This window comes from Pristiophorus japonicus, chromosome 23, assembly GCF_044704955.1.
Source record: "Pristiophorus japonicus isolate sPriJap1 chromosome 23, sPriJap1.hap1, whole genome shotgun sequence".
In the NCBI taxonomy this organism is placed as follows: Eukaryota; Metazoa; Chordata; class Chondrichthyes; family Pristiophoridae; genus Pristiophorus; species Pristiophorus japonicus.
Genome location: NC_091999.1, coordinates 34,315,536 through 34,437,431, shown reverse-complemented (window position 1 = coordinate 34,437,431; position 121,896 = coordinate 34,315,536). Strand labels below are relative to the sequence as shown.

Sequence of the window (121,896 nt, the reverse complement as noted above, 5' to 3'; positions counted from 1 at the left end):
TCCCAATCTCTCACCATTTCAAATAGCTGTTTCCAGTCCACTTTGGCTAAATCATATCTCAGCTTCGTAAAATTGGCTTTTCCCCAATTGAGAACTTTTATTCCTGGTCTATCTTTGTCCTTTTCCATAACTACCCTAAATCTAACTGAATTACGATCACAAGCACCAATGCTCTCCCACTGATACCCCTTCCACCTGCCCAGCTTATGTCCCTAATACTAAGTCCAGAACTTCCCCCTCTCTTGTTGGGCTTGCTACGTACTGGCTAAAAAGTTCTGCTGGTTGCTGACCCCTCTTTGAAGGGAAATAGGTCCTTCATCTCCACTATATCTTGGCCCCTCATAATTTTATACACCTCATTAAAGTCTCCCCTCAGCCTCCTTTGTTCCAAAGAAAACAAACTATTAAGAGGGTTGGTGGGCTGGAGGAGGTTACAGAGATAGCGAAGGGTGAGACCCTGGAGAGAGTTGAACAAGAGAATGCGTATTTTAAAGGCTGATGCCACCAGCCAACTCGCCCAGCACAGAATGTAACTCACTACTAACAGGAAGGATGTTACTTTAACTACTACGAATGCATAATGCGGGGAAATCAATCTCTGTCCCTTTAACTAACAGTGTCATGGAAAGAGGGAAATGAATGACCTTTAAACACCTGATTATCTTGGCAGATATTAAGTGTCAGAAACTCATAATAGGAACTCCAGGAAAACAAAGTACTGAGCAATGTTACATTGTTTTGTTGACAAAAGAAATCTCGATTTAATTTTTAAAAGATAAATTGTTTAACAGGGGTTCACACAGACTCACCTGACAGGCCGACTCAGGATCCACACCTCAAGCACCGCGATTGGTTGCAGAACACGCTGCTCCCTGGGCCCAGCGGCCCCTGACCTCTATTCCTGTTGGTTCCCAGGGCAATCAATCACCACTCGCCAACATTACACTGCAAGATCAAGTTGAGGGGCTTGGAGGAAGAAATAAAACAAGACCGTGAACCTGAGTGAAGAAATAAAATTGGAGAAGCATGATGAAATAAACAAGGATAGACAATATAAACTGAAGGGTACAATCCGAAAGGGGGTGCATGAACAGTGAGACCTGTGGGTATATGTGCACAAATTACTGAAGGTGGCAGGACAGGTTGAGAAAGCAGTTAAAAAAGCTTACAGGTTGCTGGGCAAGAAAGTTATGATGAACCTTTGTAAAACACTGGTTCGGTCTCAACTGGAGCATTGTGTCCAATTCTGGGCACCGCACATTAGGATGTGAAGGTCTCAGAGAGGGTGCAGAAAAGATTGACAAGAATGATTCATGAGATGAGGGACTTCGGTTACGTGGATTGACTGGAGACGCTGGGGTTGTTCTCCTTGGAGCAGAGAAGGTTGAGAGGAGAATTGATAGAAGGGTTCAAAATCATTAGGGGTCCGGACAGAGTAGATAGAGAGCTACTGTTCCCACTGGCAGAAAGGTGGAGAATCAGAGGAGATGGATTTGAGGTGAATGGCAAAAGAACCAAAGGTGACATCAGAAAATCTATTTTATGCAGCGAGCGGTTAGAATCCGGAAAGCACGGCCTGAAAGGGTGGTGGAGGAAGACTCAATCACAGCTTTCAAAAAAAAAAGTTGGATAAGTATCTGAAAGAAAACATTTGCAGGACTGGGGAAAGGGCGGGTCAGTGGGACTAGCTGGGAGCCGGCAAGGGTTCGATGGGCCGAATGGCCTTCCGTGCTGTAACCATTCTCTGATTGTGTGAGCAGAACCACTGTGTTCCCTGACTCAATCTAAAGCCTTCCTGATTGTGAGCACCTGTTAAACCTGCCCTGCACCTTCACTGCTCCAAGGAGAACCACCCCAGATGCTGCAGCCATCATCTTATTGAATGGCGGCAGGCTCGAGGGGCCAAAGGGCCGACTCATCTCCTATTTCTGATGTTCTCATGTATTCATGTCACTGGTCCCCATCCTGCACCAGCTCCCTGCAGTAAGATGGCCGCCGCGTATGCTCCCTGCCCTGCAGCGGGACAATGGAAAGTATTGTGACGTCGAGGAAGCCCCGCCCCTGTTGCTCCCTGCTCCCCGTGGCGGGCGGACCCGTGCTGCCCAAAGATGGCGGCCAAACTCCCGGCAACCCCCGACAGTAACCAAGGCCCGTCCCCACCGAAGGTTCCCCACCCGCCGACTCGGCGGCAAATCTCACCGCCCGAGCGTGTCCGTGAGTCTGTGAGTCCTCAGGGAGGCTGTGCGCACTGCCCGTGCTGCTCAGCCATCCTACCGGGGGGGGGGGGGGGCAAAACGTCGTCTGTCCGCAGCTAATCTCCCACAATAGGCTGTCCCTACGTCTGCGCACAACTCCGCCTCACCTCACCTGGGCCCCGAGCTCAAAGGCTGCGAGCGGAGCCCAACAACAAACCCCCCAACCGCCCGCAATCAGTGGCGGGGGGCGGGGCCGCGGCACCAATCAATCACTGGTCCCTGAAGGTGCTGACTCTGGCTGGGTTCAGTTCTACACTCACTGGTTCCCCTCCTCAGAAGATACTGACTCTGGCTGGGTTCAGTTCGACACACACTGGTTCCCCTCCCCTGAAGGTACTGACTCTGGCTGGGTTCAGTTCTACACTCACTGGTTCCCCTCCCCTGAAGGTACTGACTCTGGCTGGGTTCAGTCCTACACTCACTGGTTCCCCTCCCCTGAAGGTACTGACTCTGGCTGGGTTCAGTTCCAGACACTGGCATCATTCACTTTGTTTCTGCACCAAGATGGCTGCGCATGCGCTCTGCTACTCACTGAATGAAGATGGCGGAGCGCTGAACCTGCCTTCCTGCACGAAGATGGCCGCCGTTAGTCGGAGAAAGCCCCGAAGCTGCAACCGCCGATATTCCGGTTATTATTCCGGGCTTGTGGCGTGCGCCGGGTCTTTATGAAGCCTCCACGACTCCCTGCTGGTCGATTATGCCCCTCCGCCTCGCCGAAATGAACAGTTCTCAGGAACCTCTGAAAAAGATGTCTCCTCCGCCATTACACGCACTGCGCATGCTCCTGTAGTCTGGGTGCGTCACATTCTCCCCCGCGGGGCATGCTGGGTACATAGGGCCATGAGAAACAGGAGCAGGAGTGGGCCAGGTTCTGCACGGTTATTTACAGAGTGAAGCTCCCTCTATGCTGTCCTAAAGAATCGCAGGGCAGGGACAGCACGGGTTAGTTACAATTTAAAGCTTGCTGTCCGCTGACTCATCAAACACTCCCAGGGCAGGTACAGCACATGTTAAATACATAGCAAGGATCCATCTGCACTATCCCACCAGGTATTCCCAGGGTATGCACAGCACAGGTTAGATACAGAATAAAGCTCCCTCTGCACTGTCCCAAGAAACAATCCCAGCGCAGGTACAGCACAACTATTTTGTTGTTGACATGTAAATCAAATGCATCCTGATTAAAGGAGGGAGGGGAACAATAACCGACAAAATAAACCAATTAAACTTTGGACGGTAAATTTAAATCAAATTAAAATTTGGTTGCTGGAGCTGATGATGCACTCCAGTCCCTCCGGTGCCGACCTCTTACAGAAGGCTGCAAGCGCACTGGTGGCAGGTACAGCACGGGTTAGATACAGAGTAAAGTTCCCTCTACACTGTCCGATCAAACACTGCCAGGATATGTACAGCACATGTTAGATACAGAGTAAAGCTCGATCAACAGTGACGCATCAAACACTCCCAGGTCAGGTACAGCACCAGTTAGATATGGAGTAAATCTCCCTCTACACTGTCCCATTAAACACTCCCAGTGCAGGTACAGCATGGGTTAGATACAGAGTGAAGCTCCGTCTACACTGTCCGATCAAACACTCCCAGGGCAAGTACAGCATAATTTAGATGCAGGGTAAACGTCTCTCTAAACAGCCAATCCAAAAATGCACACGACAGGCACAACACAGGTTAGGTACACATCATCATCATCACAGGCAGTCCGTCAAAATCGAGGAAGACTTGCTTATACTCTAAAGGTGAGTTCTTACGTGACTAAACAATCCAGTACGGGAATTACAGTCTCTGTCACAGGTGGGACAGCCAGTCGTTGAATGACAGGTTGGGTGAGACTGGTTTGCCGCATGCTCCTACGCTTGTTTTCTGCATGTTCTCAGTGATGAGACATGAGCTGCTCAGAGCCCTCCCGGATTCACTTCCGAAACTTAGGGCGGACGTTTGTCAGGGACTGCCAGGTATCAGGGGGTTGTTGAATTTTATCAAGGAGTCTTTGAGGGTGTCGTTGAAAGGTTTCCTCTGCCCACTGTAGGCTCGCTTGCCATGTAGGAGTTCCGAGTAGAGCCTTGCTTTGGGAATCTTGTGTCAGGCATGTGAACAATGTGTCGAGCCAGGGTATCCCTGGAGATTGAGCATGCAGTGTCCACCGGTAGACTCGTGGCCTTCCATGAGAGGTCAGCACCAGAGAGACTGGAGTGCATCATTCCAGAGGGAACAGAATTGTAATTTTAATTCATTTGATTTGATTTGACAAAAGTTACCTTTATGTTGAATTGTTAATTTGTGTTTATGGTTCCCCCCCAAAACTCAAGGGGGCACTTTAATGAAAGTTTCTGGAGTGTGACCCCCCTCCACCCTTTAATCAGGGGGAACCTGATTATTGTTCTACTTAAAATAGTTGTGAACAATGTGGCCCACCCAATGCAGCTGGTCGAGTGTGGTCACTGCTTCGATGATGGGGATGTTAGCCTGATCGAGGAAACACCAGGACTGGTTTGATGAGAATGACCAGGAGATGCAAGAGCTAATTAATCACAAGCACAGGGTATTTCTGAACCTAAAGCAACAACCCAACTCGGGAGCAGCAAAGCAGCATTACAGACGGCTTAAGGCCGAGATCCAAGAAAAAAACCTGTGACCTAAAGCATAGATGGTGGGTGGAGATATTAAAGGAGGTTCAGCAGCTGGCCGACAGCCATGATGTGCGAGGATTCTTCATCGCAGTCAAGGCCACCTGTGGCCCAAGCACCCAAGGCACCACCCCACTGCTGGCCAAGAATGAGGAAACACTCATCAAGGACACTGAGGCCGTCAGGACTCGCTGGAAGGAGCACTTCGAAGATGTCCTTAACCGAGACTCTGCCTCTGACTCGAGTGTCCTCGACTCCATCCAGCAGCATGCTACCTGCCAACATCTCAGCAAAGCCTCAGCCCTGCACGAGATAGAAAAGGCCATCCGCCAGCTCAAGAACAACAAGGCAATGGGAGCGGATGGAATCCCCACTGAGGCACTAAAGTATGGTGGAGAGGCAATATTCGCATTAATGCGTGACCTCATCTCTCTCATCTGGAAGGAGGAGAGCAGGCCTGGAGATCTCAGAGATGCAGTAATCGTGACCATCTTTATCAAAGGGGACAAGTCCGACTGTGGCAATTACAGATAAGTCTCCCTGTTACCAGCCACTGGGAAAGTCATCGCTAGAATCCTCCTCAACCGTCTTCCCCTGTGGCTGAGGAGCTCCTCCTGGAGGCACAATGTGGATTTCGTCCTCTACGGAGTACAATGGACATGGAGTAGATACAGATTAAAGCTCCCTCTACACTGTCCCATCAGACATTCCCAGGGCAAGTACAACATGGGTTATGTTATGTATGCAACCTGATGAAACCAGCAATCTACCGCCATCAGAGGGCATATCTGTTGGAGTCCCAAGGGATCCCAGAATCGCTTGGGAGCATTGTATATAAGCAGTCCCCCCATGCTGTACGTGCACTCTGGAGTTATAAAAAAAGAGACCAAGATCACACTTCCTCATGTCTACAGTACTCAATCACATTACCTTTTTCTGGACATAACAATTGGCGACGAGATAATGAAACATCATGCAAAAATGCAAAGAACTGTTGGTATCCTGGAGAAATTCTCAGAAGGGGACGATTGGGATGTCTTCATGCAGCGACTCGACTAATACTTCATGGCCAATTGGCAGGGAATGTGAATGCTGCCAAACAAAGGGTGATCCTCCTCACTCTCTGCGGAGCAACAACCTATGGCCTCATGAAGAATTGTCTTGCTCCGGTGAAACCAACAACCAAATCGCATGAAGAACTGTGTACGCTGGTCCAGGAGCACCTAAATCCGAAGGAGAGCAATCTGATGGCAAGGTATCGATTTTACACATGTCAACGGTCTGAAGGCCAGGAAGTGGCGAGCTACGTCGGCGAAATAAAGTGTTTGGCATTGGCCATGAGGATATCCTTCGCAATCTATTGACTGTTGAAACACTGCAGCTAAGCAAAGCCATAATGATAGCAGAGGCATTTATGTCCACCAGCGATAACACCAAACAAATTTCGCAGCAATCAGATGTTTCGGCAAGTACTGTACACAAAGTAACATCGGTTTCAGGCAGGAATGCTTATGGCAGAATGTACACGCCTGCAGCTCCATGATCTCAGATGACTCAGAGTCTGCCATCAAGCATTAATGCGAGGCAGTTAAGAGCTTGTTGGCACTGCGGAGGTGATCATCGAGCCCATCAATGCAGCTTCAAACACTATGCGTGCAAAGGCTGTGGAACAATGGGACACCTCCAGCGAATGTGCAGATGAGCTGCAAACACTGCAAACCACCACAATGCAGTGGAAGACCGATCCATGGTGGATCAAACTGAACTAGAGACTCAACCCGAGGAGGCAGATGTGTATGGGGTACACACCTTCACCACGAAATGTCCACCGATCATGTTAAATGTTGGACTGAACGGAATTCCAGTATCCATAGAATTGGACATGGGTGCGAGTCAGTCCATCATGAGAAAACGGCCTTCGACAGGCCCAAGCTGAGCCCCATTCACACCAAGCTAAAAACGTGCACGAAAGAGCTGATCCCTATAATTGACAGCACAGCATATTAAAAGTCTCTTATGATGGAACAGTACACGAACTACCACTAAGGATCGTGTCAGGAGATGGCCCCACACTGTTCGGCAGAAGCTGGCTGAGAAAAATACGCTGGAACTGGGATGACATCCGAGCGCTTTCATCCATCGATGATGCCTCATGTGCCCAGGTTCTTAGCAAGTTTCCATCGTTGTTTGAGCCAGGGATCGGAAGTTTCTTGAGGGCGAAGGTGCAGATCCATTTGATTCCCGGTACATGATCCATCCATCACAAGGCACGGGCAGTGACATATATGATGCGAGAGAAAGTGGAGATCGAGTTAGACAGGCTGCAATGAGAGGACATCATCGCACTGGTGGAGTTCAACGAGTGGGATAGTCAGATTGTTCTGGTTTTCAAGGGTGATGTCACGGTCAGCATAGGCGCGGACTATAAATTACCGATTAAGCATTTTTCGCTGCAGGACCAGTACCAGCAACCCAAGGCAGACAATCTATTTGCGACACTGGCAGGAGGAAAGATATTTACCAAGTTTGACCTGACCTCGGCCTACATGACGCAGGAGCTGGCGGAATCTTAAAAAGGCCTCACCTGCATCAACACGCACATAGGTCTGTTCATCTACATTAGATGCCCGTTTGGAATTCGATCGATCGCGGCTATTTTTCAAAGGGACATGGAGAGTCTGCTAAAGTCGGTGCTGCACATCGTGGTTTTCCAGGATGATATACTGGTCACAGGTCGGGACACCATCGAGCACATGCAGAACGTGGAAGAGGTTCCAAATCGGCTAGATCATGTGGGACTCAGGTTGACACGCTCGAAGTGTGCTTTCCGGGCGCCAAAGGTCGAGTTCTTAGGCAGAAGAATCGTGGCAGATGGCACCAGGCGCACTGACGCCAAGACAGAGGCCATCAAGAACGCACCGAGACCATAAAATGTGACGGAGCTGCGGTCGTTCCTGGGCTCCTCAATTATTTTGGTAATTTCCTACCCAGGTTGATCACCTTGCTAGAACCTCTATACATATGGCTGTGCAAGGCAGATTATTAGGCATGGGGGAAGATCAAAAGAGACTGATTTTGAGAAAGCCCGAAATCTGTTATGTTCCAACAAACTGCTTGTCCTGTATGATCCATGTAAACGTTTAGTGCTAGCTTGCGATGCATCTTTGTGCAGGGTCGGGCGTGTGTTACAATAAGCAAACGAATTAGGAACATTGCAACCGGTCGCCTATGCGTCCAGGAGTTTGTCCAAGGCCGAAAGAACCGACAGCATGATTGAAAAAGAAGCTCTGGCATACGTTTACGGGATGAAAAAATACACCAGTATCTGTTTGGGCTTTAGTTCGATTTAGAAACTCACCATAAGCCGCTCATATCGCTATTCACAGAGAGCAAAGGTATTAAAACCAATGCTTCTGCTCGCATTGAAAGATGGGTGCTCACGCTGTATGCATATAAGTATGTAATTCATCACTGGCCAGGCACAGAGAACTGCACTGATGCCTTCAGTCGGCTACTTTTCCCACCACCGGGGTGGAAATGGCACAGCCTGCAGACTTGCTCTTGCATTTGAAAATGAAAAGTCACCCGTTACGGCCGCCGGATGAGGACCTGGACCAGCCAGGGTCCTTTACTGTCCCTTGTAAAAACTGTATCCTCCATGGGAGCTGGTCCAGCATCCCAGCGGAAATGCATGAAGAGATCATGCTGTTCCAGCAGCGTAAAGACGAAATGTCCATACAGGTGGCCCGATATCGACTCAGATTTGGAGTCTTGCGTGTGCCAATGCACCACTTGCTCGTAACTGAGCAATGCAGCCAGGGCACCCAAGTTTGTGGTCATGGCCCTCCAAACCGTGGTCTAGGATCCACGCTGACTTTGCTGGCCCATTTCTAGGCAAAATGTTCTTCGTTCTTGTGGATTTTTATTCCAACTGGATTGAGTGTGTAATAATGTCTGTGAGCACGTCCACTGCCACCCACGAAAAACTACGAGCCACGCACGGCCAGCCTGATGTCCTTGTCAGCGACAACGGGCCGTGCTTCACCAGCGCTGAATCCAAGGAATTCATGACACACAATGGGATCAAGCACATCACAACTGCCCCGTTCAAGCCCGCATCCAATGACCAGACAGAACGTGCAGTCCAAACCATCAAACAAAGCTTGAAACACCTGTCAAAAGAATCCCTGCAGACCCACCTGTCCCGAGTCCTGCTCAGCCACTGCACCAGACACCATTCTTTCACCGGGGTTACCCAGCTGAGCTGCTCCTGAAAAGGGTGCTCAAAACAAGGCTTTCTCTCGTTCACCCTGATCTCCATGATCAAGTCGAGGGCAGGCGGCATCAATCTGTGATCGCACAAATTTGTAAAGCAATATTGAAGTCAATGACCCTGTATTTGTACTCAACTATGGACATGGTCCCAAATAGCTTGCTGGCACTGCCATAGCCAAAGAAGGGAGGAGGGTGTTTCAGGTCAAACTCGCAAATGGAATAACTTTCAGAAAGCATTTGGACCAAACCAAACTGCGATTCGCAGAGAGCCACAAGCAATCAAATTCCACCTTCCGACGCACACACAAGTGGCAGCCAACATCATGGTAGACCACGAAGCTGAACTCATCATCCCCAGCAGCCCAGCAAGGTCATCTGCGCAGCAGTCCAGCGAAGAACCAACCAACTCACCTACACCTGTATTTGTACTGAGACGATCGACTCAGGAGCGAAAAGCCCCAGATCATCTCAGCTTGCAAATAAGTGTACTGTTGACTTTTGGAGGGAGTGACGTTATGTGTGCAACTCTATGTAACCAGAATTCTACCGCCACAATAGGCCGTATCTGTTGGAGTCCCAAGGGATCCCAGCGTCCCTTGGGAGCACTGTATATAAGCAGACCTTCCATGTTGTACGTGCACTCTGAAGTTAGAATAAAGAAACAGGTCACAATTACTCACGTCTACAGTACTCAATCACATTACTTTTTCTGAACTGAACAGGTTAAATATAGAATAAAACTCACTCTATACTGTTACACCAAACGTTTCCAGTGCAAGTACAGCACAGGTTAGACACAGACTACATCTCCCTCTACCTTGTCTCAGCCATTCCAGGGCCGATACAGATCTGTTAGGTCTAGAGAAAATATCCCTCTATACTGTTCCAGCGGATATTCGCGGTACAGGTGCAGCACGGGTGAGATACAGAGTAAAGCTCCCTCTACACTGTCCCACTGTAATAAAAAGGCAAGCATGAAAGCTCGGTGCCTCAATGCGAGGAGTATTCGGAACCAAGAGAGGGCTCTGAGCTAGTTAGAGTGGGGGAGAGCTCAGATGAACAGGACCCCAAGGAAGAATGCAAAAGGCAGGAGGCAACAGAGCAGAGTAGCACTGGGCTAAGAGTAAACTACAAGGTGATAGGAAGGGACAATATTTATAAATATAAAGGGGCTGCAGGAGGGGTCAAAACTAAAAATTATGGTTCAAAAATTAGTATTAAAACACTCTACCTAAACGCATACAGCATTCGAAATAAAATAAATGAGTTGACGGCACAAATCTTTACAAATGGGGATGATTTGGTGGCCATTACAGAAACGTGGTTGCAGGGGGGCCAAGACTGGGAATTAAACATACAGGGGTATCTGACAATTCGGAAAGATAGACAAGAAGTGAAAGGAGCTGGGGTAGCTCTGTTAATAAAGGATGATATCAGGCCAGTTGTGAGAGACGATATTGGCTCTCATGAACAAAATGTTGAATCATTGTGGGTGGAGATTAGAGATAGTAAGGGGAAAAAAGTCACTGGTGTGCGCAGTTTATAGGCCCGCAAATAATAACTTCATGGTGGGGCGGACAATAATCAAGGGAATAATGGAGGCATGTGAAAAAGGAACGGCAGTAATCATGGAGATTTTAACCTACATATCGATTGGTCAAATCAAATCGCACAGGGTAGCCTTGAGGAGGAATTCATAGAATGCATACGGGATTTCTTCTCGGAACACTATGTTCCAGAACCTGCAAGGGAGCAAGCTATCTTAGATCTGGTCCTGTGTAATGAGACAGGAATAATAAACGATCTCCTCGTAACAGATCCTCTCGGAATGAGTGATCACAGTATGGTTGAATTTGTAATACAGATTGAGGGTGAGGAAGTAGTGTCTCAAACAAGCGTACTATGCTTAAGCAAAGGTGACTACAGTGGGATGAGGGCAGAGTTGGCTAAAGTAGACTGGAAACACAGCTGAGTGGCACAATTGAGGACAAGTGGAGGACTTTTAACGAGCTATTTCATAGTGCTCAGCAAAATTATATTCCAGTGAAAAAGAAGGGCGGAAAGAGAAGGAATAACCAGCTATGGATAACCAAGGAAATAAAGGAGAGTATCAAATTAAAAACCAATGCTTATAAGGTTGCCAAGGTTAGTGGGAAATTAGAAGATTGGGAACAGTTTAAACGACAGCAAAGAATGACTAAGAAAGCAATAAATAAAGGAAAGATAGATTACGAAAGTAAACTTGCACAAAACATATAAACGGATAGTAAAAGCTTTTACCGATATATAAAACGGAAAAGAGTGACTAAAGTAAATGTTGGTCCATTCGAAGATGAGAAGGGGATTTAATAATGGGAAATGTGGAAATGGCTGAGACTTGAAACAATTATTTTGCTTCGGCTTTCAGAGTGGAAGACACAAAAACCATGCCAAAAATTGCTGGTCACGGGAATGTGGGAAGGGAGGACCTTGAGATAATCTCTATCACTAAGAGGGTAGTGCTGGACAGGCTAATGGGACTCAAGGTTGACAAGTCCCCTGGTCCTGATGAAATGCATCCTAGGATATTAAAAGAGATGGCGGAAGTTATAGCAGGTGCATTCGTTATAATCTACCAAAATTCTCTGGGCTCTGGGGAGGTACCAGCGGATTGGAAAGCAGCAAATGTAACGCCTCTGTTTAAGAAAGGGGGCAGAGAAAAGGCAGGTAACTATAGGCCGGTTAATTTAACATCTGTAGTGGGGAAAATGCTTGAAGCTATCATTAAGGAAGAAATAGCGGGACATCTAGATAGGAATAGTGCAATCAAGCAGATGCAACATGGATTCATGAAGGGGAAATCATGTTTAACTAATCTACTATAATTATTTGGGGATATAACGGGCATGGTGGATAGAGGTGTACCGATGGATGTGGTATATTTAGATTTCCAAAAGGATAAGGTGCCACACAAAAGGTGACTGCAAAAGATAGAGCTACACGGAGTCAGAGGAAATGTATTCGCATAGATCAAGAATTGGCTGGCGAACAGAAAGCAGAGAGTCGGGATAAATGGGTCCTTTTCGGGTTGGAAATCGGTGGTTAGTGGTGTGCCACAGGGATCGGTGCTGGGATCACAATTGTTCACAATATACATAGATGGCCTGGAAGAGTGGACAGAGTGTAGTGTAACAAAATTTGCAGATGACACAAAGATTAGTGGGAAGGCGGGTTATGTAGACGACGCAGAGAGGCTGCAAAGAGATTTAGATAGGTTAAGCGAATGGGCTAAGGTTTGGCAGATGGAATACAATGTCGGAAAATGTGAGGTCATCCATCTTGGAAAAAAAAACAGTAAAAGGGAATATTATTTGAATGGGGAGAAATTACAACATGCTACGGTGCAAAGGGACCTGGGGGTCCATGTGCATGAATCCCCAAAAAGTTAGTTTGCAGGTGCAGCAGGTAATCAGGAAGACGAATGGAATGTTGGCCTTCATTGCGAGAGGGATGGAGTACAAAAGCAGGGAGGTCATGCTGCAACTGTATCGAGTATTGGTGAGGCCGTACCAGGAGTACAGCGTGCAGTTTTGGTCACCTTACTTAAGGAAGGATATACTAGCTTTGGAGGGGGTACAGAGACGCTTCACTAGGCTGATTCCGGAGATGAGGGGTTTACCTTATGATGATAGATTGAGTAGACTGGGTCTTTACTCGTTGGAGTTCAGAAGGATGAGGGATGATCTTATCGAAACATGAAAGGGATAGACAAGATAGAGGCAGAGAGGTTGTTTCCACTGGTCGGGGAGACGAGATCTAGGGGGCACAGCCTCAAAATACGGGGGAGCCAATTTAAAACCGAGTTGAGAAGGAATTTTTTCTCACAGAGGTTTGTGAATCTGTGGAAGTCTTTGCCCAAGGAAGCAGTTGAGGCTAGCTCATTGAATGTATTCAAATCACAGATAGATAGATTTTTAACCAATAAGGGAATTAAGAGTTATGGGGAGCGGGCGGGTAAGTGGAGCTGAGTCCACGGCCAGATCAGCCATGATCTTGTTGAATGGCGGAGCAGGCTCGAGGGGCTAGATGGCCTACTCCTGTTCCAAATTCTTATGTTCTTATGTTCTTATCAAACACTCCCAGAACAGATACAGCGTGGGTTGGAGACAGAGTAAAGTTTCCTCTTCACTGTCTCATTAACCATTCCCTGGGCAGGTACAACCAAGCTCATGGTCTACAGGGCTGTCGTAATACCCGCCCTCCTGTATGTCTCAGAGGCATGGACAATGTACAGTAGACACTTTTTCTCGCTGGAGATATATCACCAACAATGTCCTCGCAAAATCCTACAAATCACCTGGCAGTACAGGCACACCAACATCAGCGTCCTAGACCAGGCTAACGTCCCCAGCATTGAAGCACTGACCACACTCGATTAGCTCCGCTACGCAGACCACATAGTTCGCATGCCAGACACGAGACTCCCAAAGCAAGTCCTCTATGCGGAACTTCTTCACGGAAAATGAGCCAAAGGTGGGCAGCGGATACGTTACAAGAACACCCTCAAAGCCTCCCTGATAAAGTGTGAGATCACCACTGATATCTGGGAGTCCCTGGCCAAAGACCACCCTAAGTGAAGGAAGTGTATCCGGGAGTTTAATCGCCAAGAGCATGCAGAAAACAAGTGCAAGCAGTGGAAAGAGCGTGCTGTAAATCGGTCCCACCCACCCCTTCCTTCAACAACTATCTGTTCCACCTGCGACAGAGTCTGTGGCTCTCGTATTAGACTGTTCAGCCCCAATTAACTCACTTCAGGTGTGGAAGCAAGTCTTCATCGATTCTGAGGGACTGCCTATGATGATGATGATGATAACACAGTTTAGATGCAGAGTAAAACTCCCTCTACAATGTCTCACCAGACATTCCCAGGCAGATACAGCTTTGTTTATTGAAGGTTAAATCTCCCTCTTGCCTGTCCCAAACACTCCCAGGGTATGTACAACATTGGTTAGATACAGAGTTAATCTCCCTCTACACTGTCCCATCATACACTCGCACAATAGGCACAGCAGGGGTTAGTCAGAGAGTAAAGCTCCCCATAGACTGATCCATCAAATACTCGCATCGCAGTTACGGCATGGATTAGAGAGAGAGTACAAAATTTGCAGCACTGCCCAATCAAACACTCCCAGCGCAGATATAGCACGGGTTACATACAATGTAAAGCTCCACCAACACTATCCATCAAACACAGCCTGGGGAGGAACAACACGGGTTAGATACTGAGTAAAGCTCACCCTACACTCTCCTATCAAACACTCCGTGGAAAGATGCAACACGGAGTAGATGGAGAGAAAAGCTTGCTCTACACTATCCAATCAAGAACTGCCAGGGCAGGTACAGCACGGGTTTGACAGAAATGTTTAGGCTGGGTTTTCCAGAACTTGGGGCCTTGGCAACAGAAGGCACAGCCACCAAAGCCATCAATGGTTGAACAATTATAATCAGGGATGCTCAGGAAGACAGATATCTCATGGGTGGGCGGGGGGGGGGAGCGGTGTGGTGCTGGTTGGGGCTGGAGCAGTTTACAGAGCTAGGGAGGGGCGAGGCCATGGAGAGTTTTGAAAATATATTAGAATTTTGAAAGCAAGGCGTTGCTGAACCAGAAGCCAATGTAGTTCAGCGAGCACAGGGCTGATAGGTGAGCTGGACTTGGTGAGAGTTAGGGCATGGGCAACCGAATTTTGGATCAACTCAAGTTTATGCAGGTGAGAATGTGGCAGGAATGCGTTGGAATAGTCAAGTCCAGAAGTAACAAAGGCAGGGATGACGGGTCAGCAGCGGATGAGCTGAGGCAACGGCGATGTTACAGAGGTGGAAATATGTATTCATAATTATGCTGTGGATATGTGGTCAAAAACATACTTCAGGGTTAAGTATGGCACCAAGGTTGCAAACAGTCCGGTTCAGGCACAGACACAAGTTGGGGAGAGGGATTGAGTCGGTGGCTAGAGAGCTGAGTTTGTGGCAATGACAATTACAAATATCAGAATATTTCACAGGCTATCACGTGCAAAATGTGTGGATGCATTTTAAAATTCAATCGGTTCCAAAACCAGGTTACAGAAAGTTACGGATTTCAAATCTTATGCAAGACAGTTCAATAAAGGGGCGGTTCAAAGGACTTCAGCTGAGTTTAAACTGCAGTTAAGTCTATTACAACGACAACTCGTGTACTCAAACGGAACAAGTTTGGGGTTTGATATAATAGAAGGTGAACTAGGTGAGAAGTGATGTAAGTTAGATTAAGAAAAAGCACAAAAATGGAACAGTCAGTAACAGAACATCAATTAGTCTCCTCTGATCATGGAGCAATCAAAAAGTCGACACACTGTTTTTGAAACGAAGATAATTTGTTCAACATTTATACAAGATATTAATCTCCAGCCCATATATAGGGGTTATTAAGATAATCGGAAACAAACAAGAACTGCCAGAATGAACATGGTTCAGTGCCCAAAGCAATCCCAGTAAATCCTGTTCTATTTACAAATGCAGCTTTTCTCCTCAGACCATTTAAAACTAAGATGAGGAGGAATTTCTTCTCTCAGAGGGTTGTAATCTGTGGAATTCTCTGCCCCAGAGAGCTGTGGAGGCTGGGTCATTGAATATATTTAAGGCTGAGGTAGACAGGTTTAGCAGAGTTGTTCACAATCAGGAAGGCTTTAGATTGAGTCAGGGAACAGAGTAGTTCTGCTCACACAATCAAAGAATGGTTACAGCACGAAAGGCCATTCGGCTCGTCGAGCCCTTGCCGGCTCCCAACCAGTCTCACTGCCCCGCCCTTTCCCACCGGTCCTGCAAATGTTTTCTTTCAGATACTTATCCAATTCCCTTTTTAAAGCTGTGATTGAGTCTGCCTCCACCACCCTTTCAGGCGGTGCATTCCAGATCCTAACGACTCACTGCATAAAATAGATTTTTCTTCCATTGTCTTTGGTTCTTCTTCTCATCCACTTTAAATCCGTCTCCTCTGGTTCTCGACCCCTCCACCAATTGGAACAGTATCTCTCAATCTACTCTCTCCGGGCCCCTCATGATTTTGAACACCTCGATCAATTCTCCTCGCAACCTTCTCTGCTCCAAGGAGAACAACCCCAGCTTCTCCAGTCAATCCACGGAACTGAAGTCCCTATTCTCGTGAATCATTCTTGTCAATCTTTTCTGCACCCTCTCTAAGGCCATCACATCCGAATCTGCGGTGCCCAGAATTGGACACAATGATCCAGTTGAGACCGAACCAGTGTTTTACAAAGGATCATCATAACCTCCTTGCTTTTGTACTCTGTGATGCCCAGGATCCTGCAAGCTTTTTTAACTGCTTTCCCAACCTGTCCTGCCACCTTCAGCGATTTGTCGACATATACCCGCAGGTCTCACTGTTCATGCATCCCCTTTAGGATTGTAACCTTTCGTTTATATTGTCTCTCCTTGTTCATTTAATCATGCTTTTCTAATTTTATTTCTTAACTCAGATTCACGGCCTCATTTTATTTCTTCCTCCGAGCCCCACAACTTAATCTGGCAGCGTAATGTTGGCGAGTGGTGATTGATTGCCCTGGAAACCAACAGGAAGAGATGTCAGAGGCCGGAGTGCCGAGGGAGCAGCGTGTTCTGCAACAAATCACGGTGCTTGATGGGTGGATCCTGAGTCGGCCCATCGGGTAAGTATGTTTCAACATCTGTTAAACAATTTATCTTTTAAAAGTTAAATTGAGATTTCCTTTGTCAACAAAACAGTTTAACATCTGTCAGTATTTTATTTCCATTTATGAGTTCCTATTATGAGTTTCAGACACTTCAGTTCCAAGTGTACCAGGTATTTAAAGGTCATTCATTCCCTCTTTTCATGTCGCTGTTAGTTAAAGGGACAGAGATTGATTTCCTCTCATTATGCATTTGTGGTAGTAAAAGTAACATCCTTCCTGTTGGTAGTGATTTACATTCTGTGCTGGCCGAGATGGCTGGTGGCATCAAACTTTAAAATACACATTCTCGTGTTCAAATCTCTCCAGGGTCTCACCCATCCCTATCTCTGTAACCTTCTCCAGCCCACCAATCCTCTTAACAGTTTGTTTTCTATGGAACAGAGGAGGCTGAGGGCAGACGTTAATGAGGTGTAGAAAATTATGAGGGACCTAGATAGAGTGGATAGGAAGGACCTATTTCCCTTCGCAGAGGGGTCAGCAACTAGCTGAACCTTTTAGCCAGTATGTAGCAAGCCCAGCAAGAGAGGAGGAAGTTCTGGACTTTATATTAGGGATTGAAGCTGGGCAGGTGGAAGGGGTATCAGTGGGAGGGCATTGGTGCCATTGATCGTAATTCTCTTAGATTTAGGGTAGTTATGGAAAAGGACAAAGATAGACCAGGAATAAAAGTTCTCAATTGGGGGAAAGCCAATTTTACTGACCTGAGATGTGGTTTAGCCAAAGTGGACTGGAAACAGCTACTTGAAATGGTGAGAGATTGGGAAATGTTGGTGTTCAGAGGGACCTTGGTGTCCTTGTACACGAATCACTGAAAGTTAACATGCAGGCACAGCAAGCAATTAAGAAAACAAATGGTATGTCGGCCTTTATTACAAGAGGAGTTGAGGATAATAGTAAACATAAGAACAGGAACATAAGAAATACGAACTGGAGTAGGCCATACGGCCCCTCGAGCCTGCTCCGCCATTCAATGAGATCATGGCTGATCTGATCATAGACTCAGCTCCACTTACCCGCGAGCTCTCCATAACCCCTTATCCCCTTATCATTTAAAAAACTATTTCTGTCTCAAGTTTATTCAATATCCCAGCTTCCACAGTTCTCTGAGGCAGCGAGTTCGACAGATTTACAACCCTGTGAGAGAAGAAATTCCTCCTCATCTGTTTTAAATGGGCGGCCCCTTATTCTAAGATCATGCCCTCTAGTTCCAGTCTCCCCCCATCTTATACGTTTCGATAAGATCACCTCTCATTCTTCTGAATTCCAATGAGTAGAGGCCAAAACTACTCAACCTTTCCTCATAATTCAACCTGCTGATCCCTTATATCAATCTAGTGAACCTTCTCTGAACTGCCTCCAGAGCAATTATATTCTTTCCTAAATATGGAAAGCAAAACTGCATTCAGTATTCCAGGTGTGGCCTCACCAAAACCTTCTATAGCTGCAGCAAGACTTCCCCGCTTTTATACTCCATCCCCTTTGCAAAAAAGGTCAAAAAACAATTGGCCTTCCTGTTCACTTGCTGTACATGCATACTATCCTTTAGTGTTTCATGCACAAGTAACCCCAGGGCCTGCTGTTTTGCGGCACATTGCAATCATTATCCATTTAAGTAATAACTTGCTCCGAGACATCTTACTGCAATTATATAGGACCCTGCTGAGACGACACCTGGAGTATTGTGTACAGTTATGATTGCTTACCAAAGGAAGGATGTACTTACCATTGAGGATGGCAACGAAGGTTCGCCAGACTGATACCTGGGATGGAGGGCTTGTCCTGTGAGGAGAGATTGAGTAGACTAGGCCTATATTCTGTACAGGTTAGAAGAATGAGAGGTGATCTCATTTTAAAACATAAAAATTCTTACAGGGTTTGATAGTATAGATCAGGCGTGTCAAACATACGGCCCGCGGGCCGAACACGGTCCCGCAAGCCTCTTCCTCCGGCCCACCACGTGTTTTAATATATATGAACCCTCACCCCACTCCCCCCCCCCGCCCCGATCTTTTGCTTGCTGACTGAAACACAACTTGAATTTGACGGCCGTCACGCAACAGGAGGAGTGTGGCGGAGGCAGTGGAAAGGTCAGTCGGTGTCCACGGGGAGCAATTCTGGGACAACGAGGGTACTCACATGGACTGTCAATGGTAGATAAGTTTTGAGTGAGGCAGTGAGTAAATAAACACCAAGAGAGAGGGGGAGGAGTGTCGCTGGAACTCCAGGTGATGTAACAGATGATGGGGGTTAGTGCAGGGTAGGTAGTGAGGGGGTTGTTTTCTTGCATTTCTCCCCCTCCTCAGCCCCAGTGAGGCGCTGATTTTAAAATTCTCAGCTTCCTGTTCAAACCCCTCGATGGCCCCACCCCTCCCTATCTCTGTAACCTCCTCCAGCCCCTACAACATTCCCTCTCTCTGTAACCTTCTCCAGTCCCGACACCCCACCCTATCTCTGTAACCTCCTCCAGTCCCTACACCCCTACCTATCTCTGTAACCTCCTCCAGACCCTACACCCGTCCCTATCTCTGTAACATCCCCCAGCCCTACACCTCTCCCTATCACTCTCATCTCCTTGAGCCCCTACACCTCTCCCTATCTTTGTAACCTCCTCCAGCCCTACACCCTTCCCTATCTCTGTAACCTCCTCCAGCCCTACACCCCTCCCTCTCTCTCTAACCTCTTCGAGCCCCTCCACCTCTCCCGATCTCTCTAACGTTGTTAGGGTTAACTTCAACCCACCACTAGGATTCTGTTAGCCTTAAAGTAAATGCAGGTTTTATTAATACAAGCCGGCAGGGGAGCTATCCCTGAAGGAATGCTCGAAGATAGAGCCAGAGACATATTACTTTATACAGTTTCAGATTATAGCATTAAGTAAATACGCAAGTTCGAATTAATACATGCTGATTGATTAATACATGATTGGTACAGCGCTTCCTCCAATCTGGCTTCTATATGCCTTAATTGGCAATTCCAAATACATGTTGTTATGATTCTTTTTAATTAACTCTTATCTTGCTATACAATTCAAATTCTATGTTATCTGTGTCTGTGCCCAGCTCCCAAGGCCTTTGGTCTATGAATTGGAACATCTGCTCCTCTGTGGAAGGCATCCCACACATGGTTCCCACAGTCTGAAAACAGGCTGTGGGATCCATTTTAAAGACCTCTTAACTCCATTTTAAAACATCGCAATTGTTATTATTAATTGTAATTTCAATTTGTAATCTGCCCTTTCAGTCCCTCCTGTTGATCCCTGATTATTTCTAAATAATCAGCTGATCACACATATGTTCTGAGCCATCTGCTGGAAATGGTGATATCAAGTCCATATTCCTGGGATCGCTCGTAGTTCCATCTTTTGCGGAGTCTTTACATACTACCCCTGACCATTTCACTGGGATATTGGCACGCCATTTATATTTCTTTTTGTACATACAGTGCATAAGCTCGGGGGTCTTGGTTGTTTCCCTAACGCGTTACAAAATCATTCGCCTCCCTATCATGCCTACATTACATAATTAACAAGGCTGTTTGCTGTTCGGCTAGAACCACGTGGTTGTATATCTCTCTGATCTGACACATCAGATATAGTTGGATCACGATACATGTCCATTCCACTACCATTATTATCTCAATTAAATGCCACATCAATTTGAGGACTGCGTAGGCTTCAGGTGACCAGACCTTAAAAATATCCCACCATGAACAACAATCTTCCTTTCCCTGCCTTATCCTAACCTGTTTCCTATATCTCCCGCCTCGGTTTCGTTGATCAGGCGATAGGATTGGGACACTCACGACTCTGATCAGGTGTTCATGCCGTTTTTTTTTGTTTGATTAACCCTCTTTGGATCTAGCAAAGGCTTTCTGCGTTCTTGGTTACGGGCATTTGCCAACCTCTTCTTCCTGCATCTCTTGTATCTGCCTGTGCAGTCTCCCAGGAGCATCAACACCACTATCAGCTGCACTAGGACTAACACATGGGATATAATTCGAATCCCTATCTTGTAACTTTACTCGGGTAAGCCTCGCCTGTCTTTGCACTTGTTACATAACATCACCAACCAACTCAAGGCTATTACTATCTTTACTGCCACTAGGGTATGGGAAAGGATCCTTATCCAGGGATGTATAATCTCAAGTACCAAGGCGGGTTTTTCAGGTTATCCTTTATTTCACTGTCCAGTTCTTCAGCTTTCTCCTTCAGCTCTTAATATCTTTTAATGTTATTTCTTGAGCTCAGTTAAATCTTCAAGTAACAGGTGAATTGATTGTGCTTGCTCTTCCATGTAAACATCAATGCCTTGCTTAATCTCATCACTTATATTTCATGTCATTGTCTTCCTGGCATGTCATGTTTGCTCTTCCCACTGCCACCGACAGTCTTGGAGTAACGTAAGTTCCCAGGCTAGTTACCACACAATATTCTCCTCGCCCATGATAGGTGTAATGTGTGGGTTCGGTTCGGGCAGGGTTTATTCCCATGACACATCCTTCCATATTATTGTCAAACCCGCAGCTATCCTTGCTCCCGTCTCCCACTGGGTGAGGGCATATAGTTAGGCTCCCTTCTCTCCGGCACATGGATAAAGATATTCCCCTTATATTTCCATTCTTTTTGATCTCATACTGGTCCATCGCGGATGCACTTTTCCCCTCGTATTATGTTTGTTTCCCCTCACATCCTCCTGTAACCTCATACACCCTTGTCATTCCTTTCAAAAAGGGCCACATTACAGCAAATGTCTAAAGGGACAAAGTGTGTTAAAAAGACAAGCCTGAAGGCTCTGTGCCTCCATGCGAGGAATATTCGTAATAAGGTGGACGAATTAACTGCACAGGCACCAATTAATGAATATGATATAATTGGCACCACGGAGACATGGCTGTCCTAAGGCTGTGTCCCCTGGTTCTGGACTTCCCCTAAAATCGGGAACAAGCTACCCGCATCTAACCTGTCCCGTCCCGCCAGAATCTTTATGTTTCAATGAAATCCCCTCTCATCCTTCTCAACTCCAATATATAAAAATCCAGTTGATCCAGTCTCTCCTCATATGATAGTCCAGCCATCCCGGGAATCAGTCTGGTGAACCTTCGCTGCACTCCCTCAATAGCAAGAACGTCTTTCCTCAGATTATGAGACCAAAACTGAACACAATATTCCATGTGAGGCCTCACCAAGGCCCTGTACAACTGCAGTAAGAATCTGTTGAATCTGCATTTTACTGTAACTCTATGACATTCTGAACCGATAAAGAAATGGAATCGTGAAATGTATCTGTGTCTCTCAGTCTCTGCCTCACTCTCTACTTCTGTCTCTTTAGACATCTGTGCATGTGTTTGCGTGTTTGAGTCTTTGTCTCCCTCACTCTGCCTCTCTCTGACTCACTCTGTCTTTCCCTGTTTTTCTGTTTGTCTCGATCTCTCAATCTGCCCGTGTCTTTCTCACAGTGTCCAGTTCTGTTCCAAAGGGATTCTCTCAGTCTCTCTGTCTGACTGTCTCTCTCTTTCCCATCAGCACTGTCTGTCTATGTCTCTGCCTGTCTGTCTCTCTTTGCCTGTCTCTGTTCGACCCTGTCTCTAACCTGTTGAGTATTTCCATCATTTTCTGTTTTTATCTCTGTCTTTCGCTCTCACCTCTCACTATCTCTCTCTCTCTCTCTCTTTGACGCTCCCTTTTTCCATGTCTTTGTCTTTGTCTCTGGCTTTCCTGTACTCTTTGCCTCCCTCTCTTTATGGAGCACACACACACACATATCTGTGTATGTGTGTGTTTGAGTCTTTGTTTCACTCAGTCCGCCTATCCATCTCAGTATCACACTTGCTCTCTCTCTATTTCTCTAGCTCGTTGTCTGTCTCTCCATGTTCCTGTTTTTGTATCTGTCTCTCAATGTGTCTGTCTCTTTCTCATGGTGTCTAGTTCTTTTCATAGCTCGATTCCTGCTGTCTCAAAATCTACACCCGTCAGTACCTCGTTTGTATAGTCGTGAGTATCCCCACCTGTCATGCGGGAGGAAGCATGTTCGAAATGTAGAATTGTACTTCTGTTATTCGGTATAGATTCATCTTAAAAGTTCCAGAGCAACATAGAAGAATAAAAATACAGCAAGACGATATTGGCTCTTCCAGATTTTTAGGAAACAGAGACTTTTTCAGGACTCTGTGGTGTTCTGATGCAGAGAGATGGATGATTGAGTTATATCTTAGTAACATTTAAAAACACACAGACGCAGTAATCGTGGCCGAGTGGCTAAGGCGATGGAGTAGATATCAATTGGAGTTTACCCGCGCAGGTTCGAATCCTGCCGACTACGGATTTCAGCATTTTTCATTCAATTTCAGACTTGAACCAGGTCCCTGCAAAACGGATCCTGAGTTGGGTGGAATAACGTCCCACACCTTTCAACACTGACATGTTATTCTCATTTTCATTAATCTGAAATATTCACGATACATACGGATAGAAAAACGCAAAAATCAGCGAAATTAGCGACAGTGATTCAGCCTGTCTATCCCTCTATATGTCTAAGGCACTCTGTGTATGTCCATTGGTGCATCTATATTTTTGGTTATGTATGCGTGTGTGTCTCTGTGTCTTTCTATCTGTGTATATGTCTCTGTGTATGCGCAACTGTCTGCGCATATCATCACCATGAATTTGGTATGTCCTGGAACTTTTAAAAAAGATTTGGGAAAAATAATACGGTTATGACATTTGATATCGGCTTTGCTTCAGCGACAGCATTTTCGACTTCATGTCCCACTCCTGAGACTTGAGCATATAATGTTGGTTGACACTCAAGTGCCGTACTTGGGGAATTTTGCATTGTTGAAGATGTTGACTTTCGGATGAAATGTTAAATTGAAGCTCCATCTGCTCTCTCGGGTGAATGTGAAAGTTCCGACAGCATTATTCGATAAAGAGTACTGAGTTGCCCCCATGTCACTTTTATATAAATATTCTGAAATGCTCACTGAAAACCTGTGTGTATGCGTGTGTCTGTGAGGGTGAAGCTCAAGCCCAGATTCTCACAGAGACAGAATGTGAAGGTTCACAAGTCCAGAATGGCTGAGTGTATAAGTCGTTGCATTTAAGATCCAATGGATTTATAGTTACGTGGGTTCGAACCCCACTCCTGGTAACTCTTGAATTTAACACCGATTTTCTCCCATCCTGCTCAGTGATACCCTAATGCCTTCTGTTGAAACTGTAACTCTGTCACATTCTCAACTGACCAAGAAATGTGATTGTGAAGTGCCTCTCACTCTATGTCTTCAGAGAGCTCTGTATATCTTTACGTGTTTGAGTCTATGACTCAATGTGTCTGAGGACCAACAAGCTGAATTCAGGGAGCTCGGAGTTAAATTAAAAAGTAGGACTTCAAAGGTCGCAAACTCAGGATTGCTACCAGCGCCACCTGCTAGTCGGAACAGGAATCGCAGGATAGCTCAGATGAATACGTGGCTTGAAGTGTGGTGCAGATGGGAGGGATTCAAGTTCTGGGACTTTGGAACCGGTTCTGCGGGAGGTGGGACCAGAACGAAACCGGACGGTCTGCACCTGGGCAGGACCAGAACCAATGTTCAAGGGGGAGTGCATGCTAGCGTTTCTGGGGAGGGTTTAAAGTAATACGGCAGGGCGACGGGAGACAGAGGGAAGTTGAATGGGCGCAGAAGTGAAAGAATAAAAGTAAAGGTGGAGGGCAGAGAAACCCACGGCAAAAATCAAATAGGGCCACTTTACAGCAAAATTCTAAATGGTCAACGTGTGTTAAAATAACAAGCCTGGAGGTTCTGTGCCTCATTGCGAGGAGTATTCGTAATAAGCTGGACGAATTAACTGCACAAGCAGCAATTACTGAATATGAAATAATTGACACCACGGAGACATGGCTCCAGGGTAACCAAGGCTGGGAATTCAACATTCAGGAAGCATAGACAGAAATGAAAAGATGGTAGGGTAGCGTTGCTGGTTAAAGAGGAAATTAAGGCAATAGTAAGGAACGACATTAGCTTGGATGATGTGGAATATGAATGGGTGGAGCTGCGGAATACCAAAAGGAAGAAAACGCAAGTGGAGTTGTGTACAGATCAGCAGACAGTAGTAGTGAGGTTGGGGACAGCATCAAACAAGAAATTAGGGATGCGTGCCATAAAGATACAGCTGTTATCAAGGGCGACTTTACTTTACATGTAGATTGGGCTAACCAAACAGGTAGCAATATGGTGGAGGAGTATTTCCTCGAGCGTATTAGGGATGGTTTTCTCACTCAGTATATCGAGGGATCATCTAGAGGGCTGGCCATCCTAGACTGGGTGATGTGTAATGAGAAAGGACCAATTAGCAATCTTGTTGTGCGAGGCCCCTTGGGAAAGAGTGACCATAATAAGGTAGAATTCTTTATTAAGGTGGCGAGTGACACAGCTAATTCAGAGACTAGGATCCTGAATTTAAGGAAAGATAACTTCGATGGTATGAGGCGTGAATTTGCTAGAATAGACTGGCGAATGATACTTAAAGGGTTGAAGGTGGATAGGCCATGGCAAACATTTAAAGATCAAATGGATGAACTTCAACAATTGTATTTCCCTGTCTGGAGTAAAAATAAAACGGGGAATGTGGCTCAACCGTGGCTAACAAAGGACATTAAGGATAGTGTTAAATCCAGGGAAGAGGCATATAAATTGGCCAGAAAAAGCTTCAACCTGAGGACTGGGAGGAATTTAGAATTCGGCAGAGGAGGAAAAAAGGTTTAATTAGGAGGGGGAACATAGATTATGAGAGGAATCTTGCTGGGAACATAATAAAGTTCGATAGATATGTGAAGACAAAAAGATTAGAGAAGACAAACGTAGGTCCCTTGCAATCAGATTCAGGTGAATTTATAGTGGAGAAGAAGCAAATTGTAGACCAGTTGAACAATCACTTTGGTTCTGTCTTCACGAAGGAAGAAACGCATAACCTTCCAGAAATACTAGGGCACCAAGGATCTAGCGAGAAGGAGGAACTGAAGGAAATCCTTATCAGTCAGGTAATTGTGTTCGGGAAATTGATGGGATTGAAGGCCGATAAATCCCCGGGGCCTGATAGTCTGCATTGGAATGTACTTAAGGAAGTGGCCCTAGAAATAGCGGATGATTGGTGATCATTTTCGAACAGTCTATCGACTCTAGATCAGTTCGTATGAACTGAAGGGTAAATAATGTAACACCACATTTTAAAAAAGGAGGGAGATAGAAAGCGGATAATTACAGACCGGTTAGCCTGACATCAGTAGTGGGGAAAATGTACGAATCAATTTATTAAAGATGAAATAGCAGCGCATTTGGAAAGCAGTGACAGGATCGGTCCAAGCTGCATGAATATATGAATGGGAAATCAAGCTCGACAAATCTTCTGGAATTATTTGAGGATGTAGCTAGTATAATGGACAAGGGCAACCAGTGGATGTGGTGTATTTGGACTTTCAAAAGGCTTTCAACAAGGTCCCACACACGTATTGGTGTGCAAAGTTAAAGCACATGGTATTGGGGGTAATGTACTGACGTGGATAGAGAACTGGTTGGCAGACAGAAAGCAGAGAGTCTGGATAAACGGTCCTTTTCAGAAAAGCAGGCAGTGACTAGTGGGGTGCCACAGCGCTCATTGCTGGGATCCCAGCTATTTACAATATACATTAATGATTTAGATGAAGGAATTGAGTGTAATATCTTCAAGTTTGCAGATGATACTAACAGGGTGGCGGTGTGAGCTGTGAGCAGGATGCTAAGAGGCTGCAGGGTGACTTGGACCGGTTAGGTGAGAGGGCAAATGCATGGCAGATGCAGTATAATGTGGATAAATGTGAGGTTATCCACTTTAGTGGCAAAAACACGAAGGCAGAATATTATCTGTATGGCAGCAGATTTGGAAAACGGGAGCTGCAACGAGACCTGGGTGTCATGGTACATCAGTCATTGAAAGCTGGCATGCAGTTGCAGCAGGCAGTGAAGAAGGCAAATGGTATGTTGGCCTTCATAGCTAGGGCATTTGAGTATCGGCGCAGGGAGGTCTTACTGCAGTTGTACAGGACATTTGTGAGACCTCACCTGGAATATTGTGACAAGTTTTGGTCTCGTAATCTGAGGAAGGTCTTTCTTGCTATTGAGGGAGTGCAGCGAAGGTTTACCTGACTGATTCCCGGGATGGCAGGTCTGACATATGAGGAGAGATCGAATCGACTGTGTCTCTGTGTCTGTCTATCTGTATATATGTCTCTGTGTATGTGCAACTGTCTGTGGAAATCATCACCATGAACTTGGTATGTGCTGGAACTTAAAAAAAAAGACTTGGGGAAAGTAATATAGCTGTGAACTTTTGTCTCAGCTTTGGTTCAGTGGCAGCATTCTCGACTGAATTCGGAGTTTGTGTGTTCAAGTCGCACTCCTGAGACTTGAGCATCTAATCTTGGCTAACACTCAATTGCAGGACTTGGGGAATTTTGCATTGTTGAAGCTGTTGACATTCGGATGAAATGTTAATTTGAAGCTCCGCCTGCGCACTCGGGTGGATGTGACAGGTCCCAGAGCATTACATCAAAAAGAATAGGAGAGTTGCCCCCGTGTCAATATTGCTCAAAATGATCGGAAATGCTCCCTGAAACCCGATGTGCATGTGTGTGGCTGTGGGGGTGGAGATGAAGCCCAGATTCTCACAGAGACAGAATCCAATTGCTAACGGGACCAGGATGGCCGAGTGGTTAAGGCGTTGGGCTGGTGATCCAATGGGTTTTTACGCTCGTGGGTTCGTATCCCAGTCCTGGTAATTGTTTCATTCAACAAAGATTGTTTTCCCATCCTGCTCAGTGATACCCGAATTTCATCTGTTGCATTTGCATTTTTCTGTAACTCGGTGACACTCTGAGCAGATAATGAAATGAAATTGTGCAATGTATCTGTGTCGCTAAGTCTCTGCCTCTCTCTCCCTTTAGAGAGCTGTGTATGTGTTTGTGTATTTGAATCTTTGTCTCCCTCAGTCTGCCTCTCTCTGATTCACTCTGTCTGTCCCTTTTACTTTGTTTGTCTCTGTCTCTCAATCTGTCTCTTTCTCACGGTGTCAAGTTCTGTTCCAAATGGATTCTCTCAGACTATCTGTCTGAATGTCTCTCTCTTTCCATCATCGCTGTCTGTCCATGTCTTTGCCTGTCTCTATTACTCCCTGCCTCTAACCTGATGAGTATTTCCATCATTTTCTGTTTTTGCCTCTTTGTCTCTCTCTCTATCTGTCTTTTTCTCTTTCTGTCTCCCTCTTTGTCTCTCTCTTTGTCCCTGGCTTTTTCGTTTCATTCCATCACTATTTGCCTCCCTCTCTTTTTGGAGCACGCAAACACATCTCTGTTTATGTATGTTTTCAAGTCTTTGTCTCACTCAGTCTGACCCTCCGTCTCAGTCTCAAACTTTCTGTCTCTCTCTGTCTCTATCTCACTTTCTGTCACTCCCTGTTTCCCTGTTTGTCTCTGTTTCTCAATGTGCCTCTCTCTTTCTCACGGTGTCCAGTTCTGTTCCAATCGGATTCTCTCAGTCTCTCTTTCTGACTGTCTCACTCTTTCCCATCATCTCTGTCTGTCTATGTCTCTGCCTGTCTGTCTCCCTTTGTCTGTCTCTGTTAGTTCCTGTCTCTAACCTGATGAGTATTTCCATCATTTTCTGCTTTTGTCTCTATCTCTCTCTCTCTATTTGTATCTCTCCTTGTCACTGTATTTATCATTGTCTTTCTCTCATTCTATCCCTCTCTCTCTTAATAGATCACACACACAGACCTCTGTATATGTATGTGTTTGAGTCTTTTTCTCACTCAGTCTGCCTCTCCTTCTCAGTCTCACACTTTCTGTCTCTCGTTGTCTCTATCTCGCTGTCTGTCTTTCCCTGTTTGTCGGTTTGCCTCTGTCTCTCAATGTGTCTGTCGACTTTTCATGGTGACCAGTTCTGTTCACAACTCGATTCCTGCTCTAACAGAACTGATGCTCGTCAGTTTCTCGTTTGTTAGTGGTGAGAATCCCCGCCTGTCATGAGGAGTCCAGGGATCAATTCCCCGACGGGGAGGCAGTTGTTTCAAAATGTTGAATTTTACTTCTGTTTCTTGGAAGAGATTCATATTAAAAAGTTCTAGAGCAATATAGAACTGTAAAAATACAGGTAGAGGAGATTGCCTCTTCCTGATTTTGAGCAAACGGAGACTTTTTCATGATTCTTTGGCCGTCTGCTGCACAGAGATGGATGACTGAGTCGTTTCTGCGTAACGTTCAAGGAGGCAGAAATGCATTAGTCGTGGCCGAGTGGTTAAGGCGATGAATTCGAAATCCATTGAGTTTTCTCCATGCAGGTTCGAATCCTGCAGACTTCGATGCCCAGCATTTTTCATTGCATTTCACAATTTAACCATGTCTCTACAAAACTGATCCTGAGATAGGTGGAATAACATCCCACACCTTTCAACACTGACAGCTCTTTCTGATTTTTATTAATCTGCAATATTAAAGATACATACGGACAGAAAAACGCAAAAAGCTGTCAAAGTTTCTACAGTGATTCAGACTGCCTATCCTTCTATATGTCTAAGGCATCGGTGCATCTCCGTTGGTGCGTGTAACTGTCTGTGGAAATCACCACCATGAATTTGGTATGTCCTGGAACTTAGAAAAAAGAATTGGGAAAAATAATACTGTTGTGAACTTTGGTATCGGCTTTGTTGCAGTGGCAGCAGTCTCGACTGAATCAGGAGTTTGTGTGTTCAATTCCCACTCCTGAGACTTAAGCATATAATCTTGGCTAACACTCTAGTGCAGCACTTGGGGAATTTTGCATTGTTGAAGCTGTTGAAGTTCGGATGAAATGTTAAATTGAAGCTCCGTCTGCACCCTCGTATGGATGTGAAACATCCCAGAGCATTACTCGAAAAAGAATAGGAGAGTTGCCCCCGTGTCAATATTACTAAAAATGTTCGTAAATGCTCACTGAAAAACGGTGTGTATGTGTGTGTCTGTGGGAGTGGGGTTGAATCCAGATTCTCGCAGAGACAGAATCCAGATTGTGACAGGACCAGGATGGCCGCGTGGTTAAGGCGGTGGCTTTAAAATTAAATGGACTTTTCCCGCGTGGGTTTGTACCCCACTCCTGGTATCTCTTTAATTTAACACGGATTTCCTCCCATTCCGATCAGTGATACCGGATTTTCATCTGTTGAATCTGCAATTTTCTGTACCTATGTGACACTCTGAGCCGATAATGAAATGAAATTGTGAAATGTATCTGTGTCGCTCGGTCTCTGCCTCTCTCTCTCTTTCGAGAGCTGTGTATGCGTTTGCATGTTTGAGTCTTTGTCTCAATCTATCTGTCCCTGTTTCTCGATTTGTCTCTGTCTCTCAATCTGTCTCTTTCTCACGGTGTCCACGTCTGTCCCAATGGGATTCTCTCAGACTCTTTGTCTGACTGGCTCTCTCTTTCCCATCATTTCTGTCTGACCATGTCTTTGCCTGCCTCTGTTCGTCCCTGTCTCTAACCTGATAAGTATTTCCATCATTTTCAGTTTTTGTCTCTATCTCTCTCTCGCTATCTGTCTCTCTCCTTGTCACTGTCTTTATCATTGTCTTTCTCTCACTCTTTCCCTCTCTCTCTTTATAAATCACTCACACACATCTCTGTATATGTTTGTATTTGAGTCTTTTTCTCACTCAGTCTGCCTCAGACTCATACTTCCTGTCTCTCGTTGTCTCTATCTCGTTGTCCGTCTCTCCCTGTTTGTCGGTTTGTCTCTGTCTCTCAATATGTCGGTCGGCTTCTCATGGTGTCCAGTTCTGTTCACATCTCGATTCCAGGTCTGACAGAGCCACGATCTGTCAGTTCCTCGTTAGTATAGTGGTGAGTATCCCTGCCTGCCATGCAGGAGACTGAGGTTCAATTCGCCGACGAGGAGGCAGTTGTTTCAAATATACAAAGTTTTACTTTTGTTTCTTGGTATCGACTCATGTTAAAAAGTTCCAGAGTAATATAGAACATTACAAATACAGCAAGATCAGATTGCTACTTCCAGATTTTTAGCAAATGGAGACTGTTTCAGGATTCTGTGGCCGTATGCTGCACAGAAATGGATGACTGAGTTTTATCTGAGTAAAATTTAAAGAGGCAGCGGACCAGTGGTTGTGGCCGAGTGGTTAAGACGATGGACTGAAAACCCATTGTGGTTTTCCCGTGGAGAATTGATTCCGGCCGACTGCGTTTCTCAGCATATTTCATTCTGTTTGATAATTTAACCAGGTTCATGCAAAACTGATTCTGAGATAGATGGAACAAAAGCCAGCCAAAGTAGCGACAGTGAACCTGCCTGTCTATCCATCTATTTGTATAAGTTCTCTGTCTATATCTTGATCTGGGTGTCATGGTACATCAGTCATTGAAAGTTGGCACGCAGGTGCAGCAGGCGGTGAAGCAGGCAAATGGCATGTTCGCCTTCATAGCTGGGTGATTTGAGTGTAGGAGCAGGGAGGTCTGACTGCAGTTGTACAGAGCCTTGGTGGGGTCACACCTGGAATATTGTGTGGAATTTTTTGAGGATGTTTCCAGCAGAGTGGACAAGGGAGAACCAGTTGTTGTGGTATATTTGGACTTTCAGAAGGCTTTCGACAAGGTCCCTCACAAGAGATTAATGTGCAAAGTTAAAGCACATGGGATTGGGGGTAGTGTGCTGACATGGATTGAGAACTGGTTGTCAGACAGGAAGCAAAGAGTAGGAGTAAATGGGGACTTTTCAGAATGGCAGGCAGTGACTAATGGGGTACCGCAAGGTTCTGTGCTGGGGCACCAGCTGTTTACACTGTACATTAATGATTTAGACGAGGGGATTAAATGTAGTATCTCCAAATTTGCGGATGACACTAAGTTGGGTGGCAGTGTGAGCTGCAAGGAGGATTCTATGAGGCTGCAGAGCGACTTGGATAGGTTAGGTGAGTGGGCAAATGCATGGCAGATGAAGTATAATGTGGATAAATGTGAGGTTATCCACTTTTGGTGGTAAAAACAGAGACAGACTATTATCTGAATGGTGACAGATTAGGAAAAGGGCAGGTGCAAAGAGACCTGGGTGTCATGGTACATCAGTCATTGAAGGTTGGCATGCAGGTACAGCAGGCGGTTAAGAAAGCAAATGGCATGTTGGCCTTCATAGCGAGGGGATTTGAGAACAAGGGCAGGGAGGTGTTGCTACAATTGTACAGGGCCTTTGCTGAGGCCACACCTGGAGTATTGTGTACAGTTTTGGTCTCCTAACCTGAGGAAGGACATTCTTGCTATTGAGGGAGTGCAGCGAAGGTTCACCAGACTGATTCCCGGGATGGCGGGACTGACCTATCAAGAAAGACTGGATCAACTGGGCTTGTATTCACTGGAGTTCAGAAGAATGAGAGGGGACCTCATAGAAACGTTTAGAATTCTGATGGGGTTAGACAGGTTAGATGCAGGAAGAATGTTCCCAATGTTGGGTAAGTCCAGAACCAGGGGACACAGTCTAAGGATAAGGGGGAAGCCATTTAGGACCGAGATGAGGAGGAATTTCTTCACCCAGAGAGTGGTGAACCTGTGGAATTCTCTACCACAGAAAGTTGTTGAGGCCAATTCACTAAATATATTCAAAAAGGAGTTAGATGAAGTCCTTACTACTAGGGGAATCAAGGGGTATGGTGAGAAAGCAGGAATGGGGTACTGAAGTTGCATGTTCAGCCATGAACTCATTGAATGGCGGTGCAGGCTAGAAGGGCCGAATGGCCTACTCCTGCACCTATTTTCTATGTTTCTATGTTTCTATGTTCTTGCTATTGAGGGAGTACAGCGAAGATTCACCAGCTTGATTCCCGGGATCGCAGGACTGACATATGAGGATAGACTGGATCAACTGGGCTGGTATCCACTGGAGTTTAGAAGAATGAGAGGCGCTCCCAAAGACATATATAAAATTCTGACGAGATTGGACAGGTTAGAGGCGGTTAGAATGTTCCCATTGCTGTGGAATTCGAGAACCAAGGGTGACAGTGTAAGATTAAGTGGTAAGGTATTTAGGACCGAAATGAGGAGACACCTCTTCACTCTGGCATTCTCTACCGCAGAAAGTTGTTGAGGCCAGATCGTTAGATATATTCAAAACGGAGTTAGATATGGCCCTTACGGCTAAATGGATCAAGGGGTATGGAGAGAAAGCAGGAAAGGGGTACTGAGGTTGAATGATCAGCCATGATCTTATTGAATGATGGTGCAGGCTCGAAGGGCCGAATGGCCTACTCCTGCAACTAATTTATTTGTTTCTCTGTTTCTATGTTGATGCGTGTATATTTTTGGTTATTGTGCGTGTGTGTGTCTGTGTATGTCTGTCTGTATACATGTCTCTGTGTATGTGCAACTGTCTATGGAAATCATCACCATGAATTTGGTGCGTCCTGGAAATTTTAAAAAGCTTCGGGAAAATAATACGGTTGTGACCTTTGGTATCGGCTTTGTTTCAGTGGCTCCATTCTCGACTGAATCAGGAGGTTGTGTGTGTCAGTCGCACTCCTGAGACTTGAGCACGTCATCTTGGCTGACACTCAAATGCAGTGCTTGGGGAATTTTTGAAGCTGTTGACATTCGGATGAAATGTTAAATTGAAACTTCATCTGCACCCTCGGGTGGATGTGAAAGATCCCACAGCCTTCTCATGGTGTCCAGTTCTATTCACAGCTCGAATATTGCTTTGACAAAACCCATGCGCATCAATTCCTCGTGGGAAAGTGGTGAATATCCCCATCTGTCACACGGGAGACCACGGTTCAATTCCCTAACGGGGAGGCTGCATTTTACAAAAGGCAGAATTTTGCTTCTGTTTCTTGGTATAGATTCATATTAAAAAGTTCCAGAGCAATAGAGAGCAGCAAAAATACAGCCTCTTCCAGATTTTTAGCAAACGGTGACTTTTTCCACTATTCTGTGGCCGTCTGCTGCACAGAGATGGATGGTTGAGTTTTAACTGAGTAACATTTAAAAAGGCAGCGAGCCAGTAGTCGTGGCCCATTGGTTAAGGCCACAGACTAAAAATCCATTCGGGTTTCCACGCATAGATTTGAATCCTGCCGACTCCGTTTCTCAACATATTTCATTCTGTTTGACAATTTAACCAGGTCACGGCAAAACTGATTCTGAGATAGACGGAACAACGCCCCACACCTTTCAATGCCGCCGCTATTTTCTTTCTTTCATTAATCTGCAATATTCACGATACATACGGATAGAAAATCGCAAGATTCAGCCAAAGTTGCGACAGTGATTCAGCCTGTCTATCCCTCGAGATGTCGAAGGCATCTGTGCATGTCCGTTGGTGCTTGTAAATTTTTGTGTATGTGTCTCTGTGTCTGTCTATCTGTAAAAATGTCTATGTGTATGTGCAACTGTCTGTGGAAATCATCACCATGAATTTGGTATGTCCTGGAACTTAAAAAAAAGACTTGGGAAAGTAACATGGCTGTGAACTTTTGTCTCAGCTTTGGTTCAGTGGCAGCATTCTTGACTGAATCAGGAGTTTGTATGTTCAAGTCGCACTCCTGAGACTTGAGCATATCATCTTGGCTAACACTCAACTGCAGCATTTGGGGAATTTTGCATTGTTGAAACTGTTGACTTTCTGATGGAATGTTAAATTGAAGCTCCGTCTGCGCACTCGGGTGGTTGTGAGAGGTCCCAGAGCATTACTCGAAAAAGAATAGGAGAGTTGCCCCCGTGTCAACATTCCGAAAAATGTTCGGGAATGCTCCCTGAAACCTGATGTGTTTGTGTGTGTCTGTGGAGGTGGAGTTGAAGCCCAGATTCTCACATAGACAGAATCCAATCGCTGACGGCACCAGGATGGCCGAGTGGTTAAGACTTAAGATCCAATGGGTTCATACCTGCGTGGGTACGAACCCCACTCCTGGTAATTACTTAATTAAACAGTGATTTCTCCCATTCTGCTCAGTGATAACAGATTTTCATCTGTTGCATTTGCATTTTTCTGTAGCTCGGTGACAATCTGAGCAGATAATGAAATGAAATTGTGAAATGTATCCGTATCGCTCAGACTCTGCCTCTCGCTCTGTCTTTAGAGAGCTGTATATGTATTTGTGTGTTTGAGTCTTTGTCTCTCTCAGTCTGCCTCTCTCTGATTCACTCTGTCTGTCCCTGTTTCTCTGTTTGTCTCTGTCTCTCAATCGGTCTCCTTCACACGGTATCCAGTTCTGTTCCAATGGGATTCTGTCATACTCTCTGTCTGACTATCTTGTTCTTTCCCATCATCTCTGTCTTTGCCTGTCTCTGCTCGTCCCTGTCTCTAACCTGATGAGTATTTCCATCATTTTCTGTTTTGGTCTCGATGTCTCTCTCTCTATTTTTATCTTTCTCTCTATCTGTCTCCCTCTTGTCTCTCTCCTTGTCCCTGTCTTTCTCTCACTCTTTCCCTCCCTCTCTTTATAAATCACACAAACACATCTCTGTATATGTATGTGTTTGAGTCTTTGCCTCACTCAGTCTGACCCTAACTCTCAGTCTCAAACTTTCTGTCTCTCTCTGTCTCTACCTCGCTGTCAGTTTCTCGCTGTTTTGCTGAATGTCTCTGTCTCTCAATGTGCCTGTCTCTTTCTCACGGTGTCCAGTTGTGTTCCAATGGGATTCTCTCAGTCTCTGTCTGACTGTCTCACTCTTTCCCATCATCTCTGTCTATCTATGTCTCTGCCTGCCTGTCCCTCTTTGCCTGTCGCTGGTAATTCCTGTCTCTACCCTGCTGAGAATTTCCAACATTTTCTTTTTATTTCTTTGTCTCTCTGTCTATCTGTCGCTCTCTCTCTCCATCTGTCTCTATCCTTGTCACTTTCTTTATGATTGTCTTTCTCTCACTCTTTCCCTCTTTCTCTTTATAGATCACACACACAGATCTCTTTAATGTATGTGTTTGAGAGTCTTTTTCTCACTCAGTCTGCCTCTCGTTTTCAGTCTCACACTTGCTGTCTCTCGTTGTCTCGATCTCGCTGTCTGTCTCTCCCTGTTTGTCGGTTTGTCTCTGTCTCGCAATGTGTCTGTCGACTTCTCATGGTGTTCAGTTCTATTCACAGCTCGAATATTGCTTTGACAAAACCCGTGCGCATCAATTCCTCGTGGGAAAGTGGTGAATATCCCCGCCTGTCACACGGGAGACCACGGTTCAATTCCCTAACGGGGAGGCTGCATTTTACAAAAGGCAGAATTTTGCTTCTGTTTCTTGGTATAGATTCATATTAAAAAGTTCCAGGGCAATATAGAGCAGCAGAAATAGAGCAGCAAAAATACAGCCTCTTCCAGATTTTTAACAAACGGTGACTTTTTCACTATTCTGTGGCCGTCTGCTGCACAGAGATGGAAGGTTGAGTTTTAAATGAGTAAAATTTAAAAAGGCAGCGAGCCAGTAGTCGTGGCCCATTGGTTAAGGCCATAGACTAAAAATCCATTCGGGTTTCCCCGCATAGATTTGAATCCTGCCGACTCCGTTTCTCAGCATATTTCATTCTGTTTGACAATTTAACCAGGTCCCTGCAAAACTGATTCTGAGATAGACGGAACAACCTCCCACACCTTTCAATGCTGCCGCTATTTTCATTCTTTCATTAATCTGCAATATTCACGATACATACGGATCGAAAATCGCAAAGATCAGCCAAAGTTGCGACAGTGATTCAGCCTGTCTATACCTCGAGATGTCTCAGGCATCTGTGCATGTCCGTTGGAGCGTGTAAATTTTTGTGTGTGCGTCTCTGTGTCTGTCTATCTGTAAAAATGTCTATGTGTATGTGCAACTGTCTGTGGAAATCATCACCATGAATTTGGTATGTCCCGAAACTTAAAAAAAAGACTTGGGAAAGTAATATGGCTGTGAACTTTTGTCTTAGCTTTGGTTCAGTGGCAGCATCCTTGACTGAATCAGGAGTTTGTGTGTACAAGTCGCACTCCTGAGACTTGAGCATACAACCTTTGCTAACACTCAACTGCAGCATTTGGGGAATTTTGCAGTGTTGAAACTGTTGACTTTCGGATGAAATGTTAAATGGAAGCACCGGCTGCGCACTCGGGTGGTTGTGAGAGGTCCCAGAGCATTACTCGAAAAAGAATAGGAGAGTTTCCCCCGTGTCAATTTTCCCAAAAATGTTCGGAAATACTCCCTGAATCCCGATGTGTTTGTGTGTGTCTGTGGAGGTGGAGTTGAAGCCCAGATTCTCACATAGACAGAATCCAATCGCTGACAGCACCAGGATGGCCGAGTGGTTAAGGCGTTGGGCTTAAGATCCAATGGGTTTATACCTGCGTGGGTTCGAACCCCACTCCTGGTAATTACTTAATTAAACAGTGATTTCTCCCATTCTGCTCAGTGATAACTGATTTTCATCTGTTGCATTTGCATTTTTCTGTAGCTCAGTGACAATCTGAGCAGATAATTAAATGAAATTGCGAAATGTATCTGTATCGCTCAGTCTCTGCCTCTCGCTCTGTCTTCAGAGAGCTGTATATGTATTTGTGTGTTTGAGTCTTTGTCTCTCTCAGTCTGATTCACTCTGTCTGTCCCTGTTTCTCTGTTTGTCTCTGTCTCTCAATCTGTCTCCTTCACATGGTATCCAGTTCTGTTCCAATGGGATTCTGTCATACTCTCTGTCTGACTGTCTCGTTCTTTCCCATCATCTATGTCTTTGCCTGTCTCTGCTCGTCCCTGTCCCTAACCTGATGAGTATTTCCATCATTTTCTGTTTTTGTCTCGATGTCTCTCTCTCTCTATTTATCTTTCTCTCTATCTGTCTCCCTCTTTGTCTCTCTCCTTGTCCCTGTCTTTCTCTCACTCTTTCCCTCCCTCTCTTTATAAATCACACAAACACATCTCTGTATATGTATGTCTTTGAGCCTTTGCCTCACTCAGTCTGACCCTAACTCTCAGTCTCAAACTTTCTGTCTCTCTCTGTCTCTACCTCGCTGTCTGTTTCTCCCTGTTTTGCTGTTGTCTCTGTCTCTCAATGTGCCTGTCTCTTTCTCACGGTGTCCAGTTGTGTTCCAATGGGATTCTCTCAGTCTCTCTGTCTGACTGTCTCACTCATTCCAATCATCTCTGTCTATCTATGTCTCTGCCTGCCTGTCTCTCTTTGCCTGTCGCTGATAGTTCCTGTCTCTAACCTGCTGAGAATTTCCAACATTTTCTTTTTATTTCTTTGTCTCTCTGTCTATCTGTCGCTCTCTCTCCATCTGTCTCTCTCCTTGTCACTTTCTTAATGATTGTCTTTCTCTCACTCTTTCCCTCTTTCTCTTTATAGATCACACACACAGGTCTCTTCAGATGTATGTGTTTGAGCGTCTTTTTCTCACTCAGTCTGCCTCTCGTTTTCAGTCTCACACTTGCTGTCTCTCGTTGTCTCGATCTCGCTGTCTGTCTCTCCCTGTTTGTCGGTTTGTCTCTGTCTCGCAATGTGTCTGTCGACTTCTCATGGTGTCCATTTCTATTCACAGCTCGAATATTGCTTTGACAAAACCCATGCGCATCAATTCCTCGTGGGAAAGTGGTGAATGTCCCCACCTGTCACTCGGGAGACCACGGTTCCATTCCCTAACGGGGAAGCTGCATTTTACAAAAGGCAGAATTTTGCTTCTGTTTCTTGGTATAGATTCATATTAAAAAGTTTCAGAGCAATACAGAGCAGCGAAAATACAGCCTCTTCTAGATTTTTAGCAAACGGTGACTTTTTCACTATTCTGTGGCCGTCTGCTGCACAGAGATGGAAGGTGGAGTTTTAACTGAGTAACATTTAAAAAGGCAGCGAGCCAGTAGTCGTGGCCCATTGGTTAAGGCCATAGACTAAAAATCCATTCGGGTTTCCCCTCATAGATTTGAATCCTGCCGACTCCGTTTCTCAGCATATTTCATTCTGTTTGACAATTTAACCATGTCCCTGCAAAACTGATTCTGAGATAGACGGAACAACGTCCCACACCTTTCAATGCCGCCGCTATTTTCTTTCTTTCATTAATCTGCAATATTCACGATACATACGGATCGAAACTCGCAAAGATCAGCCAAAGTTGCGACAGTGATTCAGCCTGTCTATACCTCGAGATGTCTCAGGCATCTGTGCATGTCCGTTGGAGCGTGTAAATTTTTGTGTGTGCGTCTCTGTGTCTGTCTATCTGTTAAAATGTCTATGTGTATGTGCAACTGTCTGTGGAAATCATCACCATGAATTTGGTGTGTCCCGGAACTTAAAAAAAAGACTTGGGAAAGTAATATGGCTGTGAACTTTTGTCTCAGCTTTGGTTCAGTGGCAGTATTCTTGACTGAATCAGGAGTTTGTGTGTTCAAGTCGCAATCCTGAGACTTGAGCAGAAATCTTGGTTAACACTCAACTGCAGCATTTGGGAAATTTTGCATTGTTGAAACTGTTGACTTTCGGATGAAATGTTAAATTGAAGCTCCGTCTGCGCACTCGGGTGGTTGTGAGAGGTCCCAGAGCATTACTCGAAAAAGAATAGGAGAGTTTCCCCCGTGTCAATTTTCCCAAAAATGTTCGGAAATACTCCCTGAAACCCGATGTGTTTGTGTGTGTCTGTGGAGGTGGAGTTGAAGCCCAGATTCACACATAGACAGAATCCAATCGCTGACAGCACCAGGATGGCCGAGTGGATAAGGCGTTGGGCTTAAGGTCCAATGGGTTTATACCTGCGTGGGTTCGAACCCCACTCCTGGTAATTACTTAATTAAACAGTGATTTCTCCCATTCTGCTCAGTGATAACTGATTTTCATCTGTTGCATTTGCATTTTTCTGTAGCTCGGTGACAATCTGAGCAGATAATTAAATGAAATTGCGAAATGTATCTGTATCGCTCAGTCTCTGCCTCTCGCTCTGTCTTCAGAGAGCTGTATATGTATTTGTGTGTTTGAGTCTTTGTCTCTCTCAGTCTGATTCACTCTGTCTGTCCCTGTTTCTCTGTTTGTCTCTGTCTCTCAATCTGTCTCCTTCACACGGTATCCAGTTCTGTTCCAATGGGATTCTGTCATACTCTCTGTCTGACTGTCTCGTTCTTTCCCATCATCTATGTCTTTGCCTGTCTCTGCTCGTCCCTGTCTCTAACCTGATGAGTATTTCCATCATTTTCTGTTTTTGTCTCGATGTCTCTCTCTCTCTATTTATCTTTCTCTCTATCTGTCTCCCTCTTTGTCTCTCTGCTTGTCCCTGTCTTTCTCTCACTCTTTCCCTCTTTCTCTTTATAAATCACACAAACACATCTCTGTATATGTATGTGTTTGAGCCTTTGCCTCACTCAGTCTGACCCTAACTCTCAGTCTCAAACTTTCTGTCTCTCTCTGTCTCTACCTCGCTGTCTGTTTCTCCCTGTTTTGCTGTTGTCTCTGTCTCTCAATGTGCCTGTCTCTTTCTCACGGTGTCCAGTTGTGTTCCAATGGGATTCTCTCAGTCTCTCTGTCTGACTGTCTCACTCTTTCCAATCATCTCTGTCTATCTATGTCTCTGCCTGCCTGTCTCTCTTTGCCTGTCGCTGGTAGTTCCTGTGTCTAACCTGCTGAGAATTTCCAACATTTTCTTTTTATTTCTTTGTCTCTCTGTCTATCTGTCGCTCTCTCTCCATCTGTCTCTCTCCTTGTCACTTTCTTTATGATTGTCTTTCTCTCACTCTTTCCCTCTTTCTCTTTATAGATCACACACACAGGTCTCTTCAGATGTATGTGTTTGAGCGTCTTTTTCTCACTCAGTCTGCCTCTCGTTTTCAGTCTCACACTTGCTGTCTCTCGTTGTCTCGATCTCGCTGTCTGTCTCTCCCTGTTTGTCGGTTTGTCTCTGTCTCGCAATGTGTCTGTCGACTTCTCATGGTGTCCATTTCTATTCACAGCTCGAATATTGCTTTGACAAAACCCATGCGCATCAATTCCTCGTGGGAAAGTGGTGAATGTCCCCACCTGTCACTCGGGAGACCACGGTTCCATTCCCTAACGGGGAAGCTGCATTTTACAAAAGGCAGAATTTTGCTTCTGTTTCTTGGTATAGATTCATATTAAAAAGTTTCAGAGCAATACAGAGCAGCGAAAATACAGCCTCTTCCAGATTTTTAGCAAACGGTGACTTTTTCACTATTCTGTGGCCGTCTGCTGCACAGAGATGGAAGGTGGAGTTTTAACTGAGTAACATTTAAAAAGGCAGCGAGCCAGTAGTCGTGGCCCATTGGTTAAGGCCATAGACTAAAAATCCATTCGGGTTTGCCCGCATAGATTTGAATCCTGCCGACTCCGTTTCTCAGCATATTTCATTCTGTTTGACAATTTAACCAGGTCCCTGCAAAACTGATTCTGAGATAGACGGAACAACGTCCCACACCTTTCAATGCCGCCGCTATTTTCTTTCTTTCATTAATCTGCAATATTCACGATACATACGGATCGAAAATCGCAAAGATCAGCCAAAGTTGCGACAGTGATTCAGCCTGTCTATATCTCGAGATGTCTCAGGCATCTGTGCATGTCCGTTGGAGCGTGTAAATTTTTGTGTGTGCGTCTCTGTGTCTGTCTATCTGTAAAAATGTCTATGTGTATGTGCAACTGTCTGTGGAAATCATCACCATGAATTTGGTGTGTCCCGGAACTTAAAAAAAAGACTTGGGAAAGTAATATGGCTGTGAACTTTTGTCTCAGCTTTGGTTCAGTGGCAGTATTCTTGACTGAATCAGGAGTTTGTGTGTTCAAGTCGCACTCCTGAGACTTGAGCAGAAATCTTGGTTAACACTCAACTGCAGCATTTGGGGAATTTTGCATTGTTGAAACTGTTGACTTTCGGATGAAATGTTAAATTGAAGCTCCGTCTGCGCACTCGGGTGGTTGTGAGAGGTCCCAGAGCATTACTCGAAAAAGAATAGGAGAGTTTCCCCCGTGTCAATTTTCCCAAAAATGTTCGGAAATACTCCCTGAAACCCGATGTGTTTGTGTGTGTCTGTGGAGGTGGAGTTGAAGCTCAGATTCACACATAGACAGAATCCAATCGCTGACAGCACCAGGATGGCCGAGTGGATAAGGCGTTGGGCTTAAGATCCAATGGGTTTATACCTGCGTGGGTTCGAACCCCACTCCTGGTAATTACTTAATTAAACAGTGATTTCTCCCATTCTGCTCAGTGATAACTGATTTTCATCTGTTGCATTTGCATTTTTCTGTAGCTCAGTGACAATCTGAGCAGATAATTAAATGAAATTGCGAAATGTATCTGTATCGCTCAGTCTCTGCCTCTCGCTCTGTCTTCAGAGAGCTGTATATGTATTTGTGTGTTTGAGTCTTTGTCTCTCTCAGTCTGATTCACTCTGTCTGTCCCTGTTTCTCTGTTTGTCTCTGTCTCTCAATCTGTCTCCTTCACATGGTATCCAGTTCTGTTCCAATGGGATTCTGTCATACTCTCTGTCTGACTGTCTCGTTCTTTCCCATCATCTATGTCTTTGCCTGTCTCTGCTCGTCCCTGTCTCTAACCTGATGAGTATTTCCATCATTTTCTGTTTTTGTCTGGATGTCTCTCTCTCTCTATTTATCTTTCTCTCTATCTGTCTCCCTCTTTGTCTCTCTCCTTGTCCCTGTCTTTCTCTCACTCTTTCCCTCCCTCTCTTTATAAATCACACAAACACATCTCTGTATATGTATGTCTTTGAACCTTTGCCTCACTCAGTCTGACCCTAACTCTCAGTCTCAAACTTTCTGTCTCTCTCTGTCTCTACCTCGCTGTCTGTTTCTCCCTGTTTTGCTGTTGTCTCTGTCTCTCAATGTGCCTGTCTCTTTCTCACGGTGTCCAGTTGTGTTCCAATGGGATTCTCTCAGTCTCTCTGTCTGACTGTCTCACTCTTTCCAATCATCTCTGTCTATCTATGTCTCTGCCTGCCTGTCTCTCTTTGCCTGTCGCTGATAGTTCCTGTCTCTAACCTGCTGAGAATTTCCAACATTTTCTTTTTATTTCTTTGTCTCTCTGTCTATCTGTCGCTCTCTCTCCATCTGTCTCTCTCCTTGTCACTTTCTTAATGATTGTCTTTCTCTCACTCTTTCCCTCTTTCTCTTTATAGATCACACACACAGGTCTCTTCAGATGTATGTGTTTGAGCGTCTTTTTCTCACTCAGTCTGCCTCTCGTTTTCAGTCTCACACTTGCTGTCTCTCGTTGTCTCGATCTCGCTGTCTGTCTCTCCCTGTTTGTCGGTTTGTCTCTGTCTCGCAATGTGTCTGTCGACTTCTCATGGTGTCCATTTCTATTCACAGCTCGAATATTGCTTTGACAAAACCCATGCGCATCAATTCCTCGTGGGAAAGTGGTGAATGTCCCCACCTGTCACTCGGGAGACCACGGTTCCATTCCCTAACGGGGAAGCTGCATTTTACAAAAGGCAGAATTTTGCTTCTGTTTCTTGGTATAGATTCATATTAAAAAGTTTCAGAGCAATACAGAGCAGCGAAAATACAGCCTCTTCTAGATTTTTAGCAAACGGTGACTTTTTCACTATTCTGTGGCCGTCTGCTGCACAGAGATGGAAGGTGGAGTTTTAACTGAGTAACATTTAAAAAGGCAGCGAGCCAGTAGTCGTGGCCCATTGGTTAAGGCCATAGACTAAAAATCCATTCGGGTTTCCCCTCATAGATTTGAATCCTGCCGACTCCGTTTCTCAGCATATTTCATTCTGTTTGACAATTTAACCATGTCCCTGCAAAACTGATTCTGAGATAGACGGAACAACGTCCCACACCTTTCAATGCCGCCGCTATTTTCTTTCTTTCATTAATCTGCAATATTCACGATACATACGGATCGAAACTCGCAAAGATCAGCCAAAGTTGCGACAGTGATTCAGCCTGTCTATACCTCGAGATGTCTCAGGCATCTGTGCATGTCCGTTGGAGCGTGTAAATTTTTGTGTGTGCGTCTCTGTGTCTGTCTATCTGTTAAAATGTCTATGTGTATGTGCAACTGTCTGTGGAAATCATCACCATGAATTTGGTGTGTCCCGGAACTTAAAAAAAAGACTTGGGAAAGTAATATGGCTGTGAACTTTTGTCTCAGCTTTGGTTCAGTGGCAGTATTCTTGACTGAATCAGGAGTTTGTGTGTTCAAGTCGCAATCCTGAGACTTGAGCAGAAATCTTGGTTAACACTCAACTGCAGCATTTGGGAAATTTTGCATTGTTGAAACTGTTGACTTTCGGATGAAATGTTAAATTGAAGCTCCGTCTGCGCACTCGGGTGGTTGTGAGAGGTCCCAGAGCATTACTCGAAAAAGAATAGGAGAGTTTCCCCCGTGTCAATTTTCCCAAAAATGTTCGGAAATACTCCCTGAAACCCGATGTGTTTGTGTGTGTCTGTGGAGGTGGAGTTGAAGCCCAGATTCACACATAGACAGAATCCAATCGCTGACAGCACCAGGATGGCCGAGTGGATAAGGCGTTGGGCTTAAGGTCCAATGGGTTTATACCTGCGTGGGTTCGAACCCCACTCCTGGTAATTACTTAATTAAACAGTGATTTCTCCCATTCTGCTCAGTGATAACTGATTTTCATCTGTTGCATTTGCATTTTTCTGTAGCTCGGTGACAATCTGAGCAGATAATTAAATGAAATTGCGAAATGTATCTGTATCGCTCAGTCTCTGCCTCTCGCTCTGTCTTCAGAGAGCTGTATATGTATTTGTGTGTTTGAGTCTTTGTCTCTCTCAGTCTGATTCACTCTGTCTGTCCCTGTTTCTCTGTTTGTCTCTGTCTCTCAATCTGTCTCCTTCACACGGTATCCAGTTCTGTTCCAATGGGATTCTGTCATACTCTCTGTCTGACTGTCTCGTTCTTTCCCATCATCTATGTCTTTGCCTGTCTCTGCTCGTCCCTGTCTCTAACCTGATGAGTATTTCCATCATTTTCTGTTTTTGTCTCGATGTCTCTCTCTCTCTATTTATCTTTCTCTCTATCTGTCTCCCTCTTTGTCTCTCTGCTTGTCCCTGTCTTTCTCTCACTCTTTCCCTCTTTCTCTTTATAAATCACACAAACACATCTCTGTATATGTATGTGTTTGAGCCTTTGCCTCACTCAGTCTGACCCTAACTCTCAGTCTCAAACTTTCTGTCTCTCTCTGTCTCTACCTCGCTGTCTGTTTCTCCCTGTTTTGCTGTTGTCTCTGTCTCTCAATGTGCCTGTCTCTTTCTCACGGTGTCCAGTTGTGTTCCAATGGGATTCTCTCAGTCTCTCTGTCTGACTGTCTCACTCTTTCCAATCATCTCTGTCTATCTATGTCTCTGCCTGCCTGTCTCTCTTTGCCTGTCGCTGGTAGTTCCTGTGTCTAACCTGCTGAGAATTTCCAACATTTTCTTTTTATTTCTTTGTCTCTCTGTCTATCTGTCGCTCTCTCTCCATCTGTCTCTCTCCTTGTCACTTTCTTTATGATTGTCTTTCTCTCACTCTTTCCCTCTTTCTCTTTATAGATCACACACACAGGTCTCTTCAGATGTATGTGTTTGAGCGTCTTTTTCTCACTCAGTCTGCCTCTCGTTTTCAGTCTCACACTTGCTGTCTCTCGTTGTCTCGATCTCGCTGTCTGTCTCTCCCTGTTTGTCGGTTTGTCTCTGTCTCGCAATGTGTCTGTCGACTTCTCATGGTGTCCATTTCTATTCACAGCTCGAATATTGCTTTGACAAAACCCATGCGCATCAATTCCTCGTGGGAAAGTGGTGAATGTCCCCACCTGTCACTCGGGAGACCACGGTTCCATTCCCTAACGGGGAAGCTGCATTTTACAAAAGGCAGAATTTTGCTTCTGTTTCTTGGTATAGATTCATATTAAAAAGTTTCAGAGCAATACAGAGCAGCGAAAATACAGCCTCTTCCAGATTTTTAGCAAACGGTGACTTTTTCACTATTCTGTGGCCGTCTGCTGCACAGAGATGGAAGGTGGAGTTTTAACTGAGTAACATTTAAAAAGGCAGCGAGCCAGTAGTCGTGGCCCATTGGTTAAGGCCATAGACTAAAAATCCATTCGGGTTTCCCCGCATAGATTTGAATCCTGCCGACTCCGTTTCTCAGCATATTTCATTCTGTTTGACAATTTAACCAGGTCCCTGCAAAACTGATTCTGAGATAGACGGAACAACGTCCCACACCTTTCAATGCCGCCGCTATTTTCTTTCTTTCATTAATCTGCAATATTCACGATACATACGGATCGAAAATCGCAAAGATCAGCCAAAGTTGCGACAGTGATTCAGCCTGTCTATATCTCGAGATGTCTCAGGCATCTGTGCATGTCCGTTGGAGCGTGTAAATTTTTGTGTGTGCGTCTCTGTGTCTGTCTATCTGTAAAAATGTCTATGTGTATGTGCAACTGTCTGTGGAAATCATCACCATGAATTTGGTGTGTCCCGGAACTTAAAAAAAAGACTTGGGAAAGTAATATGGCTGTGAACTTTTGTCTCAGCTTTGGTTCAGTGGCAGTATTATTGACTGAATCAGGAGTTTGTGTGTTCAAGTCGCACTCCTGAGACTTGAGCAGAAATCTTGGCTAACACTCAACTGCACCATTTGGGGAATTTTGCATTGTTGAAACTGTTGACTTTCGGATGAAATGTTAAATTGAAGCTCCGTCTGCGCACTCGGGTGGTTGTGAGAGGTCCCAGAGCATTACTCGAAAAAGAATAGGAGAGTTTCCCCCGTGTCAATTTTCCCAAAAATGTTCGGATATAATCCCGGAAACCCGATGTGTTTGTGTGTGTCTGTGGAGGTGGAGTTGAAGCCCAGATTCTCACATAGACAGAATCCAATCGCTGACGGCATCAGGATGGCTGAGTGGTTAAGGCGTTGAGCTTAGGATCCAATGGGTTTATACCCGCGTAGGGTTCGAACCCCACTCCTTGTAATTGCTTAATTAAACAGTGATTTCTCCTATTCTGCTCAGTGATAACTGATTTTCATCTGTTGCATTTGCATTTTTCTGTAGCTCGGTGACAATCTGAGCAGATAATTAAATGAAATTGCGAAATGTATCTGTATCGCTCAGTCTCTGCCTCTCGCTCTGTCTTTAGAGAGCTGCATATGTATTTGTGTGTTTGAGTCTTTGTCTCGCTCAGTCTGCCTCTCTCTGATTCACTCTGTCTGTCCCTGTTTCTCTGTTTGTCTCTGTCTCTCAATCTGTCTCCTTCACACGGTATCCAGTTCTGTTCCAATGGGATTCTGTCATACTCTCTGTCTGACTGGCTCGTTCCTTCCCATCATCTATGCCTTTGCCTGTCTCTGCTCGTCCCTGTCTCTAAACTGATGAGTATTTCCATCATTTTCTGTTTTTGTCTCGATGTCTCTCTCTCTCTATTTATCTTTCTCTCTATCTGTCTCCCTCTTTGTCTCTCTCCTTATCCCTGTCTTTGTCTCACTCTTTCCCTCCCTCTCTTTATAAATCACACAAACACATCTCTGTATATGTATGTGTTTGAGTCTTTGCCTCACTCAGTCTGACCCTAACTCTCAGTCTCAAACTTTCTGTATCTCTCTGTCTCTACCTCGCTGTCTGTTTCTCCCTGTTTTGCTGTTTTTCTCTGTCTCTCAATGTGCCTGTCTCTTTCTCACGGTGTCCAGTTGTGTTCCAATGGGATTCTCTCAATCTCTCTGTCTGACTATCTCACTCTTTCCCATCATCTCTGTCTATCTATGTCTCTGCCTGCCTGTCTCTCTTTGCCTGTCGCTGGTAGTTCCTGTCTCTAACCTGCTGAGAATTTCCAACATTTTCTTTTTATTTCTTTGTCTCTCTGTCTATATGTCGCTCTCTCTCCATCTGTCTCTCTCCTTGTCACTGTCTTTATGATTGTCTTTCTCTCACTCTTTCCCTCTTTCTCTTTATAGATCACACACACAGATCTCTTTAGATGTATGTGTTTGAGAGTCTTTTTCTCACTCAGTCTGCCTCTCGTTTTCAGACTCACACGTGCTGTCTCTCGTTGTCTCGATCTCGCTGTCTGTCTCTCCCGGTTTGTCGGTTTGTCTCCGTATCGCAATGTGTCTGTCGACTTCTCATGGTGTCCAGTTCTATTCACAGCTCGAATATTGCTTTGACAAAACCCATGCGCATCAATTCCTCGTGGGAAAGTGGTGAATGTCCCCACCTGCCACACGGGAGACCACGGTTCAATTCCCTAAAGGGGAGGCTGCATTTTACAAAAGGCAGAATTTTGCTTCTGGTTCTTGGTATAGATTCATATTAAAAAGTTCCAGGGCAATACAGAGCAGCAAAAATACAGCCTCTTCCAGATTTCGAGCAAACGGTGCCTGTTTCACGACTCTGTGGTCGTCTGCTGCACAGAGATGGATGGTTGAGTTTTAACTGAGTAACATTTAAAGAGGCAGCGAGCCAATCGTCGTGGCCCAGAGGTTAAGGCAATAGACTAAAAATCCATTCGGGTTTCCCCGCATAGATTTGAATCCTGCCGACTCCGTTTTTCAGCATATTATATTCTGTTTGACAATTTAACCAGGTCCCTGCAAAACTGATTCTGAGATAGACGGAACAACGTCCCACACCTTTCAATGCCGCCGCTATTTCCTTTCTTTCATTAATCTGCAGTATTCACGATACATACGGATAGAAAATCGCAAAAATCAGCCAAAGTTGCGAAGGTGATTCAGCCTGTCTATCCCTCGAGATGTCTAAGGCATCTGTGCATGTCCGTTGGTGCGTGTAAATTTGTGTGTGTGTGTGTGTCTGTGTCTGTCTATCTGTAGAAATGTCTATGTGTATGTGCAACTGTCTGTGGAAATCATCACCATGAATTTGGTATGTCCTGGATCTTAAAAAAAAGAATTGGGGAAAGTAATATGGCTGTGAACTTTTGTCTCAGCTTTGGTTCAGTGGCAGCATTCTTGACTGAATCAGGAGTTTGTGTGTTCAAGTCGCACTCCTGAGACTTGAGCATATAATCTTGGCTAACACTCAACTGCAGCACTTGGGGAATTTTGCATTGTTGAAACTGTTCACTTTCGGATGAAATGTTAAATTGAAGCTCCGTCTGCACTCGGGTGGTTGTGAGAGGTCCCAGAGCATTACTCGAAAAAGAATAGGAGAGTTGCCCCCGTGTCAATATTCAGAAAAATCTTCGGAAATGCTCCCTGAAGCCCGATGTGTTTGTGTGTGTCTGTGGTGGTGGAGTTGAAGCCCAGATTCTCACATAGACAGAATCCAATCGCTGACGGCACCAGGATGGCCGAGTGGTTAAGGCGTTGGGCTTAAGATCCAATGGGTTTATACCTGCGCGGGTTCGAACCCCACTCCTGGTATTTACTTAATTAAATAGAGATTTCTCCCATCCTGATCAGTGATAAATGATTTTCATCTGTGGCATTTGCATTTTTCTGTAGCTTGGTGACAATCTGAGCAGATAATGAAATGAAATTGTGAAATGTATCTGTATCGGTCAGTCTCTGCCTCTCGCTCTCTCTTTCGAGAGCTGAATATGTATTTGTGTCTTTGAGTCTTTGTCTCGCTCAGTCTGCCTCTCTCTGATTCACTCTGTCTGTCCCTGTTTCTCTGTTTGTCTCTGTCTCTCAATCTGTCTCCTTCACACGGTACCCAGTTCTGTTCCAATGGGATTCTGTCATACTCTCTGTCTGACACTCTCGTTCTTTCCCGTCATCTATGTCTGTCCATGTCTTTGCCTGTCTCTGCTCGTTCCTGTCTCTAACCTTATGAATATTTCCATCATTTTCTGTTTTTGTCTCGATGTCTCTCTCTCTATTTATCTTTCTCTCTATCTGTCTCCCTCTTTGTCTCTCTGCTTGTCCCTGTCTTTCTCTCACTCTTTCCCTCTTTCTCTTTATAAATCACACAAACACATCTCTGTATATGTATGTGTTTGAGTATTTGCCTCACTCAGTCTGACTCTCCCTCTCAGCCTCAAACTTTCTGTCTCTCTCTGTCTCTACCTCGCTGTCTGTTTCTCCCTGTTTCGCTGTTTGTCTCTGTCTCTCAATGTGCCTGTCTCTTTCTCACGGTGTCCAGTTGTGTTCCAATGGGATTCTCTCAGTCTCTCTGTCTGACTGTCTCACTCTTTCCCATCATCTCTGTCTATCCATGTCTCTGCCTGCCTGTCTCTCTTTGCCTGTCGCTGGTAGTTCCTGTCTCTAACCTGCTTAGAATTTCCAACATTTTATTTTTATATCTTTGTCTCTCTGTCTATCTGTCGCTCTCTCTCCATCTGTCTCTCTCCTTGTCACTGTCTTTATCATTGTCTTTCTCTCACTCTTTCCCTCTTTCTCTTTATAGATCACACACACAGATCTCTTTAGATGTATGTGTTTGAGAGTCATTTTCTCATTCAGTCTGCCTCTCGTTATCAGTCTCACACTTGCTGTCTCAGGTTGTCTCGATCTCGCTGTCGATCTCTTCCAGTTTGTCGGTTTGTCTCTGTCTCTCAATCTATCTATCGACTTCTCATGATGTCCAGTTCTATTCACAGCTCGAATATTGCTTTGACAAAACCCATGCGCATCAATTCCTCGTGGGAAAGTGGTGAATATTCCCACCTGTCACACGGGAGACCACGGTTCAATTTCCTAACGGGGAGGCTGCATTTTACAAAAGGCAGAATTTTGCTTCTGTTTCTTGGTATAGATTCATGTTAAAAATTTCCAGAGCAATATAGAGCAGCAAGAATACAGCCTCTTCCAGATTTTTAGCAAACGATGACTTTTTCACGATTCTGTGGCCGTCTGCTGCACAGAGATGGATGGTTGAGTCTTAACTGAGTAACATTTAAAAAGACAGCGAGCCATTAGTCGTGGCCCAGTTGTTAAGGCCATTGATTAAAAATCCATTCGGGTTTCCCCACATAGATTTGAATCCTGCCGACTCCGTTTCTCAGCATATTTCATTCTATTTGACAATTTAACCAGGTCCCTGCAAAACTGATTCTGAGATAGACGGAACAACGTCCCACACCTTTCAATGCCGCCGCTGTTTTCTTTCTTTCATTAATCTGCAATATTCACGATACATACGGATAGTAAATCACAAAAATCAGCCAAATTTGCGACAGTGATTCAGTCTGTCTGTCCCTCGAGATGTCTCAGGCATCTGTGCATGTCCGTTGGTGCGTGTAAATTTGTGTGTGTGTGTATCTGTGTCTGTCTATCTGTAAAAATGTCTATGTGTATGTGCAACTGTCTGTGGAAATCATCACCATGAATTTGGTATGTCCTGGAACTTAAAAAAAAGACTTGGGGAAAGTAATATGTCTGTGAACCTTTGTCTCAGCTTTGGTTCAGTGGCAGCTTTCTTGACTGAATCAGGAGGAATCATTTTTTATGCAGCGTGTTGTTGTGATCTGGAATGCAATGCTTGAAAGGGTGGTGGAGGCAGATTCAATAGTAACTTTCTAAAGGGAATTCGATAAGTACTCTAAGGTGGAAATAGCACGGTTCCGAGAGGAGAACAGTGGATAGCTCTGTCAAAGAGCCTGCACAGGCACGATGGGCCGAATGGTTTACTTCTGTGCTGTATCATTCACTGCTTGGCCCTTGGCCTCCTACTTCAGATTGGAGCAACCCCTTGGTCATTTTACTGGAGCCGGTCAACCAGTGGCTCATTTGCTCCTCCACGATGTTTCCGTGTAACTCCTAATCCCATCTTCAAACCGGGAGCCAAAATCCAAATTTAACCCGACCGTTCATCATCCCTTGTGGCACAGTCCACATTCACCACCTCTGAAATGATTCACAACATTTAACGTGTCTTTTACAATCTTCTTCTTGTTGCATGTCCGATTCTGAATGGTTGGCTCCCATTAAAAACTCCGTCACCACCTATCCCGCAGGCTATAAGCTCATCCCCGACTGTCCCTTAGTGGCTCCCATTAAACGCTCCCTCAACACGTTTCACGCAGGTTCTAGACAGACCCCGGCTCTCACTGAGTGGCTCCCATTAAACGCTCCCTCACCAACTATGCCGCAGGTTATAAGCTCACCCCCGGCTGTCACTGAATAACTCACATTAAAGGCTCCCTCACCACCTATCCAATGAGTTATAGACTCACCCCCAGCTCTCACTGAGTGGCTCACACTAAATGCTCCCTCACTACCTATCCCACAAGTTATGGACTAACACCCGGCGCTCACTGACTGGCTCACACTAAACGCTCCCTCACTACCTATCCCACAAGTTATGGACTCACCCCCGGCTCTCATTGAGTGGCTCCCATTAAACACTCCCTCACCACCTATCCCACAAGTTATGGACTAACACCCGGCGCTCACTGACTGGCTCACACTAAACGCTCCCTCACTACCTATCCCACAAGTTATGGACTCACCCCCGGCTCTCATTGAGTGGCTCCCATTAAACAGTCCCTCACCACCTATCCCACAGGTTATGGACTCACCCACGGCTCTCACGGAGTGGCTCACACAATACTCTCCATCACCTTCTATCCCACAGGTTATGGACTCACCCCCAGCTCTCATTAAGTGGCTCTCATTAAACACTCCCTCACCACCTATCCCGCAGTTTATAGGCTCACCCCCGGCTCTCAACGAGTAGCTTACACTATACGCTCCCTCACCACCTATCCCGCAGTTTATAGGCTCATCCCCGGCTCTCAAGGAGTGCTTACACTATACGCTCCCTGACCACCTATGCCACAAGTTATAGACTGACCCCCGGTTCTCACTTGGTGGTTCCCATTAAACACTCCCTCACCACCTATCCCGTAGGTTATAGACTCATCCCCGGCTGTCACTGAGTAGCTCCCATTAAACGCTCCCTCACCACCTAACCCACAGGTTATGGACACACCCCCGGCTGTCACTGAGTGGCTCATGTTAAACGCTCCCTGAACACGTATCACGCATATTATAGACTGACCACGGCTCTCACTGAGTGGCTCCCATTTAACGCACCCTCACCAAGTATTCATCAGGTTATAAACTCACCCCCGGCGGTCACTGAATGGCTCCCATTAAACGTGCCCTCACCACCTATCCAATGGGTTATAGACTCATCCCCAGCTCTCACTGACTGGCTGAGACTAAACGCTCCCTCACCACCTATCCCGCTGTTTATAGACTCACCTCAGCTCTCATGGAGTGGCTCACACTATATGCTCATTCACCACCTATCCCACAGTTTATAGGCTCACCCCCGGCTCTCACTGAGTGGTTCCCATTAAACGCTCCCTCACCACCTGTCCAATGGGTTATAGACTCACCACCAGCTCTCACTGAGTGGCTCACACTAAATGCTCCCTCACCACTTGTCCCGCATTTTATGGACTCACCCCCGGCACTCATTGAGTGAATCCCATTAAACGCTCCCTCACCACCTATCCCGCAGTTTATAGACTCACCTCGGCTCTCATGGAGTGGCTCACACTATACGCTCCCTCACCAGCTATCCCACAGTTTATAGGCTCACCACCGGCTCTCACTGAGTGCTTCACATTAAATGCACCCTCACCACCAATCCCACAGATTATGTACTCGCACCCGGCGCTCACTGACTGGCTCCCATTAAACGCTCCCTCACCACCTATCCCACAGGTTATGGACTCACCCCCGGCTCTCACTGAGTGGCTCCGATTAAACACTCTCTCACCACTTATCGCGCAATTTATAGACTCACCCCCAGCTCTCAAGAAGTGGCTCACACTATACGCTCCCTCACCTTCTATCTCACAGGTTATGGACTCACCTCTGGCTCTCACTGAGTGGCTCCCATACAACGCTCCCTCACCACTTATCCTACAGTTTATAGGCTCAACCCAGCTGTCACTGACAGGTTCTCTGCAGTGACGCCATTACAGTGATACTGGATACCATGACACTGTCTAATGGTCAAGGAACAACTGGACCGAGTGCTGGGAGTTGTGCCCTGGCCATCATTTGTCCCTCAACCAATATCACAAAGGTGCAGTTTTCTGGTCAATGATCTCATTGCCTTTTTTCACCGCCCATTAGCAGAATGGCTGCTCCATTAACCAGATAGCAACAATCGTAATTTGGAGTCATTCCACATGGGAATTTTACGATTCTCCTGAGGTGTAAATAGCAGTCGATCGCACTCTTTCTACCATCAATTTTCAAGGTGACATTATGTTTAGCTTGTCCTATTTAATGTTGGGATAAATTATTCATTAACTATTAGTTTATGTCTGTTCTTTACTATAGTCAGTTTCGCTCTCCTTCTCTTTTTGTGCCGAGTTCAGGCGATTATAGCTTCAAGTCTATCGAGCAAAACGCTTTCCCTGCGATTCCATATTGTAAAGCTCTGCTGATCTGGCAAATTGATTGGTTTCCATCAACTGATCAGGTAATGAACTCAGAAACCATGTCCAGTCAAACTAAGACTTTGAATGGCTATGGAGGCTGGGTCACTGGAGATAATTAAGGCGGAGATAAACAGATTTTTGAGCGATAAGTGAAAGAAGGTTTCGGGGGGGTGGGCAAGGAAGTGGAGCTGATCCATGATCAAATCAGCCATGATCTTATTAAATGGCGGAGCAGGCCCGGGGGAGGGGGGTGCGGTGGGAGGCAAATTGCCTACTCCTGCTCCTATTTCATATGTGCTTATGTTCTTATGATAGTCGTCTGATGTGTAATTTCCATTTTGCTCCTTTTTGCAGCGAACATCGCGGCGATTGTGATCCTGTCTCGAGGAAGGTGCGGTCTCTCCACGTGTATCACTCGGTACCTGGTGTTCATGGCGGTGACCGATCTCCTGGTCATTATCACCGCTGTGATATTGAATAGAATTGGTGGTATCTATTTCCGGAATAGCATTCTGTCCACCACACCAGCGTGCAGCATCAGCACTGTGCTCATTTATTCATCAAGAGACAGTTCTGTCTTGTTAACGGTCGCGTTCACCTTTGATCGATTTGTGGCCATTTGTTGCCAGAAGCTGAAAACAAAATACTGCACCGAGACAACGGCGGCTGTGGTGATAGGAGCGGTCTGTGCCCTGAGATGTTTAAAAAACATCCCTTTCTACTTCACGTATGAACCATTATTTACTATTAATAAGGTGGCCTGGTACTGCAACATAAAACTTACTTTTTATGTTTCACCCGCTTGGACAGCGTTTGACTGGCTGGACCGTATTCTAACCCCGTGTGCACCGTTCCTCCTGATGTTACTGCTCAATGCTGTGACCGTCAGATACATTCTAGGGGCAAGTAGCGCCCGCAGGAGACTCCGGGCCCAAAACAATGGAGAGAGTCAGAGTGATCCAGAGATGGAGAGCCGGCGAAAGTCCATAATTTTACTCTTCACCATCTCGGGAAGTTTCATCCTGTTGTGGTTGACGTATGTTATCAATTTTCTCTATGTCCGAATTGAAAACAATAATTATTTCACAGGTTTTAATTTCAATGACCCCAAATTTATTCTGCAGGAAAGTGGAAACATGCTTCAGCTCCTAAGCTGCTGCACTAACACGTTTATTTATACAGTGACTCAGAGTAACTTCAGACAGCAGTTAAAGAACGCGCTGAAATATCCATTGAATCTAGTTGTTAAATTACTTCTATAACGAAACTAGCTATTCCAGCACTCAACCACCATTAAGCTCTGCACTGTAGTCTTTCGTTCCAATTCTCCAAACCCGCTGGTCATTCCTATTCTCCACAGTGGAAACATGCACTTTATCACCCAATTTAATGTTGTAAACTGATTTATTTTATTTCCAAGTGACCCGTCATGTCCTATGGATGCTGACACTTACCTTAGTGCAGTAAGTCAGTTGTATCTTTAGGAATAGCTTGGTTTTTGAGGTGGATGCACTGCCGTGGTAGCCCTCTTGCACCTCAGTTAGAAGAATGTGGGTTCAAGTCCCATTACAGGCTGACCCGCAGTGCAGTACTGATGGAATGCTTCTTTGTCAGATGGTGCTGTCTTTCAAGTGAGACTTTAAACCGAGGTTCCGTCTTCCCTCTCAGGTGGATGCCAAGGATCTGAGTGTATTATTTTCAAGAAGTGAGTAAATGTTCTGCCGATGCCCGGACCAATGCTTATCGCTCAACAAATATCAGCAAAACTGATTATATGCGCCTGTATTTATTTATCGGTATGTGGAACTTTGCTGAGTGCAAATCTGCTGCCACGATTCCCTGCATTACAACAGTGACTACACTTCAATATAAAGCACTTTGGAACTTCCCTGGGTGTGAAGCTCCATGGAACCTCCGTGGGAGTAAAACACTTTGGAACCTTCCTGGGTGTAAAAAACTTTGGATCCTCCCTGGGACTGAAATACTTTGGAACCTCCCTGGGAGAAAAACACTTTGGAACATACCTGGGTGTAAAACACTTTGGAACCTCACTGGGTGTAAAGCTCCAGGGAACCTCCCTGGGTGTAAATCGCCTTGGAACCTCCCTGGGTGTAATACATTTTGAAACCTCCCTGTGGGTGTCAAACACTTTGGAACCACCCCCCATCCCGGGTGTAAAATACTTTGGAACCTCTCTGGGAGTAAAACACATTGGAACCTTCCTGGGTGTAAAACACTTTGGAACCTCCCTGGGTGTAAAACACTTTGGAACCTCCCTGGGTGTAATGCTCTTTGGAACCTCCCTGGGTGTAAAACACTTTGGAACCTCCCTAGGTGTAAAACACTTTGGAACCTCCCTGGGAGTAAAATACTTTGGAACCTCCCTGGGTGTAAAACACTTTGGAACCTCCCTGGGTTTAAAATACTTTGGAACCTCCCTGGGTGTAATGCTCTTTGGAACCTCCCTGGGTGTAATGCACTTTGGAACCTCCTTGGGTGTAATGCGCTTTGGAACCTGCCTGGGTGTAATGCTCTTTGGAACCTCCCTGGTTGGAAAACACTTTGGAACCTCTCTGCATGAAAACATTTTGGAACCACCCTGGGTGTAAAACACTTTGGAACTTGCCTGGCTGTGAAACACTTTGGAACCTCCGGGTGTAAAACACTTTGGAACCTCGCTGGATGTAAATTTCTTTGGAAACTCCCTGGGTATAAATCTCTTTGGAAGCTCCCTGCGTGTAAAACACTTTGGATCCTGCCTGGGGATACATATCTTTGGAAACTCCCTGGGTGTGAAGCACTTTGGAACCTCACTGGGTATGAAACACTTTGGAACCTCCCTGAGTGTAAGTATCTTTGGAACCTCCCTGGGTGTAAATATCTTTGGAGCATCTCTGGGTGTAAAGCACTTTGGAACCTCCCTCGCTGTAAAGCTCCATTGAACCTCCCTGGGTGTAAAGCCCTTTGGAACCTCTCTCGGTGCAAAGCACTTGGAACGTCTCTGGGTGTAAAGCCCTTTGGAACCTCCCTGGGTGTAAAGCACTTTGGAACCTCCCTGGTTGTAAAGTTCTTTAGTACCTTCCTGCATGTCACACTCGTTTGGTCAACCCTGGCTGCAACGCCCTTTGGAGCATCCCGATAGGTTGGACAGACAAGTTCATTACTGCTCCCAGATGAGAACAGCTTCGTTGTTCTATCCTCCTATTGCCCACCGCTCAGCCGCAGTCCTTTGTCCGTACAGCTGAGATTGGACATTGCATCAGGAAAGGGAAAAGGATTGAAACTGCAGCGAGTGAGTTGTGTCCCGAAAATGGAATACTGTTATTTTGCCTCTTGCAGAGATAAGCTATAATTTTATTATCCCTCTTTCGTTCTCCTTTTTACCAAATTTGCTGTCTCCACTTTAAACACAAGTAGCTGTATCCATTAATGAGAGAGCTACAGGCCCGAATCTTAAACTTAACACTGCCAGCTCACTTGGATGTACAAAATGTCCCTCGTTGTTTTCACTTGGAATAGACTAAACGGGCAAGGAATAATTGCTCCATTACTGATACAGTAAATATTAGGAAATATATTCTCCATCGTTAGTTCTAGCGAAATTGAAAGAATGTTTGTACAATATTTCGCTAGAAATCTCCGAAAAATAAAACTGTAAAGTGTCTACACACAAAAGTGGGACTACGTCTCGGTCACAGCTTTTTCGTAATGTTGTTCTGTTGCATTAATCGTTGATTAATGTAAACAACACGCACTTTTACATCGCAATCTCTGCCTGTTGTAATTTGAAGAACAACTCTTCAGTCTTACATGTGATGAACCTCCCCTATCCATTCCAGCTGCCTCTGTTCCAATGAAATGATAAGAATATATACACTGAGACTGTGAAATAGGAACGTGAAGGGTAAGTGTTAGAGAAAACATGGTGATGTACTGGGCCAACGGATTACCAGGCACTGACTGGCACTTGTTCAATGTATAAATATACACTGTGAACTTTATGGCTTTAAAGGAATGTTTGCAATTCACCAAGTCAACACGTTTCTCTTCCGTGTGCTATTCGCTGATACCAAAAAATAACTGCTTCATGTCATTCTGGCTAATATATCATTCCTCTTGCGCGGTGCACAACAACAATAAATTACATTTATTCAGCGCCATTAACATAGTAAAGAATCTCAAGGCACTTCACAGGACCTTTATCGAACAAAATGTGACAACGAGTCACTTAAGGAGATATTAGCGCAGGTGATCAAAAGTTTGGACAAAGAGGTAGGGTATAAAGAGCGTGTTAAAGAAGGAGAAGGCGTCCGAGAGGCGTAGATGTTTAGGGAGGGAATTTGAAAGCTTATGCCTTTTCAGCTGAAGGTATAGCTGTCAAAGGTTGAGCGATTAAGAACACAAGAAATAGGAGCAAGCATAGGCCATTTGGCCCGTCGAGCCTGTTCCGCCATTTATTAAGATCATGGCTGATCTGATCACGGAATCAATTCCACTTCCTTGATCGCTCCCCATCACCCTTTACACCCTAATCACACACAAATCTGCCTATCTCCGCTTAAAAATATTCAGTGACCCAGCCTCCACAGCTTTCCTTGGCAGAGAAATCCAGAGATGTAATACACACTGAGAGAAAAATTCCTCCTCATTTCCGCTCTGAATGGGCGACCCCTTATTTTAAAACTATGCCCCCTAGCTCTTGAATAACCCACGAGGGGAAAAATCCTCTCTGCATCTACCGTGACGAGCCCTCTCAGTATCTTGTATGTTTCAATAAGATCAACTCTCATTCTTCTAAACGCCAAGGAGTATATGCCCAACTTGCTCAACCTTTCTTCACAAGTCAACCTGTTCATCTCAAGAAGCAACCTAGTGAACCATCTCTGAATAGCCTCCAATGCAAGTATATAGTGCTTGTATAATGAGACCAAATTCGTACACAGTACTCTAGGAGTGTTCTCACCAATACTTTACACAGTTTTTGTAGGACTTGTCTGCTTTTATACTCTTTACACCTTGCAATAAAGGTTAACATTCCATTTGCCTTCCCAATAATTTGCTGTATCTGCATACCAAAGTTTTATGTTTCATGCACACGGACCCCAGTTCACTCTGTACTGCAGCATTTCGCAATTACTCTCCATTTAAATAATAATTTGCTTTTTTATGTTTCCTGCCAGATTTTCTGTGTCCTCCTCACAATTTGCTTTCCCACCCATCATTGTATCATTAGCAAACATGACAACATTACATGGACCCTTCATCCAAATAATTATTATAGATTGTAAATAGTTGAGACACTTGCACCGCAGTCTTTATCATTTGCCAACCGGAAAATGTTGCATTATTCCAGACTCTATGTTTTCTGTTCGGTAGCCAGTCCGCTATCCATGGTAATATATTTCCCCAAACCCCGTGCACTCTTATCTTGTGCAGTAACCCTTTATGTGGCACTTTATAGACTGCCTTCTGGAAATCCAAACACATCACATCCACTGGTTCCCCCTTTTATATCCTCAAACAACTCCAGAAAATTTGTCGATCATGATTTCCCTTGCATAAAACACAGCTGACTCTGCTTGACTTTATTATTGGTTTCCAAATGTCCTGCTATTGCTTGCTTAATAATGAACTCCAGCAATTATCCAATGACAGATATTAGGCTAACTAGTCTATAGTTTCCTGCTTTCTATCTGCCTCCTTTTCAAATAGGGTTGTTGCATTGGCGGTTTTCCAATCCACCGAACCCTCTACAAACTCCAGGATATTTTACTAGATTAGAACCAATGCATCCAGTATCTCCGCAGCAACTTCTGTTAAGACCCTAGGATGCAGGCCACTAGGTCCAGATGACTTGTCCATCTTTAGTCGCCATATTTTACCGAGTGCTTTTACTTTAGTGATAAGGATAGTTTAAAGTTCCTCCCTCCCTATACACCCTTGATTATTTTTATTGCGATGTTTTTATTCTACCATAAAAACCGATACAAAATATGTATTCAAAGTATTAGCCACTTCCCTGTTCCCCATTATTTTTTCACCAGTCTCATCATGTAAGGGACCAATGTTTACTTTTGCTACTCTCGTCCTTTGTTTATACCTGTTGAAGCTCTTACTGTCTGTTTGTTTATATTTCTTGCTAATTTACTCTCATAATCTATCTTTCCCCTCTGAGTTTTTTTTTTAGTCATCCTTTGCTGTTAAAAAAAATTCCCAATCCTCTGGCCTCCCAGTTACCGGAGATATTCAAGAGGCCAGAACTGGAGCAGCGCAGGGATCTCGTAGGAGAGTCCGGTTGGAGGAGACTACAGAGGTCGGGAGAGGCGAGACCGTAGAGGGATTGGAAAACAAGAATTAATGTTATAAAATCGAGCATTTATCAGACGAGGAGCCAATGTAGGTCAGCGAGCACAGGGATGATTGGTAAGCAGGATTTATAGCGAATTAAACCATGGACAGCAGCGTCTTGGATGATCTAACGTTTACGGTGGGGTAGAATGTAGGTAAGCTGCAAGGAGTGCATTGCAAAGTCAAGTCTAGATGTCAAAAAGCAATGGCTCATGTTTTCAGCAGCAGCTGAGATGAGGCAGAGATAGATTTTGCGAAGTTATGGAGTTCGGAGTAGGCGATCGTGGTGATGGATCAGTAATGTGGTAGGGTGCACATTCAATGTTCAATTATGGCACCAAGATTACGATCAGTCTCGTTCAGGCTCAGAAAGTTACCAGGTCGAGTCAGTAATTAGGGAACGGGGTTTGTGCCAGAGACCAAAGACAATGATATTTAGTACTGGATGTAGCACAGGCTGTTTGACAAATCTGATAGAGTTTAGGTGTCGAGAGACCAGATGATGAGGTAAAGCGTGGTGTCATCAGCATACATGTGCAATCTGTAATATTGTGTTCGGATATAATCGCCGAGGGGCAGCACGGAGATGGGAAGCATGAGTTGCCAAGGATAGATACTTGGGGAACATCAGAGGTAACAGTGCTGGAATGGGAATTGAAAGAGGTGCAGAATTGAACACAATACACTAAATGTGTTTTACCTACAGTCTTATATATGTACTTGTACTTCCACCTTTTTGTATTCCAGTTCGCTTGTAATAACTTGAGATAATGCCCAATATTCCATTAGCCTTTCTGAATATATTTTGTGCCTGTCCACTGAATTGTAGTGCTTCCTGTACGTGGGAAGCTCTCTGTTCCTCTCAAGTTCCAAGCTTCTCACAATTTAGTAAATACTCTGATCTATCTCTTTTAGGTCCAATTGGATGATCTCAAACATACTCACATTAAATTCCAACTGCCACAGTTTTGCCCGGTTTTGGATTATATCTCAATGTATTGGCATTAAGTATTATCTCATTGAAAGACGTACGATTCTCAGAGGGTTTGATAGGCTAGATGCTCAGACGGTGTTTCTCTTGCCTGGATGGTCTAGAAATAGGATGTTTCATCTCAGGAAGAAGGGTCGACCATTGAGGACTGAGATGAGGAGATTTTGTTTCGCTCAGAGGATTGCGATTCTTTAGAATTCTGTAACGCAGAGGACTGTGGATGTTCAGTCGTTGATTATATTCAATGCATAGAGTGATAGATATTTGGACGCAAATGTAATCATGTGATATGGGGATCAGGTGGAAAATTGGGGTTGAGGTCGAAGAACAGCCATGATCTTATTAATTGGCGCTCAGGGTCAAGGGGCCGTATGGTCGACTTCTGCGCCTATTTATTATGTTCTATGCTATTCAGCATTCTTTGCCAGACTTTGCATCAATACAGTTCAATTCCAATAGAGTGCTTTCCCATTCATCTCGCATTGTAGGCGTGTGATCTCCATTGGGCTGGGAAATCATTTTTCCCCTTGCAGATTAGGTCATTGAGCTATATCCAGGAACTGTGGGTTTTAGACTTTGCAACCATATCGCATAATGCCCTCACCCCACATCAACATAAACCAGTTAACTGCTAGATTTGCTTTTAAAATGAATTTCACATGGCTTCCTCCTGAATTTCGAGCAGGAATTTCCTGGATCCTAGTTACTTAACAATCACGCTGATCTATGAACCAGTATATGCCTCAATCTGGGAGCCAGTAACTTTCGCCCAAATTTGCATGGATCTTACAAGAGAGCATATACCCCATCCGATTTGATTCCCATTAACAAATAAATAAATTAGGGCGGGCTGTACAATCAACCTACTGCAGGATTTGATGCCCTGTAGAGGTTACAAGTTTTAATCTTGTTTTAATAAAGCTGTCAAAACTATACACCCGCAGCTAACCTTTGACTGCAGTGCATGCGTATGTCAATAATCAAACTTGTTAATAAATTAAACCTAATTTTCCACCAATCTTTGTTGTTTCTTGATATGGGCAACTGTCAGAAACCCGAATGTGAATTTTGCTACTGAAATATTTGACACCGAGCCGCATTAGGAGAAATTAGCGCAGGTACCAAAAGTTTGGTCAAAGAGGTAAGTTTTAAGGAGCGCCTTGAAGGAGGAAAGGGAGGTAGAGAGGCGGAGAGGTTTAGGGAGGGAGATCCAGAGCTTGAAGCCCAGGGAACAGAAGGCAGGGCCAACAATGGTTGTGCGATTATAATCAGGGATGCGCAAGAGGTCAGAATTAGAGGCTGGAAGAAAGTAGAGAGATTGGAGAGGCGATGCCATGGAGGGATTTCAAAATAAGGATGGTAATTTTGAAATTAAGGCATTACTTAACCAGAAACCAATGTAGCTCAGTGAGCCCAGGGGCGATGGGTGAGCAGGAAATGGGCAGCTAAGTTTTGGATACCTATCGTTTATGTAGGGTAGAATGTGGGAGGCCAGCTATGAGTGCATTGGAACAGACACATCTAGAGGTAACAAAAACATGGATGAGGGCGACAGCACCGGATGCGCTGAGGCAAGTGCTGTGGCCACGTCGTCAGAAGCTCATATCAGGGTCAAAATATGATATCAAGGTTTGCTTCAGTCTCAGACAGAAGTTGGGCAGAGGGATGGAGTCAGCTGCTCCAACGAAATCACGTTTCACACATTTATTTGAGTTATGATATTCTTTTATCATTTCCTCAGTAATGTATTCCAGCATGTGCCCGACGACTGAGTTCAGGCTACCTGACCTGTAGTTCACTTTTTTTTTATCTTTGCTCCATTTCTTGAATAGTGGCGTTATATTTATTACCTCCCAATCCACTGGGCCATTCTATTATCAGAAAAGTTTGGAAGATGACAACCAATGCATCCACTATCTCTGCAATCACCCCATGTAGAACCCTAGGGTGTCGGCAATCCGGTCGAATGTATTTGTAGGCCTTTAGTTATTTTGGTTTCTCAAGTACTTTTTCTCTACTGATATTAATGAATTTAAGTTCCTCACTCTTAATATTTCCTTGTTTTTCCATTGCTTTTTTATGTTTTTGTGTCTACTACTGTGAAGGCAGAAATAAAATATTTGTTTAAAGTCTATGCCATTTCATTATTTCACCTGTCCCAGCCTGTAAGGAACCAACACTTACTTTTGCTACTCTCTTCCTTTTTACATACTTGTAAAAGGTCTTACAATCTGTTTTTATCTTTCTTGCTACTTACTCAACATTTACCAAAAGATGTAGTAGAAAAACATCTATAAACTAGAAACTAGATGTCATAAAGATTAATTGTTGCGGAATACAAAAGGTCCGATGATGTCTAACAAATCAGCTTAATTTATTTGAGGAAGTAAATAAAGGGTAATGCAGTAGACGTAATGGCTCGGATTTTGCGGTTGCAATTGCAGCGAAACTGTCAGCGTTCACCACGTTTATCCTGTGAATCTGACAGCAACTTCTGTCTGATTCCTTCTCTTTCTAGACTACTCTTTATTCTAACGTGCCTTATCTCCCAGTTAAATTCGTGACATGTTTCTCCTCTCTGACACATCACCCTTGTTTCCCTCCCTCTGCCAAATAGGTTTGAACAGTAACAGTGTTACTGTGACCTCCTTTCATGTTTGGCTCTATGTTTCACCATGGCAACTCCACAACAAGCTTTTCATAGAATCTCTTAAAATCGCTTTAGGCCTGTATAATTTCTATTTGAATCCAGTCTAATGCATCCAACCCATTTGAGTAAAAGTGACTCACATCTGCTTGTTCCATTCACTGCATTCAATTCCCATGCGTGAAAATCAATGTTAATTTGTTTGTTTAAATAACTGACAAAAATAAATTTATGATGTGATCAAATCGTCTCTCGGACGAGTAACACCAGATATAAACAAAGGTACCTTTTTATGTGTCACAGAGAATGGCTCACAGAAAATGCATGCACCACAAAAGATCCTGATTTATACCATTTACAACATCGTTCTTGCAGCTCTCGGAGTCCCATGTAAGTTATTGTATTAATTTATTATTGATACAAATCGCTTACTTGTTGGAGTTAAGTTATAATTGTCTCGTTGTCTTAACCACCAATTCCTCCCTTAAAGTTGTATCCTTTCAGACAATAATGTATCCCAGCTTTCTGTTTTTTATTTTTTTGAAACAATTAGTTAACTTCCGATTCACACTCTTACACACACTCATACACACTCATGCACACAATGGATACAGGATTATTCTCCTTCACAACCGATTTTCAGCCTCGTATCTGAACCCGCCCAGGTTCATTTTATGGAACACAGCACTGATAGCCTTGCCGTTGTTTCTACAGGAAAATCCGAGACATTGTGTCTTACTTCTGATCAGTGCCTTGAAATGAGGTTTAAAAGCTTTGGCCCTGACTTTGCTAAAACAATTAAAGGCGAGGCTATCAGCGCTTACTCTTATTAAAAGTAAATCGGACATCAACTTGCGGCGTCCACACATGCAGAATCAAATGGTGAAATCAGAAAGTTGCCATCCGAGTTGCTTGGCTCCTACAGGAGCTTCCTGTATCCTTTAACCGGTACTTGCCGACAGACTCGGCTTTCAAATACACGGCGTGAAGTAGGAATAGTTATGTGATAGATACACACTTTACACCGCAGAATCATTTAGGGTAAGTCAATTGATATGTAAATTATTTTTAACGGCGAGATAATTATTAATGACAGTCAAGCTATCTCTCTGGGACTGTAACATAACGTTTACATATGCAGAGTCCTGTACCTTCAGTTGTTAATTTTTGTTAGAGATGTTCAATAAGTGTAAAAGATAAATATTTGTTATTTCTTTCACTTTTATCTCTCTCCCTTTACCCTAGCTTTCGTTGCTTCAATGTATTTCGCTTTACCTGATTGGTTTTGAAGTAACTATTCTAACTACACTTCTTGGTTCAGATTCTGCGGATTGTTCGATCTGATTGGTTAATTGTGGACAGCGTTTAACGAACAACGCTCGCCGTTCATTGTACTTACACTTGCCCACAGACTTTAAATGGATTTTTGCACTGGAACTTTTGGTCTGCAGAAATCCAAAACAGCGCCGATCAGTGTGTGTAGAGGACCAGTAACTGCGTATCTCCTTAACCAACCAGACTGAAAAAAATCCTTACACAGACATGCCAAGTTTGATCCAGGAAGTGTCAGTTATAATAGTTAATTAAAAGCCAAGTCATGGATACAAAGCAAAAGAAAGTGATGGAAAAAAAGGAGAGGATAAAGGAGAGGTACGGATTCTGCAGTTAGCTGCCCTCAATTAATACTGCCCACAATCATCTAGCGATCACTGTGGCATGGATTCCACCTTTCCCAACATTAATTTCATTCTGGTGTTACCTATAGGGGATCACTGGCGTGCAGCGACAGTGATGTCATCAATCAGGCTAAGAAGACGGTGACAATGAATAATTCTTTAAACAGCAACCCAGGAAGTAGAAAGCATGGATTGTCATTCACTTTTTAATCATTTAATAACAAGCGAAAATTATATTGGGACATACTCATGGCATTAAGAATGAAGCTGAAATATAAATTAAAAAAACTTAAAATATACATTTTATTAATTTAACAATCTAGGATTTTTTTCACAATGCAGAAATTTAACAGTCTACAACGTATTTATCCAATGCAAGAGAGCGTTTTCAACAGTAATTATGACTTGCTATGCCTTTAAACCCGCCGTTCGCCGCATTCAACAAGGCATAACGTTTTCAGTTTTTTAGATGCGATATTAGAGTGTAAAAGTGGAAGTTCACGTTAATTCCGATGATTTTAAGATTTCTTTCTTCGAGAGCTTCATCAGTGCATCCTATGGAGGAGCAGGGTATTACTTGCAGCAACTTCCAGATTTCGACATTTAAATCTGCGTCTTTGAACACTAGAATGTGCTGGTAGTTTCAGAAGTTAATGAAGGCAAACGCTGAGGGTTTCGTCATTCTTACAAAGACAAAGTCCTGGCCAAATTATTTGCTTGATTTTGATTTGATGATTCAATAAATTATTAATTCTTACCTTGACGTTGAAAGCTCATTTTCTGTTTTTATATTTTCATCATTTACCGTTGCTTTTTAATTTATTGTGATTTCACAGTTTCTTATTTTCCAATTAACTTCAATGTTCCATGTACTGCAACAAACTACCTTCACTTTTAACCCATTATTTGTCACGTTATTTTACTTTCACTCAGGTCTTTTGACAAACTTCAGTTGTAATTTCAAATGTTACTGTATTATTCCATACAAACATAAGAATATGTGAAAAAGAAGCAGGATTAAGCTACCTGGCCCCTCGAGCCTGCAACGCCAATTAATGAGATTATGGCTGATGTGATCATGGACGTCCCTTCCCGCTCCCCATAACCACTTCCGCTCTATTCAATGATCCAGCCTTCACAGCTCTCCGGGGTCGAGAATTCCTTATATTTAGAACACTCTGAGAGAAGAAATTCCTCCTCACCTCAATTTTAAATGGTCGGCCTTGATTCTGAATCTCTGTCCACTAGTTTAAGTTCCCCTGTGAGTGGAAATATCCTTTTTTGAACACCGACTAATGCAAGTATATCTTTCCTTAAATACGGAGCCCAAAGCTGTACGCAGTACTCCAGGTGTGGCCTCACCAATACCCTGTACAGTTGTTGGAGAACTTCTCTGCTTTATGTTCTATCCCTCTTGCAATAAAGGTCATCATTCCATTTGCCTTCTTGATTACTTGCTGCACCTGCATACTCACTCTTTGTTTTTCATGCACAAGGACCCCACAGGTACCTATGTACTGCAGGTCTTTGCAATGTTTCATGTCGTCCTCACAATTTACTTTCGCACTTATACAATTTGGTAATATGCCATGCATCGGTATCAATGGACACTATGTAGTTCTTTAAAATAAAGAGGCTACTACCTTCAGACACCATTCACACAAAGTCATATTGTAATTCTAATCTGCCATTTCTCTTACTTGCAGCGAATTTAGTGACGAAAGGGATCCCTTCCCAAGGAAGGTGTGGTCTCTCCAGATGTATCATTTTGTATCTGGTGTCGATGGGGCTGACCGATCTCCTGGTCATTATCATCGCTGTAATATGAAATAGGATCAGTATTACTTATTCGCCAGGTAGCTTCCTATCCATTACCCCGCTGTTTAATGTCAGTAGTGTATTAATATTTGCAGCCAGTTCGGCCTGGTTCACACATCGCTTTCACTTTCGATTAATTTGTAGCCACTTCTTGCAAAATCGTAAAACAAAATACAGCATCGAGAAAACGGCGGCTGTGGTTATATGAACAGTTTGTGCGCTGTGCTTTACATCCATTTTGATTATATCTATAAATCATCGTATATAATTAACACGATATCGTGTTACTGCAACGTTAAGTTACTTTTTTATACGCCTCCTTTATGGACAGCGTTTGACTGGAGTGGCTGCATTCTAGCCCCGTGGCTCCCGTTGATTCTGATCTTGCTGCTCAATGCTCTGACCGTTAGACGCATTCTAGGCCAGTAGAGCCCGCAGGAGACTTCGAGCCCACGGCAATGAAAATACTCAGAGTGAGCTAGAAACAGAGAACCGTAGAAATTCCATCGTTTTACTCTTCGCCATGTCAGGAAGTTTTAACTTATTATGGATTGCTATGTTGCAAAGGCATTATTTGTTGAAATTACAAAAGGTAATTATTCCGTTGGTTTATTTTCAGGTTATTTGTAACTATGCTGAAGCTTTTGAGTTCCTACACCAACACCTGTATTTATGCCATTATCCAGAATAAATTCAGACAACAGTTGAAGAATATGGTGACGTTTCCTCTCAATCTACTTGTTAAATGATTTACATAATTACAGAGATTGTAACATTGATTCTGTCCAATATCCCACGGTGCAGACTTTTACCAAACATATGCACTCACTACCTTTGCTTTCACACGGAACTCCCAGATTGCCTCTCGCTCCAAGATTGTTCCAAATACACACAACGTGGGCATGTTTGAGGGTATTTTAACTATTTCTCCCAAATCGAATCTTCTAAAAGGCTCTGATTATGTTTTCAGTAATTCTATCCATTCTGTAGGTTCTGTCTTACTTTTGCACAGATTTTAGAGCGCCAATCACCCTTGACAATCTCGACATTAATAATTGAGATAGTCAGATTATTGAATATAAGCAGATGCACGTATAGATTATGAAATAAAATAACTTAGTTGGTATTTTGTGTAATTAAACGAAAGTACTGTAAGATTGTAAGGTTAAAACACACAACAGCGAGATGCAAAGCTGTAGAAGTGAGCTTTTATCAGAGGGGAGTGTGAAGAAGGAATTTCGATTGCCAGCTTAGAAAAGAGAAAATCAATATTATGAAATAAAGGTTTGAAGAGATAAGACAACAACACATGCACAACAAATGGTAACAGTTAAACTGAGAACTAAATGAGTGCAACTGTATCAATAGCATTTACGCAGAGATGTAGTCCTAACATATGGTGCAAACATTTTTTAGAAAAATACCACTGTCTGAAGCTGCTGGAAAATCTTCAATCTGCTTCTTCTGAGGCTAGTGTAAAAAGCAAACACAACACGCATGTGATCTCCTGATGACCAATCATTTGCAAATTATTTATAAATACTACCGATCTCATATGCATTGTGCATAATTGGTGTGTATTATTATCTCTTTGAATTGATTTCCTACATTACAACAGCGATTGTACTTCAGAAGAACTTTATTGATTGTAAAGCGCGTTGGTGCATCCGCGGTTCATGAAAGGCACTATATAAATGCAGGAGCTTTAAATGATCTTTTAATTGTTTTCCATTTTTCGAACTTGTGTTACAGGTAAAGAATGCATGATGAATTTTAATACCTTCATATTAAAGCAATAAGGATAAATGACAATATTCTATAATACCTCTAAACATAGGTAATACAGATACATGACAATTATCAATAATGCCTCTACTTAAAGTAAATAGCGATATATGACGCTATTCTATAATATCTTCACATAAAGCAATAAATATACATGACAATAACCAATAATATAAACGAATTAATCCAATAGTGTGATGTATAACCATATCCTATGTAAACGCAACAATGATGTGTTAGAATTTTAGTTTCATGTTAGTTTCATGATGTGGCATCTTTACGGGGAGAGCTGCATAACAGCAAAGGGCAAAAAACGTTAGTGGGGGTTGTGTACAGACCTCCAAACAGTAGTAGTGATGTTGGGGAGGGCATCAAACAGGAAATTAGGGGTGCATGCAATAAAGTTGCAGCAGTTATAATGGGTGACTTAAATATGCACGGAGATTGGGCTAGCCAAACTGGAAGCAATACGGTAGAGGAGGATTTCCTGGAGTGCATAAGGGATGGTTTTCTTGACCAATATGTCGAGGAACTAACTAGGGGGGAGGCCATCTTAGATCGGGTGTTGTGTAATGAGAGAGGATTAATTAACAATCTCATTGTTCGAGGCCCCTTGGGGAAGAATTGACGATAATATGGTGGAATTCTGCATTAGGATGGAGAATGAAACAGTTAATTCAGAGACCATGGTCCAGAACTTAAAGAAGGGTAACTTTGAAGGTACGAGGCGTGAATATGCAAGGATAGATTGGTTGATGATACTTAAGGGGATGATTGTGGATGGGCAATGGCAGACATTTAGAGACCGCATGGATGAGATACAACAATTGTACATTCCTGTCTGGTGTAAAAATAGGAAATGGAAGGTGGCTCAACCGTGGCTATCAAGGGAAATCAGGGATAATATTAAAGCCAAGGAAGTGGCATAGAAATTGATCAGAAATAGCAGCGAACCTGGGGACTGGGAGAAATTTAGAACTCAGCAGAGGAGGACAAATGTTTGATTAGGGCAGGGAAAATGGAGTACGAGAAAAAGCTTGCAGGGAATATTAAGACGGATTGCAAAAGTTTCTACAGTTATGTAAAGATAAAAAGGTTAGTAAAGAAAAACGTAGGTCCCCTGCAGTCAGAATCAGGGGAAGAGATAACGGGGAACAAAGAAATGGCAGATCAATTGAACAAGTACTTTGGTTCGGTATTCACTAAGGAGGACACAAATAACCTTCCGGATATAAAAGGGGTCAGAGGGTCTATTAAGGAGTAGGAACTGAGGGAAATCCTTATTAGTCGGGAAATTGTGTTGGGGTAATTGATGCGATTGAAGGCCGATAATTCCCCAGGGCCTGATGGACTGCATCCCAGAGTACCTAAGGAGGTGGCCTTGGAAATAGCGGATGCATTGACAGTCATTTTTCAACATTCCATTGACTCTGGATCAGTTCCTATCGAGTAGAGGGTAGCCAACGTAACCCCACTTTTAAAAAAAAGAGGGGGAGAGAAAACTGGGAATTATACACCGGTCAGCATGACCTCAGTAGTGGGTAAAATGAAGTAATCAATTATTAAGGATGTCATAGCAGCGCATTTGGAAAGAGGTGACATGATAGGTCCAAGTCAGCATGTATTTGTGAAAGGGAAATCATGCTTGACAAATCTTCTGGAAATTTTTGAAGATGTTTCCAGTAGAGTGGACAAGGGAGAAGCAGTTGATGTGGTATATTTGGACTTTCAGAAGGCTTTCGACAAGGTCCCATACAAGAGATTAATGTGCAAAGTTAAAGCACATGGGATTGGGGGTAGTGTGCTGACATGGATTGAGAACTGGTTGTCAGACAGGAAGCAAAGAGTAGAAGTAAATGGGTACTTTTCAGAATGGCAGGCAGTGACTAGTGGGATTCCACAAGGTTCTGTGCTGGGGCCTCAGCTGTTTATACTGTACATTAATGATTAAGACGAGGGGATTAAATGTAGTATCTCCAAATTTGCTGATGACGCTAAGTTGGGTGGCAGTGTGAGCTGCGAGGTGGATACTATGAGGCTGCAGAGTGACTTGGATAGGTTAGGTGAGTAGGCAAATGCATGGTAGATGAAGTATAATGTTGATAAATGTGAGGTTATCCACTTTGGTGGTAAAAACAGAGAGACAGTCTATTATCTGAATGGTGACAGGTTAGGAAATGGAGAGGTGCAACGAGACCTCGGTGTCATGGTCCTTACTACTAGGGGGATCAAGAGGTATGGCGAGAAAGCAGGAAGGGGATACTGAAGTTGCATGTTCAGCCATGAACTCATTGAATGGCGGTGCAGGCTATAAGAGCCGAATGGCCTACTCCTGCACCTATTTTTCTATGTTTCTATGTTTCTATGTTAACTAAATGTTCGTCCTGGGAAGGATTCAATTACCAATAATAGGTAGGTTCCTGAGTTTGGAACACCTACCATGCCCATCCGCTGTCTTTCCCTCATTTGTCATCACCACTCAGGCACGCCGCTGTGTGACTGAAATGTCCTTAAATATCTTTGTTGTGTACCCTCTGTACCTGCTGCGTTAGAAGTTGCCCCATGTCATCTGCAAGGACCAACTTCGGAAGCCATCTGGACTGGAAGATGACATTCTTTGCTGCTTCGAGAAGCTTTTATGAAGGATAAGAGCATAAAATATGACTCTGACATGTTAACTCTACTTCAGTCAGGTACTCCCAGATAACCGCTTTCCTGGATGAACGATAACGATGGGAGTCACAGTGAGTCACTGAGAGACAATATTCCCATTTATTTTACCAGGGATACAAACAGCCTCAGGAACAGGATGTGTTTGGAGTCGATCCCCATCTGGGTGTAAAACAGATTCTGACCAGTGACCCACCGATTTATCAGATTCATGTCATGTCGTAGATATATATCATAACGTTGACACCAAACATCTTACCAATGTTAGTCAAACTCTTTCCATTGCTGATTCTTCCAACATGCTTCGAGTTTGCACATGTCATTTCAGTATACAGAAATGACTTTATTTCTCCAGCATGGATGATCAGTCCAAGGAGTTGCGGTAGCACTGATATTAAAGGAAGAGGTAAAGGCAATAGGGAGAAAGGCTCTTAGCTCAGAACATCAGAATGTGGGTTCAGTATGGGTGGAGGTCGGATGAAACAAAGGGCAGTAAACAGTGGTGGGAGTACTTTATAGCTGCACTGAGAGTACTAATAGTAGTGGACAATGTATAAATTGTGAATGATTATTAATCTTCATATGGACTGTGAGAAACACATTGGCAAAAAGTACTTGAAGGATGAGTTCTTGGAATGCATTCGAGAGAGTTTACTAGAACAATGTGTCGATGAACCAAAAAGGAACAGGTTATTTTATATCTAGCATTGTGTGACGAGGCAGGGTTAATTAGTAATCTTCTAGTGAAGTATCATCTGGGGAAGAGTGATCAAATTATGATAGTAGTCCATGTTAAGTCCGAAACATCAGTCTTAAATTTAAACAATGCCATTTCGATGCGAGTTGGCTGAGATACATTCTAGTAATTAGATTAAAAAATATGACGGAAAATGAAGTGGAAAATATTTAAATAAATAATTCATGATTGTCAACGAGTATACATAACGTACGGGAAGAAACTCCATTGGAAAATCACGACAGCCATGACGAACTAAACAAGTTATGGATAGTACTTGGTTAAAAGAAGAGGCTTATAGTGTTTCAAGAATTACTAATAACCATAAAGATTGGAAAGGTTTTAAATATCAGCAATGATGAGTAATAAATTGATGAACAGGGAGAATATAAATTATGAGAGTTAACCAGAAATGAACTTTAAAAGATATTTAAAGCTTTTGTAAGTATGGAAAAAAAATATGAGCGAAATTAAACGTGGGTCCCTGAGAGGCAGAGACATGAGAAATGTTAATTGCAATAAGAAAATCGCAGAGGGTTTCTACAAATGTTTTTGTGTGTCTTCACAGTAGAATACACAAAGATCATAACGGAAATTGTGGGGAATTAAATGTGTATTTATAGTGAGGAACGTAAAGTATTTATTATCAGTAAAGTAAAAGTATTGGAGAAATTAATGGACTGAAAGACGACAATCCCCTGGGCCTGACGGCCTACCTCATAGGGCTCTAAAAGAGGTAGCTGCAGAGATAGTGGATGCATTGATTCCCCAGAATCTAGAACGTACCAGTGGATTGGAAGGAGGAAAATATATCCCGGCTATACAAGAAAGGAGGGAGAGAGAAAACAGGAAACCATAAACTGGTTAGCCTGACATCAGGAATAGGGAACATGCAAGAATCTAATATTAAGGGCATAGCAACATGGCACTTGGAAAAACTCAAAAAAGTTAGGTAGAGCCAAAATTGTTTAATGAAAGGAAAATAGTGTTTGACAAATATATTCATGTTTTTTAAGGGGTAGATAAGGCGGAACCGGTGGATGTAGTATATTTGCACTTCCATAAGGCATTCAATAAGTTGCCACACAAGAGGTTTTTACACAGGATTAGGGATCATGCAATTGCAAAATGTAGCATGGATTGAGGATTGCTTATGGCCAGCAAAAATGAAAAAGAAAGACTTGCATTTAGAGAACACGCTTCATGAACACCGGACATCACAAAGAATTTTACAGTCAATAAAGGACTTTTGAAGTGTAGTTATTGTTGTATTGTATGAAACACGGCAGCCAATTTCACACAGCAATCTCTCGCAAACATCAATGTGCAATGTCGAGATAATCTGTTTTAAGGGATATTTACTAAGGAATACATATTGGCAAGAACAACGGGGAATATTCCCCTATTCAGTGCTGTGGGATCTTTTACATACACCTGAGAGCACAGCAGGGGCCTCAGTTTATTGTCTCATCTGAAAGACGGAAACGACAACAATTCAACACTGCTTTAGCCTTGAGTTTTGTGCTGAACTATTTGGTGTGGGACTTGAAGCCAGAAGCTCTGATTCAGAGGTGAGTGTGCTGCCTACCGAGCCACGGCTGGAAAGGAGAGCAGGAATAAACAGGTGTTTTTCTGAATGGCTGGTTGCAACTTGTGGGTTACCAAGAAGTCCAATGCTTTGGCTTGAGCAATTTCAAATCTACATCAATGACTAAATGAGGAGACGTGCAGAAATATATCCAGGTTTTCTGATGAAACAATGTGACGTGGGAAGGTAAGTTGTGGGCAGGATGCAAGGAGGCTCAAAATGGATATAGACCTTTAAATGAGGTTAAATGATTCGGCAAATCGTGGCAAACCCTGCAGTTCACGGGCTGGTTCATGTTAACAGAGGCTGAGTTGTATGTTAAGTGGCCGGGTTCATTTTAGCAGAGGCCGAAAACTTTGGTCAGGGGCCGGCTTCATATTAGCTTAAGGGGACAAGTCTACAGGAGGTGCATGAATAGCGAGACCAGGGGTTATATGTGCATAAATCGTTGAAGATGGCAGAGCAGGTTGAGAAAGCGTTAAAAGATACTGGGCTTCAAAATAGAGGCATAGAGTACAAAAGCATGGAAGCTTTGACATACCTTTATGAAACACTGGTTCGGCCTCGACTGGATTATTGTCTCCAATTCTGGACAACTATTTTACGAAGGCTGTTAATGCCTTAGGGAAGGTGCAGAAACAATGTACGTCAAAGGTTCCTGGGTGAGGGAATTGAGTTACATGGATAGATTAGACCTATTGTGGTTGTTCTCCTCAGAAGAACATGGAAGTTGGAAAAGTGACTGGATTGAGGTGTTCAAAATTATGAGCGGTCTGTACAAAGTAGTTAGAGAGAAACTATTCCCATTGGCAGAATGGTGGAGAATCAGAGGACAGGTGATTTAACGTGATTGGCAGAAGAACCAAAGGCTACATGAGGATAAACATTTTTTATCCAGCTAGTGATTAGAATCTAGAATGCACTGCCTGAAAGGGAATGGAGGTAGTTTCAATCACTGCCTTCAAGATGGAGTTGGATAAGAACCCGAAGGAAAAAAAAACTGCAAAGATACGGGGAAAGGACGGGGTAGTGGAGCTAGCTACGTTTTGAACACCTCAATCTCGTCACTTTTCCAACTTCCATGTTCTGAGGAGAGCAACCACAGCTTGGCCAGTCTCTCCATGTAACTCAATTCCCTCACCCAGGTACCTTCGACGTACTTTGTATCATAGAGGTGCAGTGGTAAACATAGTTGCTTTCCAAGCAGTTGACCTGGGTTCAATTCCCAACCATCATATTTCTTATTTTTTGAGGATGTTTCCAGTAGAGTGGACAAGGGAGAACCAGTTGATGTGGTATATTTGGACTTTCAGAAGGCTTTTTACAAAGTCCCACACAAGAGATTAACGTGCAAAGTTAAAGCACATGGGATTGGGTGCAGTGTGCTAACTTGGATTGAGAACTGGTTGGCAGAGAGGAAGCAAAGAGTAGGAGTAAATGGGACTTTTCAAAATGGCAGGCAGTGACTAGTGGGGTACTGCAAGGTTCTCTGCTGGGGCCTCAGCTATTTACACTGTGCATTAATGAGTTAGACGAGGGGATTAAATGTAGTATCTCCAAATTTGCTGATAACACTAAGTTGTGTGGCAGTGTGAGCTGCGAGGAGGATGCTTTGAGGCTGCAGAGTGACGTGGATAGGTTAGGTGAGTGGGCAAATGCATGGCAGATGAAGTATAATGTGAGGTTATTCACTTTGGTTGTAAAAACAGAGAGACAGACTATTATCTGAATGATGACAGATTAGGAAAAGGGGAGGTGCAACGAGACCTGGGTGTCATGGTACATAAGTCATTGAAGGTTGGCATGCAGGTACAGCAGGCGGTTAAGAATGCAAATGGCATGTTGGCCTTCATAGCGAGGGTATTTGAGTACAGGGGCAGGGAGGTGTTACTACAGTTGTACAGGGCCTTGATGAGGCCACACCAAAGTATTGTGTACAGTTTCGGTTTCCTAACTTGAGGAAAGGCATTCTTGCTATTGAGGGAGTGCAGCGAAGGTTCACCAGACTGATTCCTGGGATGGCGGGACTGACATATCAAAAAGATTAAATCAACTGGGCTTGTATTCACTGGATTTCAGAAGAATGAGAGGGGATCTCATTGAAACGTTTAAAATTCTGACGGGATTAAACAGGTTAGATGCAGGAAGAATGTTCCCAATGTTGGGGAATTCCAGAACCAGGGGTCACAATCTAAGGATAAGGGGTAAGCCATTTAGGACCGAGATGAGGAGAAACTTCTTCACCCAGAGGGTGGTAAACCTGTGGAATTCTTTACCACAGAAAGTTGTTGAGGCCAATTCGCTAAATATATTCAAAAAGGAGTAAGATGTAGTCCTTACTACTAGGGGCATCAAGGGCTATGGCGAGAAAGCAGCAATGGGGTACTGAAGTTGCATGTTCAGCCATGAACTCATTGAATGGCGGTGCAGGCTCGAAGGACCGAATGACCTAATCCTGCACCTGTTTTCTATGTTTCTATGTTTCTATGATCTGGCAGAGACCCGGTACCGGCTTATCTGGCAGAATGGCCTCCTTCTGCGTTGTAACTATTCTATCATTTCTGATGAAAAGACGAGTCCTGTGTTAAAGGAACCGAGGTCATGTTAACAGAGAACGAGTTCTGTGCTCAGAGGGCCGGTTTCATATTAACAGAGATCGATTTCTGTGCTCAGAGCCGCGTTCATGTTAGCGGAGACCCAGTCCTGAGTTCAGGGACCGGGTTCATGTTAACAGAGGCTGACTCCTGCGACCAGGGGCCGGGTTAATGTTAACAGAGGCCGAGTCCTGTGTTTAGAACCGAGTTTGTGTTACCAGCGACCCAGTCCTGAGCTCAGGGGCTGTTTTAATGTTAACTGAAGGTTATAATCCTAAAGTGGGTGCATGAACAGAGAGAGCTAGCTGTATATGTGTGCAACTCGTTGAAGGTGGGCAGGGTAGGTTGACAAAGCGGTTACAAGTCACACGAGACACCGGGCTTCAAGAATATAGGTATAGAGTACAAAGGACATTGTTATGAACCCGCCCAAAATAATGGTTCCACCTCAATTGGAGTATTGTGTCCGATTCTGAGCACTGCATTTTAAAAACGATCCGAAAGGTTTCGAGAAGGTGCAGAAAAGTTTTACAAGAATGATTCCACAGATGAGGGACTTCAGTTACCTGGACAGACTAGAGGATCTGTGGTTGTTCTTCTTAGAGCAGAGATGTTTGGCAGGTGATAGAGGTGTCCAAAATCATGAAGGTTCTGCACAGAGCAGATCGAACGAAACGGTATGCATTGGCAGAAGGATAGAGAACCAGAGAACACATATTTAAGGCGATTGGTAAAAGAACCAAAGGCAATATAAGGAACAAACTTTTTCGCACAGCTGCTGGTTAAGATCTGGAATGCACTGCCTGAAAGAGTGGTGGAGTCACCGGGGCCGACCTGGTTGGGAACACCAGCAACTACAGCGGAGATAAGATGAGCTAGCCCAACGCAGGGAGCAGCGTAAGCCGTCCTGAGAGGAAGACAAAAGCAAAGTGGATGACAAAACCGACTTCACAGCAACTCAGGTAGCTGGTTGTTGGCGTAACTTGGAGTGACATCAAGCCAAGCGGCGAGGTCGGGGCCCAGAAGAGTTTGGCGAACAATGGAAAGTTTCGGAGGTTGGCGAGCAGCGTGAGATCCGGAGGACGGTAACCAGTGGGAGTTCCGGATGTCACCGATCAGCACGAGCTCCGCAGGTCGGTGAGCAGTGGGAGCAGTGGCAAGGTTCGGAGGTCGGCCAGCAGCAGGAGGTTCGGAAGTCGGCGATTAGGGAGAGGACAGGAGGTCGGCGAGCTGTGGACATTAGCGAGGAGCGGAGGACGGGACCAGCGAGGCCTGGAGATGGGAAGTGGTGAGGAATAGATGTTGGGAACAGCGAGGTCAGTACCCATGAGCAGAAACTTCGAGTCCCATGAATCCCAGGGAGACAGGAACTGCTGGAACGAGAGACGAAGACAGTTGGTGTATGCATGAGTGTACGTACTATCCCTTTGCAGCAGAGCGTGGTCTTCAGTCACCTTGTATCCCCTTGCCACTTGGCCAAGACCTTGCTCTGCCAAGCCCGTGTGATAGCTGGTGTGCAACCGCAACCCGAGTTTAAAATATATCACATACATGCATTTTCCTCCCTTAAAAAGGAAGTGCTGGACCTGGAACGTCAGGACCCTCATGGACAACTTCAACAGCGACAGACAGAAATGTCGCATTACTCTCGTTGCCCGGGAACTCTGACGTTTTAATGGACACATCACCGCATTAAGCGAGATAGCGGCTAGGGGAAAGCCAGCTCAAAAAACAAGGCGGTGGGGACAGCTTCTTCAGGAAAGATAAACCAGAAGAAGAATGCCGGCTCCGTAGTGTTAGCTTCGCCATAAAAAAGTGAGCTAGTCGGCCGTGTCAGAGACTCCCCTTGCTGGATAAACGAAAGCATCATGATTCTTTGCCTCACCGTAGCCCAGAACCAGGGTGCTACGGTCTACAGAGCGTACCCCCCAACCCTGGAAGCAACATACGTGACCAAAGAGTAATTCTACTCCAGGCTCGAACAATCCCTGTCCCTCGGCTCAGCGGGTGTATTTTATAGGGTTAATCATATAGGGTTAATGATGATATTTAGTCATCTTGAGTGTGTTTCTGTCCCAGGCCTCATGGAATGATAAGCAGAGAAACAGAGAGAGAGAGCTTCAGGTCTCATGCTTTGTCGACGAGCAGCTGCGGCCTTATAGATTAGGAGTTCGCCATAAGCCACATGCACATGTTTTGCTCAATAGTATGTTATTTGATATTATAAAGGTACAGCACTGTCCCGTAGCTCTTCGAACTTCACCTTGGACCGAAATTCGCGAGCTGTGCCGGGACCCCCAATGCTCCAGACCAGCCGTCCCTTGAGGAGTTCTGGACGGGCAGAAGGCCGTGAGCTTTGTTACTTTGTATCATACTTCTCTTTTGTTCGTAAACTGTATTTTTAATGTTTCTTTTCTCTCAGTAAAGGGTATGTTATTCTTTACTTCATCTGCCTTGTCTCTTATTTAACATTCATCCAGATCCCGAATCTGAGTCTATTATTATCAATCCAAAACATTTTGGCGTCACAAACAGGATCTGGTAAAATGCTTAAGAGAAAAGACGAGAAGCAGTCTCCTCCTGCGAGGGAGAAGTATAGAATACCAGGGTGGGGCACGAGGGATGAGGGTTTTGGCTCTCTTGCCAAGGTGCTAGTCCGGTTTGGACCCCGGCAACATGGGGATACGCCGTTATTGGAACAGAACAAAGGTAGAGCCGTACACCACGCAGTACTGCCTCTCCTGGACGAAGAGGGCTTCCCACAGGAGAAAAATAGTCTCCCACAAATGGAATGGATTTTGATGATAGCCTTAAGGGCGATGTGTAAACAACTGAAGGAATGTGAGACAGAAAACCTACCGCTAAAAACAGCTGTTAAGGTTTTGGAAAGTAAAAACTCGACCCTGACTGAAGCAGTCCACACTGCACAAGAGCGGGCGGACAAGGTCAATGAACAAACATAATCTTTAATATGCCGTCTGGTGACAGTACAAATTAAAAAGAAAGCTAGACGACGGAAATTACAGCTGGATTCGAAATATATCGTTTGTATTTGCTGCTGCATGTGGTATGGCTTTGCTCAATCCAATTCCAGTGAGTGTTTAAAAGCCCATGCAAAATCATATGGGGAATGTATACAAGCTGGAAGAAATGGAGAGGAGGGGGGAACGGGAGAAACTAAAGACCCTCCCCCATACGCTGCGAGCACGGAAGCTAGACCCCTTATGACAAATAAGACGAAACAGTAAGATGGGAAACAGCCGGTAACCGCTAGAGGGGTGCATGACTTCACCACTAGTGAGTTACAAGAAATGGTTACTATTGGGGTCCAGCAAAACTATCCCTCTGCCGTTGATTGGGAAGGGGAGGTAAAACCTTGGAATACTATGGCAAAGTGTGCAATACAGTTGCGCAACATGGCAACACAGGGAGGAATATATCACCAACAATCTGGGGGGCCAGATCAGGAGCTCTTTACGGCAGGAAGGCGGAGCAGCCTGATGAAGAGTGGCCCTCCTATGATGAGGGGTGCGCTACACGCATTATTGGGACCAGCCCAAGGGCAGCGGGTGGCGCACGCCTGCCTATTTTTAGGACAGTTAGAGGATGTAGAAGATCCCCTCGACTAGGGGTGTTGCCGGAATCCGGGAGCACCCCCCGTTACAACCATATCAACCCAAGCTCCCAGGGATCTGAGGCCACACATTCTGATTACTTACCTGACAGGGGAGTAACCATAATCAGCTTTGTTGAATGATGAAAGACTTTGTGAATGACTGTCTGTGAATGAAAGCGCTTTTGTGTTTTTTTGACTGCGGAATGAATTTTTCATATGTCTGAAAGCCTGTTTGAAAAAATAGTGGAGCTGCCTGTTTGTTTTAGCTCCACCCATGTTTTCAAACAGAGTGAAAACATGTTTAACCCTTCGTAGTGTTGTCCTGTATGTGGGAAGTCTTCAGAAAGTGTGAACCATACAGCGGACACCATACAAGTGCTCTTGGGGGCGGGTATCATTGGACACGCAGTGTCTCCCTACAATAGTCCTGTTTGGCCTGTGCAGAAACCCGACAAAAGTTGGAGAATGTCTGTGGACTACCGACAACTGAACAAATTTACCCCTTCCCTGGCAACCGCTGTCCCAGATGTAGCAACTATAACAGAGCGGCTGTCTGAAGAAGGTGCGGAGTGGTATGCGGTAATCGACCTGGCCATTGAGACACACAAAGTCAGGCGAGCGCAGGAAAGCTCCATAATGCGCTGGAAATTGTATTTCGCCGACAGAGCAAGTACAGGAATAGAAGGAATCACCAGACTACATGATCATGTGGATGAGTGCCTGCATATAGCTGAGAGTGAACTTACGCAGTCGTCTGTCAGTTTAACCAAAGAGTCACCGATCTCCTGGGGCGTGTCTTTGAACAGTTAACACCTGAAGAACGTAGCCATGCCTGGTTCACAGATGGCTCAGCGGTCTGGCGAAACGGCCTTCGGTGATGGCGAGCCGCTGCCTTCAATACAAAAACCCAGACAAATGTGTATGATGAGGGCGTGGGAGGCTCCAGCCAGCTCGCAGAACTAGCAGCTGTAGTCCTTACGTTAGAAGAGGAACAGCAACAAGTAACATATATACTGACTCATGGGCAGTAGCCAATGGCATGGCGAGCTGGATGCAAAACTGCCATGAACATAACTGGCAAATAACTGGCAAAGACTTGTGGGGAAAGCACTTATAGGAACAAATATCGTTCAAAGCCCAGAAGATGAAAATAGCTGTATATCATGTGGACGCTCACATGAAAAACACTTCAAAGACCTCTGAATATAATAACACCATTGATAATATAGCCCGGGTATGGGCTGTCAAAGAGGCGGAAGAGGAAGAATATGGCATAGGCAAGTGGACCCACCACAAATCTGGACGTTTGTGCATTCAGGGTACGATAAAATGGGCACGAAATAGGGGGTTACATTTGATTACGGACGGTGTTAAACAGATCATAAACACCTGTGAAATTTGTCAAAAGATGAAGCATTTTCCCTACAATGACAAACCGGTGCCCATATTAAGAGAGGGACTCAACCAGCACAAATATGGTAAGTTGATTATATAGGACCTTACCTTTGCAACAAAGGTTCCAATATTTCGTCACTGCTGTCGATAACTATTCTGGACTTTTGATAGCTTATCCAGTGACTAAAGCGAAACAACAAATTACGATTAAACGACTGGAAAATTTAAACGTATACTACGGAGAGCCAGCAGAAGTACAGCCCGATAATGGGTCGCATTTCACAGGTCAAGCAGTGCAACAGTGGGTGTTAGACAATGGGATCTATTGGATGTTTCACATACCTTACTATCTGCAAGCAAAGGGTTAATAGAACGCATGAATGGTCTACTTAAACAACAGTTTAATATTAATTCCCACTAACACCTTGCAAGGGTGGTTAAAGGTCGTACCACAAGCAGTGCGCAATCTGAATCACCGACCATTAAGCGGGGGGAGCTCCCATAAGCCACATGTTAAGCAAAGTTAGTGTCCCTACTATTGAAAAGGAGAATCAGACTCAGGACTCAGTTTGTGAAGGAGGAAACGTGGTGGTGCAGTACCCCCAGAAACCCTTACAAGCAGGAGAAATCTTAGCGAAAGGAGAAGAAAACACTTATTAGGTGTTCCTGACTGGTCAAGATATTCCTCGCTGTGTTGACAAGGGTAAATTGACTAAACGAGGCTGAATTAACATACCTATGCTTCCTCCCGCAGGAATTCTGCCCAAAATGGCGACTTACCAACTCATGCTGGCCAGTCTCTGTGTCTCGTTATCTGTGACCGTGCTACTCCATCCTCAAACACAGCATGGGATGGCTGTATAGGGTGGCGGTTAGCTAACACTGGTCGTATGCACGACAATGACTAACCTTCCTCCCACTGCAGACCTAACTCGTTTAGCTCAATTTCTAAAAGCTAACACTGATCGTCATTTGACTCGTCGTGTTATTACTGATATTACTGCTTGTAAGTATTCTTTGGTGAAGATTGCGTGTGTTGCTTGTGCCTACTCAACGTGTAACTGATGCATTACGCCTTTAACTTGATTATATCACTTAGAATGTCTAGATATCAAGGGTTGATTGCATTTTATAGGGTTAATCATATAAGGTTAATTATGATATTTAGTCATCTTGTGTGTGTTTCTGCCCCAGGCCTCGTGGAATGTTATGCAGAGAAACAGAGAGGGAGAGACCTTGAGGTCTCATGCTTTGTGGACGAGCACCTGGGGCCTTACAGATTAGGAGTTGGCCATAAGCCACATGCACCCATGTTTTGCTCAATAATATGTTATTTGATAGTATAAAGGTACAGCACTCTACCGTAGCAATTCGAACTTCACCTTGGACCGTGATTCGCGAGCGGTGCCTGGACCCCAATGCTCCAGACCAGGCGTCCCTTGAGGAGTTCCAGACGGGCAGAAGACCGTGAGTGTTGTTGCATCTTATCATACTTCTCTTTTCTTCGTAAACCGTATTACTAATGTTCCTTTTCTCTCAGTAAACGGCATTTTATTCTTTACTTCATTTGTCTTGTCTCTTAGTTAACATTCATCCAGATCCCGAACCTGGGTCTGTTATTATTGATCCAAAACAGCGGGCGACAATCTAATCCTCCTCAGCGAAATTAACGCCAGAGTTGGAAAGGACACAGACCTCCGGGGATTTGTGTCCTGCAGAGAGGGAGTAGGGAAAAACCAACTCCAACAGCACCCTCCTCCTGACGAAATGCTTGGAACATGGCCTTGTCATAACCAACATCTTATTCCATCAAAAAAACAAATATAAGACTTCATGGCAACACCCTCACTCCAAGCATTGGCATCTGTTAGACTATGTCATCGTCCGAGCAAGGGGCCGCAAGTTCATGCGCATCACCCACGGCATGACAGGAGCTGACGACTGCTGGACGGCCCACTTCTTAATCCGCTCTGTCATCACCATTAATGAAGCTCCATAATAGCAACGGCAACAGAAGCAATGCGGCAGGAAAATCAACACTGGAGCACTCAAAGACCCGACTTAGAAAGTTCTATTCAGCCAGCGCCTCACTGCCAACCTGACGACTACCAGTGATCCAGAGGCACAGAATGTCCACAGTGCCTGGTCTGCCCTCAAGGCCTCTATAATTAGCACCTGTGAAAAGACGCTCGGTCATTCGACCAGGAAATACCAAGACTGGTTGTACGAGAAAGTTCAGAGATCCAGTAGCTAATAGCCGACAAGTTTAAGGCATTCTTGAACTCGAAATAGCAACACAATTCAAGAGCAAGAAAGCAAATCTACTGACGGCTGAAGAAGAGGTCTGACAAAAAACTCGCGACCTAAAAACAGATGATGTGTGGAGAAATGCAGGAGATTTAGCAACTAGCCGACAACCACGACATGCAAACACTCTTTATCCAAGTCAAGACCACCTACAGCACAAGCACCCAAGGACTTACCCCACTGAGGGCGAAGAACGGAGCATTACTCGTGAAGGACAGAGATGGGGCGGGGGGTGGGGCGGGGGGGGGGGTCACTGCCCGCTGGAATTTGCACGTCGATGATCTCCTTAACCAAGACACTGTCTTCGACGAGAGTATCCTCGACTCCATAACCTCAGCACTTGCCCAGCCCGGCATGAGGTTGAAAAGGACATCTGACAACTGAAGAACAAAAAAGATTCAGGAGCAGATGGAATCCCCGCTGAAGCGCTAAAGTATGGTGGAAAAACATTCTTGGCGCGAATCCATAAACTCATCTCTCTTATTTGGAAGGTGGTGAGCATGCCAGGGAATCTCAGAGATGCTGTGATCGTGACCATCTTCAAGAAAGGTGACAAGACCGATTGTGGTAATTACAGAAGAGTTTCCATGCTATCTGTCAAAGGGAAAGTCATCGCGAGAATCCTCCTCAATCGCTGTCTTGAAGTGGCTGAACAGCTCCTCCTAGATTTGCAATGTGGATTCCGCCCACAAGTTCCAGAAAAATGCAGGGACAGCACAAACCTCTGTACATGGCGTTCTTTGATCTCACGAAGGTCTTGGACACTGTCAAGTGCGAAGGGTAATGTCGTGTCCTGCTGAAATTCGGCTCGCCTCAAAAGTTCGTCACGATCCTCCATCCTGCTTCACAATGACATGCAAGCCGTGATCCTGACAAATGGATTCATCCCAGACATAATACACGTGCGGACCGCTCTCAAGCAAGGCTGTGTCATCGCAACACCCAAGCTTCCTTGCTGCAATGCTCAATGTCACATTCAATAATCTCCCCGCGGTAGTAGAGCTAATCTGCAGAATAAACGGGAAATTGTTCAACATCCATTTCCTCCAGTCCAGGTCCGACGTCATCCCATCCTCGGTCATTCAATTACAGTAATCTGCAGAACAAACGGGAAATATTCAACATCCGTCGTCTCCAGTCCAGATCCAATATATTCCATCGTCTGTCATTGAATTACAGTAATCAGACGACACTTGTGTTTGTGCATACTTGGAGGTCGAACACCAAACCGTCGTCAACACTTTCACTGAGCGTACCAAGTATAGGCCTTACACTAAACATCCGTAAGGCAAAGGACCTCAATCAATCTGCTTCCGTCAAACAGTACTGCCCTGTGATTATCAAGATCCACGAGGAAGCCTTGGACCACATGGACCTTTTTCCATACCTCTGGATCCTACTATAGACAAGGGCAGACGTGGACGACGTAGTCCACGACCTCAAGCCCGGCAGTAAGGTTACAGTCTACCCAAAAGTAGTGATAACCGTCCTGTTGTATGCTACAGAGACACGGACCGTGTACAGTAGGCACCTCAAAGCACTGGAGAAGTACAATCAGCGCTGCCTCTGCAAGATCCTGCAACTCCATTGATAGAATAGACGCACCTACGTCAGTATTCTTGCTCAGGCCAACATCCTTAGCATTGAAGCATTGACCCTGCTTGATCAGCTGTGATGGACGGGCCACAGCATCCGCATGCCCGATGCTAGGCTGCCAAAACAAGAGCTCTACTCAGAGATCCGACACGGTAAGCGAGTCCCAAATGGGAGGAGGAAATTCTTTAAGGCCACCCTCAAAGCCTCCTTGAAAAAGTACAATATTCCCACCGACACCTGGGAATCCCTCTCACAGAAGCGCTCAAAGTGGAGGAGAAGCATCCGGGAATGGGCCGAATACCACCAATCTCTTAGCTGCGAGCACATGGAAGCCATGTGTAAAAGTGGACGGAGCACATGGCAACCCAAGCAGTCCATCCACCCGTCCCTCTAACCACCATCTGACGCACCTGTGACAGACACTGTCGGTCCCACACTGGACTCATCAGTAACCTGAGAACTCATATTAGCGTGGAAGAAAGTCTTCCTTGACTTCAACGGACTGCCAAAGAAGAAGTAGAAATACAAATAAACAAAGTTCCACATTGGAGCCATCTTGACTTTGCGTGCTTTATTGATGTCGTAACTGAAGTCCCTCATACCTGGAATAATTTTCGTAATTATTTTCTGCACCCTCTCTAAGGCCTTCACATCCTTCCTAAAGTGCGGTGCCCAGAATTGGAAACAATACTCCAGCTGAGGCTGAACCACTGTTTCAAAGAGGTTCATCATAATATCGACACTTTTGTAGTCTGTAGCTGTATTTTTGAAGCTGAGAATCCCGTAGCATTTTTAGCTGCTTTCTCAACCTGCCCTGCCACATTCAACGCTTTCTACACATATATATCCCCAGGTCTCTCTGTACATGCACCCCTTTTAGGGTTGTACCACTTACTTTATAAGGCTTCTCCTCATTCTTTCTACCTCTGTAGCTTCGCATTTTTTCTGTGTTAAACGTCTAATACCACATGTGTATTCTCTTCACCAGCCTGTCTATATCTTCCTGACGTCTATCACTCTCCTCCTCACTGTTCACTATATTTCCAAGTTTAGTTTCATCTGCAAATTTTGAACTAACCCTCTGTACACCCACATATAAGTCGTTAATATATATGAAGTAAAGCATTGCTCCTAGGTCCGACCGCTGAGGAACACCACTGTATTTCTTCCTACAGTCCGAAAAACAATCACTCACCACTGTCACGTAGTTAATTTCGTGTGCATGCTGCCAGAGTCTCTTTTATTCCACGGGTTCAATTTTGCTGGCAAACCTATTATGTGTCACTTTGTCAAACGTCTTTTGGAAATCCATGTACACTACATCAATCCCATTGCCCTCCTCAACCCTCTCTGTTCCCTCTGCAAAAGCCTCGATCAATTTGCTTAAGCACGATTTGCCTTTTACAAAATGCAAATTGGCTTTCCTTAATTAATTCACAGCTATCCAAGTGACTGTTAATTGTGTCCCTGATTATTGTTTCTAAATGCTTCCCCACTTCCACAGTTAAACTGACTGGCCTGTAATTGCTAGGTTTGTCTTCACTCCCTTTTTGAACATGGTGCAACATTTGCAATTCTCCAGGCCTCTGGCATCACCATCGTACCTATGGAGGATTGGAATATTATGGGCAGTTCCTCTGCGATTTGTACCCTCAATTCCTTCAGAATTCTGGGATGCATACCATCCACTCCTGGTGATAGATCTATTTTAGTATATCCAGCCTTTCTACTACCTCATTCTTTACCAATCTTAACGTATCAAGTGTCTCCACGACCTCGTCGTTCACTATGTCTGTGGCAGCATGCTCTTCCTGAGTGAAGAAAGATGCAAGTTACTCATTTAGTGTCTCAGCCATACCCTCTGCCTCCACACATATTCTCTTATCGGCTCCACCCCATCTCTTATTACCCCTTTATGATATATTTTGGCTGCCATTCTATTCTCATACTCTCTGTTTGCCCCTCATTTTCTTTTCCATTTCTCCTCTCATCTTTCGATATATATTTGCAACCTCATATCTGATTTACACGCTATTTTTCTGCTTCATCATATTCCCTATCTGTTTCCTCATCCAGGGAGCTCTGACTTTAGTTTCTTTACGTGCAAATGTACCTCGGCTGTACCGGAAATATTTCCTCTTTAAAGTCCGCCCATTATCCCACTATAGTTTTGCCTGCCAATATATCATTCCAGTTTACCCAGGCCAGATTTCGTTCTCATCCACTGAAATTGGCCTTCACCCAGTTGAAGATCTTTTACATTAGTTTGCTCCCTGTCCTTTTCCATAGCTAATCTAAACGTTATGATACTATGATCACTGATGGTTAAATGTTCACTGACTGACATTTGCTCCACTTGACCAACTTCATTCCCCAGAACAAAATCCAGCAATGCCTCCTCTCTCGTCGTGTCGTAAACATACTGATCAAAAAAGATCTCCGGAACACACATCAGAAATTCTTCCCCTTCTCTGCCCATAACACTAACTTGATCCCAGTCTATATTAGGTTATTTGAAGTCCCCCATTATTACTAGTCTATAGTTCTTGCACCTCTCAGTAATATATCTGTAAATGTGGTCCTCTATATCTTTACCACTATTTAGTGATATATAGATAACACCTAGTAGTGTAATGGCATCTCTATTATTTCTTATCTGTAGCCATATAGATTCTGTCCGGGACTCTCCAGACATCCTCCCTCTCCAGCTCTGTAACATTCTGCTTAATCAATATTGCCACTTCCTATCTTTCCTTCCCTATCTTTCCTGAATACCTTATAAACAGGAATACTTAATACTCAATCCTGCCTTTTTTTAGCCAGATCACATTTATTGCTACAAAATCATATTTCAATTTCTGGCTATTTGTGCCTCCAGTTCACTTACCTTGTTTACTAAACTTCGTGCATTCACATAAGAACATAAGAAATAGGAGCAGGAGAAGGCCATTCAGTGTATCGAGACTGCTCCGCCATTCAATAATGTCATGGCTAATCTGATCTTGGCCTCAATTCCCCTCCCCAGCCCGGTCCCCATAACCCTTTACTCCCTTACATACATACAATGTAAAGCCATCCTGTATTTTCTCTTATTTTGACCCCACCAGATACCTTACTATTTCGTACTTTAGTGCTCTCTGCCTCTCCCAATTCTTTGGACACTTTTTTTCCCCTTTCTAATGTTGCATCCTGGGGCCTATCGCCCTGCCAAATTGATTAAACACTCCCCAACAGCAATAGAAAACCTTCCCGTGAGGATATTGGTACCAACTGTGTTGGGGTGCATTCCCTCGGGCCTGTAGAGGTCCCACCACCCGCTGAACCGGCCCCAGATTTCCCAGAAATTTGAAGCCCTCCCTTGTGCACCATCTCTGCAGCCATGCATTAATCTGCTCTATCCTCCAGGTTCTATACTCACTCGCCGTGGCAGCAGGAGTAGTCCGGAGATTAATACCTTTTGGTTGTTATGAGTGAACCACATTGCTGTGGGACTGGAGTCCATGTAGGCCAGTTCGGGTAAGGACAGCAGATTTCCTTCCCTAAAAGACCTTTTTGAACCAGATGGCTTTTTACGACAATCATTGCGATAAACTGGGCGTTAAGTGGGCGTTAAGCAGGCAAAGAAATTGGAGGTTCCAGCCCCCTCGACACATTAGAGCATCGCAGACTTAGAGGCGATCTGATTCAGCTCTATAAGATAATAAAGAGAATAGACGGTGTTCCAGCTGACAGTTTATTTGAATTCAATAGGTTAGGCGGGACAAGCAGTCACATATTTTAATTGTATACAATTAGGTCGAGGTTAGACGTCAGGAAGTAATTCTTTCGCCAGAAAATAGTAGACTTCAGGAAAAAGCTGCTATTTCATTTGGTGGATGCACACTCACTGAATTTCTTCAAGTGAAAGCTGAATTTGTTTCTTGCTGCGGTGGAGTTTAACTCTTTCAACGCGTAGGTTCTGCAGGGAATTCAAGTCGACAGTGATCTCCTGAGCTAGTTTCGATCGCTGATATGGATCAGAGAGGAATTTCCCAGATTTTTCCCCACAAATTTGCCCGTGCTTTTTATCTGGTATTTCGCAGCTCCCAGGAGATCACATGATTTGGGTGGGGTGAAGTGTATATGTTGTGATACACACGCAATTGCAATTGTATGTGGAAGGCTTGATGGACCAAATGGTTTTTACCTGCCTGTCATTGTGGCTTTGTTCATATGTTCCTATGTTCTATCCAATTAGTCACACATTAGGGAGGTGTTGCTACAGTTGTACAGGGCCTTGGTGAGGCCACACCTAGAGTATTGTGTACAGTTTTGGTCTCCTAACTTGAGGAAGGGCGTTCTTGCTATTGACGGAGTGCAGCGAAGATTCACCAGACTGATTCCCGGGATGGTGGGACTGACCTATCAAGAAAGACTGGATCAACTGGGCTTGTATTCACTGGAGTTCAGAAGAGTGAGAGGGGACCTCATAGAAACGTTTAAAATTCTGACTGGTTTGGACAGGTTGGATGCAGGAAGAACGTTCCCAATGTTGGGGAAGTCCAGAACCAGGGGTCACAGTCTAAGGATAAGGGGTAAGCCATTTAGGGCCGAGATGAGGAGAAACTTCTTCACCCAGAGTGTGGTGAACCTGTGGAATTCTCTACCACAGAAAGTTGTTGAGGCCAATTCACTAAATATATTCAAAAGGGAGTTAGATGATGTCCTTACTACTCGGGGGATCAAGGGGTATGGCGAGAAAGCAGGAAGGGGGTACTGAAGTTTCATTTTCAGCCATGAACTCATTGAATGGCGGTGCAGGCTAGAAGGGCTGAATGGCCTGCTCCTGCACCGATTTTCTATGTTTTTTCTATGTTACACCCGGGCTCTTTCCCCATAAGCCTGCAAATATTTTCCCTTCTGTATTTATCCAATTCCATTTGGAAAGTTACTATTGAATCTGTTACCGCCACACTTTCATGCAGTGCATTGCAGGTCATAAAAAATCTTTGTGTAAAGGAAACGTTCCTCACATCACCTCTGGCTCTTTGCCCAATCACCTTAAATCTGTGTCCTCTGGTTACAAAAACTTCTGCCAGAGGAAACCGTTTCTCCTTTTCTCCCCATCTATTAAATCTCCTCTAAACCGTCTCTTCTCTAAGGTGAACAACCCCAGCTTCTCCAGTCTCTCAACACAACAAATGTCCCTCGTCCCTCCTACCAATCTATTAAATCTGAATCCTCTCTACGGCCTTGACATCCTTCCAAATGTGTGACGCTCAGAATTGAATACAATTCTCCAGCTGAAACTTAACCAGTGTTTTATAAATATTTTCCGGACGTCAACACCAATGTTGTTCTTGCTGTGATGGGGTTAAGAAGGGCGAGGCTAATCCAGTCAGTTGGATGTGTGAATGAGACCGATGAGCTGAAAGAAGTGCAGTTGGAGTGGACAGACAGGAACATGCAGTTTAATCGGGTGCAAACACTCCTGCACAGCCCACACACCACCTGCTGCTCACTTGGAGCAAGAGGCAAATATTAATTGCAGCAGTTCATTTGATTTGATTTTAAATAGCTTATTTTATAAACTGTATCATATTTCTGTAACTGCAGTTCCCAGCTCAAATTCTTCCTCGGAGCATTTGGGACTCACCTGGTAGCGTAATGAGTGGTGATCGATTGTCCTAGGAACCAACAGGAATATTGGTCAGAGGTCGGAGGGCCAAGGGAGTAGCGTGTTCTGAAACCAATCGTGGTGCCTGATTGGCCATTCTGGTGAGTCAGTATTAACCCCTGTTAAACTATTTATCTTTTGAAAGTTAAATCGAGGTTTCTGTTGTCAAGGTAACTGTTTAGCATCTCTCATTCTTTCATTTGCCTGGAGTTCCTATTATGAGTTTCAGTCAGCTCAATGCCAAGTGGACCGGATGTTTAAAGGCCATACATTTTCCGATTTCCATGTCACTGTTATTTAAAGGTACAGAGGTTGATTTCCCCTCGTTATGCATCTGTTGTGATATTTAGAGGGACAATGTCTCAACATGCTGCACCTTTAGGAGATAAAGTAATGTCTTTCCTGTTAGTACTAAGTCAAATTCTGCACTGGGGAAGAGGGCTGGTGGCTTCAGCATTAAAAATTCTCATCCTCTTGTTCAAATCGCTCCATGGCCTCGCTCGTATGTCTTTGACCTCCTCCAGCCCCACAACCCACCTTACTGAGGAGAAACAGTTTGCAGTGAGAAGAGTCGATAAGCAGAGGCCACAGATTGAAGGTAATTGGTGAAAGACCCAGAGGTGACATGAGGGCATAAATTACACAGCGAGATGTTTAGACATGCAAGGCAGTGCCTGGAAGGCCAATGCAACTAGATTCACTAGCAATTTTTAAATGGGAATTGGGTAAAAACTTAAATTGGAAAATAAATTGCAGGCGAGACATGCAAACATAGAAACATAGAAAATAGATGCAGGAGCAGGCCATTCGAATCTCCGAGTCTGCACCACCATTCAATAAGATCATGGTTGATCATTCACCTCAGTACCCCTCTCCTGCTTTCTCTTCATACCTCTTGATCCCTTTAGCCGGAAGGGCCTTATCTAACTCTCTCTTGAATGTATCCAATGAGCTGGCATCAACAACTTTCTGCGGTCGGGAATTCCACAGATTAACAACTCTGAGTGAAGAGGTTTCTCCTCATCTCAGTCCTAAATGGCTTACCCCTTATCCTTAGACAATGCCCCCTGGTTCTGGACTTCCCCGACATCGGGAAAATTCTTCCTGCATTTAACTTGTCCAGTCTCGTCAGAATTCTATATATATTTCAATGAGATCCCCTCTCATCCTTCTAAACTCCAGTGAGTATAGGCCCACCCGATCCAATCTCTCCTCATATGTCTGTCCTACCATCCTGGGAATCAATTTGGTGAACCTTCGCTGCACTCCATCAATAGCAAAAACGTCCGTCCTCAGATTAGGAGAACAAAACTGAACAAAATATTCCAGGTGATGCCTCACCAAGGCCCTGTACAACTGCAGTAAGACCTTCCTGCTCCTATTTTCAAATACCCCAGCTATGAAGGCCAACATATCATTTGCTTTCTTCACCGCCGACTGTATCTGCAGGCCAACTTTCAATGATTGATGTACCATGGCACCCAGGTCTCTTTGTACCTCCAGTTTTCCTATTCTGCCCCCATTCAGATAATATTCGGCCTTCATGTTTTGGCCACCAAAATGGATAACGTCATATTTATCACGTTATACTGCATCTGTCATGCACTCACCTAACCTGGCCAAGTCACCCTGCTACCTCAAAGCGTCCTCCTCATAGCTCACACCGCCAGCCAGCTTCGTGTCATCTGCAAAACTGGAGATATAACATTCAATTCCTTCATCTAAATAATTAATGTATATTGTAAATAGCTTGGGTGCCAGCACTGAGCCCTGAGGCATCTCACTAGTCACTGCCTGCCATTCTGAAAAGGATCCGTTTATCCCGAGTCTGCTTCCTGTCTGTCAACCAGTTCTCTATCCATGTCAGTACATTACACCCAATACCATGTGCTTTAATTTTGCAGACCAATCTCTTGTGTGGGACCTTGTCAAAAGCCTCTTGAAAGTCCAAAAACATCACATCCACTGGTTCTCCCTTGTCCACTCTACCAGTTACATCGTCAAAAAATTCTAGAAGCTTTGATAAGCATGATTTCCCTTTCATAAATCCATGCTGGCTTGGACCGTTCCTGTCACTGCTTTCCAAATGCGCTGTTATTTCATCTTTAATAATTGATTCTAACATTTTCCCCTCTACTGATGGCAGGCTAACCGGTCTATAATTACCAATTTTCTCTCTTCCCTACTTTAAAAAAAAGTGTTGTTACATTAGCTAACCTTCAGTCCACAGGAACTGATCCAGAGTCGATAGACTGTTGGAAAATGATCACCAATATATCCACTATTTCTAGGGGCACTTCCTTAAGTATTTTGGGATGCAGACTTTCAGGCTCCGGGCATTTATCGGCCTTAAATCCCATCAATGTACCTAACACAATTTCCCAACATTAAGCATTTCCTTCAGTTCTTCCTTCTCACTAGACCCTCGCACCCCTAGTATTTCTGGAAGTTTATTTGTGTCTTCCTTCGTGAAGAGAGAACCAAGGTATTTGTTCAACTGGTCTGCGATTTCTTTGTTCCCCATTCACCTGAATCTGACTGCAAGCGACCTACATTTGTCTTCACTAATCTTTTTCTTTCACATATTTATAGAAGCTTTTGCAGTCATTTTTTATGTTCCCAGCAAGCTTCCTCTCATACTCTATTTCCCCCACCTAATTAAACCCTTTGTCCTGCTCTGCTGAATTATAAAATCCCCCCAGTCCTCAGGTTTTTGCTTTTTCTGGCCAATTTATATGCCTCTTCCTTGGATTTAACACTATCCTTAATTTCCCTTGTTAGCCACGGTTTAGCCACCTTCACCGTTTTATTTTTACTCCAGAGAGTGATGTATAATTGTTGAAGTTCATCCATGTGATCGTTAAATGTTTGCCATTGCCTATCCATCATCAAGCCTTTAAATATCTTTCGCCAGCCTATTCTAGCCAATTCACGTCTCATACCATCGAAGTTACATTTCCTTAAGTTCAGTACCCTAGTCTCTGAATTAACTGTGTCACTCTCCATCTTAGTAAAGAATTCTACCACATTATGATCACTGATCTCCAAGGGGCCTTGCACAACAACATTGCTAATTTACCCTTTCTCATTTCACATCACCCAGTCTGGGATGGCCAGCCCTCTAGTTGGTTCCTCGACATACTGGTCTACAAAACCATCCATAATACACTCCAGGAAATCCTCCTCCACCGCATTGCTACCAGTTTGGTTAGCCCAATCTGTACGTAGATTAAAGTCGCCCATGATAACTGCTGTAACTTCAGGGGAAAGCGCAGTTGTTTGGCACTGAATCGAAAAGGTCTTCAAAGAGCCAGCAAAGGTTCTGTGGGCTGAATAGTCTCCTTCTGTGCTGTGTTGTTGTATGGTTCTAACTGTGGCCTCTTGTGCAAACCCCATTTCCTTCTCTCCACCATTGGCGGCCGTGCCTTCAGTTTCTGATAACCTACAATGTTTGTCCAGGGTTTGGGTCACCTGTTCCAATGTCTTCTTCCGTGGGTCAGTGTAAATTTTTGAGAGATTGCTCTCTTGTGTTGCGCATTCGATAGCTTTACTATGGAGCGGTCCTATGTAAATTCTAGTTGCTATTGCTCTGCTTTGCCAGACAGATTCAGCCGGGGACGGAGGCAGTGCTGCTACCCCTGTTAGCCCTGGGAGGTAGTATCCCCTTGCTGGAGTGTTTGAACTCGAGGGCACAGTCTCAGGATAAGGGGTAAGCTATTTAAGACTGAGGTAAGGAGAATTTCAGCACTCGGAGGCTTGTAAATCTTTGGAATTCTCTACCTCAGAGGCTGTCGATGCTGAGTCTCTGAATATATTCACAGCTGAGACAGATACATTTTTGGCCTTCAGGGGAATTAAGGAATGGAGATCGGGTGGCAAAGTGGAGTTGTGGTCGATGATCAGCCAGGATATTATTGAATGTTGGAGCAGGCTCAAAGTAGCCAATGAGCTGAGACAGTACCAGTGTCAGGCAATGTTCCAGAGGTGACAATAGGCCGTCTTAATAACGGTGCAACCTTGTGGTCGGAATTTCATTTCAGGGTTAAATCAATCATACAATCATACATTCATAGAAATTTACAGAAGGAGGTCATTTCGGCCTATCGTGTCCATTATGGCTGACAATGGGTTATCCGGCCTAATCCCAATTTCCACCTCTTGGTCCGGAGTCTTGTTGGTTAAGCACTTCAAGTGTACATCCAAACACTTTTTAAATGTGGTGAGCGTTTTTGCCTCTACCACCCTTTCAGGCAGTGAGTTCAAGACCTCCACCAGCATCTAGGTGAAAACATTTCCCCTCAAATCACCTCTAGTTTCGATCGCCTGGATGAGTCGGAGAGGAATTTTCGCAGATTTTCTTTCTTAAATGGCCTGGGATTTTACCTTGTTCTTGCCTCTCCAAGGCTTATTATTTTAAATATATGCCCGTTGGTTGCTGACACCACGGCTGAGCGAAATAAGTGCTTCCTAGCCACTCTATTTATACCCTAATTATTTTACACGCCTCATTAACGTCTCTCCTCAGCATCCTCTTTTCCAAAGAAAACAAGGCCAGTCAATCCAATCTTTCCTCATCTAAAATTAATCCGTGCGTGCAACATCCTTGTAAGTCTCCTGTCGTGAAATCACATATTTCCTGTAATGTGGTGACCAGAAATGCACGCAGTACTCTACCTTTGGCCTAACTAGTATTTTATATATTTCAAGCATAACCTCCCTGCTCTTGTATTCTATTCCTCTGCCAATAAAGGCAATTATTCCGTTTGCCTTCTTAACAACCTTATTTTCTTCACCTGCTATCGCCATTGATCTGTTGACATGCACACCAAGGTCTCTTTGTTCCTCTACACTTCTCAATGCCGTACCATTTAATATATATTTCCTTACCTTGTTAGCCCTCCCCAAATGCATTTCCTCACATTTCTCCTGATTGAATTCCATTTGCCTCTGTTCAGCCCACCTTTGATTAGTTTATTACATCTTCGTGCATTCTGCAGCGTTCTTCTTCATTTTGAACCACACAGCCAAATTTAGAATCATCTGCTAACATTTTAATCATAATATATAGCACAAAAAGCAAAGGATCTATTACTGAGCCCTGTTGGACCCCATTCTAAACATCCTTCCATACGCAAAAGCACCCATCAAACATTGCAATTTGCTATCTGCATCTGAGCCAATTTTGGATCCAACTTGCCACAATGCCTTGGATCCCATGGGCCTATATTGTCCTGAACATTCGGCCTTGTGGGAATCAATCAAAATCAAATTTAACACTAAGATTGCGAACAGTCTGTTTCAGCCTGATATAGATGCTTAGTAATGTTGCAGTCAATTGTTTAATTGAATAAAACAAATACACAGAAAATGGAATGAGTTAATTGTTACGCTGATCATGATAATGAGCGCACAGGGGTAAAAGCTGCAGTTAATTTTAAATCTGGAAAAAGAACATAGGCACGGGGGAAAAATTTTCAGAAAATTGTTAAATTGGACATGGCAACTCATACACAAAGTTTGAATAACTCTACAGTTAAATGCTAAATTCGATATAACTAATACACAAGGTTTGATTAAATTTACAGATAATTGTTAAATTGGACATGATATCTCATGCACAAGAGTTGACTAATCTCACCTGTAATTGTTAAACTGGATATAACTAGAGGTACAGTTCATTGGTAAGCTGGATATAACTAATACATAAGGTATACATCCAGAGTTGATTGTTGATTGTTACACAAGGTATAAAAGTACAGTTATTTGTTTAACTGGAAATTAATAATACACAGGGTATCAAGTTGCAGTTAGTTGTTATAGAAAAATAGAAACATACAAAATAGGTGCAGGAGTAGGCCATTAGGCCCTTCAAGCCTGCACCGCCATTCAATAAGATCATGGCTGATCATTCCCTCATTACCCCTTTCCTGCCTTTTCTCCATACCTCTTGATCCATTCAGCCGTAAGGGCCATATCTAACTCCCTCTTGAATATATCTAATGAACTGGCATCAACAACTCTTTACGACAGAGAACTCCATAGGTTAACAACTCTCTGAGTGAAGAAGTTTCTCCTCATCGCAGTCCAAAGGGCCTATCCCTTATCCTTAGACTATGTCCCCTTGTTCTGGACTTTCTAACATCGAGAACATTCTTCCTGCATTTAAACTGTCCAGTCCCGTCAGAATCTTATACGTCTCTAAGAGATCCCCTCTCATCCTTCTAAACTCCAGTGAATAAAGGCCCAGTTGATCCAGTCTCTCCTCATAAGAAAGTCCGGCCATCCCTGGAATCAGTTTGGTGAAACTTCGCTGCACTCCCTCAATAGCAAGAATGTCCTTCCTCAGATTAGGAGACCAAAACTGAACACAATGTTTCTGGTGAGGCCTTACTAAGGCCCTGCACAACTGCAGTAAGACCTCCCTGTTCCTGTACTCAAATCCCCTAAAAAATGAAAGCCAACATAACATTTGCCTTCTTCACCGCCTGCTGTACCTGCATGCCCACTTTCAGTGACGCATGAACCATGACACCCAAGTCTCGTTGCACCTCCCCTTTTCCCAATCTTCAGATAATATTCTGCCTTCTAGTTTTTGCCCCCAAAATGGATAACCTCACATTTATTCACATTATACGGCATCTGCCATGCATTTGCACACTCACCTAACGTGTCCAAATCAACCTGCAGCCTCTTAGCGTCCTTCTCACAGCTCACACCGCCACCCAGTTTAGTGTCATCCGCAAACTTGGAGATATTGCACTCAATTCCTTCATAGAAACATAGAAACATAGAAAATAGGTGCAGGAGCAGGCCATTCAGCCCTTCTAGCCTGCACCGCCATTCAATGAGTTCATGGCTGAACATGAAACTTCAGTACCCCCTTCCTGCTTTCTCGCCATAACCCTTGATCCCCCGAGTAGTAAGGACTTCATCTAACTCCCTTTTGAATATATTTAGTGAATTGGCCTCAACTACTTTCTGTGGTAGAGAATTCCACAGGTTCACCACTCTCTGGGTGAAGAAGTTTCTCCTCATCTCGGTCCTAAATGGCTTAACCCTTATCCTCAGACTGTGACCCCTGGTTCTGGACTTCCCCAACATTGGGAACATTCTTTCTGCATCTAACCTGTCTAAACCCGTCAGAATTTTAAACGTTTCTATGAGGTCCCCTCTCATTCTTCTGAACTCCAGTGAATACAAGCCCAGTTGTTCCAATCTTTCTTGATAGGTCAGTCCCGCCATCCCGGGAATCAGTCTGGTGAACCTTCGCTGCACTCCCTCAATAGCAAGAATGTCCTTCCTCAAGTTAGGAGATCAAAACTGTACACAATACTGCAGGTGTGGCCTCACCAAGGCCCTGTACAACTGTAGCAACACCTCCCTGCCCCTGTATTCAAATCCCCTCGCTATGAAGGCCAACATGCCATTTGCTTTCTTAACCGCCTGCTGTACCTGCATGCCAACCTTCAATGACTGATGTACCATGACACCCAGGTCTCGTTGCACCTTCCCTTTTCCTAATCTGTCACCATTCAGATAATAGTCTGTCTCTCTGTTTTTACCACCAAAGTGGATAACCTCACATTTATCCACATTATACTTCATCTGCCATGCATTTGCCCACTCACCTAACCTATCCAAGTCACTCTGCAGCCTAATAGCATCCTCCTCGCAGCTCACACTGCCACCCAACTTAGTATCATCCGCAAATTTGGAGATACTGCATTTAATCCCCTCGTCTAAATCATTAATGTACAATGTAAACAGCTGGGGCCCCAGCACAGAACCTTGCGGCACTCCACTAGTCACTGCCTGCCATTCTAAAAAGGACTCGTTTATCCTGACTCTCTGCTTCCTGTCTGCGAATCAGTTCTCTATCCACGTCAGTGCATTACCCCAATAACATGCGCTTTGATTATGCACACCAATCTCTTGTGCGGGGCCTTGTCAAAAGCTTTTTGAAAGTTGAAATACACCACATCCACCTGGTCCTCCCTTGTCCACTCTGCTAGTTACATCCTCAAAAAATTCCAGAAGATTCGTCAAGCATGATTTCCCTTTCATATTTCCATGCTGACTTTGTCCGATCCAGTCACTGCTTTCCAAATGCGTTGCTATTTCATCCTTAATGATTGATTCCAAATTTTCCCCACTACTGATGTCAGGCTAACGGGTCGATAATTATCCGTTTACTTTCTCCCTCCTTTTTAAAAAAGTGGTTTTACATTCAGTCCATAGGAACTGATCGAGGTCGATACAATGTTGGAAAATAATCACCAATGCACCCACTATTTCTAGGGGCACATCCTTAAGCACTCTGGGATGCAGATTATCAGACCCGGGGGATTTATCGGCCTTCAATCCCATCAATTTCCCTAACACAATTTCCCGCCTAATAAGGATATCCTTCAGTTCCTCTTTCTCACTAGACCCACTGTCCCCTAGTACATTCAGAAGATTATTTGTGTCTTCCTTTGTGAGGACAGACCCGAAGTATTTGTTCAATTGGTCTACCATTTCTTTGTTCCCCATTATAAATTCACCTGAATCCAACTGCAAGGGACCTACATTTGTCGTTACTAATCTTTTTCTCTTCACATATTTATAGAAGCTTTTGCAGTCAGTATCTATGTTCCCTGCAAGCTTCCTCTCATACTCTATTTCCCCCCTCTTAAGTAAAGCCTTCGTCCTCCTCTGTTGAATTCTAAATTTCTCCCAGTCCTCAGGTTTGTTGCTTTTTCTAGCCAATTTATATGCCTCTTCCTTGGCTTTAACATATCCTTAAGTTCCCTTGTAGCAATGGCTAAGCCACCTTCCCCGTTTTACTTTGACTCCCGACAGGGATGTACAATTGCTGAAGTTCATGAATGTCATCTTCAAATATTTGCAATTGCTAATCCACCGTCAACCCTTTAAGTATCCTCTGCCAGTCTATTCTAGCCAATTCACATCTCATACCGACGAAGTCACCTTTCCTTAAGTTCAGGAACCTAGTTTCCGAATTAGCTTTGTCACTCTCCATCTTAATAAAGAATTCTACCATATTGTGGTCACTCTTCCCCAAGGGGCCTCGCACAAGAAGATTTGCTAATTAGACCCTTCTCATTATACATCACCCAGTCTGGGATGGCCAGCTCTCTAGTTGGTTCCTCGACATATTGGTCTAGAAAACCATCCCTAATACACTCCAAGAAATCCTGCTCCACCGCTTTGCTACCAGTTTGGTTAGCCCAAACAATATATAGATTAAAGTCGCCCATGATAACTGCTGTACCTTTATTGTACACATCCCTTATTTCTTGTTTGATGCTGTCCCCAACCTCACTACTATTGTTTGGTGGTCTGTACACTAACGTTATCTGCCGTCTAAATCCCACTAACGTTATCTGCCGTTTGGAATTCCGTAGCTGCATCCATCACGATTCCAAATCATCCAGGCTAATGTCCCTCCTTACTCTTGCATTAATTTCCCCTTTAACCAGCAACGCCACTCTGCCTTCCTTTCCTCTCTCTCCTATCCTTCCTAAATGTTGAAAACCTCTGGATGTTGAGCTCCCAGCCTTGGTCACCCTGGAGCCATGTCGCTGTAATGCCAATTACATCATATCCATTAACTGCTGTCTGCGCAGTTAATTCGTCCACCTTTTCCGAACACTCCTCGCATTGAGGGACAGAGCCTTCAGGCCTGTCTTTTTAACATCCTTTGCCCATTTTGAATTTTTTTGTAATGTGGCCCTTTTGGTTTTTTGCATTGGGTTTCTTTGCCCTCCACGTTTACTATTCTCCTTTCTATCTTTTGCTTCTGCCTCCATTTTATTTCCCTCTGTCTCCCTGCATATGTTCCCATCCCCCTGCCATGTTAGTTTAACTCCTCCCCAAAAGAACTGGCAAAAACCTCCCCTAGGATATTGGTTCCAGTCCTGCCCAAGTGCAGACCATCCAGTTTGTACTTGTCCCATCTCTCCCAGAACCGGTTCCTGTGTCCCAGGAATTTGAACCCCTCCCTCGTGTACCACTCCTCAAGCCACGTATTCATCTGAGCTATCCTGCGATTCCTACTCTGACTAGCACGTGGCACTGGTAGCAATCCTGAGATTACTATCTTTCAGGTCCTACTTTTTAATTTAACTCCTCGCTCCCTACATTCATCTCGTAGGACCACATCCCGTTTATTACCTATATCATTGGTACCTGTATGCACCACGAAAACTGGCTTTTCACCATCCATTTTCAGAATACTCTGAGACATGCTTGAGCAGGGTAACAACATACCATCCTGGAGTCTCGGTTGCGGCCGCAGAAACGCCAAACCCCTTAAAATCGAATCCCCTATCATTATTGCTCCTCCACTCTTTGCCCTGCCCTCCTGTACAGCAGAGCCACCCACGGTGCCATGAACTTGGCTGGTACTGCTCCCCCCTGATCAGTCATCCCCCTCAACAGTACCCAACGCAGTGTATCTGTTTTGCAGGGGGTTGACCGCAGGGGACCCCTGCAACATCTTCCTTATACTGCTATTCCTGTTGGTCACCCATTTACTATCTGGCTGTGCACCCTTTACCTGTGGTAAGACCAACTCACTAAAGCTGCTATTAACATCATTGTAAGCATCGTGGATGCTCCAGAGTTCATCCACCAGCAGTTCCAGTGCCGCAATGCAGTCCGTCAGAAGCTGGAGGTGGATGCACTTCCCGCACACGTAGTCGTCAGGGACACCAGAAGCGTCCCTGACTTCCCACATAGTACAGGAGGAGTATAACACGTGTCCGAGCTGTCCTGGCATGACAAAACCCTTAGATAAACTTAATTTGGCAACAGCAATGCTAAATGTTATTTACTGATAGAGAAAAAAAAACAGAAGCTAATTACCAATCACCAGCCAATCACTTACCCCCTTAGCTGTGACGTCACCTTTCAATTTCTTTTTACTTCGTTTTTGCCTTCTCTCCCTGCTGAAGCTGCACCGGTTGGCCTCTCGGCGACTCACCAACGCTGAGCCTTTTTATAGGCCTCCCCACGCTGCCTCATGTCGACTTACGAACTTCTAATGGTTCTCCCACTTGTTTAACTGGATACATCTAATACACAGTGTATACATCTTCTTTTAATTCTTAAATTGGATATAATTCATTGACAGGATATAAAGGTACAGTTAGTTGTTGAACTGGATATAATTAATACAGAGGGTATGAAGGTACAGGTGATTGTTAAATTGGATTTGGTTACCATTAGAAAGGGGAATAAAGTTACAGTTAATTGTTAAATTGGACATGATTACTCGTAAAATTCGTGCAAAGTTACAGTTGGTTATGGAATTGAGCTTCGTCACAATACATTGAATAATAAATTCATCACTAATTTTTAAAAGGGGCTTATTAACTGTTGCACAGGGGTATAAAATCACAGTTAATTGAGATGATAAGTAGTAAACAGAGTAAAATGTCTCAGTTACTTCTTCAACTGACTATAGCAACTACACTGGCAAATAAAATTAATTAACGTTTAATTGGTTGTGATAACATGTGCATTGGGTACAATGTTATCGTTACATTTTAAACTGGAATTTCTAACAAATAGACAGGGAAATAAGGTTACAGTTAATAGATAAATTTGTCAGTATAATCAATACACAGGGGGAAAATGCTGCAGGTAATTATTGAATTGGACATGATGAGTAATACCGCGGTGAAAAAAATTACAGTTCTTTGTTAAAGTGGGCTTAGTAACCAGTCCACGGGGGGATAACGTTATTGTTATTTGTAACATTGGTCACGAAAAAGATTACACAGGATAATGTTACTTTTAATTGAAAAATTGGACATGATAACCGTACACAGGATAAAGTTAGTGCTAATGGTAAAATTGGTGAATATAACAAGTACACAGGAGATTTTCGTAAAAGTTAATGATAAAATTGGTGATAATAATCGTTACACAGGAGGTTAACGTTAGTGTTAATGGTAAAATTGGACATGATAACCCCTATCGTTGGGAAAATGCTGGACTCCATTATTAAGGAACAGTAGCAGGACATTTGGAAAAGCATAATTCAATCAAGCAGAGTCAGCATGGTTTTATGAAAGGGAAATCATATTTGACAAATTTGCTTGAGTTCTTCGAGGATGTAACGAGCAGGGTGAATAAGGGGGAATCAATGGATGTGGTGTATTTGGATTTCCAGAAGACATTCGATAAAGTGCCGCATAAATGGTTAATGCACAAGATAAAAGTTCATGGGGTTGGGGTAATATATTGGCATGGATTGAGGATTGGCTAACTAACAGAAAATAGAGAGTTGGGATAAACAGGTCATTTTCCGGTTGGCAAACAGTAACTAGTTGGTTGCCACAACGATCGGTGCTGGGGCATCAACTATTTCCAATCTATATTAATGACATAGATGAAGGGACCGCGTGTAATGTAACCAAGTTTGCAAACGACACAAAGATGGGTGGGAAAGCACATTGTGAGGAGGACACTACAAATCTGAAAAGTGATATAGACAGGCTAAGTGAATGTGCAAAATTTCGGCAGATGGAATATAATGTTAGAAAATGTGAGGTTATCCACTTTAGCAGAAAAAATAGAAAAGCAGATTATAGCTTAAATGACGGGAAATTGCAAAGTGCTTCAGTACAGTGGGACCTGCGGATCGTTGTGCATGAAAGACGAAAATTATAAAGCAGGTACAGCTTGTAAATCAGGAAGGCAAATGGAATGTTTGGCTTTATTGCAAGGGGGATGGATTATAAAAGCAGCTACGTCCTGCTACAACTGTACAGGGTATTGGTGAGGCCACACCTGGAGTACTGCGTACAGTTTAGTTCTCCGTATTTAAGGAAGGATATACTTTCATTGGAGACTGTACAGAGAACGTTCAGTAGGTTGATTCCAGAGATGAGGGGTGTGACTTATGAAGATAGGTTGAGTAGGTTGGGTCCATATACATTGCAGTTCAGAAGAACGAGAGAGGATCAGATCCAAAAATCTAAGACGATGAAAGGTCTGATCATGATGGACGCAAAACATATTTTGCCACTCATAGGGGAAACTGAAACTAGTGGACATAGTCTGAGAATATGTGACCGCCCATTTAAAACTGAGATGAGGAGGAATTTATTCTTTCAGAGGGTTGTAAATCTGTGGAATTCAATGCCCCAGAGAGCTGTGGATGCTGGGTCATTGAATATATTTAAGGCGGAGATGGACAGATTTTCGCGCGATAAGGGAATAAATGTTTATGGGAAGCGTGCAGACAAGTGGAGCTGATTAAATGATCAGATCAACAATGATCTTATGAAATGGCGGACCGGGCTTGAGGGGTCAAATGGCCTACTCCTGCTCCTAGTTCTTGTGTTCTTGTGTAAACAGGATAACGTTATTGTAAATGGTAACATTGGACACGATAACCTGTACACAGGAGGATAACGTGAATGTAAGTGGTAAAATTGACCATGATAACCAGTACACAGGGTAATGATAGTGTTAATGGTAAAAATGGACATAAGCTTAGCTCAGTGCAATAAACGTAATTAATTAGTAAATTGAATATAACGAACACACTGGCTAATACAAGTGGTTAATTGTTAAATTGGTCATGATAACGAGTGCACAAAATACAAAACTACAATTACTGTATAATTTGGAAAATGATAACGAATACAGAAGAGAATGATGTTGCAGATAATTGTGAAATTCGGGTTGAAATCCAATACACAGAGTAACAAAAATAAAGTTAATCATTCAGTTGGACACAATAACTATTACAGTGGGGAGTAAATTTACAGTTAAGATGGAGATAGACACATTTTTGAGCGTTAAGGTAATAAAGGGTTACGGGGAGCAGGTAGGGATGTGGAGCTGAGTCCATGATAAGATCAGCAATGATCTTATTAAATGGCAGACCAGGCTCGAGGGGTCCAATGGTCTACTCCTGCTCTTATTTCTTGTGTTCCTGTGTACACAGGGTAACGTTCGTGTAAATGGTAAAAATGGAGATGATAACCAGTACACAGGCGGATAACATCACTGTTAATGCTAAATTTGGACATGATAACTAGTACACAGGAGGTTAACGTCATTGTTAATGGTAAAGTTGGACATGATAAACAGTTCACAGGGGGATAACGTTACTGGTAATGGTAAAATTGGACATGACAACCAGCACAAATGATAAGTAAATCTCAGGGGAATAAACCTAGATAACTATTCAATTGAATATAACGAACACATTGGCTAATAAATGTAGTTAATTATTAAATTGGTCATGATAACGAGGGCAAACGGGATAAAACTACAGTTAATTTAATGATAACGAATACACAGGAGAATAATGTTACAGATAATTGTGAAAGTTGGCATGATATCAAATACGCAGGGTAATAAAATTAATGTCAATCGTTAAATTGGACCGGTTAACTATTACACAGTGGAGTAAAGTTACAGTTAATTGTTCAATTGAATATAACGAGCACAGACCTAATTAAATTAGTCAGTTGTTAAATTGGACTTGCTAATTAATGCACAAGGGGATAAAGTTGCAGTTATTTTAAAAATTGAGTTAAAGAAGACAGATGAAGACAGCTAAAAAGACAGAGTGATTGAGGCAGAAGGAATGGGAGTGCACGTGAATCACAATGAGACATTGAGAGAAGGAGGCAGAGAGGGCGAAGATAGAGAGAGAGAGAAAGAGAGAGACAGAAAGGAAGAACGAGAAACATAGAGAAACATTGAGAGAGATATGGAGAGAGACATGGAGAGAGACATTGAGAGAAACATTGAGTGATATATTGAGTGAGATATTGAGAAGCACATCGAGTGAAACATTGAATGAGACATTGAGTGAGACATTAAGGCGACATTGAGAGATTCTTTGAGAGACACATTGAGAGACACATTGAGAGAGATATTGAGGGAGACATTGAGGGAGACATTGGGGGAAACATTGAGAGAGACATTGAAAAAGCCATTGAGGGAGGCATTGAGAGAGACACTGAGAGAAACATTGAGAGATACATTGAGAGATATATTGAGAGGTTCATTGAGGGAGGCATTAAGAGAGACATTGAAATACATTGATCGAGATTTTGAGAGAGACATTGGGAGAGGCACAGAGAGAGATATCGAGAGACACATTGAGGATGGCATTGAGGCAGGTATTGAGAGAGATATTGAGAGAGACAGAGAGGGAACATTGAGACCGACATTGAGGGAGACATTGCGAGAAGCATTGAGAAAGACATTGAAGGACATATTCATGGAAACATTGAAGGAGACATTGAGGGAAACATTGAGAGAGACATCGAGAGAATCATTGAGAGAGACGTTGAGGGAGACAGTGAAAGATATATTGAGAAAGTCATTGAGCGAGACATTGAGGGAGACATTGACAAACACCTGAAGGGAGATATTGAGAGAGACTTTGAGAGAGAGATTGAGTGAGACATTGAGAGACACATTGAGGGAGACATTGAGCGAGTCATTGTGTGGAAAGTTGAGAGAGACATTGTTGGAGGCAGTGACAGTGACATTGAGGGCGATGTTGGGGGAAACATTTAGTGAGACATTGAGAGAGACATTGAGAGGTACATTGGGACATACATTGAGGGAGACATTCAGAGAGACATTGAGAGGTACATTGGCACATACATTGAGGGAGACTATGAGAGAGACATTGAAAGAGAGATTGAGGGAGACATTGAGAGACACTGAGGGAGATATTGAGTGATACAGATAAACGTAGAAACATAGAAACTGTGTGCAGGAGTAGGCCATTAGACATTTCGAGCCTGCACAACCATTCAACATGATCATGGCTGATCATGCAACTTCAGTACGCCATTCCTGCTTTCTCTCCATACCCTTAATCCCTTCAGCTGTAAGGGCCACATCTAACTCCCTTTTGAATATATCTAACGAACTGGCTTCAACAACGTTCTGTGGTAGAAAATTCCACAGGTTCGCAATTCTTTGAATGAAGAAGTTTCTCTTCATCTCGGTCCTAAGTGGCTTACCCATTATCCTAAATCTGTGACCCCTGGTTCTGGACTTCCGCAGCATTGGGAGCAATATTCCTGCACCTAACTTGTGATATCCCGTCAGAATTGTATATATTTCTATGAGATTCCCTCTCATTCTTCTAATTTCCAGTGAATATAAGCCTAGTCGATTCAGTCTTTCTTCATATGTTAGTACTGCCATCCCGGGAATCAGTCTGCTGAATCTTCGCTGCACTCCCTCAAAAGCAAGAATGTCCTTCATCAGATTAGGAGACAAAAACTGTACACAATATTCAGGTGTGGCCTCGCCAAAGCCCTGTACAACTACAGTAAGATCTCCTTCCTCCCATACTCAAATTATCTCGCTATGCTGACCAACATGCCATTTGCCTTGCATGCCAACTTTCAATGACTGATGTACCATGACACCCAGGTCTCCTTGCAGTTCCCATTTTACTAATCTGCCATCATTCAGATAATATTCTGCCTTCATGTTTTTGCCAACAAAATGGATAAGCTCACATTTATCCACATTATACTGCATCTGACATGCATTTGCCCACTCGCCTAACCTGTCCAAATCAAGCTGCATGCTCTAAGCTTCCTCCTCACAGCTCACTCTGCCACCCAGTTTAATGTCATCTGCAAACTTGGAGATATTACACTCAATTCCTTCATCCAAATCATTAATGTATATTGTAAAGAGCTGGGGACCCAGTATTGAGCCCTGTGGCACCCCACTAGTCATGCCTGCCATTTTGAAGAGGACCCCTTTATCCCGACTCTCTGCTTCATGTCTGCCAACCAGTTCTCTATCCACGTCAGTACATTATCCCCAATACCATGTGCTTTAATTTTGCACACCAATCTCTTTTGTGGGACCTTTTCAAAAACCTTTTGAAAATCCATATACACCACATCCCTTGGCTCTCCCTTGCCCACTCTACTAGTTTCATCCTCAAAAAAAATCCAGATTTGTCAAGCATGATTTCCCTTTCATAAATCCATGTTGACTTGGACCAATCATCGTCGCTGCTTTCCAAATGCGCTGTCATTTCATCTTTAATAATTGATTCCTACATTTCATCCCTACTGATGTCAGACTAACCGGTCTATAATTACCCATTTTCTCTCTTCCTCGTTTTTTAAAAAGTGATGTTACATTAGCAACCCTCCAGTCCATTGGAACTGATCTAGAGTCGATAGACTGTTGGAAAATGATCACCAATGTATTCAGTATTTCTAGGGCCACTTCCTTAAGTACTCTGTGATGCAGACTATCAGGCACTGGGGATTTATCGGCCTTCAATCCCATCAATTTTCCGAACACAATTTCCCGCCTAATAAGGATATCCTTCAGTTCCTCCTACTCACTAGACACTCGGTCCCCTAGTATTTCTGGAAGGTTATTTGTGCTTTCCTTCGTGAAAACAGAACCAAAGTATTTGTTCAACTCGTCTGCCATTCTTTGTTCCTCATTATAAATTCACCTGCATCCGACTGCAAGGGAACTACGTTTGTCTTCACTAATCTTTTTCTCTTCACGTATCTATCGAAGCTTTTGCAGTCAGTTTTTATGTTCCCGGCAAGCTTCTTCTCGTATTCTATTTTCCCCCTCCGAATTAAACCCTTTGTCTTCCTCTTCTGAATTCTAAATTTCTCCCAGTCCTCAGGTTTGCTACTTTTTCTCGCCTATTTATATACCTCTTCCTTGGATTTATCAGTATCTTTAATTTCCCGAGTTAGCCACGGTTGAGCCACCTTCCCCGTTTTATTTTTACTCCAGACAGGAATGTAAAATTATTGAGGTTCATCCATGTGATCTTTAAATGTCTGCCATTGCCTATCCACCGTCAAGCCTTTAATTATCAGTCTATTCTAAACAATTCTCTTCTCATACCATCGAAGTTACCTTTCCCTAAGTTCAGGAGCCTAGTCTCTGAATTACTTGTGTCACTCTCCATCTTAATAAAGAAATCTACCATTTTATGATCATTCTTCCCTAAGGGGGCTCGCACAACAAGATTGCTAATTAGTTATTTCTCATTACACATCACCCAGTCTAGGATGAACAGCCATCTCATTGGTTTCTCGAAATATTGGTCCAGAAAATCATCCCGAATACACTCCAGGAAATCCTCCTCCATCGTCTTGGTACCAGTTTGGTTAGCGCAATCTATGTATAGATTGAAGTCTCCCATGATAACTGCTGTACCTTTATTGCATGCATCCCTAATTTCTTGTTTGATGCTGGCCCCAACCTCACTACTACGTTTGGTGGTCTGTACACAACTCCCACTAACGTTTTTGTCCTATGCTATTCCGCAGTTCGACCAATACAGATTCCACATCATCCAAGCTAATGTCCTTCCTTACTATTGCATTAATTTCCTCTTTAACCAGCAACGCTACCTTACCTCCGTTTCCTTTCTGTCTATTCTTCCTGAAGGTTGAATACCCCTTGTTTTTGAGTTCCTAGCATTGGTCATCCTGGAGCCATGTCTCTGTGATGCCAATTATATCATATTCATTATGCCTGTGCAGTTAATTCGTCCACCATATTACGAATACTCCTCTCATTGAGGCACAGAGCCTTCAGGCTTGACTTTTTAACACACTTTGCCCTTTTAGAATTTTGCTGCAATGTGTCCATTTTTGATATTTGCCTTGGCTCTCTCTGCCCTCCACTTTTACTTTTCTTCTTACTATCTTTTGCTTCTGCCCCTGTTTAACTACCCTCTGTCTCCCTGCATAGGTTACCATCCCCCTGCCATATTAGTTTAACCGCTCCCCAACAGCACTGGCAAACACTCCCCCGAGGACATTGCTTCCGGTCCTGGCCAGGGTCAGACCGTCCGTTTTGTGGTCCCAGCTCCCCCAGAACCGGTTCCAATATCCCAGGAATTTGAATCCCGCCCTGCTGCACCACTCCTCAAGCCACGTATTAATCTGAGATATTCTTAGATTTCTACTCTGACTAGCACGTGAAACTGGTAGCAATCCTGAGATTACTACCTTTGAGGTTCTACTTTTTTCATTTAACTCCTAGCTCCCTAAATTCAACTTGTAGGGCCTCATCCCGTATTTTTTACCTATGCCGTTAGTACCTATGTGCACCACGACAACTGGCTGTTTACCCTCCCCCTTCAAAATGTCCTTCACCTGCTCCGAGACACCTTTGAGCCTTGCACCAGGCAGGCAACATACAATCCTGGAGTCCCGATTGCAGTCGCAGAAACGTCTATCTATTCCCCTTACAATAGAATTCCCTACAACTATAGCTCTCCCACTATTTTTCCTGCCCTCCTGTGCAGCAGAGCCACCCACAGTGCCATGAACGTGGCTGCTGCTGCTCTCCCCTGATGAGTCCATCCCCCTCAACAGTACCCAAAGCGGTGTAACTGTTTTGCAGGGGACGATGACTGCAGGGGACCCCTGCATTCCCTTCCTTCCACTGCTCTTCCTGTTGTTCACCCATCCCCTATCTGGCTGTGGACCTTTTACCTGTGGCCAACTCCCTAAACCTGCAATTCACGACATCTTCAGCATCACGGATGCTCCAGAGAAAATCCACCCGCAGCTCCACTGCCACAATACGCTCTGTCCGGTGCTGCAGGCGGAAACACTTCGCGCACATGTAATCGTCAAGGACACTGTGACTTCCCACGAAGCACAGGAGAGCACAACATGTGTCCCAGTTCTCCTGCTATGACTTAACCCTTAGATTAACTTAATTTGTCAACAATAATGATAAAGGTTACCTGCTGCTAAACGAAAGAGGCAGAGGCAGAGACTGAGATACATTTCACAATTCAATTTCTTGATATTTGAGAGTGTCACAGAGAAAAATGCAGATTCAACAGTTAACAATCAGGTATCACCGAGCAGGATGGGAGAAAATCAGTGTTAAATCAAAGACTTATCTGGAGTGGGGCTCGAACCGACGTGATTACAAATTCAGTGGATCTTAAGTCCAACGCTTTAAGCACTCTGAAATCCTGGTCCTGTAAGTATGCGGATTCTGTCTCTGTGAGAAATTGGGCTTCCCCACAGACACTCATATACACATAGGGTTTCAGTGAGCATTTATGAACATTTTTAGTAATATTGACAAGGGGCCAACTCTCCTATTCTCTTTCGAGTTGGTATGAAAAAGAGTGGGAGAGCGAGAGTGATAGGGAATTCAATTGTAAGGGGAATAGATAGGCGCTTATGTGGCCGCAACCGGGACTCCAGGATGGTATGTTGCCTCCCTGGTGCAAGGGTCAAGGATATCTCGGAGAGGGTGTTGGACATTCTGAAAACGGAAGGTGAACAGCCAGTTGTCGTGGTGCATATTGGTACCAACGATATAGCTAAAACAAAACGGGATGAGGTCTTACGAGACGAATTTAAGGAGCTGGGAGATAAATTAAAAAGTAGGACCTCAAAAGTAGTAATCTCGGGATTGCTACCAGTGCCACGTGCTAGTCAGAGTAGGAATCGCAGGATAGCTCAAATGAATACGTGGCTTGAACAGTGGTGCAGCAGGAAGGGATTCAAATACCTGGGGCATTGGAACCGGTTCTGGGGGAGGTGGGACCAGTACAAACCAGACGGTCTGCACCGAGGCAGGACCGGAACCATTGTCCTAGGAGGAGTGTTTTCGAGTGCTGTTGGAGAGGAGTTAAACCAATATGGCAGGGTAATGGGAATCAATGCAGGGAGACAGAGGGAAACAAAATAGAGACAGAAGCAAAAGACTGAAAGGAGATGAGTAAAAGTCGAGGGCAGAGGAACCCAAGGCACAAAATAAAAAGGGCCAATTGCAGCAAAATTCTAAAGGGTCAAAGTACGTTAAAAAGGCAAGCTCTGTGCCTCAAGGCGAGGAGTATTCAGAATAAGGTGGATGAATTAACTGTGCAGATATCAGTAAACGGATACGATGTGGTCGTCATAACAGAGACATGGCTGCAGGGTGAGTAAGGCTGAGAATTCAACATCCAAGGGTATTCAACATTTAGGAAGGATAGACAGAAAGGAAAAGGAGGCGGATTGACGTTGCTGGTTAAAGAGGAAATTAATGCAATTGTAAGGAAAGACATTAGCTGGGATGATGTGGAATCGGTATGGGTGGAGCTACGGAATGCCAAAGGGCAGAAAACGTTGTGAGAGTTCTGTACAGACCTCCAAACAGTAGTAGCGATGTTGGGGAGGGCATCAAACAGGAAATTAGGGGTGCATGCAATAAAGTTGCAGCAGTTATCATGGGTGACTTTAATATGCATATAGATTGGGCTAACCCAACTGGAAACAATACGGTGGAGGAGGATTTAGTGGAGTGCATAAGGGATGGTTTTCTAGGCCAATATGTCGAGGAACAAACTAGGGGGGAGGCCATCTTAGATTGGGTGTTGTGTAATGAGAGAGGATTAATTAGCAATCTCGTTGGGGAAGAGTGACCACGATATGATGGAATTCTACATTAGGATGGAGAATGAAACAATTAATTCAGAGACCATGGTCCAGAACTTAAAGAAGGGTAACTTTGAAGGTATGAGGCGTGAATTGGGTAGGATAGATTGGCGAATGATACTTTAGGGGGTTGTGAGTGGATGGGCAATGGCAGGCATTTAGAGACCGCATAGATGAACTTCAACAATTGTACATTCCTGTCTGGCATAAAAATAAAAAAGGGAAGGTGGCTCAACTGTGGCTATCAAGGGAAATCAGGGATGGTATTAAAGCCAAGGAAGTGGCATACAAATTGACCAGAAATAGCAGCGAACCAGGGGAACGGGAGAAATTTAGAACTCAGCAGAGAAGGACGAAATGTTTGATTAGGGCAGGGAAAATAGTGTACGAGAGGAAGCTTGCAGGAAACATTAAAATGGACTGCAAAAGCTTCTACAGATATGTAAAGAGAAAAAGGTTAGTAAAGTCAAACGTGGATTTCCTGCAGTCAGAATCAGGGGGAAGTCAAAACTGGGAACAAAGATATGGCAGACCAATTGAACAACTACTTTGGTTCGGTATTCACTAAGGAGGACACAAATAACCTTGCGGATATAAAAGGCGTTAGAGAGTCGAGTAAGAAGGAGGAACTGAGGGAAATCTTTATTGGTCGGGAAATTGTGTTGGGGAAATTGATGGGATTGAAGGCCGATAAATCTCCAGGGTCTGGTGGACTGCAGAGCACTTAAGGAGGTGGCCCTGGAAATAGCGGACCCATTGACAGTCATTTTGCAACATTCCATATACTCTGGATCAGTTCCTATCGAGTGGAGGGTAGCAAATGTTACACCACTTTTTGAAAAAGGAGGAAGAGAGAAAACAGGTAATTATAGACCGGTCAGCCTGACATCGGTAGTGGAATCTATTATTAATGATGTCATAACAGCGCATTTGGAAAGAGGTGACATGATAGGTCCAAGTCAGCATGGATTTGTGAAAGGGAAATCATGCTTGACAAATCTTAAATTTTTTGAGGATGTTTCCAGTAGAGTGGACAAGAGGGAACCATTTGATGTGGTGTATTTGGACTTTCAGAAGGCTTTCGACAAGGTACCACACAAGAGATTAATGTGCAAAGTTAAAGCACATGGGATTGGCGGTAGTGTGCTGACATGGATTGAGAACTGGTTGGCAGACAGGAAGCAAAGAGTAGGAGTAAATGGATATTTTTCAGAATGGCAGGCAGTGACTAGTGGGGTACCGTAAGGTTCTGTGCTGGGGCCCGATCTGTTTACATTGTACATTAATGATTCAGACGAGGGGATTAAATGTAGAATGTCCAAATTTGCGGATGACACTAAGTTGGGTGGCACTGTGAGCTGCGAGTTGGATGCTATGACTTGGACAGGTTAGTTGAGTCGGCAAATGCATGGCAGATGAAGTATAATGTGGATAAATGTGAGGTTATCCACTTTAGTGGTAAAAACAGAGAGACAGACTTTTATCTGAATGATGGCAGATTAGGAAAAGGGGAGGTGCAACGAGACCTGGGTGTCATGGTACATCAGTCATTGAAGGTTGGCATGCAGGTACACCAGGCGGTTAAGAAAGCAAATGGCATGTTGGCCTTCACAGTGAGGGGATTTGATTACAGGGGCATGGATGTGTTACTACAGTTGTACAGGCCTTGGTGAGGCCACACCTGGAGTATTGTGTACAGTTTTGGTCTTCCTAACTTGAGGAAGGACATTCTTGCTATTCAGGGAGTGCAGCGAAGGTTCACCAGACTGATTCCCGGGATGGCGGGATTGACATATCAAGAAAGATTGGATCAACTGGGCTTGTATTCACTGGAGTTCAGAAGAATGAGAGGGGGTCTCATCGAAACGTTTAAAATTCTGACGGGTTTAGACAGGTTGGATGCAGGAAGAATGTTCCCAATGTTGGGGAAGTCCAGAACCAGGGGTCACAGTCTAAGTATAAGGGATAAGCTATTTTGGAACGAGATGAGGAGAAACGTCTTCACCCAGGGAGTGGTGCACCTGTCGAATTCTCTACCTTAGGAAGTTGTTGAGGACAATTCACAAAATATATTCAAAAAGGAGTTAGATGTAGTCCTTACGACTAGGGGTATAAGGGGTATGGCGAGAAAGCAGGAATGCGGTACTGAAGTAGCATGTTCAGCCATGAACTCATTTAATGTGGTGCAGGCTCGAAGGGCAGAATGGCCTACTCCTGAACCTATTTTCTATTTTTCTATGTCTCTGATTAACGCTCTTCGAATTTTCACATCCACCCGAGGGTGCAGACGGAGCTTCAATTTAACATTTCATCCGAAAGTCAACAGCTTCAACAATGCAAAATTCCCAACGTACTGCATTTGCGTGTCAGCCAAGATTATATGCTCAAGTCTCAGGAGTGGGACTTGAACACACAACCTCCAGATTCAGTCGAGAATGCTGCCACTGAACCAATGCCGATAGCTCAGTTCACAACCATATTATTTTACACAATTATTTTTAAAAAGTTCCAGGACATACCAAATTCATGGTGATGATATCCATAGACAATTGCACATAGACAGTGACATACATGCAGAGAGACAGACACAGAGACACACACACACACACAAAACCAGAAATATACACGCACCGACGGACATGCACAGAGTGCCTTAGACATACAGAGTGATAGACAGCCAGAACCACTGTCGCTAATTTGGCTGATTTTTGCGTTTTTCTATCCCTATGTATCGTGAATATTGCAGATTAATGAAAATCAGAAAACAAAATGTCAGTGTTGTAATGTGTGGGACGTTATTCCACCAAACTCAGGATCAGTTTTGCAGGACCTGATTAAATTGTGAAATGGAATGAAAAATGCTGAGATACGTCGTCAACAGGATTCGCATATGTGCCAGAAAACCACAATGGATTTGCAGTCCATCACCTTATACACTCGGCCACGACCACTGGTTAGCTACCTATTTGAATGTTACTCAGATAAAACTCAGTCATCCATCTCTGTGCAGCAGACGGCCACAGAACCCTGAAACAATCTCCGTTTGCTAAAAATCTGGAAGAGGCAATCTGCTCTTGTTGTATTTTTACTGTTCTATATTACTCTGGAACTTTTCAACATGAATCTATGCCAAGAAACAAAAGTAAAACTCTGTATATTAAGATAACTGCCTTCTTGTCAGGGAATTGAACCCCGCTCCCCAGCGTGACATGTGGGGATACTCACCACTATACTACCGAGGAATTGACAGAAATGGATGCTGTCAGAGCCAGAATCGAGCTGTGATCAAAACTGGACACCATGAGAAGCCGACCAACACATTGAGAGGCAGAGACCAACCGACAAACAGGGAGAGACAGACGGCGAGATAAAGACAACGAGAGACAGAAAGTGTGAGTCTGAGAAGGAGAGGCAGACTGAGTGAGAAAAAGCCTCAAACACACACATATACACAGATATATTTGCGTGCTCTATAAAGAGAGAGAGGGAAAGAGTGAGAGAAAGACAGTAATAAATACAATGACAAGGAGAGAGACAGATAGAGAGAGAGAGAGAAAGGTAGAGAGAGAGACAGAGATATAAACAGAAAAGGCAGTCCGTCAAAATCGAGGAAGTCTTGCTTACACTCTCAAGGTGAGTTCTTACGTGACTAAACAATCCAGTACGGGAATTACAGTCGCTGTCACAGGTGGGACAGCCAGTCGTTGAACGACAGGGTGGGTGGGACTGGTTTGCCGCATGCTCCTACGCTTGGTTTCTGCATGTTCTCGGCGATGAGACTCGAGGTGCTCAGAGCCCTCCCGGATGCACTTCCTCAACTTAGGGCGGACGTTTGTCAGGGACTCCTAGGTATCGTGGGGTTGTTGAATTTCATCAAGGAGGCTTTGAGGGTGTCGTTGAAAAGGTTTCCTCTTCCCACTGTAGGCTCGCTTGCCATGTAGGAGTTCCGAGTAGAGCCTGGCTTTGGGAGTCTTTTGTCAGGCAGGTGAACAATGTGTCGAGCCAGGGTATCCCTGGAGATTGAGCATGCAGTGTCCACCGGTAGACTCGTGGCCTTCCATGATAGGTGAGCACCAGAGAGAGTGGAGTGCATTATTCCAGAGGGAACAGAATTGTAATATTAATTCATTTGATTTGATTTGACAAAAGTTACCTTTATGTTGAATTGTTAATTTGTGTTTTTGATTCCCCCCAAAAAAACAAGGGGGCACTTTAATGAAAGTTTCTGGAGTGTGACCCCCCTCCACCCTTTAATCAGGAGGAACCTGATGATTGTTCCACTTAAAATAGTTGTGAACAATATGGCCCACCCAATGCAGCTGGTCGAGTGTGGTCAGTGCTTCGATGCTGGGGATGTTAGCCTGATCGAGGAAACACCAGGACTGGTTTGATGAGAATGACCAGGAGATGCAAGAGCTAATTAATCACAAGCACAGGGTATTTCTGAACTTAGAACAACAACCCAACTCGGGAGCAGCAAAGCAGCATTCCAGACGGCTTAAGGCTGAGGTCCAAGAAAAAAACTGTGCCCTAAAGCATAGATGGTGGGTGGAGAAATCACAGGAGTTTCAGCAGCTGGCCGACAGCCATGATGTGCGATGATTCTTCATCGCAGTCAAGGCCACCTATGGTCCAAGCACCCAAGGCACCGCCACACTGCTGGCCAAGAATGGGGAAACACTCATCAAGGACACTGAGGCAGTCAGGACCCGCTGGAAGGAGCAATTCGAAGATGTCCTTAACCGAGACTCTGCCTTTGACTCGAGTGTCCTCTACTCCATCCTGCAGCATGCTTCCCGCCAACATCTCAGCAAAACCTCAGCCCTGCACGAGATAGAAAAGGCCATCCGCCAGCTCAAGAACAACAAGGCAATGAGAGCGGATGCAATCCCCGCTGAGGCACTAAAGTATGGTGGAGATGCAATATTGGCATGAATGCATGACCTCATCTCTCTCATCTGGAAGGAGGAGTGCAGGCCTGGAGATCTCAGAGATGCAGTAATCGTGACCATCTTTAACAAAGGGGACAAGTCCGACTGTGGCAATTACAGATGAGTCTCCCTGTTACCAGCCACTGGGAAAGACATCGCTAGAACCCTCCTCAACCGTCTTCCCCTGTGGCTGAGGAGCTCCTCTTGGAGTCACAATGTGGATTTCGTCCTCTACGGAGTACAACGGACATGGAGTAGATACAGATTAAAGCTCCCTCTACACTGTCCCATCAGACATTCCCAGGGCAAGTACAACATGGGTTATGTTATGTATGCAACCCTGTGTAACCAGCAATATACCGCCATCAGAGGGCATATCTGTTGGAGTCCCAAGGGATCCCAGCATCCCTTGGGAGCACTGTATATAAGCAGGCCTCCCATGCTGTACGTGCAATCTGGAGTTAGAAAAACGAGACCAAGATCACACTTACTCATGTCTACAGTAGTCAATCACGTTACTTTATTCTGGACATAACAACTGGCGACGAGATAATGAACCATCATGTGAAAATGCAGAGAACTTTTGGTATCCTGGAGACATTCTCAGAAGGGGACGATTGGGAGGTCTTCATAGAAACATAGAAACATAGAAAATAGGTGCAGGAGCAGGCCATTCAGCCCTTCTAGCCTGCACCGCCATTCAATGAGTTCATGGCTGAACATGAAACTTCAGTACCCCCTTCCTGCTTTCTCGCCATAACCCTTGATCCCCCGAGTAGTAAGGACTTCATCTAACTCCCTTTTGAATATATTTAGTGAATTGGCCTCAACTACTTTCTGTGGTAGAGAATTCCACAGGTTCACCACTCTCTGGGTGAAGAAGTTTCTCCTCATCTCGGTCCTAAATGGCTTACCCCTTATCCTCAGACTGTGACCCCTGGTTCTGGACTTCCCCAACATTGGGAACATTCTTTCTGCATCTAACCTGTCTAAACCCGTCAGAATTTTAAACGTTTCTATGAGGTCCCCTCTCATTCTTCTGAACTCCAGTGAATACAAGCCCAATTGATCCAATCTTTCTTGATAGGTCAGTCCCGCCATCCCGGGAATCAGTCTGGTGAACCTTCGCTGCACTCCCTCAATAGCAAGAATGTCCTTCCTCAAGTTAGGAGACCAAAACTGTACACAATACTCCAGGTGTGGCCTCACCAAGGCCCTGTACAACTGTAGCAACACCTCCCTGCCCCTGTATTCAAATCCCCTCGCTATGAAGGCCAACATGCCATTTGCTTTCTTAACCGCCTGCTGTACCTGCATGCCAACCTTCAATGACTGATGTACCATGACACCCAGGTCTCGTTGCACCTTCCCTTTTCCTAATCTGTCACCATTCAGATAATAGTCTGTCTCTCTGTTTTTACCACCAAAGTGGATAACCTCACATTTATCCACATTATACTTCATCTGCCATGCATTTGCCCACTCACCTAACCTATCCAAGTCACTCTGCAGCCTAATAGCATCCTCCTCGCAGCTCACACTGCCACCCAACTTAGTATCATCCGCAAATTTGGAGATACTGCATTTAATCCCCTCGTCTAAATCATTAATGTACAATGTAAACAGCTGGGGCCCCAGCACAGAACCTTGCGGCACTCCACTAGTCACTGCCTGCCATTCTGAAAAGTACCCGTTTACTCCTACTCTTTGCTTCCTGTCTGACAACCAGTTCTCAATCCACGTCAGCACACTACCCCCAATCCCATGTGCTTTAACTTTGCACATTAATCTCTTGTGTGGGACCTTGTCGAAAGCCTTCTGAAAGTCCAAATATACCACATCAACTGGTTCTCCTTTGTCCACTTTACTGGAAACATCCTCAAAAAATTCCAGAAGATTTGTCAAGCATGATTTCCCTTTCACAAATCCATGCAGCGACTCGACTAATACTTCATGGCCAACGAGCTGGCAGGGAATGTGAATGCTGCCAAACAAAGGGTGATCCTCCTCACTCTCTGCGGGGCAACAACCTATGGCCTCATGAAGAATTTTCTTGCACCGGTGAAACCAACAACCAAATCGTATGAAGAACTGTGTACACTGGTCCAGGAGCACCTAAATCCGAAGGAGAGCATTCTGATGGCAAGATATCCATTTTACACATGTCAACGGTCTGAAGGCCAGGAAGTGGCGAGCTACGTCGACGAAATAAGGCACCTTGCAGGATATTGCGAATTTGAAGGATGCCTGGAGTAAATGCTGAGAGATTTTTTGTGCTTGGCATTGGCCATGAGGATATCCTTCGCAAACTATTGACTGTTGAAGCACTACACCTGAGCAAAACCATAACGATAGGTTCGGCATTTGTGTCCACCAGCGATAACACCAAACAGACTTCGCAGCGTACAGATGTTTCGGCAAGTACTGTACACAAAGTAACATCGTTTTCAGGCAGGAATGCATATGGCACAATGTGCACACCTGCAGCTGCATGATCTCAGATGACTCAGAGTCTGCCATCAAGCGTTAATGCGAGGCAGTTAACAGTTCGTTGGCACTGCGGAGCTGATCATCGAGCCCATTAATGCAGCTTCAAACACTGTGCGTGCAAAGGCTGTGGAACACGGGGACACCTCCAGCAAATGGGCAGATGAGCTGCAAACACTGAAAAGCACCACATTGCAGTGGAAGACCGATCCATTGTGGATCAAACTGAATTAGAGACTCAAACCGAGGAGGCAGAAGTGTATGGTGTACACACCTTCATCAGGAAATGTCCACCGATCATGTTAAATGTTGAACTGAGCGGAATTCCAGTATCCATGGAATTGGACATGGGTGCGAGTCAGTCCATCATGGGAAAAGGGCCTTCGACAGACCCAAGCTGAGCCCCATTCACACCAAACTGAAAACTTACACTAAAGTGCTGATCCCTGTAATTGTCAGCACAGTATTAAAACTCTCTTATGATGGAACCGTGCACGAACTACCAATAAGGATAGATTCAGTAGATGGCCCCACACTATTCGGCAGAAGCTGGCTGAGAAATATACGCTGGAAGTGGGAGGGCATCTGAGCGCTTTCATCCATCGATGATGCCTCATGTGCCCAACATCTGAGCAAGTTTCCTTCGTTGTTTGAGCCAGAGATCGGAAGTTTCTTGATGGCGAAGGTGCAGATCCACTTGATTCCCGGTACATGACCCATCCATCACAAGGCACGGCCAGTGACATCTATGATGCGAGAGAAAGTGGAGATCGAGTTAGACAGGCTGCAACGAGAGGGCATCATCGCACTGGTGGAGTTCAACGAGTGGGCCAGTCAGATTGTTCTGGTTCTCAAGGGCGATGTCATGGTCAGAATTTGCGGGGACTATAAAGTAATGATGAACCATTTTTCGCTGCAGTACCAGTACCCTCAACCAAAGGCAGACGAACTATTTCTGACACTGGCAGCAGAAAAGACATTCACCAAGTTGGACCTGACCTCGGCCCACATGATGCAGGAGCTGGCGGAATCTTAAAAAAGTCACACCTGCATCAACACGCAAAGGTCTGTTCATCGACATTAGATGCACGTTTGGAATTCGATCGACCGTGGCTATTTTTAAAAGGGACATGGAGAGTCTGCTAAAGTCGGTTCTGCACATCGTGGTTTTCCAGGATGATATACTGGTCACAGGTCGGGACACCATCGAGCACGTGCAGAACGTGGAAGAGGTTCTAAGTCGGCTCGATCATGTGAGACTCAGGTTGAAACGATCGAAGTGTGTTTTCCTGTCGCCAAAGGTCGAGTTTTTAGGGAGAAGAATCGTGGCAAATGGCATC

At 44.2% G+C, this 121,896-nt stretch overlaps 1 protein-coding gene and 7 non-coding genes across 8 annotated transcripts; all 8 read left to right on the top strand.

The window, feature by feature from the left end:
- The first annotated feature begins 2,108 nt into the window (after positions 1 to 2,108).
- On the top strand, positions 2,109 to 55,525 carry LOC139235476 (probable G-protein coupled receptor 139). The gene is made up of 2 exons (XM_070866571.1): positions 2,109 to 2,214; positions 54,618 to 55,525. The coding sequence occupies exons 1-2, from the start codon at positions 2,109 to 2,111 to the stop codon at positions 55,523 to 55,525; spliced, it is 1,014 nt and encodes a 337-aa protein (XP_070722672.1).
- Positions 27,645 to 27,727, top strand: trnat-ggu (transfer RNA threonine (anticodon GGU)). Its single transcript has one exon. It is a non-coding gene; the product is annotated as a tRNA-Thr (tRNA).
- trnal-uaa (transfer RNA leucine (anticodon UAA)) lies at positions 37,225 to 37,307 on the top strand. The gene has a single exon. It is a non-coding gene; the product is annotated as a tRNA-Leu (tRNA).
- trnal-uaa (transfer RNA leucine (anticodon UAA)) lies at positions 39,617 to 39,699 on the top strand. Its single transcript has one exon. It is a non-coding gene; the product is annotated as a tRNA-Leu (tRNA).
- trnal-uaa (transfer RNA leucine (anticodon UAA)) lies at positions 42,009 to 42,091 on the top strand. Its single transcript has one exon. It is a non-coding gene; the product is annotated as a tRNA-Leu (tRNA).
- trnal-uaa (transfer RNA leucine (anticodon UAA)) lies at positions 44,401 to 44,483 on the top strand. The gene has a single exon. It is a non-coding gene; the product is annotated as a tRNA-Leu (tRNA).
- trnal-uag (transfer RNA leucine (anticodon UAG)) lies at positions 46,791 to 46,876 on the top strand. Its single transcript has one exon. It is a non-coding gene; the product is annotated as a tRNA-Leu (tRNA).
- Positions 49,199 to 49,281, top strand: trnal-uaa (transfer RNA leucine (anticodon UAA)). Its single transcript has one exon. It is a non-coding gene; the product is annotated as a tRNA-Leu (tRNA).
- Positions 55,526 to 121,896: the final 66,371 nt, after the last annotated feature.

Coding starts and splice junctions, on each gene's coding strand:
- LOC139235476 (XM_070866571.1), top strand. CDS start 2,109: ATGGCGGCCAAACTCCCGGCAACCCCCGACAGTAACCAAGGCCCGTCC. Junction 2,215..54,617: donor CTCACCGCCCGAGCGTGTCC/GTGAGTCTGTGA, acceptor TCCTTTTTGCAG/CGAACATCGCGGCGATTGTG.